Source organism: Nothobranchius furzeri, chromosome 11 (assembly GCF_043380555.1).
Source record: "Nothobranchius furzeri strain GRZ-AD chromosome 11, NfurGRZ-RIMD1, whole genome shotgun sequence".
NCBI classification, from domain to species: domain Eukaryota; kingdom Metazoa; phylum Chordata; class Actinopteri; order Cyprinodontiformes; family Nothobranchiidae; genus Nothobranchius; species Nothobranchius furzeri.
This window is the reverse complement of record NC_091751.1, coordinates 53,274,408-53,414,399: the sequence shown is the minus strand read 5'-3', so window position 1 is coordinate 53,414,399 and position 139,992 is coordinate 53,274,408. Positions and strand designations below refer to the sequence as shown.

The following is a 139,992-nucleotide window of genomic DNA, read 5'->3' as shown; positions in this document are numbered from 1 at the left end:
TGTTTGCCCGAAGACTGCAGGAGATGGGCACCAGACCCCCGTGACCCTGCGTGCACAAGCGGGTACAGAAAATGGATGGATGGATTTCAGTTTAGCACTGACTCAAATGCTCATGCTTTTGCACAGATGAGACAAATGTGAGACATTTTCCATAATGCATGTTCCAGGGAGATGTTTTAGAGTAAGTTCTCCTGGAAGCATTTTCCAAAACATGAGCAAAGTTGTAAATGTCGGCTGTGTGGAGGTCCAACGTCTAGTTTTACTGTCAGTGCTTTGTTACTTTCTGAAATGCTTCATTTGACTTCTGGCATCTGCTCGAGGGTCTCAATGTTTGCTGTTTTAAGACACCCCCACTCACACACACAGACACACACACAAACACACACACACACCTTCTCTGAATGTATTGAGCCACGAACCTCTCACACCACCAGTGTTCTGTTGCATGAGTGCATGATGAATGGAGGACCCTGGGAAGTGCTGCGGTTTGGCGACAGACATATCGTGTATTTATGTTCGGGGAGACACTTCAAGGGTTGCTTTTGGTCCGAGCCGTGTTATTGGAGGAGAACCACAATTTAAAAATATTTATTTCTCTACAATATATTTATAGCTATACTATGTTAGAACGTTGAGAAGCGTGAAAAAATATGTTAAGCTAATTTGTTTTCCAGCTTGCCTAGCAGCTTTAAGGACATAACAGCCTTTACTGCCTTTTTAATGTCTAAAATGTCTTTTTGCGTTTTAAAGATGAATTCTTCCAGTATTCTTTGAACTCAATTTGAAGGGATTATCCGACAACCCTCGGTAGGGTTTTTACAGAGTGAGATCCTAATCCCAAGTTTGGGAACCCCTTTGGGAATTGTAATGCCCTAGCTTATTAACCAAATCTTTCATTAGAATTACATTTTTCTTAATCAGAATCAGAAAAGGTTTATTGCCATTGTCAGCGAACAAGCAGTTCACAAACTAGGAACTTGCTTCGGTACTAATGTGCTGCATATAACATGAATAATAAATTTCAAAAATAGAATAAGTAGAATAAAATATAATAAAACTAGCATAAAACATTCAGCTATAAAAAAGGCAGGTAATGGTAACATGGCCGATAACGTGACGTTATGTCAAGTACAGCAGACGAACATGGTTGTGTATTTATAAGCTGTTCACAAGTCTAACGGCAGATGGAAAGAAGCTGTTCTTATGGCGGGAGGTTCTGGTCTGGATGGACCGTAACCTCCTGCCTGAGGGAAGCGGCTCGAAAAGTCTGTTTCCCGGGTGAGAAGGGTCAGCTGCTATCCAGCCTGCACTTTTTAAGGCTATAAACACTTTTGGAAGACAACACTTGGTTCCTTTTACAACACAAATAAATTCCCTCACCGGTTACTAATAACGAGAAGACTGAAATGGCCAATGGATTTACTGATCAATGTTTGAGATGCAGCAGTAGATGAAAACATCAAAGGATCCAGCCCCCATTTAAGAAGCAGGAAAATAAAAGATGAAACAAACCTAATGCAGCAATTTGTCTTGCTAAAGAAAAATCTTTTGTGACCTTTAGGCGATCTGAAAAACCCCAGCTACTCAATCCCCAGAGGAACGCTTGCAGCCGTTGTTACAACTTACATCACCTACAACCTGCTAAGCTTGATGTCTGCGTGGACCTGCGACCGGTTAGAGACGCGTCTCAGATGCACCTCATGGCTCTCTCCAGCTCACAAAAGCTTTTATAGCTATTCAAAAACAGTCAGAGTGATGTAAAGCGGTTTAATGCACCGTGCATGTAGTGGTTAACATATATGTATCTAATTTTTTCCTGATCATCACACCTAGTTACCTTCTCCAAAGAGACTATAGTTTCTTGGGAACCATCAACATATGGCCTCCTATGGTGACAGTTGGTATCTACTCCTCCGCTGTGTCTGCTGCAATGAGCAACCTAATCGGAGCCTCCAGGATCCTCTACGCTCTCTCCAAAGATAACTTGCTTGGTGAGTTTCTTGCATGTGACCTGCTGTCTGGTTTTCTAAATTTAAATAAAAATATTTGTTTAGTTGAATGAATGTGATGGACTTCTGCAAAGTTTAATAACATGTTGTAGAAAGAGGTTCAGTTTTTAATAAAGTGTCCCAAAATGCGCACAAATAGATGAAATATGCACAAAAAATGCATATAAACTTGATTTGGCCTTTTAACTTTTTCTAGAATTAATTTTAATCTCTAGAATTAGTTGGGTTATTATCAGGGCTTAGTAGCATATGCAAGTTAGCTTAGATTATATGAAGCTGTACTGGAATTTTATTAGTCCTCCATCTGTTCAAGCTGGTTGCTTTCTCCAATGAGAAACTGACACTTGTTAGTGATTTTTGTCTCATTTTTCTCGCGACGACACTTTAATCTGGAAGGCTCCGTCGACAACAGATGGCTCCCGGGGCCGACTTTCTCAAAAGAAAAAACTGAGTGCAGGATGACTCAGCTGTTGATTAGATTTTGAAAGATTAGCAGCAACAGACTTTTCTTAATGTTATACATTTTTGACAGGTGGTGCCCTCGCCCTGGCAAAGAGGACGTCTCAAAGCGGGAACCCCTGGGTCTCCGTGCTCATCTCCTGGTTGCTTGTGCAGGTCTGTGCTTGAAGTGTAATTTTAAACCACTTATTTTCTTATGTTCAGTTTTGAAGTCAACATTTTTTGCTTTGTTATATAATGTATGTCACCTCTGGCTCAGATATCTTATTTGGGATTTACGAGTTTATTGTGATGAAGTTTTGTACAGAAATCAGTGACCTGAAGTGAATCCTTCTTTCCACTAGGTGGTGCTGTTTGCTGGCAAATTGAACACCATTGCTGGCATCGTAACCATCTTCTTCCTATTGGTTTATGCTGCTGTAAATCTGGCCTGTCTGGCTCTTGAATGGGCTTCTGCACCCAATTTCAGGTGTGATACGAGCAGAGAGTTGTTTTCTTCAGAAGTAATAATCAACTAATTTTTATTTTTTATATTTTTAGACCCTCCTTTCGTTGTTTTACGTGGCACACGTGCACTCTGGGTTTTTTGGGCTGCCTGGTCATGATGTTCCTGATCAGCTCCGTTTATGCTTTTGCCAGCATGGCTTTCATGCTCATCCTCTTGATGCTTATACACTACCTCGGACCCATCAGCAACTGGGGGTACATCAGCCAAGCTCTCATTTTCCATCAGGTACACGAGTCGTATAGTTTAGCTTTAGTGGTGTTTGATGTGTTTAAACTCATCCTTCGTTTGCTCAGGTACGCAAGTACTTGTTGCTGTTGGACGTGCGTAAAGACCACGTGAAGTTCTGGAGGCCGCAGGTGCTGCTGATGGTGGCAAACCCTCGCAGCTGCACGGGTCTGATGACTTTCATCAATGACCTGAAGAAGAGTGGCCTCTATGTGCTGGGACATGTGAAGCTGGGATCTCTTGGTAAGGATTGTTTAAACTGCTTTCATCTGTGTGCTTAAACTTTGAGTGTGTGTCAACTGTTATGAATGCTTTGATTCCACAATAAGGTAATGTGGTGTTCTAATAGTTTGGTTTTGTATTCTTGACTAGAAACTGTCAATTGTATTAGCATTTCAAACTTTCTGGCGGTAGCTAAACATCCTATGACATGCATCTGCACACAAGCTGTTGGGTCACAACGAGAATAAAACCATTTCCTATCTGTAACACATAATGGAGTAGTAAACAAATGGGTATTTTAATCTTGTTGAAACCGCACCATAACGGTTCTGCCAATCGATGCGTCTGTCCTGGTTGTGCTTTGCTGTATCCCAGATTAAATCCTCTGCTGACCAAAGGGAACACAAAGGCCCATTTCTTTTAATTTGCCAAAAAAAAAAAAAGATTTCACAGAAAAAATATTCTGTTGACTGAACATTTTAAAAGCTTTGTGTCCCGTTGCAACTGCTATAAAACACTGAATTGTAGAAAAATATCCTCACAGTCCAGCATGGTGTTGGTAGTGACATGGTCTGGAGTGGCTGTGCTGCTTCAGAGTCTGGACTGCTTGCTGTAATTGATTGAAGCATTAAAGCTGTAATGGATAATTTGCATAACAAGCTAGCTTTTAAGCACAAACACGGTAAAGTAACTCTCACCCCTCCCGTCAGCCATCATCCTTAGGCCAAGTGCCCCTGATGTGGAAACGTGCACTGTCACGGGAAACGAGAGCACCAAACACCAGCCAGATGTTTCTCCTTTTCTGATATTGAGTGGAGAACTGATCTCGGTGAATCATGACAAATACCTCTTCGTGACCATTATGTTTTCTAAAGGTACTTTTCCATGATCACTACTTGGAGTAACTTGGACCGGTGCAGCTCAGCCTGACCAGTTTCCAAGGGCACGGTTCGATATTTTCCAAAATTCTCCCCCATTTTTCATCCCTGGTATGTTGAAGTACCCGGCAAGGCGGAGTCTGGTCGGCTCGGCATGCCACTGATTAGTTAGGTGGCGGAATCACTGATTGCTCCGGAGTTTTCTGCCTGCAACCATTTCCTGGTTCAGAGTCTGACAAAAAGCCATAAAACTGAAAAAGTCCAGCAACACCACCCTTTTTGTGCCGAGTTGTGCTTCTGTGGAGCATGCAGGTTACCTTACACTGTTTACTGATCACATCCTGCTATTTTGTCATGAGTAAAAATCAATTCTGACAGCATTACTGGACTAAATTACCTAGAAAAATTAAATCGATTTTTAGCGAACAACTGCAATATAACAAAAAGTGAAAAATTGATGGGGGTCTGGATACTTTTAAACTCTATCTAGCCACGGACGATGTCACACGTTTGGTTTAATTTAATCTGAGTGAAAGACCAATGCCAACTGATCTTTTCCAGATCTCAGATGAGTTTTGAGGCCATCTGTCTTCCCTGAGGTATTGAGAGTAAAAATGGATGCTTACGTTTTTTTCTATTTACTTCCATTTACTATTTTTCAACTAAATATGTAAGTTGTACCCATGTGTTCACTTTAAATCACAACTCCATATCACTGTGGACTCTTTTGTACAATTTACCAATAACAGACACAAGCTATTGACTACTTGTTGTTTTTACATAATGAAGTTTTGATGGCACGAAAGATTTTCCCACTCAGGCCAGAATATTAACAATCAGCAATAGTAGACCAACAGCTGTAACTGATTTATAATATGGCTGAATTCATGTGAATTTATCAGAAAATATTATGAAATTAGACATATTTTTTGTTTACATGGGAGTGCATACTACTTTTCCCAAATTAAAGCACTAAAACCTGCAAATATGCATTTAACTCTGTTTGTGTGATTGTGCAGATGGGTTGCCCTCTGATCCACTTCGGAGCTGTTACGACTCCTGGTTGTGCTTAGTGGATCACCTGAAGATCAAAGCGTTTGTTAACCTGACTCTGTCCGAGTCGGTCCGACACGGGGTCCAGAACCTGCTTTTCATCTCAGGCTTTGGTAAGATGTTCTGTGATTCACTGTTGATTAGAAATGATTTTTATGAACAAATCTGGTGTTGCTGCTAGGTGGAATGAGGCCAAACACGCTCATCTTGGGTTTCTATGATGATTGCGCCCCTGAAGACAACCTCTCTGGTCAAATTCTTCCATCTACAGGCCTTGATGTGGACAAAACCTGTTCAACCACTGACCCTGGACAGCAACCCGCCCCATTTTTTCCTGCTGTAAGGGGAGCAGAGGAACCCAAAGATCTAAAGGAAGTGGAGTATGTATCTATTATTGCTGATGCTGTAAAAATGGGAAAGAATGTGGCTCTGGCTCGATACTTCAACCAGTTCAGTCGTGAGGAAGTCTTGGGGTTGAGAAAGAAGCTTGGAGGCCCCCCAGCGGGGCTGTTTGTGGATGTGTGGCCCTTAAATCTGCTGCACCCTGATGGTCACGGGTACATCAACATCTGCTCACTGTTCCTGCTGCAGCTGGCCTGCGTGCTTCACGAAACCCGGGCCTGGAACCAGGCGAGGCTTCGCCTCTTCCTGTGCGTGGAGGCCGGCTGCAGGCTGCAGAAAGACGAGAAGCAGAAGATCCAGAGAATGCTGAAGGAGCTCCGGATATCGGCTCAGGTGCAGGCGGTTGCCTGGGACCAGGTGGTGGCGCTACACTGGCAGAGACAAGGAGCCAAGGGGAGAGGTAATATGAATTTACAGGATGATGAGAAGAGACTGAGACGAGAAGGTGAGGAAGAAGACTGCATCCAGCGTTTCCCCAGCAACACTTCTCGTTTGACCGATGAGTTTATCTGCGCCGTCAACAGTCTGATCCACAGACACGACTCTCCTAAACCAGCAGTACGCTTCCTGTACCTACCCCACCCCCCAGCAGACAGGAGCTTTTATCATTCCTACCTTCACCAGATAGATTTATTGAGCAGGGATCTTGGCCCGACGCTCCTCGTTCATGGAGTCACTCCTGTTATCACAACAGACTTCTAAAATCTATATGTATAATCAACCAAAATCAAATGGTTTGATTTATTCACCTTACATTAAAGACCAAAGACAAATAGCCGAGTCATGCTCAAATTTTACATTAGAGCATTTTTCAGTTGGATAGTTGGTGTTAAATCTTTTATTAAACCAGTTTCAGGTGTGTTCTAGTTTTACGAAGTAATAAAAAAGGTCTTTGCTGATTCCACTTAAAGTAGTTTTGAGAATTTATTTAGGGCTGGTGCTTTTATATTTTAAAATTGTGTTATTGGATATTTGTGCTTTTATTTGTTTGTAATAAAAATTGTTCATCTCATACGTCTTTTTGTATCTAATGTAGTATTTAAATGATAACCAAGTCTTGATTCATTACTGTTTCTTTTCTTTTTATGTGGGGAAGCCAAACTTTCTTAACCTTATAAGGTGGTTTTGATCAATATTTTCAGTTTTTTTTCCAGTACCTGCAATTTTCAGATTTATTTATTTTTTTGTTCAGACTTTTTAAATCTGTCCATCAAATCATTCAAGCATTTAAAAAAACGACTCAAACTTAAGGGGTGAACCAGTGTTGCATCAAAACAAATTAAGCAAAGAAGCTTTTTTAATTTGATCTTGGCCTGACAAACACACACACACACACACACACACACACACACACACACACACACACACACATATATATATAATATATATATATATATATATATATATAATTAAAATAAGCATGCACATAATTGAAACAAAACTTAAACTGAACCAGCTGATTGGAAACCACACCTCCCAAACAATACATGAACTCCCCACCCAAACAATAATCAAAGTTCCAGTAGTTCTCTGTTACGGTTATTGTTAATCGCTTAAAAGATTTGTTGCAGCAAGTTTGAAGTTGTACTTCCAGCCATGCAAAGTATGATTTCTGGCCATTTTCAAGTGGTCTTAAACTTTTGATCAAGATTATATAATGTACGATTTACAAACAATCACAATGAATATCAATTCATAACATAACATGCAAATTTCAGTCCTTGGGTTGTTATATTAGGTTCTTGCTTCACATGAGTTTTTCAAAAATTAAAATAAATATACATAACATTGTTTTCAACTCTCCAGACCGGATTTGAGATTAAACTGGAAGCATTATGTCAGAAAATGAATGTCAGAAGCAAGATAGGATCTGAGAATCTGCTGCAGATGTCACGTTTGCTTTGAGGACGTTTCCATGAGTTTGTTCTGATGGAGTACTGACACCCGCCTACTCATCGCTGACAAACGGCATGTGGGAGGGACTGTATTCCCAGATGGAGGCAGGTTTGGCTCTAACCAAGAAGCACAAGCATCAAAGATGTTGTGGACTGCACCAGATTTGTTTCGTTCTTGTGTTTAAAGAAAAACTTTATCTGAAAGCCCCACGTGCTCGCCTGTGGCTGGTGCTTTCTCTGTTTGGTGGGTGCTGAATGTTAACCACCTCCACCTGCCAAACGAGTGGAAGGATGGAAGAAATGACTCACTTCCGACTCGTCTGGGAGCAATACCTATTTTGGAAAAGCAAACTGAGCTGCTTGAATGAAACTAGCTTCTGCTGATCCGAATATACCTTAAGATTAAAATAAAAGCAGAAAAATAACTTAAGTTTGAGTCACATTTCTGACATTTACACCAAAATATGACAACCATTAAATGTTTTTTATTTTAAAGGTTAATAGTTGTTGTTTTTTAAATAAAGACAATAAGCTCAAAGTGATACTTTTGCCAACATCTGAGTGTCTCTTGAAGAAAAGAAGCAGTGGATGCCGGCAAATCTAAAAAAAAAAAGCTTTTTACAACGCATGTTAGCCAATTGTTTTTTTTTTTTTTTTTTGCCAAGAAAAAAAAGTAACATTTTTAACAAACTGCAGCCTGTGTGACGTGGTTTCACTCTGGCACATTGTTTTTATCGTAGCTAAAATGCATCTTCTTGTTCATAGACTGCTCCCTCTGTGGCTTGCGTCACATTTGTACCGTAATTATACATTTTTCATTTACGTGTATTGTCACCAGCCTACACCTCAATGACAAACCACAAGTGGGAGGGAGTAAGCTCGGTAATCGTGCGCCGGGCGTGCTAAGGGGATGCCACTTTAAATGGAAACACACAGAAGGATGTATTACACAAACGTGTCATTTTAAAGAGCATTTACAGAATAAGAATAGCACTTTTAACGGTCATGGTCTGTAGGAACCAGAATTGTTTGTTTCTCCTTCGAGTCAAACTAACGGATCAGTTCAGAGGTTGGTGCGGAACAGGTTCTGTGATGAAAAAAAAATCAAAAAGCAAAAAACAATGAGATACAAGATGATATATCTGATGATTTTCCAGCTTTAATAAATTCACATGATTTGGCATGAAGAGCAATCGGGTGATGCATTTCTCCTTGGCACACCAATCTTGATGGCTGAACTGCACCTTCTGATCAGGAGCTCCATCTGTGGATAACGTCACATTTGCGCCACAATTCCTATTTCCTTTTTTGTGACAGATCTCCACTTAACTGAGTATTTGCTTGACAAGCTGAACTCTTGTTCGGCTCTGAAAGACAACAGCAAAGCTCAGAGCTGTGTTTTGTGTCTTTGTCAGTAAAAGTTGTTCTATTGTTATCCCTGCTGTGTGTGATGCTTCAAGGGTGATTCCTCCCACTGGCTGACTCACTGACGACAGAACAGAGTCAGTAGGGAGGGATTTTTTGCCTTAAGCGGAAGCGATCACATATCTTATAAGAGATGATGGGACGAAGCGAGAGAAAACCCAAACAAACTGGGTTTCATCCACAGCTGTCAGGAAGTATTTCTGGCCTGCTGTGGTAAAAAAGGAGCTAAGCCAAAAGGAAAAGCTCTTAAAGTCAACCATCTACAGCAGACATGAGGTTTGGATCGTAACTAAAATAAAAATGTCTTAAATCCCGTAGAGATAAGATGAGGAGCTCCATCATGTCCAGGGGGTGTTGCTCCTGAGGTGCATCTGATTAGGATCCATCCTTCAGGGCAGGAGACCCCATGCTCTGGATCCCTGTAGCTTCATGCTGCCTTAGGGACTTTGAATTCAGACCATATTAAACAGCATTAACATAAAAAGTAAGCTATACTATTCAAAAATGAGCATCTAAACTCCCTCTGCTGCAGAGAGAAGGATGTTTAAATCCTGAATCGGCTTCTCTTAAACACAGGAAGGTCATATTGATTTGTTCCTTTTCTTTTTGTCTCTGTGTCCAGCTTGACACCAGACACTGCCATCCTTCTTCCAAGCTGAAATGAAGGAAACAAAAGATTTTTAATCCCTTCATAATCACCACAAAGACATTTTTAATGTTTAAATCTCTTTATGAGCAGGATCTGGCAGCAGTTCCTCTCAGGGCTAAAAAAACTATCCCACTTCATCCGCCCATGCTCCCTGAATCTATCCTGCTGATAGTTTGAACTGTAAAAAGCTCCACTTCATGCCAGAGCTGGAGGAAAGCAATTAGTTTTGTTACGTGGGAGAGCTTCTTTCTCCTCCTGCCCACACATCTCCAGAGTTATTTGTGGGGTTTTCACATATATCTAAACATACCATCTATGCTCATATCTCAGCACACGTTATTTGTTCTTTACTCAAGTTAGTTTTTTTTTATATTCATTTTGGGGCCAAATACCTTAAATAAATCAAAGTAGCTCCAAGACTAAGATGTTTTTGTTTCTTTTTATAATATTTTAATTGCATTTGGGTTCAAAAAGAAAGCTTTTCATGTCTTGTCAAGGTTTCTGGACTTTCCCCCCTTCTCATTTGAATCTGTTTTGAAGCAGTATTAAAGCAGATTCAGTGTTTTTAAGAGATTATCATTTCTCTCGCTCCACCTCCACAAACCGGAAATGCCCCTCTGTGGAGAATTCAATGACCACCTGGACACCTGGGCGCTGTTGCGTCACACACACTTTCAAGAACCAAAAAAGCAAGGGCATCCACTAAATCATCAGACTGCATCATGTTCAGCAGTTAACTGATTTACATGGATGTCATTCACCTCTCTGTTACTGATCCTGCAGGAATCCATCCATGTTCTAATTTTTCGCATTATTCTCATATTGATAAACTTTTTAAAAACATTATTCAGCTTTTCTGTTGTATTATCTTAAATTTAAACACTGGTGCTTTGTTTAACGTTCAGTATAAGTTTTATTATATTTCTGTGTGTCATGGTTCATTTAAAGCTGCTGGTTTACAGAAACATATTTTTATACATTAGGAGTTTTAGTATTTTTATTTGTATGTAGGATTTCTGGACGTCCACGGAACAGCAGGGACATGTCAGTATCTGAACTGCAATCTGATCGGCATTCAACTTTCAACAGTTTTCGCTTAAAATTAAATGTAAATGTAAATACATTTGCATCGGTGTTTATGACGTCCTTATGCATGTTTAAAAGGCCTCCATGCTCTCTGCTGCCTCACCTTTTCTCTTTGCACAAGCTTTAGCTCGCTGTAGTTTTCATGGCAGCAAGCACAAATTAGGTTTTTACCATCTGCGGCTCCATTTCCTGACAGGGAACCTGCTTTTCCGTTTTGGTTCACCCTGAAGACTCTGTAAGAGCAGACTTTTATAAATCCAATAATGACAAAAGAAAATCAGCATCCATTTCCATCACTTTTCAAGTAATTAAAATAAATAAAAAACAAAGTTTCTTTTTATTATGACTAATAGCATTTTGTGAAATGCTTTATTAGTCCAATGTATAATTTAACAATGCCAAACTGTAATATTGTTTGTATTTTTGTTTATTCAACAAAATAAATGAGAACCAACTGGCTTACCATCTTTAAAAAAATGTTTTATGTGTAGCCAAAATACAGTTTTGTTTCATGAATTTGGGTCATCTTACAACCCCAACAAAATGTTTACATTTCCATACATATAGGGTCAAATTCAGGGGCGATAGAGGTTTAGGCGTGCTGAGCACCCAGAGAGCTGCCCGTCCAGGCAGAATGAGTTGAAACCTTTTTTTTTTACATTTTAACACAATTTTATTCCCACATTTGTGAAAGAAACACTGTTTTCACAAATCAAATGACAGTTTTACCAATCACAAGCTGCACTTTAAGGGCATCTTCCACTTTAAAAACACAACAAGCTTTTATATTGTAACAGGTCTAAACTTTTATATTTTCGTTTAAAAAGGAAGATATTTGAATTAAAAAAGTTGCTATTACTGTTCCAACTGGGCTTGCCTAGCTCATCCATCCAAAAACAGCGCCTCTTGCTGGAAACTGGAAGTGACGTCGCTGAAGGAAAACGTTCCTGACTCTGCTTGATAAATTATAGATTTGCAGCAGCAGCACAAAGCTCCAGTTTCTTAACATGAATATAAATGTATGTTAAATTCTGAAGGTGCACAGCCGTACAGTTTTGAGCCAGCAGCATGAGTTGATGGAAACAAGCTAAACAGGGATAATAATTTAAATGGTGAAAGAAGAGCTGAACTTCAAAATGCACAGAGACTCGGAAACGCTAACGGTAAGATTTTTTATTTAAATGTATTTTGACAGACACTTGTCCCCTGACATATTACATCAAGCACGTTTCCATAAAAATACTTTTTTTGTTCTCTAATTTATGAGTTTCTAAGGTGATTAAATCATAATTGCTGCTATTTTCCGACTCAGAGTACATCGCTATGCTTCCTGTTTACTAAATGCGAGCACAGCATTGGTCTAAAACAGGGGTCCCCTATCTGTTCCGGGAGGGCCGGTATCCTGCATGTTTTAGTTTGAACTCTGTTTCAACACACCTGATTTCAATCAGCAGCTAATTAACAGACTTCTGCAGAGCCTGATGAGCTGCTGCACAGGTGTTTCAGCCACTGAATCAAGTCTGTTGGAGCAGAAAAGCCACAAAACCTGCTGGAAACCGGCCCTCCAGGACCAGGATTGGGGACTCCTGGTCTAAAACCATCACATAAGAGACGCTTTACAACTTTCTCAGTACCCTCAAAATGAAGTAGTCCCACATTCAAGCAGCGATCAGGATAAAAAGCGGGTCTACTTTAGAAGAAGAAAGTTTACTTTTGAAATTAGTACGAATGTACAATTTTTATGAAACTAACAGCTAGTGCCATAAGAGGTAGGCACAAGATGAAATGAAAACTAAATATGTAGAGGCGACATTGGACGCCACTATATTGGATGGGTCCCTCACTCTTCAAAACCTGATCGGAATCATCACTGAGTGAGCAACTATGCCTGTTTTTGTGTTTTGTAAAAATAGATTGTGGGAATATTATTGGCCTTTCTAGTCCAATGAATGCACTGGGGGTGACTGGTGACCCATCCAACATGGCGGCCCGCAGTTACAGCAACGCCGATAGAAAGCCCCAGCCCATGTCGCCTTTACGTTTATATGATCTGATTGCTATGCTTCTCATATTCATTTTCTGTTGTGGGAATCGATCAACATGATATCCAGACAAACAGGAGCTAGTGCAACCCCAAGCCGGATAGATAACTAAAGTAACTTTTTGACAGATTGTTTTTCTACCATTTTAAAGTGCATTAAAGATGCAAGTTAACAGATTCTGCTATTAGTGTAGAATAATCTAGTCCTGGTTTGAAGAGTCTGCGTCCGTGGTTCCCAACCTTTTTACTTGAGGACCCCTTTGTTTGTGTCCAAGGAAAGGTGAGCAGGATGAGGATCAAACCATTTCTGACTGTATTTTTTGAGGTTTACTGTATTTTGGGGGTGACGGTGGAGGAGTTAACCAAACGGTTGCAGGTTTACGACCCACTCAGTCTGTCGCAGTTGTGTCCTTGGGCAAGACACCTAACCCACCTAGCCTGCTGGTGGTGGTGGGAGGGATCAGTGGCACTTGTGCTCTGTAGCCTTGCAATCATCAGTATGCCCCAGGGCAGCTGTGGCTACAACGTAGCTCATCATCAGCTTGTGAATTTGTGTGTGAATGGGTGAATGACTGGTTAGATGTAAAGTGCTTTGGGGGGTTGTAGAACCCTGAGCCCTTTTTAGAAGACACACCATGCCGGTTAATCAGTGTGAATTATAAACGCACAGTGGTGGTATGGCGATGCGGGAGTTTTGCAGCATTCATGCCGCCACAAATGGTAGTAATATTCCCGCAACACTGGACTTGTGAATGTATATTACACCTTGACGCAAGAGAGGGTGGCGCCATGATCATGTGGTTACAACCGAGCTCCGACAGCAAACTATGCTGAAAATGAAAGTAAACACGGCAGTAAGATTTGCTTTTTGAACTAAATCAGCTGAGACAGTACACTGGAGTGATGCAGCTCCAGGAGCTTCTCTCAGTTAGAACTGGAGTGATCAGATCACTGGACTATTCACAGGAACTGTGAAGGATAAGACACCTTTAAGAGTGGCTTGTCAAAAAAAATGTAATGAACACGGCTTCGGTCACAATACAAAGCAAGTTATGTCCAAGACAAATGGAAGTCTGTGGCAGCTCAGAAACCACCCCCATACCCCATTTTTACTGCCATAGTGTAATCTTTTGATCATTGCACCACATCGCAATCAAGTTCATGTTCACCTCTTGAATCACCGTGTGGTATGCTAGAGCTACCATCAGGGGCATGAAGAGACTGTAGCATGTCATGCGCTCTGCTGAGAAGTTCATTGGCTGCAAACTCCTCTCTATACAGCACATATAAAACCCTCTGATTCAGATTACTGCCACTGTCTGACCACTCAAAAACGACCTAAAGCTCCTTTGTTTCCGGCTCAGCGTTGCGGCAAAATGACGGCACTGTTTTCTAAAAGAGGCCCTAGAAGACCCTATACAGGCCATTTGTTTTAAAAAATATAACATTACAACCTCCTCTATCTGAGATTCAACTATCGATCGGACCCTCCTCTCCAGTACCTTGGAGTAGACCTTTCCAGGGAGGCTGAGGAGTGTGATCCCCCTATAGTTGGAACACACCCTCAGGTCACCCTTCTTAAAGATGGGGACCACCACCCCGGTCTGCCACTCCCTAGGAACTGCCCCCGATGACCACGCAATGTTGTAGAGACGTGTCAACCATGACAGCCCTACAACATCCATAGCCTTGAGATACCCAGGACGAACCTCATCCGCCCCCGGGGCTCCGCCGCTGTGTAGTTGTTTGACTACCTCAGCAACTTCTGCCCCCGAGATCGGACAGTCCATCCCCAGGCCTCCCAGCTCTGGTTCCTCCTCGGAATGCGCATTGGTGGGATTGAGGAGCTCCTCAAAGTATTCCTTCCACCGTCCGACTATAGCCTCAGTTGACGTCAGCAGCTCCCCATCCCCACTGTAAACAGTGTGAGCGAGTTGCTGCCTTCCTCTCCTGAGGCGCCGGACAGTTTGCCAGAACCTCTTTGGAGCCGATCGATAGTCTTTCTCCATGGCCTCACCAAACTCCTCCCACGCCCGAGATTTTGCCTCGGCAACTGCCACTGCTGCACCCCGCTTGGCTATCCGGTACCTGTCTGCTGCCTCCGGAGACCCACAGACCAGCCACGCCCTGTAGGCCTCCTTCTTCAGCCTGACGGCTCCCCGAACCTCTGGTGTCCACCAGCGGGTACGGGGGTTGCCACCACGACTGGCACCGGCCACCTTACGACCACAGCTAGCAACAGCCGCCTCGACAATGGCAGAGTGGAACAAGGCCCACTCGGACTCAATGTCCCCCACTGCTCTCGGGACGTGGTCAAAGCTCTGCCGGAGGTGGGAGTTGAAGACCGTCTTGACAGGTTCTTCTGCCAGGCGTTCCCAGCAGACCCTCACTATGCGTTTGGGTCTGCCAGGTCTACGCGGCATGTTCCCTTGCCATCTGATCCAACTCACCACCAGGTGGTGATCAGTTGACAGCTCCGCCCCTCTCTTCACTCGGGTGTCCAAAACATACGGTCGCAGGTCAGATGATACGACTACAAAATCTATCATCGACCTGTGACCTAGGCTGCCCTGGTACCAAGTGTACCGGTGGGCATCCTTATGTTCGAACATGGTGTTCGTTATGGCCAAACTGCGGCTTGCACAGAAGTCCAATAACAAAACACCGCTCGAGTTCTGATCAGGTGGGCCGTTCCTCCCAATCACACCCCTCCAGGTCAAGCTGTCATTGCCCACGTGAGCATTGAAGTCCCCCAGCAGGACAATGGAGTCCCCTGATGGAGCACTATCTAGCACTCGTCCCAGGGACTCCAAAAAGGGTGGGTACTCTGAACTGATATTTGGCCCATACGCACAAACAACAGTCAGGACCCGTTCCCCGACCCGAAGGCGCAAGGAAGCTACCCTCTTGTCCCCCGGGGTAAACCCCAACACACAGGCAGAGAGTCTCGGGGCTAACAAAAAGCCAACCCCAGCCCTCCGCCTCTCACCCGGAGCAACTCCAGCAAAGTAGAGTGTCCAACCCCTCTCCAGGTCTCGGGTTCCAGAGCCAATGCAATGTGTCGAGGTGAGTCCGACTATATCTAGCCGGTACCGCTCAACCTCTGCCACAAGCTCCGGCTCCTTCCCCGCCAGCGAGGTGACGTTCCATGTCCCAAAAACTAGTTTCCTTGTCCGGGGATTGGACTGCCAAGGCTCCCGCCTTGGTCTGCCACCCGATTCACATTGCACCGGACCCTTCATGTTCCTCCTGCGGGTGGTGGGTCCACAGTTGGACGAGCCCATGTATCCGGTTCGGGCTGGGCCCGGCCGGGCCCCATGGGCGAAAGCCCGGCCACCAGGCGCTCGCTCACGGGCCCCAACCCCAGGCCTGGCTCCAGGGTGGGACCCCGGTAACCCTCCGGGCCGGGTACTCCGACTCTTCGTTTTCACCGCCATGAAAGATCCTTCGAACCGTTCTTTGTCTCACCCTTCACCTAAGACCAATTTGCCATGGGAAACCCTACCAGGGGCACTAAGTGCCCCAGGCAACATAGCTCCTAGGATCATTAGGGCACTCAAACTCCTCCACCACGATAAGGTGACGGTTCAAGGAGGATACGACTACAAAATCTATCATCGACCTGTGACCTAGGCTGCCCTGGTACCAAGTGTACCGGTGGGCATCCTTATGTTCGAACATGGTGTTCGTTATGGCCAAACTGCGGCTTGCACAGAAGTCCAATAACAAAACACCGCTCGAGTTCTGATCAGGTGGAGGTAGAGGAGGAGCAATGTGGTTTTCGTCCTGGCCGTGGAACTGTGGACCAGCTCTATACCCTTGCAAGGGTGATGGAGGGGGCATGGGAGTTTGCCCAACCAATCCACATGTGCTTTGTGGATTTGGAGAAGGCTTATGACCGTGTCCCCAGGGGCACCCTGTGGGGGACGCTCCAGGAGTATGGGGTGGGTGGCTTTCTGTTAAGGGCCATTCAGTCCCTTTACCAGAGGAGCGTGAGTTTGGTCCGCATAGCCGGTAGTAAGTCGGACCTGTTCCCAGTGAGGGTTGGACTCCGCCAGGGCTGCCCTTTGTCACCGGTTCTGTTCATCATATTTATGGACAGAATTTCTAGACGCAGCCGTGGTGTGGAGTGTGTCGAGTTTGGTGGCAGGAGAATCTCGTCTCTGCTTTTTGCGGATGATGTGGTCCTCCTAGCTTCATCCAGCTCTGACCTTCAGCTCTTGCTGGGTAGGTTCGCGGCCGAATGTGAAGCGGCTGGGATGAGGATCAGCACCTCCAAATCTGAGACCATGGTTCTCGACCGGAAAAGGGTGGCTTGCCACCTCCGGGTCGGGGGAGAGGTCCTACCTCAAGTGGAGGAGTTTAAGTATCTCGGGGTCTTGTTCACGAGTGAGGGTAGGAGGGATCGGGAGATCGACAGGCGGATTGGTTCGGCGTCTGCAGTGATGCGGACGCTGAGCCGATCTGTCGTGGGGAAGAGGGAGCTGAGCCAGAAAGCCAGGCTCTCGATTTACCGGTCGATCTACGTCCCAATCCTCACCTATGGTCATGAGCTTTGGGTAATGACCGAAAGAACGAGATCGCGGATACAAGCGGCCGAAATGAGTTTCCTCCGTAGGGTGGCCGGGCTCAGCCTTAGAGATAGGGTGAGGAGCTCGGACATTCGGGAGGGACTCGGAGTAGAACCGCTGCTCCTCCGGATCGAAAGGAGCCAGTTGAGGTGGTTTGGGCATCTGGTCAGGATGCCTCCTGGACGCCTCCCTGGGGAGGTGTTTCGGGCATGTCCTGCCGGCAGAAGGCCCCCGGGTCGACCCAGGACACGTTGGAGAAGTTACATCTCCAATCTGGTCCGGGAACGCCTTGGGGTCCTGCCGGAGGAGCTGGTGGACAAGGCCGGGGAGAGGACGGCCTGGAGCTCCCTAGTTGGGATGCTGCCCCCGCGACCCGGACCCGGATAAGCGGAGGAAGACGAGACGAGACGAGACGAGAACATTACAACCTATTGTATGTTTTTTATGTTTTAATAAATAAATCTCAAACTTTAGGGACACTGGGATTTATTTTAGGGGTGCTTCAGCACCCCCCAAAACAGGCTAAAAATGTCTATGGTCTATATAAGGCCTATATTAAAGATTAACAGAAAATATATATTTTTTAATTTAAGTAACAAATATCTTTTCCTTCTGTTTATGTTTGGGAATAGTGACTTTTCACAGCTGGTCCAAAGTCACTAAGTTGATTCATCGTTATTAACATTGTTTTACGTAAAAATGGTCATAAATTAGATAAGCGTTCCAGGAGACCTCGAGTTGTCACGTTTAAAGCCAAGAAACTTTTATGCTTACGCGAATGACTGCGCACTAGCAGCCCGTCCACATTTCCATACTCACTCTTGTATAACCTTTTAGATAACAGCCGTCCGCTCCGAGTCTCTCTGAGCCAACCACCGCTTCATTCACCGGCATCTCCGCCGTAGTGATTCGCTCCCGGTACCCGTGGGTCTCCATGTGAAAAGCTGCGACACAGCCTTACATAAACTGACAGACAGCAGCGCAGACCAATCACAGCGTGGAGCGCCTGTTAGTGTTCCCGCCTTTAATAACGTTCACTGCACCGATTGGTCCAAACATCCTCGAGGGCGAGACTGGCGGCCGCGCCAGCCAATGAGATTCTCGTTTGTAGGAGGGGGCTCGGAAAGGGGCTTGTAATGAGGTCACTGCTTGCGTCGTAGATTCAGTGCAGTGTGTAGACGCCGGAGTCCGAGAAAACATTTTCTTAAAAGCTGCGTAAGACCACGACTGAGGAATTTGTCTGAGAGAGATCTAAAAGCGAGGCTTTCCCCCTCCACGGACACACCGGAAGTGATAGCGCGGATGATTTAGGTAAGGTTGGTGAAGTTTAACTTGTATGTGAGATATATAATGGACAGTGTTGTGTTCAAATAGGCAAAATTGAGCAATAACGCCCCTGGTTAGCCGCTTGTAAATAAAACCTAGGTGGCGTTTGTGACCTTGACGTGACATATGAGTGTGAGCTGAAATTTTGCAGGTGACAGGCGGGTAGATAAACTTAAACATAAGGAGAGTGAAAGCATCCCGCAGTAAACCGGTGGAGCTCGCTAAGTGACGGAGTTAACCGGGCGGCGGGACCGGGACGGTGATGTCAGAGTCACTTTAGGAGACAGGACGTGCTCTATGGGCTCAGTGTCTCATGAAAACTCCAGCATAACCCCTTACATAAAGTCTGCTGCTGCAGCACATGGCAGAAGTTCCCTTCCTGTTAGATAATTTCACATAATAGCTATACACCCCAAACAAACCACTGTAATTATTATTATTATTATTGTTGTTGTTGTTGTTATTATTATTATTATTATTATTATTATTATCTGTTTTCAATTCACCTGTGTCTTGTACTTGTTCATTCATTTACGGTATTTAACACAGTGAGGACCTCATGCAGTCAAAAACTGAAGGGTTTATTTGGTGATGTCTGACAGTAGAGATAGTGATGCACGTGTGGACATTTAAATATGGAGCCCAATAAAGGATTGAGTGTGGTAATAAACACAGAGCAAGGCAGCAGGCTGCTATGGCCAAATTCAGTTTCCTATTTCCCTGGAGAAGGTGGAGAAAAGATGCCTGAGTAAGAGCTGGCAAGGGCTACAACAAATTTAGATCTGTTTATCTTAATGTTGAAGTCAACAGAAGAGTTGTCATCTCTACACGTCTCCACCCACAGCAGCAGATCAAGAGATTCATAGGAAGATATTCCAGCTACTCCACAAATGAGCATGCTTAACTAGGTCATTTCCCACTAAGGTCAGAGTTTCATGCTTGAATTCTGAGTTTTAACCCTCTGGAGGCAGGCGTTGCAGATTTGCAATGTTAAAACCTACCTACCTGGTTACTCCACGTATTTCATGAGCATTTTTTTTTTACTCAGAGAGGTACCCCTGAAGGACTTAGTTGTTCATCCTTTCGTCAAAACTTATTTTGAGCCTGAGAGGGTCATGTGAACAAATACATCACAAATAAAGCTGCTTTAATAATCACAAATTAAATTAGTTTTATTTCACTATATATTATTATTAAGGTTATAAGGGAATACTTTTGATAGTTGATGCAATTTAGTATAATCAGTATGTGTTTATAGAAATGCACAGATTCTGGTTGATGGTCGATATCATTTTCGGGTGTTTGTGCAGCTTTGACCTGCCTGTAATCGTTTTTGCCTTTGCTGATGCAGCTCAGACTTTCATCAATAATCTATTGCATTTTATTTATGATTTAATAAAAAATTATGATTCCTGATGAAAAAATGCACATGAAAGTTCAATTACTGGTGATGGAGAGTTAATGGATTTGGAAAATAGTCAGACTTTTCATTTCTACTTTGCAAAGGTGAATTCACTGGTTTAAAAAAATCAGATTTTTGAGTTTCAGGTCGGCCAGTCATTGCCTTAGCTGATGATGTTGAACACTGACTAATTTTGATCTCCACTGTCACTTATGTTCATATGTTTTTTCTGAAGTAATCAAGCACAATTTAATTACATGTGACCACTGTCATGGTCTGCGTCTGCCCCTTCCTTCATGTGCCTCCTGGTGTTCTCCATCCCTCTCTAGATTCCCTTTTGTGTCTCTCAGCGACCTCATGTGTCCTTTGTCTGCGTCTCAGTTAGGTGTCTTATGTTGTAGGCTTTAAAATTATTCCTCCCTGGTCCCGTGTCATCTCATTCATCCCCAGCCCCTCCAGGTCTTCATTCACATTCTGTGTCCTTGTAGCCCCAGCCTCTTTGTCCCCCAGCTCGATGTGCGTGTGTAAGTGTCCTGCTCCAGTTCTGTGTGTGTGTGCTTGTCCATTCCCCAGTTCTATTTATTTGGTTCAGAGAGAGAGAGAGAGAGAGAGAGAGAGAGAGAGAGAGAGAGAGAGAGAGAGAGAGAGAGAGAGAGAGAGAGAGAGAGAGAGAGAGAGAGAGAGAGAGAGAGAGAGAGAGAGAGAGAGAGAGAGAGAGAGAGAGAGAGAGAGAGAGAGAGAGAGAGAGAGAGAGAGAGAGAGAGAGAGAGAGAGAGAGAGAGAGAGAGAGAGAGAGAGAGAGAGAGAGAGAGAGAGAGAGAGAGAGAGTGTGCTTGTCCATTTCCCAGTTCTGTTTCTATTTGTGCATTTGTGTGTGATGGTGTGTGTTTGTGTTAGTCCTTCCCGCAGTCTTTAGGTTTAGTTTTGTGTTTTAGAGTTTTTAGGTTATTTGGCCGTCCTCAGATTCTGTTTTCCCATCTTGATAATTATTTTCACCTGTCTTCCCTCCAGCCCTCACTCCACACTCCTGCTGCCAATTTCCCTGATGACTCCTCCCTGTTAAGCCCTGTCTTGCCTCTGTCTTGGGTCGGTCCATTGTTTGTGTTATTCTGTCAGTCTTGTCTCGTTTTGGATTACCAGTGTTCTTGGTCTTCTTGGATTTTCTAGAGTTTTGGATCTCCAGATCTTTATCTGGAATTTTGGGCTACTGGCTCCCTGCCTTGGAATTATTATTTTTTTGTTTCACCTTAAAATAAAGGATTTTTCTTAATCTTCATCCCTGCCTCGTGTCATCCTGGGTAACTGCATTTTGGGTCCTACCAATATCATATCGTGACCACCACAAATGTATGAGTTTACTAAATATATGCAGAAGTTCAATGATTAATATCAATCACCTAAAAAATAAGTATAAAAAAGTTTTGTAAACCAGTTCACAAAGTGCTTGTAATTAGCTACTACTGACTTTTTCTCAAGTGGTTTAAAGCAAAAGAGGCACCTTAACAAAGTGATTTAGCTTCAGAGTCAATAACAATTAGGAAACATGACGTAAGCTAAATGTTCTCATTTCCTCTCAGCAAGCTTTTGATTACATTAAATGAACACAAAAGGCAATATATAGCTCATGTTTCTCCCTGTTAGACTCGTGTTCCCTGTTGTTCTTGCCTTAATATGAGACAAATGCAGCTGCTCTCCCAGACTGGCAGCCAGTCACGGTGCACTTTAACCAGAAAATGTCCGTATCTACCATTAAGCTGCTTAGTTTCCTGTGCTCGTATCATTAACCAAAGCCAATTAGAAGTGGATGACCGAGAAGTGACTCTGCAGAAATCTCTCATGTGAGAGGAGAGTGCACAGTATAGACACAGTATAGACCCCATTGGTTAAAAATGTCCACAGGGACACAAGAAATTCAGGCTGTTGTCTCATGTAGAATGAGAATTCGGCTGAATGGAATAGATTTATTGACGTGGAGGCGTTCAACTGAACAATCAAATTTGTGTCAGAAATTCTCGTTGCAAAGGTCGAATGATTAGACTCTTATCCAGGTTGAATGTAAACAAGAAATATTTAAGAAAAAAGTTTTAATTGCTAAAAATTGGATTCTACAATTAAATGACTTGCAGGCAATAAAAAAACTTTTCAAATGAAACAATTAAAAAAGAAATTATGTTCAGCAAATGATCTTTCACAGAAACACTGGGTAAAGAAAATATCTGATAAACATTTAACTCATTCTGCAACATTTTCTACTGATGTTTGTAGCTTTGAACAGCTGGTTTTGCTGCTGCACATATCTATTGGAGTTTTGGCATCTGTCAACTTAATCTTTTAACTGGGACTTTTCTTAGAAACAGGGTAAAAAAGAAACAAATAATCAATACGTGTTACTTAGTTAAATTATAATCAATAATCTGTACTTTGAAACACGTGCATCTCATTATTTTTGCAAGTACTAAATACCTGTGATAGCATCTGGTTTCCATCTGTCTTCTGATTGAACGTCTCCCTCCTTTGCAGCTCTGCAAGCGGTCCCTTTCTGTCTCCTGGTCCTGAGTGAGCAGATTTGAAGTAGCTGTCAGCAAACCAGGTGAAAGTCTGGCAGGTTGGTAACTAGTTCAAACGTCTGGACTTTGTAATTGGACACATTGTGTGACAGCTCTTAATCTTTGCACCAGTTACATTTACTGCTTGTGATACAATTTCTGCAGGAAAAAAGTCTCAATAAAAGCTCCAGACAGCATTTATTGTCCTTTTCTTGCAGAATGTTGATTATGTCCAGTATGATCTTTAAGGTGCATGACAGAAAGTGTTTATTCTGAGGTTTCTTGTTAATAGATTTTCACCCTCAAATCCTAAAACACACAGTGAGTAATAAGTGTTGTTGAGGGATTTTCATGCGTTGGCACTCCTATTTCTAAACTACAAATCCCGTCTTTCATTGATCCTTCATGTGTTTACTGCATGCTGACCCAGATAAATCATGCATAAAAATGTTTGTGCGTGCCCGGGCTTGATGTCTAAAACAAACGCGGTGAAACTAGAGGCGCACATCCCCATTAAGCCCGGGTAAATAAATTCACATTTTCCATTACGAAGACCAGTTAAAGGCTTAACGACCTTTTCTGCTTACTTCTGGAAAACCGCCAGGTGTGAGGATAAAAACAAACACGTCTTTGAGAGCAACCTGTTGCTTATGCGAGTCCTCACTTGTTTTTTTTTGGATTTGCTTTAATTTAACATTGTAACTTGCAGCTTTACCTTTGGTGTCCCTGACTTTTAATGTGTTGTGCAATAACGAAACACCCGTTTTGTTTATTCCAAGCACACCGGTGTTGGTGCTTTAAACAAACAAGAGATGGCTCACTTTCTAAAAGCTGAAGCTTTTCAAGTGGACGCTGTTTGTAAATCTGGCGTTTCTGAAGCCTTGCCTTGCTGCCTCACGTGCTCACTTAAGGCCACAGATAACAGAACAAAGTGACACACTGATGGATAGTGACGTTTGATGCTGGTCAGATTAAACCGGCCTAATTTCACTGTGTTCCAAGGTGATAAAATCCTTCGGGAAGGTTGAAGTACGTCAGATGGGCAGGCTGTCTTCTCAGAGGTCAGGGGTCAACCCCTATGGGGCTCTCTGATCTAAAAGGCACATAATAGCATTATGAAGCATTTTTTGCGGCATTGATTTTTTTTTTCTCAAACAACTATGTACATGCTATATCTGTGCACATGCATCCAATTGATTTGTTTCAAAAACCTCAGCAGTTTTTAGACAAAATTGCATAAAGAAACATTTTTAAATGTAACATTTTAGTTTGCTCTCTTCAACTTTTTCCTTTAAAATTCACTTGATGCAAATGATTTAGCTTGTGTCATTATCACCCATCCGTCCATTATGGTCTGCTTATCTGGGGTGAGGTTGCGGGGGCAGCAGTTTAAGCAGAGAGGCCCAGACTTCCCTTTCCCCAGCCAATTGGGCCAGCTCCTCTGGGGGAATCCTAAGGCGTTCCCTGGCCAGCCGAGAGACATAGTCCCTCCAGCGTGTCCTGGTTCTTTCTTTAGGTTTCGTCCCAGTTGGACGTGCCTTAAATACCTCACTAGGAAGGCGTCCGGGAAGCATCCTAATCAGATGCCTGAGCCACCTCAGCTGGCTCCTCTTGATGTGGAGGAGCAGCAGATCTACTCCGAGCCCCTCCCAGATGACCGAGCTTCTCACTCTATCTCTCAGAAAGAGCCCAGACACCCTGTGGACCTTGTATCTGTGATCTCGTTCTTTCGGTCACTACCCAAAGCTTGTGAACATAGTTGAGGGTAGGAATGTAGATCAACTGAGAAATCGAGAGCTTCACCTTCCGGCTCAGCTCTTTCTTCAACACGGCAGACCAGTACACCCACAGTGCTGCAGACGCAACACCAATCCGCCTATCGTTCTCACGCTCCATCTTTCCCTCACTCGTGAACAAGACCCTGAGACATTTGAGGCAGGACCTCCTCCCTGACCTGAAGGCATTCTACCCTTTTACGATTCTCATTATCACATTGTACTGATATCAGTGTGTTGATGATGATTTTGGTGCATATTTATAATTTTCTTCTCTCCACAGATTTGTCTGTTTTCTTTTAATTCCACTGAGAGTCACCCCTTTCAAAATGGGGTGATTGTGGACTTTCCTTATCCTGCTAATCAACCTGAAACAAGCCCGGGACAGAGCTCCTTCTGATGTCTGAGGGTTCAGACTCCAAGCTCTATCGCTTCCCAGTGCTAGAGGACCGAGATGGACCTTTGGGATGCAGACCATCTACTTCGAGCAGTTCCCTCTCATGCGGCGCCTCGGGCTGCAGCTCAATGGCACAGCTGCACTGGGTGGGAGGCTTCAGCCAAAGTAGACCTGAACTGGGCCTGCCTTCAGAGGGCAGCGACAGCAGCAGTCAGGGCCCCACCGTCTCGCTACACAGCATTCGCAAGAACGGACGCTCTCGCTTGCATCCTGATGAGGATGTGGAGATGAAGAGCAGTGGATCAAGTGGGAGTGGGACCGAATCGCACGGCAATGAAAGCAACGGAAATGAGAGTCATGGGAACGAGAGCCACAGCCACGAGTCAGTGGGCAGCTCCAATGGCAACAGCAAGGATTCAGCACTACTGGAGTCCTCTGAAAGCATTAAAAGGTCAGTGATTGTTGGGAAAAGAAAGCCATTAGCAGCTGTGAAAGAGAAAAGCAAGAGAGGAACAAGGTTTCTGATCCTTTTACTTGCGGAACACCTCCTGTTTTGTGAAACACAAACTGAGCCTTTTTAAAGTAAATTAAAATGCAAATTCACTCATTAAAATCATATTTTTTTATTTACATGGAACCAATACACAACAAAAGGGAACTAGTTCAAATATAACTACCCACAATTCAATTTACTGTAATCATAGCTGAACTAATTTCCATATAAGTCAATAGTTTAAGTATAACGGCGTTTAAAGGTGCATGAAGTAAGAAATACATCCTGTGGTCAAATTTGGGTACTGCAGTTTATGCATCAAAACGAACAAGTCCACTCTCAGCAACCCCGCCGTCCTCCAGTTTGTGAGTTTTGTGGCTGTTGCCAGTTGGGGATCAGTGCCAGAAGATTCTAGATGAGGAGCAAATCTGAGTAGTTAATAACTACATTTCACTGTAATAATGAGTTGTTGGTAATTGAAAAGGTACCTTGATGAATTTTGTTGCTAACTCACATTGTTAGCTCGACATTAGCTCAACATTATCCTCTAGCCTTCTTTACCCAACATTAGAGTAACACAAAAAGATGCCGAGGCTTTATAGGTTGCCAGAAATAACTTCCGCTGCTCCTGTTACTGACTTCTGGTCTGTCCACAACTCTGGAGCTTTTGGCCTGCTGGTGCAGACTTATGTGCAGCAGTGTTTGCCTGTGCTGATTTGGGAACCCAGCCTGCTCACATATGATTGGCTCTGAAACCAGGAAGTATGGAACAGATTGTAAACAAAGAATACGTCCCTCTTCGGCCTTTTTAAAATGAGAAAAACTGGCAACCCCCCAGCCAGCTGGTCAGGAAATCTGTTTCAATGTAATCTTCCTTCCGATATGATTGAGACATTAGACTGTTTGGTGAATTTTTTTAATTACTTATTGCACCTTTAAAATGTATACAATTAGACTTTTTTAGTTTAGAAAGCCAACAGATAGCATTAATTATTCACTTTGACTCAGCAGGTGGCTGAATACCCAAACTCTCCTGAACCCAAATCTTCTAAAATTGGAGGTTTGAACATTTCTGTTAAAAAAAACTGTTTACTTCAAAGATGGGAACCATTTTTTTTGCAAGCAGCAGAAGGAACTTTATTGGTGGTGCACGTAAAGTAGGTTTGTTGAATTATCCACACAGTTGTTCAACCTTTGACTAGGGCACTCATTGACTATGCAGTGACTAAAGCACCAAGCTGTTTAAAGCTACACACCAGCTGTAGGTCAGCTAAACAGCAGCCCTGGATTACAAATTGGAACCATGCATCAATATATTCAGTTCAGTTTCTGTTTAATAAAAACGTTGGTGTTTCCATCGTTATTAGGTCATGATAAATGTAGCTATGAGGACCGGATGTGTTTGTGGGTGCTGACTAATGCTTGCAGATGGGTGAGCTACATCGTCAGCGATGGCCTGGATGTGCATCTGAAATAAATAATGAGCCTATGACTCTTTCAACACAAGTCTCCACATACACAAATCTAAAATTCGAGTTAAGAAAATGTCACAATTTTGAAAAATGTAATTTCATTAAAAATTGCAATACATAGAGATGTGCCTTTTGTCTTTCATTGGGCATAAACTCCAGCACTCTAAAGTTATTGAAGTCTATGAAGCTTTTTATCTAAAGAGCTCTTGCCACTCAGATCATGTCTTAGTTACAGTTAAAGGACTTTAGGATGAAACTCCACCTTCACTGTGTTCATAAGTGGGTTGACACACTGTGCAGCCTGCCCTGAAAACAGCCAGACTTCAATTGATGTCATCAAGGAGGCTGGATCCTGGCTTCACCTCAATGCCAGATGGGTTGTGTGTCATGCTCTCCAGACCGTTGTTACTGGGGAAACACACTGTTTGTGTCTGTTTATCTCTGAGTGGAGCAACCCAGTTGCATGCTCTGACGTCCTTGCCCTCACCCTCGGCCATGCTTTGCTTACGCCACTCGGTCTTTGGGATCTAGGCCTTTTTTATTTTTTAACCACTCCTTCTTAATGTTGGACCATGATTCACCGCTTCAGCATAATAATTTTTACCACTAGCATTTCCCTTATTGATCTTTTAAAACTAACTTTGTTTTTCTCAATCACCAACCCTCTCTTAGTTCCCTTTAGCTTAATTCCTACTTTTCTCTTTTAATTCTCCTCCTGATATAAGTCGCTAAATGACTCCCACTACTTGATTTATAGCTGGGTAACTTTAGACTAATGTATGCTTGCAGGATAAAGTAATTTTGCACAAGGGTGTCTGATAAACTGGTAAATATCATTGCACTGGCTTGTGAACTACACAAATGGAGCACTTAAATTGAAGTGAATGCACCTTTCTTGCATTAGCTTCTGATAGAAACTAAATGGTGAAACTCTGGGATTTGAAAAGCCTGTCAGATCTGCATCACACTGTCATGGACTCACTCATCGTGACTTGCGGTGGGGAAGGCTGTTGTTGGTCAAGTGTCTAGGAAACAGCAGAGAACGTCTCGGCTGGTAGAAGCTAACCGTTAGCATTAGCAACTCCACCACATGGCAGAACTCCTTCAGGCTTGTGTTGTCTGTGGCGATAAAACATCCACATTGCAGAGCAAACTGAGTCAGTGGTAGAGTTGTGTTGCTGTTGGCCAATCAGAGACGAGATGTCCAAATATCAGGAAATAAGACCCCAAAGCCTTTCATCTGAAGCTTCTTTCTCCTCCAGGTGAATTCTCCAAGCTGAAACAGGTGCACCTGAGGGTTTTTTTCCCCCAGACTACAACTTAAAAGGCACTTATTCCTACTAGAGACCACTGCAAATGTATTAGAAACATGAGTGAACTAAGTGGTGTAACTAAGTGAAGATTAAAGAATTTTTTAAACTATCTTGATAGAAATGGTTTTCATTAGACATTATTTTCATAAACTTCTAGGCATTTTGACCAAAAATAACCTGGATAACAAAGATTTTTAGATTTTTATACTGATGTTCCAGTTTAATCCATCCATCCATTTTCCAGTTTAATTGTGGATAATTTTATGTCTGAACAGAACTGGTGCACACAAAAACTACACTGGTCCCTGCCTGAGCAGCCTTGTTTTGTTTGTGACACATTTATCCTGCATTCACATTCATCACAGCGGAGAGGAAACATCCATGGAAACGCAACGGAAAAACCCAATTGAAGCTTGTCTTCCCTTTATTTATAAGCAGATGGTCTGTTGTGTCATTCATCTGCTTTAAACACAAAAAGCAGCTCAAAGACGAAGTCCCACTTGGTTGCTGGTTTCAAATCAGACGGGACTGATCTGATCTACTTTGGCTAAACTCAAACAGAACCAGCCCGTTTGGGCACCCTCTTTATGTAACTTGTTTCCATGACTTACAGACTTCCTGCTGCCGTTTGAATTAGCCTAGTGCCCACTAACATCAGTTTAGTCTGTCTAGTCCAAAGCCAGCTGCTGAACTGTGCAGGGCAGGAGTCTATTTGTAACAGATTTAGAGGCTACTTGTGAGGATGTTCTCTATTCTTAGCAGCTAAGCAGGTTAATTATAGTAGCTTGAGTTGTAGCGTAGCTGAATTAGCTGCACAGACTGCAGCTGTTAATAGCCTCTTGTTAAGTCTGTCTGCTAAAAGTGTAAGGTGAGTTTTATTTTAGAGCAGGTAAGCCTGTTAGGCACAATAAGCTGTGTTAAAGTGAGTCAGTATTTCTGAACGCTAATGATTTTAGTGTTTAGATCATACTCTTACATGCACTAATCCAGCACACACACACACACACACACACACACACACACACACACACACACACACACACACACACACACACACACACACACACACACACACACACACACACACACACACACACACACACACACACACACACACACACACACACACACACACAGTGAAGATAAATCTGACTGTGTAATGGGCTTTCCTGCAACTTCCATGAGATTTCAATCATTCTCAACAGATGGAAGTTGCACAGTCTGACACTAATGTATGTGCATTAGGTAATGTGAGTTGTTGTCATGGTGTTGGGTGTGATGAATGATAACTTTATGATGATATCTAAACACACTGACCGAAGCTTGTTAGATGTAGTGTCAAATGTTATATGAGTTATGGTCACAAAACCATTTATTCTAGCAGACAGCATATGTAAAAATGATTAATATTTTCTTTTGTATGTTCTTTAAGCACCATTTGTTAGATCAAATTATATATATATATATATATATATATATATATATATATATATATATATATATATAAGGATACCATAGCTGGAGTCTTCCTAGAGGTCAGGACAAACGGTCAAGTAGCTGCTAACATGTTTTCTAAATTAGAGCATCAAGAAGAGCTGTAGCTGCTGCTGGGTTGACCCCTCACTGCTGCTTCCTTTACATGTTCCTGCTGGGCTGTCTTTGATCTGGGCTCTCAATGTGGTCCTTTTAAGAGGGTGAGAGGGACTCCAAGTTGAGAGTGTGATTTCTTTTGTTACTCAGCTGCTAAATAAGACGTGAAGCTCTAAACACACTGGTGCACTGGGACATAAATAAAACAGCAGATGTATTTTTAGGTGTACTTAATGGCACTCCAAAGTAAGAGTGTGCACCCTTTTTTAAACAATATCTTTAACATCTCAGGTGTGTATAAAACATGGGAAATGTTTTTTTTTCTTCTTTTATCTGATATATTTCCTATTCTACACTCAATTTAATTTGGTCTGAACGGCTTCTAAATGAGGATATTTTAACCAAAGCCATTAAAAAATCTCCTCTCTGTTTTTGTTGTAATTTTAATAAATGTTTGATGTTTTTCCACCTCATTCCTTTTCATTTTTAATCCTTTTCACAGTTCAAACTCTCACAGCCCATCTCCACCTAGTAGCTCAAACGCCTACAGCCTGCTGAGCTCAGAGCAGGACAACCCTTCAACCAGCGGCTGCAGGTCAGTGAATAGACTGGTACCACTAGGACAGCAGGGAAAATCACTGTTTTTCTATCACAACTGACTCTTGAGTGTTAACGTGTTCAACATGCAGCAGCGATGAATCTGCAAAGGCCAAGAACCAGAAGGAGGTGATTAAAACGCTGAAGGAGCTGAAGCTGCACGTGCCCGCCGACAAAAAACACAACAGCAAGTCGACCACACTGAACACGCTGAAGTACGCTCTTCGCTGTGTGAAGCAGGTGGAAGGTTTGTAGCCCTTACAGAGTCTAACACTAGTCCTTTTCTTCATTTTCATCTGTTTATTTCATTCATTTGTGCTTTTTAAGTCAATATTTTATCCATAAGGTTCTGTTCAACTCACATTGATCAATCTATAAAGCCAGAATGTCTGCAGTTTTGAATGCAGTTGGTGCTGCACCCCAGAAAAAGAAATGCACATAAATCTGAGCGCGAGAAATCTTTGTAAAACATTTAATTAAACTCTTGTAAATGTGTGCAGATGTAAGTGGGTGGGACAGCGCCATGTGGTTTTAAAGGATTTCCTTTTAATCCAAAATGTTATTGATGTCAGTATGATGGATCATATTTTATATAAAATCATTACTTAGTGATTTATTTTTAAATATCACACTGATCACATTTGTTTCTATGCTATATATTGACCTAAATCAGACCAAATGTCATCCATTTTGCAGCCAATGAGGAGTATTACCAGCTGCTGATGATCAATGACAGTCAGCCCTCGGGTCTGGATGTTTCTTCTTACACCATCGAAGAGATCGATAGCATCACATCTGAATACACCCTCAAAAACAACGTGAGATCAAGTTTTTAAACAAATAAATAACTGACCTTCAGCAGGTGAATGCAAAATATTCCATTCATGAATAATTTGAAATGTGTGTCACCACTAGGATATTTTTGCTGTAGCCGTGTCTCTGATCTCTGGGAGAATAGTCTACATTTCTGACCAAGCTGCCTCCATCCTCAACTGCAAGAGGGACGTGTTCCAGGACTCCAAGTTTGTGGAGTTTCTGACACCGCAGGACATCAGCGTGTTCTACAGCTTCACTACGCCGTACCGCCTGCCCTCATGGAGCATGTGCGCCGGAGCAGGTAAACTGTCACTCGTTATTTTTATTCTCTTCACAAGCCTCAGCATCTACTTAAAGCGCTAACTTGTCACTAACGTTTGTTTTTCTCTTAGCAAATATCTCATCAACCAGTAGGTTGATTTCATTGAAACGTTTAGTAAGAAAACACACAAAAAAAAGATCAAAATCTGCCGTTTTTATTTAAGTTTTCGTACAACACTTCCGATCCGAGACATAATAAGTAAGACTTTGTAAAAAACGGCTGTAACTCTTATCATTTCTCATCCTAAGATGATATCAGTTTTAAACCCTGGCATGAGAGCTGGTGAGTGATTTGCTCTGCTGGGCCAGAGGTCCTTTATTAAGAAACTATTTTCACCTATTTTTTATTAGATTCAGTCACTCTGAGTTTTTCATGCAGGCTGAACCTGAAAAAAGTCTCCTACACCTATCTCCTGCATTCGTTTCTGATAGAAAATAGACGGCGAAACTTGAAGATTTGAAAATCCTCACATATTTATGTCACACTGTCATTTAACATTCATGATCTCGCTTATCTTGACGTGCAATGGGGAAGGTCCTTCACTCATATTTGTAGTACATTTGCAATAGTCTCTGGTAGGAATGAATGCCTTGTAAGTCACACTCAGGGGGAAAAAAGCCCGGATGCGTCTGTTTCAGCATGGAGAAAGCTACTTTGGATTTGGAGTTTTATTTTCTGACATCTGGACTGATTTGGCTAGCAGCAACACAACTCTACCACAGACTGTTTGCTCTGCAACATGGATGCTTTATCTCCACAAATACCTTAAGTCTGGAGGAGTTCTGTTTCATGGTGGAGTTGCTAATGCTAACGGTTAGCTTCCACCAGCCGAGACGTTCTCTGCTGTTTTCTGGATGCTAAATCAACAACAGCCTTCCTAGTTATGAGTCAAGATGGGTGAGTCCATGAAGGTTTAGTGACAGCATGACATGGATCTGTCAGGCTTTTCAAATCCAAACGTTTCATCATCTATTTTCTATCAGAAGCTAATGCAGGAGATAGGTGTAGGAGACTATTTTCACGTTCAGCCTTCATGTTAAACTCAGAGTGATCGATAATTTTCAAAAATAATAAGTAAAAATAGTTTGTCGGCGAAGAACCTCTTTCATGAGAGTGTTACCATTTCTTTGCTGATTTGTCCTTTTTGGGAATTGTGTGTTTATGGTTAAGTTTAAAAATGAAATCTGAACTGTTTTAACAGCCTGCAGAAGATCCTGATTTCCGTTTGTTTGGATCGTTTAGTTTGAAGTAAAACACTTCTCTCCCTGTTTCAGAGTGCTCTCCCTCCGACTGCATGCAAGAGAAGTCCTTCTTCTGTCGTATCGGGTGAGTTGCTTCATACCCAACATCGGGCCATCTGCTGCTCGGGGCTGTTTTAGTCTATATTCATCTTTTCATTCTAATTTAGTGTTTTTTTTTATATATAAATTTGTGACGTCATATGCGTAAAAGCAGCAATTAGATGCTTTTTCCGGTCAGTGTTTACATTCATAGAAACACATGCATGCAAACTAAAAGGTGCTTCGCTGATTTAATCTTCTTTCCATAATGTGACTCCATGATTTATTACTTTCTTTGGTTTTTCCTTTGAGCTAAAGAAGCTAAATGCTGCCCCCATTTGTTCAGTTTTAAAACCAGAATCCAGGAGCTGGGAGATTATTGGTACACTCTAATAAAACATGTTTGGTTTGTTTTTCGCTTCTATTTTCAGTGGTGGTAAGGAGTGTGAGGGTGAGCTACGGTACTATCCCTTCCGTATGACACCTTACCTGATGAAGGTCCAGGACTCGGTTCATGCTGAAGACCAGTTCTGCTGCCTCCTCCTGGCTGAGAAGGTTCACTCTGGATATGATGGTAAGAACAGCAGGTTTCAGATGACAGCTCATTAACTCAGTTAATAATGGGGGGGGGGGGGGTTAGTTAATGGTAAATTATTATTCTTCAGCAATGATTTTAACAAGTCATAGTATATTTGAATGAAATATTTCACCCAGCTCCCAGAATTCCAACGGACAAGCGTGTTTTCACCACCACACACACTCCAGGGTGCGTGTTTCAGGATGTGGATGAAAGGTAAAGTATTCTGAAATCTTTCATCCCTTCATTTGTAACTCTGTCAGGTCATCATGTGTTGTGTTTCTGGGTCAGGGCTGTTCCTCTCCTCGGACACCTCCCGCAGGACCTGATCGGTACCCCGGTCCTTCTTCGCCTACATCCCAGCGACCGCCAGATCATGTTGGCCATTCACAGAAAGAGTGAGTCCGTTGGGTCAGCTCAAGGATCCATGTTCTGGTTAAGAGTTTATCTGATTTCTGTTATTTGGATTGTTTCTATGCAGTCCTTCAGTGCGCTGGGCAACCGTTTGACCACTCATCGATCCGCTTCTGTGCACAAAACGGAGAGTATGTCATCCTTGACACCAGCTGGTCCAGTTTTGTGAATCCCTGGAGCAGAAAGGTCTCCTTTGTTATCGGCAGGCACAAAGTCCGTATGTGAGTATTACTCATGAAATGTCTCAGACTGCACACACACACACACACACACACACACACACACACACACACACAGAGGTCTTGGACAGTCGTCTACCAGCTCCAAAACCATAAAAAATCACTTTCCTCTGCATGAAATAAAGTGCATGAACGTTGTTGCTTGTCTTCCAGGGGCCCGATGAATGAAGACATCTTCATGCCCCCTGTCTCGTCTGTGGGCCGAATGAAGACCATGGACCCCGACATCCAGGAGATATCTGAGCAGATTCATCGACTCCTGCTACAGGTGAGATAGCAATAAATAGAGATGACCTCAACTAAAACTGCTTCTTTAATCATTAAAGAGATTCAGGTGACACACAACTTCTAGAGCAACCCAAAATATCGAGTGAAATGAATCTGAGAGGCAAAGGAGCAAATCTAAAACTTGTGAGCTTTGAATTTGTTCTCTCTCTTCTATCTAATCAGCCGGTTCATAACAGCGGGTCTAGTGGCTACAGTAGTCTGAACAGCAATGACCATCTTCAGGGGATGACTTCATCCAGTGAGAGCCTGAACAACGGCAACGGGAGCAGCATGCATCAGGAAGGAGAATCAAAGGGCAAAAGTAGACCTGTGAGTAAACAGAAATGTTCACAGCGCACATAAAATACATTTAAAATTACATGTTTGAAATCTTTTAACTTTTTTATCAATTTAGATTGATTTGCCTTTAAATTTTTAGTTTGAGAGTGTCCTGTCTTTTTCTTCAAAGCGCACTTTTCATGAAATCTGTAAGGGAATCCATCTTCAGAAGTGCCAAGAGCAGCAGAGCCACAGATCAGAACACAAAAAAAGCAGCGGAAGTAAGTTTTGTATTTGCGTGTTTTAGAATAATCTCGTTTCAGTGACATTTCCTCTCCCAACTCTGATCTTTTTTTTTTCCAGTTGAGTCAGTGCAGAACAGCCAAGCAGTGGTCCGACCCAAAGACTCCAGCCACGTCTCGAACTGGAAGGAGGCTTCTGTGGAGGAGAGTAGAGCTACTTCTCAAGAGGAGCTGAGCCTTAATGATCAGACTGTTTACTCCTACCAGCAAATCAGCTGCCTGGACAGCGTGATCAGGTACAGAAACACGGTAGCCAAAGGTTTTAGGCAAGGCATCTTTATTTATGAAGCACATTTTACACACAGAATCAATTCAGTGTGTTTTCCAGGATTAAGAACAGCAAACATAAAACATTAAAATCGATGTAACAACATAAAACAGCAGATTTTAAAATCAAATTTAAAAACACACAAATAAAATTAAATATAAGAATAAGATAAAATGGTGAAGTTAAAGGCTGAGCAGTTACAGTGCAGAAGGTGAAACATAAGAAACTTTCATTCGTAGCTTGATGAATAATTCAATTTTCATTGAAACGTTACTAGAGTCGGAGCACATTTGAGGTCATGAGGAAGCTGAGTCTATCTGTGTGCAGCATAGTAGCTAAAAGTAGCTTCACCCTGGATGGTTCTGACCCGGGTTCTACCAGCTGACTGTTTCCTAAGGATCTCAGAGTCCTGCTGGTGTATATACTGCAAGGAAATCCAACATATATCTTGACCCCATGCCATTAAGTGATTTATAAACTAGTAGAAGCACTTTGAAATCGATTCTGTAGTTTACTGGTAACCAGTGTAAAGACTTAAGAACAGGAGTGATGTGCTCGGTCCTCATGGTTCTTGTTAAGACTCTAGCAGCAGCATTCTGAATAAGCTGCAGTTTGCAGTCTTTTTGGGAAGACCAGTTAAAAGGCCATTGCAATAGTCCAGCCTGCTGGAGATGAACACATGAATGAGTTTCTCCAGAATGAGTCTGGACATGAGACCTCTGAGTCATGTTATTTAATGAAGATGATAAAAGGCTGATCTAGTTATAGTCTTAATGTGACCAGTAAAGCTCAAGTCTGAATCAGTTATGACACCAAGATTTCGGTTTCTCCGTGCTTATTCGTTACAATACAGTATTTAAGAAAACTGTGAAATTAACGTGATTTTTTTTTCAAATGAAACTTTTCTGCAACACAAACTCCACGTGAAAAGATTTCCAGGCACCAAAATAAAATGTTGTAATCTTACAATTAATAATCTGTGTAATGATTGCAATTGTTATTAAAGAAATTCACCTCTGGGTTATGATTGGCTCCTGCAGGTATTTGGACAGCTACAATGTTCCACTCATCATGAAGAGGAAATGCCTTTCCTCCTCCAACACCACGTCCTCTAACTCTGATGAGGACAAACAGAAAACCTCCCACAGTGTTATGGCCTCTGAAGGTAGGAGCCGCTGCCGTTTACCAGAACAACATGGGGATGCGGTTATTTCCTCAAATCTACAGACTTTTAAGGCTTTCACAGTCTCCTCTTTGAACTTCACTCTTAGCTTTAGAAATGTTCCTTTTGAGCAGCTCTTGTTCTCTGTTCTCTTTGGCAGAACCAGCCTTATTGAAGGGTCAGTCTGGGCTCTCTGCTTTGGATGATCCTGACAGAAAGTCCACGGTGGTAGTGGGCACTTCAATGCCCCTACCTGTTCCGAACAAGCCAGAAAGTGTGGTGTCCATCACCAGCCAGTGTAGCTACAGTAGCACTATAGTGCATGTTGGGGACAAGAAACCTCAACCAGAGTCAGGTACAGTGGTGTGAAAAATACTGGATCTCACTATTGTTTCATATTTTTTATACTGAGCCGTCAGTGGCAAACAAATAAAACGAACAGCTTTTACTCAATTTAAAATCCGTTATTCGCTGACATCAGTTCAGTTTAATATTTGTGACAATTTTTTTTATATTTTAGAGTCAAAATAAGTGTGAAAAATATCAAACAATGTCAGTAATTGTAAAAGGGGAAATGGTTTCTCACAGCACTGTAATTTTTATGTTCATGTGTGTTTCTGCAGCTTTATGTTTGTATATTTGTTCGCTTTGCTAATGCCTTTCTCCCCTATTCTCCATGTGCAGCTATACAGAACCAACATGCCTTTATTGCTTCAGGTTTTGTCTTCCTAAGACTCATAGCTCATGTTCTCATTTCATTCATCAGATATTTTCACAGGCAATAAAAACCGGCTCTTAAGTCCTGATGTCAGTCAGATCATCACAGCCTTTTAAACATCTAATGAGTATTTTATTCGCACAGCATCATGGACTTCATTCAAAATTTTGTTGAGTTTAGGATCAACTGGAAGAAATCGCAAAAGAATTTGGACTTGAAAGTGTGGATTTGAAGATATGCAAAACTTACATTTTGCATTCTTTTGTGCTGCAGTGGTGGTCTCTACTGCATCTGTCAACACTCCAAACATGAAAAAAATTCATTCATCTGTTTTCTGTTCGTAATTAAGTCCTAAAAGAAGCAGAAGTCCCTGCTTGTGATGTCACAAATGGGGAAATTAGCATAGGACCTCCTCTCATGTGAGAGCTCTCAAGAGAGAGATGCTTCTGGAGGAGCCGCAGCCCCACTCTGATCCCCTACCGGATGCTGGAGCTTCAGAGCTTATTGCAGCCTGAGTGCTGGCTGGGTGGGCGTGGCCAAATGTAGCTTGTTTTCTTAAATTGACAGAGCTCTGAAATGGCTCATTCTGGAGGGTACAGAAACTGGCAAGAATAAAATAGCTGAAATTGCTTAAAGGGACTTTACGGAGTTTTGAATTTTCATGCTCGCTATTGCCCCCTCAGGCCAAAAGCGTAACGGCCATTTCAATAGTAGGCTCGTGCACGAGGCGCACATGCTGTACGTGCACACTCCTTAACGAAAATAACAGCTGAGACAGTCCCTTGTGTGTGTGTGTGTGTGTGTGTGTGGTGGTGGTGGGGGGGGGGGGGGGGCGGAGGACAGGACAACGCGCAGCTAATTAATTAAATAATTTGGTTCTGTACCTTTCTCTTCAGCACAGCCGACAAAGGTTTAAGATGGGTCAGTCCTCCTTCATGCTCAGATCATTCCCTTCCCTTGCTTGAAAAATTGTTCCAAAACGAAAGTTGAACCCACATCTTTTTTATCTGTGAATTAAATGCCGTTCGGCGAGTCTCAAATAAAAATTTGGGCATCTTACTGTAAAAAAGTATACCATTAATTTCAAAAAGAAACTACATAAACTAAGCTCACATTCAGAATCAAACCCGGGTCTTCTGCATGAGAGTCAGACATCTTACAAGCTGAGCTACACACCAGTGACATTAACAGCATCTGTAACTTTTATATCCTTATACACAACGTCAAACCAAAGAACGGTTCGGAGCGAAAATGGCTATTTTGTTGCTAATTTACAGGAAATATCTAGAAGAAAGTAGCTAAGGGTCCTCAGAAATGTAGCTAGGTTCATCACTAGGCGTTAGGAACAGCGACAAATTCGCTGAGTTGGCACTACCTCACTCTCTGCTGCTAAAGCTACGGATAGCAAATGCTACGGGCTATGCCTGAGCGTGAACGCGCATGAAGCAGCTCTCTTTTTCTGTGATTTTACAGAAAAACAGGCAATCACAGTAAAAATGCCAGGGCTCATTCTACAGGACCAGGGCATTGCAGGAGAATGTATGAAGAAGACATTTATTATTTCTTAACACGTTTTGGCTTTCACTCTTCCATAATGCCCCTTTAATGTGAGTGGTATTTTGTGCAGAAAACTTGGTGAATATGTTTTCTATCGACCTGAGAAATATTATTACTTAAGAAAAAAATCTGAATATGTCCCCTTTAAATTTTACATGGTGTGAGCACAGAAACCTATATTCACTGGGAAATACAACACCAGTAGCATCCTTTTCTTTCTGATCAATTATCATTAGGGTTAACCTTCTGCCGCTTATGTGTGACATATTTAGCTCATTTGTTTTGTGCTGATTCATGTGCTTTACTTGCAATTTGTCCTTAAAATACACGTAATGTGGTCATTTGTTGCATTTGATGTGAGCGTCTGTTTGGTGACTGGTCTGGTGAATATGGAGCCAGTGCGTGCTCTGTTGCACGCCTCTGCATTGCTTAGCTTGTTATCACTTCAAGCATTTATATGAACACGGTACTCTAATGTTTTATTTCACTCTGATTTGTGCAGAGATCACAGAAGACGTGCCCGGAGCAGTAGAGGCAGCAGAAACCAGCCACAACCTTCACTATACGATTCCGGCTCCCAGTCCGGAGAGGGAGCCCTACAAGGAGCTGGGTTTAACGAAGGAAGTTCTGGCAGCTCACACTCAGAAGGAGGAGCAGGCCTTCTTGTACCGCATCCGAGAGCTTCGTGGACTCGCTGCCTTCCAAGCAAACTGCTCTCAGTCTCTGGAGCATCAGAGGGTTGAGACCGACGCTGATGGTGCATGTAAACACAAACACTACACAGTCACCATGTTTACATGTATCACTATAATTACTGCCTTTCACAGCCTCAAGCTCTGTTTCTATCTTCATTCCTCAGATGTAAATGACTTTTACTCCAATTTAATCAAATAGCTCCTTTAGAAAGTTTTTTATTTTTATTTTTTATTTTATTTATTTTTTTACCTGCAATAATAAGCAGCTCTTTTAGAAAAGAAAATCACACATAAACATTTGGGGTGGTAATTTTACATAATATTTACGATGAATTAGAAAAAATAACGCGTTAGAAATGGACTCCTTTGAGCCCGAGCATCCAATTGGGGCCTGAAAAGGTTTAGCATCCCAATTTATGCCCTCTATGTCAATAAAGCATTTAAAGCTTTTTTTGTGCTCCAAAGACAACTACAACAACGATTAAATGAATCATGACAAATCGCTCTTCGTGAAGAAAAGAAATAAATTTTACTTTTTTACTGTTATGCTTTGTTGATGGTAAACAGCAGACAGGCAGTAACTTTATCCATATGAACTTTATTACAGCAGGAGGGACAGGCATACACGCAGCATTCATCTTGTAACCCTCAGCAGAACTTCCTCTGAACTCTACACTACACCTCTATATATGTTAGCAGTGCTCTGCTGCCACCTAGTGTTCCCATTACACAACATTTACAATGTTGCTTGTCCATTTACACTTCTTCAAAAATACATCTACTAATATTTATGCATCCCAGAAAATCCCACACTGGTTACCTTTATAATGAGACCAAAGTGATAGGCCTCGTGGTTACAGATATGTCCTTGTTAGTGTGGCTATGTCACCAGTGCCTCACTAACATTATTTTTGATTACTTGGGTGCAAATTGTCTTGAATTATTAAAATGTGATTAATCAAGATTAATTAATTACAAACCTTCTAATTAATTAGATTATTTTTAAATCAAGTGTCACCTCTAATAAAAATGTAACTTAAACTATTGTTTTGTTTATGACTCTAGCTTCACCTGCCGCTCCACCCTGTAAGCAGGAAGTGTCAAATGCAGGGCCGACCACACGCCGAGGATCACGGAATAAGAAGATCAAGTCAAAGAGAGCGAAACTCATTGCGTCTTCAAACAATACGGCGCCCCATCACAGAAGGCAGCCACCACAGCCCCCTCAGTTGAACGGTGGCTTCAAACAGACCTCATGGTCTCCTTCTGATGTACAGTCTACATTCCCCGTGGCATATACGGTTGTAATGCCAGGCTACCCCCTGCAGGTTCACCCTGGAGACACGTCCACGTCTGCCTACACAGACGCCACAGCACAGGGATTTGGGAATAACCAGGCACCTCCCTGTCCTCCTACCATTCATTCTGATTCCTTCACCTCCCAAGCGGTCACCCCCGTTGTGGCTTTGATGCTACCTAATTGTTTATACCCTTTAGTGGACCCTGGGCATCCACCTCCTTCAGTGCCAGTTTATCAAGTAGAGACTGGAGGCATTCCCTCCCAAATGCAGCTATTTGATCAGGCTGCCTTTCCAGGACAAGGAGCATTCCCTTCTCCTCCCCAGAACCACTTTACTCCCCTAGCAAGCTACCTGTGCCCATCATTCTACGTCCCCTTGTCATCAGAAACTCCAAAACCACCTGTGGAAAGCTGTTCGCGTTCCTCCACACCACAGTCTGGAGACAGCAGAGGTCCGACGTCTCCACCTTTGTTCCATTCTTGCTGCAGCTCACCCCTCAATCTGCTGGAGCTGGAACTGTCTGTGGACAGGCAGGACAACATGGCGCTGTCCTCAGGAGGTAAAGGGAGCAACAAGGTCGAGATGGAGAAAGGAGCGAGTGCCAACCAGGCCAAGGAGAGGGAGTTAAAACAGGTAAATGAGGAAACAAACTAACCTCTTCCCTTTCCTATTTCACCCACAGTGTCTAATATTATCCAGCTGTGAACATCAAAAATGATAAAAACACAAGTACATCACTGGAATATAATCCATCTCTAGGTTGTGCTAAATTTCCCTGATGTGTTCAATCAGACATCTCTGCCTTTTGGATTTTAATCCCAGAACTGTGTGCGTCCACACAACATATTGCCATTTTTAGCTGCTACAGTTGTTTCACTGTTAGGTTTCTGTGCCTTATCTGTAAAGTCAAGTCAGTCAAGACTCCTCAGATCAAATGTGGCACTGGGTGTTAATGCTATCATTATCCCTTACACCCTTTAGCCCTCTCTCAGTCTCCTTGGTCCACCAGGACCCTTGTATTTCAAGCCCACATCCAGTGTCTGTGAGGGTTTGTCTTGGGATAAAGTGTGGTCTAGGGTCGGGGCTTTCAGCAAACAGGTAGGCGAATCATCTGAAAAATGCCACATCTTTCAAATCCCATTCCTTCCAAATCTATTGTAATGGGTGATAACAGTTTCTCCTTTCTTTTGTATTTTCACCTTTTATTCACATACGTATTTTTTTACTTATCTCAGACTGGCAAGGGTTTCAAGGGAAGTGTCAAGTTAATCGTTTGCATATAAAATTACCATTTCTGTGTCAAATAGTTGTAAAATCCAGTCTGGTCTTAATCTAAATCCTACAGTTTTTTACAGCCTTTAAGTCCATGAATTTTACCATTGCTTTTTACCGGTATTGATTTTATTCTTTCATTGGAGTATTTCTCTTATCCGATTTCGCCATCTAGTGGCTGACAAGCATATCACACTCATTGTTTTTTTAAGATTTCAATTTTCAATTCAATAATTTATTTCACTCAAAGTTTAAATATACAAACTTCAATGAGTTCAACAAAGATGGCGACTTCATGGTTCTGTTTACAAATGTGCTTCTGTAGCCGCCAAACAGAGCTAAACACGTTGTTTTACGAGTATTATTCTCATAGATTTATACTTCAGACTTTCTTGTCCGTGAAAAGTTCATCAACTCTGCTTCAGCCGAGGTATTCCTTAAAATTGAAGCAAGTAAGCGGTAGTGTAACGCTATTGGTTAGTTCTGGTCGGCACTCATTTTCCTATTACACGGAGCTCTGCGGGGCGGGGGGAGGCGTGCATAGCAAAAAGAAAGAAAAAGGTGTATTGCTTACTTTATATCACAGTGCATGATAAGATAATCACTTTTACGGATTTCTGACAAATCATACATAATTTCTGAAAGGGGAAAACTCAAGAAAGCTACTTTAACATCATCTGAGATGAACTATTCAGGTTTTGACATTTTATTAATTTACTTTTTAAATAATTTTTTTTCTTCTTTGTGGCCAAGGCAGCAAAACAGCCCCAAACCATAAGCTGCCTCTACCGTGCTTTGTATTATGTATGTTTTTTAATTGTTTCATACACCTTTTCATTCTTATTTTTCCTTTTATATCATTACCAAATTCCTCAACTAGAACCACTTACCTCCTATAGCAGTGCATGGTCATTTTGGTTGCACAAGGCTGTGTAACGTTGGACTGAAGTTTCTCCTTTGATTGCAGAGCTGATTCATGATTGAGCGAGACATTTTTCTCAGGATGCAAACAAATGATGTTGGATTTTCCCACTGGTGGACAGTGAGCTACAGCTTGAGGGTCAGAGAAGTTGTAGTAAAGTTGCTTTTTAATGGTGTCATTTCAATACTTTGTGTTTTTTTTTGCAGAGGAGCTCTCGAGATGAAACCAACATCAGCGACGCCATCTCAACCTCCAGCGACATGCTGGACATCATTCTCCAAGAAGACTCCTACTCAGGCACGGGCTCGGCCACCTCTGGGTCCATGGGCTCAGGGTCAAACGGCTGTGGGACCTCAGCCAGCGGAATTTCCAAAAGCAGGACATCAGCAAGTGGGACGTCAGGCAGTTTTTCAGGTCAAAATTCCACTTTTTGATTAATCTTAACTTCACTTCATCCATCCATCCATTCTCAGTCGCTTAACCGGGGTCGGGTCGCGGGGACAGCAGCCTAAACCGAGAGGCCCAGACTTCCCAGGAATCCTAAGGCTTTCCCTGGCCAGCCGAGGAACATGGTTTCTCCAACGTGTCCTGGTTCCTTTAGGTCTGCTTCTGGTTTGACGTGCCCAGAAAACCACACCAGGGAAGCGTCCAGCAGGCAACCTGACCAGATGCCTGAGCCACTTCAACTGGCTCTTTTCGATGTGGAGGAGCAGCAGATCTACTCGAGCCCCTCCCGGATGACTGAGTTTCTCACCCTATCTCTGAGGGAGAGCCCAGACACCCTGCGGAGTAAACTTATTTTGGCCGCTTGTATCCGCATTCTCGTTCCTACGGTCACTACCCAAAGCTCATGACCATAGGTGAGGGTAGGAATGTAGATCAACAGGTAAACTGAGAGCTTCACCTTCTGGCTCAGCTCTTTCTTCACCATGAGAGATTGCCTGCATCACTGCAGACGCATCACCAACCCGCCTATAGATCTAATGCTCCATCTTTCTCTCACTCGTGTACAAGACCCTAAAATACTTAAACTCCTCCACTTGGGATGGGATTTCAGGGATGAGGTCCTCAATGAATTGAAATGTAAACCCTTTCTGTTTGTCCGTTTTCAGGAAGCAACAACAGCAGTAAATACTTTGGCAGCGTGGACTCATCTCAGAGCAGCCAAAAGGTCAAAGGTCACTCATGGGGCAGCAAGGGAGGACCTGCGGAGACGGAGCAAAGTGAACAGTTCATAAAGTGTGTGTTGCAGGACCCGCAGTGGCTGCTCATGGCTAACACTGAAGAGGAGGTCATGATGACCTACGAGCTGCCCTCACGGTGAGTCAGAGGACACGGACGCAGCCGGAGAGGACACAGTCTTGTTTTTATGGGAAAGTTCATTTTAATCAAGCTAAACATGTTTTTATTAGAGACTCTGTCCTTTTTGGAAATGAGCATCTGATAGAGATGCATCTGTTACTGGTTACGTTGACCTAATAACTCAACATGTCACTGATATGTTTTCATCAGTTGCAGATAACACATCCAGTTTTATATTTGCATGTAACAAATGCTCTGATTAATAGCCCCCCCATGCCCCCTGCAGTATGTAATATTTGGGTTAGGGTGGAAAGTCTGTGACGTGTGACTGTCCTGCTCTTTTCTCTGTGTTGTAAAAGCAGACTGAACTAAATGTTTGGATTTTTATGTTACGACTCAATCGTGTTTTTTCAGCTTAGACAATAAATACTCTAATTTCACTGTCAATAGAAGGAGAATAATAAAGAGATGGAGAAATGTGTCACAGGAAAGATGTATGAGAGAAAGTAGAAGAAGTTGGTGTGTTTTTTCTGAAAACGTTGATAGCTGACAGTAGAATTAATGAATAAATAATGAAGGTAATAACCTGAAACATAGAGCCATCAGGCAGATTTCAAAATCACATTAACACTTGCATTAGTGACCCCCCAAATAAAACTTGTATTACTGTGAAATTGTGATTTTACTAATAAAGAAATTGGAATTTTATTGTGGAATACTCTAACCTCTTTTTATCCCTTTAAAAAGGAATCTCTAGTCAGACTCACTACAGTGACTAAAATCAGTCTTTAATGGTTTTTAATTTCAAATAGTAGGTTCAATCAACAAGTATAGAGATTTTATGTCTTTTTCACTGTTTTGCTCTTTTATCATTCAACATTAAATAAAAACCACAAATGTAAACAAATAGAAAAATCCAGCAATGGTTAAACCAGTTGTTGTACGATCTCTTACCACTAGATGACACTCAAGAACGATCTGGATGTAAAAAAACTCATGGAAGGTAGAGAAATGAGTTATTTTAACTTTACTATAAATGATCTTTCAGACCTGGTAGAACAATAAATCAGCACAGAAAATGTAATTTTACTGCAACTTTAAGGTTATTTTGCAGATAATATTTAACTTTTTTGCCTGCCTGGTCAACCAATTGGTCTAAAGTCCCTACAACTCACTGAATCAGCGAATAAACTAAACAAATAAAATAAAACTGTGAAACATAATTAAAGAAAATACGGAGTTGTTTAAAGAACAGGCGTAACATTATGACATTGCATTATTACAACCATAATATTACTGCAATTATATTTGTTACTATTATTGATTTACAATAAACTAAAGCCCTTATTACCCAAATCAAAAAGTGTAAAATTAGAATGTTTTCATAGTTTTTTACTTGGTGAGGAAGTTAGAGGGTTAAATGCCCTCCAGACCTAAAATGCAAATATTTATATAAATTGTAGTAAGTAGTTGATGCATTTTAGTTTAAAAGATGAGCTTAAACAGAAACTGATTGTTTTAAATAAAAACAAAAGGTCTAATAACAGAATTATTGTTTTACAAATATTATTTTCTTTCTGAGGGTTGATCTGCATCACCACACTTGTTTTTCTGCCTGTTATTACTTTGCAGCGACATCCAGAGCGTGCTCAGAGAGGACAGCGAGAAGATGCGGCTGCTGCAGCAGTGCCAGCCTCGCTTTTCAGAAGAGCAGAAGAAGGAGCTGAGTGAGGTCCACCCCTGGATAATGAAGGGAGGACTTCCCAAAGCCATAGATGTTAAGGTAACATTGCATTTTACTTAAGCACACAAACTCCTCCTCTCATCATTTAATTCTGCCTCTGTGTGATTTCCAGGGTTGCTCCTCTTGTGACATCACCTCAGAGTCAGCAGCAGGGCCAGAGGATCATCCGGACATGGACCTCGGTGATACAGAGATTGGAGATGTCGTCTGCCTCTGCCCTTCCCCGAACATCAGAATCCAGACGGAAGAAACAAGACAATAATGCAGATTTTTAAAGAGACTTGTTCTGCAGAAATGTAAAGGAAGCTGCCTTAGAGGACCAGTTACAGTCCATGCTTTTATAAGATGGATATGCAAGTGGTTAACATCACTTTTCTTCCTATTTTAAGTCTAGGATGGATTGTTTTGTCGTTTTCTGGGTTGTGTGACTGCATGTTTGTTTCTTGGTTAGCCGTGTTGCGCCTGGAAGCGTGTCATGCTCCTGATTAGCAGACGCACCGCTCAAAAGGGAACAGGAAGCTCTCAAACACAATAAGAGGTCACGCAGCAACATGCAGAGGCACAGTGGTGTTCAGATGAACTTTTGGAGGGTTTCTCATCTGAATTACATCAGCTTCAGTTACTCTTGCCATCCAAATAAATCAAAAACCAAATGAGCACAAGGGCTAGCGAACTAGACCAATTTCTTGTTTGCTCGGCTACAAAAGGGCACTTTGTAGGCTAAATCTGAAGAATATGGAGGGGCTGCTCTATTTTTCATATTAGTCACTTAAAAGCACACCTAAATCACACATTTATTTTACAAAAAACACTTAAATTACTCGTAAAATGTTTGCAATTTCAGGAAGAATTAAAGTCAGTTATGACCTCATTATTCTAACTCAGAAGGATCTTTTCAGACTCTGAACATTATATCGTCACATCAGGTGACCTCCATAATGCAGCGAAGCAGAACTATGCTGCCTTTATCCGGTTCGGGTCATTTCAAACAGTTTTAGGAGTCAAGTGTTACCCAATAAAGCTCAGTGTGGAGATATTTAGGTTCGATGTGTCTGAAAAGTGCATTTGTTTTAAAGCGAAAGCTGTATTTCTTTGCTGCCTCTTGCCACATTAAATGCTTGCGTTTTGTTTTTCAAAAATTATTTTTGATGAAAAAAATGTTTTATTTCAAATCTGACCAAAAGGAGAAATACTGCTCTAAATTTATTTTTTAAACATTCCCGCAGGAGCGGTTGTTTATTATGAAAATATCAAAGCAGGATATTCTTGATGTGATCTGAAACTGCCCTCAGTGATGTGTAAGTCTGAGCGTTTCAGATCGATTTAAGGGTTATTGTGCAGACATGAGCTCTGTCCCATTCATGAGGTGGCGTGAATCTGTGCCACTTCTGTGAACATTTCCTCAGGCTGTCTTTCTGCTACTGATGTAAATAACTTTTGTTTTTGTGTTTCGTGTCTTCAGGTGTTCTGTTTTAACAAAAGTAAGTTATCAAAAATAAAAAACGTTGCCCAATTTTCTGAAAAACCTCATGGCTCTTTTATTTATTTTGGCAGCAAACAAGCTTGATTATTGGAGCCGTATCAGAAGTGGTGTCCATCCCTGGTCCTCAAAGGCCACTGTCCAGCATGTTTTAGTTGTTTTCCTGCACCAACACACCTAGTCATGTGGAGAATTACCTGTTCAGCAGCCTAATATTCACCCACTGATTAAAATTAGGTGTCGAAGTGGATAAATCTCTATAACATACAGGAGAGTTGATCTTGATAAACCGGGGTTGGACACCACTGGCTTGTAGCCACGTGGTTTATTAGATGGTTTAACTCGTTTGAAAAAACAAAACTTCGATTTGCAGCCTTGAAATTTGCCAAATTTATGCAAACCTCCCGGTTTTTACCACCAATGGCCGCTAGAGAGAGCAGAATCCAGAAATGCAACAAGAACGTCCACGTTTGATATTTAAATGAGAAGCCTAAAGGTAACTTCTGCTAACATCCAGGGGTCACGACTCACACCTTGCACATGCAAATCCACGTCTGCCCCATCAAAAGCTCTGAGGAAGAATTTGCAGATCAAAGCCAGCGTGGACCGCCTCCTCTATTCACACGTTTATATTTAGAGTGATTTGGTGCGAACTTAGGCATTAAACTTTCAAGGATCTATATTCCACAGCGGAGGAATAGGTGCGTCATTTTATAAGCCTAATTTCTGATTTGTTGTTAATATTTTATGTTGTAAAGTAACATCTGCCGTCCGCTCCTCACACCTTTATGGTTTGTGACTACAAGTTAAAGGTGGTCCGAGTTCAAAGGGCCTTCCTGCTGCGGACATTTACAAATCTGCGGGTGCGCAAATCCGGCCTTTCTTCTTGTTTATTGGAAGTCAGTTCAATTAAAAGCATTTCCTTTTAAATTCAGTGGAGTAAAACCTTGATTCATTAATTTTATTTTTAATTGCGATGGCATCATTGTTTTGTATTTTTATTTTCTCTCTTTAACCTTTTATTATTATTATTATTATTATTATTATTATTATTATTATTATTATTATTATTATTATTATTGTCTGGCCTGCATTATAAATAGAAGGAAAGGAACTGCTCGTTGTATAAAATTCCTTGTTACGCCCTCTCAGCGGCTGAGATGATGGTGCTAAGACTGAGAGAATTCACACTGGGTGAACATCACAAGAACGTCAGAGAAGACACGTGACCAATGAGTGGATCAGGGATGTTTCTGAATGGTGTACACGCGCGCGCACACACACACACACACGCACGCACGCACGCACACACACATACACATTATACACACACATTTTAGCAGAGTGTGCGGTTTGTGGGCTCCTTGTGTGTGTGTGTGTGTGTGTGTGTGTGTGTGTGTGTGTGTGTGTGTGTGTGTGTGGTTATTTTTGTTTTGTTTTTATTTTATTTTATTGCTGCAAAATAGTTTTCCAAACAAGTCATTTGATTTAAAAAATATTTTATTTGAAATCTAACAGTTTCTGACATCTATAAATACAGAAAAAGCAGCAAATAAGTTATGAGCAACTATTAATACATCTAGAGAAGCTTGACCATATTTACAGATAAGGTCCATTTCCGTATCTGTAAAAATTATATAAATTTCTAATTAAATAGTTTCAAGATAAACATCAAAGAGCTGATGTACTGAGGTCGTGCACCTACAAACTTAAGCCTTCACCAACAAGGCCTCCACAGTGGATTGGAGCAAGTTAAGACCGCAGAGGGCCCTTGCTGGGTGTCTGCCTCCTCTGAGGAGACCTGGCCGTGCTCCGAGTCTGTCTCATCCATATCAGAGCTGAGTTCATCGGGAGAGGTGGTGAAGAGAGCCGGGGACCCTAGGAACCCAGTACTGCTGCAGGCGAGGCTGTTTGCTCCGTCCTCACCCGGCTCACCGAGCTTCTCTCGGAGCTCGTCGTTTAGGGGCATGCTCTCAAGGAGGTGGTTCAGCAGCTCCGCCGCCACTGCTGGGTCCATCCCCGGACTGCTGGACACAAACGTGTGCACGTCGTGCATGCACTGGATGTAGCCTGCGGCAAAACGCTCACTGGCCTCCCGCTTAAAAGCGTCCACCTCTGGGGAAAGACAAACAAATGTAACCGTTATACCCGCCGCTGCTGACGGGCAGATACAGCGTCTGCTGTGATTGGCTGTTCTGGAGCGCACCGGTTCTAGTGAGATTATTAATCTGCCAGAATATTCCAAGGCGGAATACGTATTTTTCTTGTGTTTTTGTTTTAGAAATAAAAAGTTTGAACACGTGTTTAACTATTTACCTTGAGTGCGGTTGTGTAGGATGGTTTCTACTTGTTTCACAGTGACCTCCAGCACTTCTGCATTCTCCATCTTTGAGTGGATCTACAGCGAAAGACATATATAAATAAATAAAATAAAAATTGCACGTTATCATACAGCTATTCCAAGACTGGAAACTGTTTATTTTATGTCTATAAACAAATTATCTTACATCCGGGTCCGAAATGAGGACTCTGAGTTCTTGTAAACTTTCATTAATGCGAGCTCTTCTTTTCTTTTCCACCAGAGGTTTTCTCTTCTGCAAATGAGAGACACGACCAGTTTCAAAAACACAGGTAGGCTATGATATGATCAAAAGCCCAAATATCCTACCTCTCTGTCAGATTGGACTCTTTCCGTTGTGCTTTTGCGCGCTGGAGCCATGTTGCTGCAGGATGCTGTGGTGTGATCCTGTCCGTCAGAGGAACAGATGGTGGGATTCAGCACTCTGCTCTGAGGGGGCATGTGTAGCTGGGTGTAAGTCGGTTAATTTGCATGTGAATAAGAGACCTGCTGTGAGGAGGGTGGAGTGTGCTTGGGGGGCATCCATCGACATATTTATCCTGTTCCTAACGTATTTTTTAAAAAGCGGAGGGCCAGGCATACAGAATGACCCCAAACTTGGATGCGATGTTGAGATGTTATTATTATCATTGCATCGACTCTTTCTTTGCAGTGGGATCACATTCTTAAGTAATAGCCGAGTGAAGGAAAAAATTAGTATTTAATCAAGTTCAGTTTGTGCAGAAGTCTCGAGCCATCTTCATTGTACCAGTTCATCCAGTAAATGAAGCTGTTTCTATTTTACAGTTTAAAGATTGTATTTGAATCTGTTTGTTACAAAAGCATTTTTGTCACCAAAGAACAAATATAAAATTCATAGACCCCCCTCCCCCCAAAAATTGTTGGATCAACTGACTGACCAACTAATGTTGTGTTATGTATAATTTACTTGTTTTCTTTTGGCATTGTGTAGCATGTACCACATGTTTGTCCTCTGTTTATTTGTTTCCTTGGATGTTAGAGGAGCACAGCAAAGTGAAGCCAATGTATAAAAAAATTGGATCAGATATTAGAGAAAGGAATAGAACACTTTCAAAGTCCTTGGTGACATTTCAAGAAGTGATTTGCACAAGATCGCCTTTAAAGGTTAAAACAGGAAACAATACCACGAAAGATTTAATTTGCTATGAAAGTTGAAAATTGGCAAAGAACTGGCAAGGAGCCAAAATTCCATTTTTAGTCTTACTGACTGGGACACACTGGCCGCCGTAGCGCCGTAGCACCGTGAAGCGCCGTGAAACGGGGACCTCCTTCATTTGGATTATCGCAAGCCTTATGGGCCATTCCCATCTGTACCGGGTCGGCCCGGGCCGGGTAGCCCCAGTTGGCCCCAGCCTGGCCCAGTTGATTCCACACATCCTTGCCTTAAGCCCATGTTGGCTGATTCTACCCACCAATCAGCGGCTTGCTCTAATGGAAGGTGTGAATTTGCTGTCAGCAGTGGGTGTGTTGGCCCTGGTCGGCCTGAAGCAGACCCCCTCGAGAAGAGGGCTGAGAATGAGCCTTGGTTGGCCCGGAAAAATACCAGGCCACCCAGATATGTAAACAACCTACGCTACCCAGCCCGGGCCGACCCGGCACAGATGGGAATGGCCCATTAGGGATCACAATTCGCCCACTTTTGAGCACGTTTGGTTTTTTAACAGCGTCTTAATCGCCGTCTTTAAACTTAAAATGCAGAAAAAAGCGGCGGAAATCACTTCAGAACGTCGTAGCCTATTGCACGCAGTCTTCATGTAGTCTTTCAGAGCGCCGTAAAAAACGACGTTTTATCTAGTTGTAGCAGGATGAAATAAGCCTGCTCCAAATTAGGTGGGTTGGAGCATACCGGTTTCCGTTCTCATGAGGGTGCTGTGGGTATAAAAGGGAGCTCTGCTCACTGTTGGAGAATGCTAATGAAACACTGCATTCTGGCGTCAGCTGCTGTACTCAAACTGCACCCCAGTAGGTGATCGGCTCTGCTTTGGTGGTATGTACTCTACTGGCTAATCAATTCGTTTTAAGGAGATTCGTACTCAAACTGTGTTGTGCACTCAACAGCTTGGGCATTTGTTTAGTTTGTACTGGGAGTGACGCTCATCCCAGAGTGAACTGAGCATTGGAGAAGAGGTATGTAGCACCTGCAGGGGACGTGAGTTGAACTAATCCAACTCAAGCTCTGTGTTAAAACTCGGACAGGTTTTGAACACCTGTGCGCTGCCGGGCGGGGAAGCTTCCTTGCGGCCTAGATGATACTAGCGGGCGGACCGGTAGGTATGGGCCTCACCTTCTCCAGACTTGGTCAAAAATATAAGTTGTTGACTTGTACCTTTTCCCTGCTTTCTCTTAGATTGTGCTCTGTGGTCTGGCGGGTGGCGCTGCTGTTTCGTTTTAGTTATTTTCCTTGATCAGTTTTCCAGTCCAAAACTCTGGAGTTAAAAGTTTTCTGGCTTTACTAAAATACATGTCTGTACTTATTTGACTGATGGTAGTTTTACTTTCTATTAGACTCCAAATGTAATCATTTGGCACGTTTCTAATTCATAATTTGTAAGAATGTAATCGGTGATATTGGCATTAGCATTCCTATGGGTTTTTCCACGTATATTAGCATTGCGCTAACCACTCGCTGCCAAATTGCAGCCTTTGCGATTAGAAAATCTCCTTTTGTCACATCGCAATTTAATTGCACATGCAGTTAATCGTTCAGCCCTAATATACATGCAGCTCTATGCTAAAAGTGTATTTTCAAAGAGGTAATGATGGATTTCTTTGTAAAAATTGTCCATCTTTCCAACAGAAAGATTTGCCTGGACTAACGTAACGTGATAACAACGTAACATGATTACATAATTTCGTAAGGTTCATGTTCAGCCTATCAACTACTTTGACGTCATCGGCAGTCGACGGACCCCGAGCCGATCTTGCACCCAAGCAGATCTTGTACTGACAACGGAACCTGTGACACGGTCAAAATGGCGGTGGTGGCCACCTCCCATTTATCTTCAAAAATGTGTTATTGGAGCTATGGAAACCCATTGTCCAATATTTATATGTCGATGGTGACAACGTAACTTCCGTAAGCTTCATGTTCAGCCAATCAACTACTTTGATGTCATCGGCAGTTGAAGGACCCCGAGCCGATCCTGCACCTGAGCAGATCCTGTACCGACACCGGCGCTTCAGCGGCCGGTGTATCCCAGGCGTAAAACTGGAACTTCGCAGAAGCTCTGCATCTGATTTCAAAATCTATTTGACTTTTTGCATGTGAAGCATATATTATTAATGCACCATTAGATTTTTCGCTACACTTAAACTAGAGATCATAGTTGATTTTCTCTGCTACATTTTTAAAAATTTTTGCATTATTCGGAGGAATCGGTGGCATGTGTACGACAGACTCATGTCAGTGTGCCCCAGGGCAGCTGTGGCTACAATTTAGCTCATCACCACCAGGATGTGTGTGTGAATGGATAAATGACTGATTGTGTTGTAAAGTGCCTTGGGAGGTTCCAGGACTCCAGAAGGTGCCATATCAAATACAGGCCACTTACCATTATCTGTAGACATATTTTACTTTTGCATTTGTCACAGCTCTAAAATTCATTAATTGTGTTATTCTAACCACACAGATAGTAGTAGGCCTGCACTATGTACAATTCTCAATTGTATGCAAAAGAGCCAAGCTTGACCCAGAAATGACAATCCTCCCTACTAATAACTTTATTACAGTATAGCTGATAGCTGAGCCAATTTCAAACATCACAACATTTCCGGATGATAGTCTTGGGGACGAAAGGAGGATTTTCAGCTTGAAATAAAATGCGGAAAACACTTCCATATTGGGCACTTAATTTCAAAATAAAAGTGTAAGATTGAGTAAAATCCTCAAAACTACTTTATTGTTAGCTTCATTCATTTTTAAACATTTAATCGTTCTTTTGAATCGTTATTTACCATAAGAAGGCAGAAACAATAGATTGTATATCATTTTTAAATGTTTCAGCTTGACACAGCCTTTTATTTTGAAAGCAACGAGGAGGCTTTTCCCTGTGTCCCACACAGCGCCTGTACGTCAAAGCCGACGCCGTTCTGACGTCACAGATCCCCGGGGGCGACGCTGCTCCGTCGCTATATAACTCCGCCGATGTTGTGGAGGGTACCAGCGCACAGAAGCAGACAGGAGACAGAGAAATCACACACCTAGCTAACAAACATGGTGAAGATCACCTTCCAGCCCGTGTCGGCGCAGAAGCCCGAAAAAGACAACGATCCGGACAAGATCATTCTTCCTCAGGCTCACGTGAGTTCACACTTCTTTCTGTTTCGTGCTTCTGTGGTGTTTGCCCTTGCTTCTTGGCGTAACTAGTCTGCAAATTATCTGCAAAGGCTTTAATAAAGTAGATTAGTGATGCTTATCCATGCTCATCTGGTCACTGATGGGATTTAATCATTTTATTTAAAATGGCTTTGATTAACCCATAAATAAAATACTTTAATTAAACACAACAGCATGAGCAGTCGCGTCACTTTTGTCTTGCTGAAGCTGTCAGTTTAATTTTGCAGCATCATGTTGACGAGTGAACAAACTGCTTGACATCCCAGCTTCTGGGTGTTGACATTACGTGGTTTGGTCACACTGCAGAAAGCAGCCTTGCCCATAGGAATGCATTCATGTGTTTAAATGTATTTGTTATACTTTCTTCATAAATGGGCTTATTTATAACGCACACACAAATAACAATAGAGCAAATAAATCTGCAACCTCTTTCTGTAGATGTTTTATGGACGAGAGAGAGAGAGAGAGAGAGAGAGAGAGAGAGAGAGAGAGAGAGAGAGAGAGAGAGAGAGAGAGAGAGAGAGAGAGAGAGAGAGAGAGAGAGAGAGAGAGAGAGAGAGAGAGAGAGAGAGAGAGAGAGAGAGAGAGAGAGAGAGAGCAGCATGCATTCATGTCAGAAGGTGTAATACCTTAGTGATCCTGTAGGTGTCCCAATAACTGATAATGTATGGTATTACGGTGTGCTGTCGATGTTAAAGACTCATAATTAGCTGTGCATGTATGCAAAGACAGAACAAAATCCTTAATGTTTCCCACACTTAATGTGAAAATTATAGGAGCAAGATGCAGAAAAAGACTAAATAGAAGATCTAACTCTAACTTGTTGACATCATAACCACATGATGACGTATCCATCTCCTCAGAAAACATATATTTTTATCTGTCGGTACGTCAGCTGAAGGATGTGAGAGGCTGTGATTGGCTAAGGCGAGATCTGAGGCGTCAGAGCTCGTACGTGTGGGCCTATTAATATGTCCGCCTCTGCTGAGGGACTCCTGCTCTACGCACTTGTCCTTATTCTAACTCCCACACAGGGAGCAGAGATTTAATATCCACAAATATGGAGCATGGAAGCTGTCCTCCAAGAATAGACCCAGACGGCCACGTGCCAGCATCTTCGTCAGAGCCTGGCACAATCTGTTCTCCTCGTTTCCGCTCTCCATGGAAACGATAGTAGAGAGAGGCAGCAGATTGACTGAGAGGCTGCAGGCGGGCATCTGGCATGCCTCATTATTCCAGTCCATCCTACGTCTACTAGATCTTCTCTCCTGACTGACGTCTTGGACACCACATCTTATCAGAATTAACTCAGGCTCTGTGAGGAAGAGCATGGCTTTGTAGCAGGCTTTGTTTCCATCAATAGCCTCAATGCACATCAGTGACTCAGAGACTTAAAAGTAAAATAAAAGATGCACACTTTTCTTTCATTCATGCAAACACAACATTCCAGCATTACCTTGCACATCAGCGCCAATAAATTTGTGAAATTTTAAATTAACCTGTAGTTGTTCTTTTGTTTCCACAGGGACGACTGGTTCCCATCATAAAGCCTAAAAGGCCATTCCCACTGGGCCAGTGCTGCCTCGTCCTCAGCCTGGTGGTGTTCATGTCAGGACTGGTGCTTGCTTCAGTCTACATTTATCGCTACTACTTTATAACTCAGGTCAGTTGATTTCACAGCCTTTACATTAATGATCAAAAGCACAAAGTCAAGCAAATACTGCACCCTAAAGCAAACAAGGGAGGCTAACTTAGCTGTCTCACGTCACACAGCAGCAGATCCCAGAGGACAGCCTGTTTCACTGTCGGGTCATCTACGAGGACTTGGTGTACGCTCCGCTCAGGGGACGGCAAGAGCTGGAGGAGAATGTCGGCATCTACCTTGATGACAACTATGAGGAGATCAGCGTGCCTGTGCCTCATTTTGGAGGCAGCGATCCTGCTGATATCATCCATGACTTCCAGAGGGTAGGTTCTAATGAAATATACTCTTCTGATTACATTTAAAGTGTTTGATTTAATATTTAGATTTCATTGGTTCATTGCAGGGCCTTACAGCTTATCACGACATTGCCTTGGACAAATGCTACATCACCGAGCTGAACACAACCATGGTGATGCCTCCACGGAGCCTGTGGGAGCTGCTCATTAATGTCAAGGTGAGCCGGTTTAACGATGGTGAAGCTGTTCTAAAAGCCCGGCTGTCAGATAAAAAAAAAAAAAAAAAAAAAGGGTCAGCGTGTTCCTTTCACTCTGTGATTAATCGTTGTCTCTTTGTCACAGAGAGGAACATACCTTCCTCAGACTTACATTGTCCAGGAGGAGATGGTGGTGACCGGAAGGGTGAGGAACATGAGGCAGCTGGGGCCGTTCATCCATAGGCTCTGCTTCGGCAAAGAGACGTACCGCCTCAGACGCCGCAGCCAGCGCCAACGTGAGTGCAAACTTCTGATTTATTTGGGGGTTTGAGGTGTGAAATTGAGATTTTTGCCTCATCTTCCCTTTTGTAAAGGATGGGTAGTTTACATCTTACTTATGAACCATCAAATGTGAGATTCCATAGAAATATGAAATATCAATCTGATGGATCTTTGAATATTTTAACCAGAAGATCGGAACTTTTTATTGCAGGGATTACGTGACACTTCGTATTAACTCTGAGGAAAGAAATTAATTTCTACACAATTTAAACAAGACTAACTTAAACACTCGGTGTACTGATGGAACTAAGGTGGAGTGAGACGAGAGATGAACGATGGATGTGTGGCATGTTGCTATCAGAACCAGCGGATCCGGATTTAGTTCTGAGTGGGAGTGAATGTTTCGCTTAGTTGGAGATTTATAACACACATGAAACGCCATCTGTCGGTCTACGTACCCCAGGGGAAGCCTCCGTTAGATCCAGAATGCCGAGGTCCTCTTGGACCCTCCTTGGTACCGAAGCTGGTAGACTTTATGTCTCTGCTCGAGCAGACGCAGCAGATCAGGATCTTTAGGTCAAAAACAGGACATTCATGACGCTACACTTTTCACACATGCCCGCGTGAGCAGTTGCGTCACATGATGTGTGCGAGGCGAGGGGTCATTGTGATCGCTGTTGAGTCACAGCTCAGATCTGGTGTGTGGAGAACATTCAGAGCTAGAACCAAATAGGGGCTTCCTTAGTGTCAGCTACTCATGGAGCAGCCTGTGTGTGTGTGTGTGTGTGTGTGTGTGTGTGTGTGTGTGTGTGTGTGTGTGTGTGTGTGTGTGTGTGTGTGTGTGTGTGTGTGTGTGTGTGTGTGTGTGTGTGTGTGTGGGTTCAGCCTGGGAACTTCCTCTTATGTGAGTCACTCACAGTGCGTGTGGACACATCCACACACACTGTGGAGGAGGCAGTGATGCGCATGAGTGATAACTGTGTCGTCGCCACCTCCAACTGGCCCGACAGCTTTCAGAAATGATGCAACATACTTCCCCTCACGTACATATATGGGCGACTGGCGGGGATCGCAGCTGCTGATGCAAAACAATCGTGGGCAACGACTGTAGCAATATGAGCAGTTTCAGTGGTGAGTTTCCTAAACACTCCTCTCGCCTTCTCTTCCAGGTATCGAGAGACGCGAGACAAAGAGGTGCCACAAGATCCGTCACTTTGAAAACACTTTTGTGGTCGAGACAGCCATCTGCGACAGATTCTAGAAATCTGAGGCGGAAATCTCAGCCAGCCAGCACTGAAGCCTACTCCAAACCAAACCTCTTGAATTCCTTATGTGTTAAACTGCACTTTAAGAGCAACATGTTGTCCAGTAAAAAATGTCTTTTTCTTTTAGGTTTTGTCTTATTTTGAAATGCTCTTTCACGTAAAATGTCATTTTAGAATTCTGATAGTCTTTAACGTCGTACCTTTACCGTTGGATTTATCTGTAGGTTAATATCAATGTGGGTCGGTTCGTGACGTTGATTTAATTTAACTGCATTTTTGTATTTCTGAATAAGTTGGTGCACTGCAGATCATTGTAGATACTTCGAAGCTGCTCGTACTTTGCACTCATGTCGATGTTTGTTTTGTTTGGTTTAAATCCAAAACATACCTCATGTAGTTAAGATGTTAATTTTCTGGTTTGTATCAATAATGTATATAACTTTGATTGTTACAAAGCAATATATATTGTAAATTGATTTTTCTTCTTAATAATGTTAGATTTTTAACATAAATCAACTTGTTTAGTGAGAGATCATTGGTTCGCCTCTTCTTTTATTGCATATTAACGGCTTTAGACTGTAACTAGTAGCAGCACTATAGAGGGACAAAGGGAACCCAAGTCTGCGGAGAGTGATGCTATGTTAAGGGTTATAAACTTTATACCGAGTGCTTTATAGTTAAGATCACTCACTGTAGATCAGATCAAAGGTTAAAAACGTACTTTGTTATGCTCTTCCTCCTCTTCCTCTGTCTTTAGCTCTGTTCCATCTTGACATTGTCTCCTCAATCATGTTTCTCATCATTAAAAAAGAGCATTTATTGTCTTTTTATGATGCTCGTGTGCTCATATTTCATCATCTTTAACTGTACAGACAATTTCTCTGGTACTTTTTGCTGCTTTAAGAATAAAGAATCGAACTTTGTTTTGCTTTTTGGAGTCAATCTGTTTAAGAAAAAACTTAATTATCCTATAAGCACCATAGAAGATCTGGGTGGACACTCGTTTCACATTAATATCTGTAGGCGGAGTTTCCGCAACAAACAAACTGCAGGTTTTAGGAAAAGTTTAGTAAATTTATTTGATAATCCACAATTGTTTCACTTTGAAACTTCTGATTAATTATTAAAAGAAACCTAAACAAAACAAGACATCATGAAAATGTGCACAAATAAAATATACATTTACAACAACTCACATTTGACAGTTTTGCAGGTATTGCCTGATAAACATAAAATTAAATTACTTTTTACTCACAAACAGAGCTGCCGAATCCTTATTTTACTAAAAAATATCAAATTGAAGTTTTTGCTAAAAAATAAATAAATAAAGGAGCACAAACAACCTGAAGTAAACTGCACAATCAATAATAACGATCTGTTAGAATTAGCTGACGGCAGCTTGATTAACAAAAAACTAAAGATTTGCTCTCATTTAAACCAAATGTTTTCTGTAAACTAGACATTAAAAACAATTTTACACAGTTCAAAAATATACATACACATTTAAAACTAAATAAATAGCATTTACATTCATCACAAACATCAACAATTTTGTTGATTAAAGTACAAATAAAACTTACTTTCATGAAACTCCTACATTTTTTCCTATTTGGCTTTTTCATAAAAAAATAAGCAAAATTCTCCATATGTTGAAGTTTGCAATAATAATAAAATAATAAATGAATGTAAAATATGTTACTGTATGTATCAACAGGAAACAGTCATTTATTTATCTGTTTTAAAAATCAGCCACATTTCAAATGATCAGTTTAGGTTAAAAATCTGTTTATAATGCATTTTATAAATAAATCCACTGTTCTGATGCTTATCTGAGTATTTGTGCTTCATTGCATTTATTAATATCACACTATAGTTAAATAGTAAAGATTTTATTATTTATGCCTTTCTGTATAATGAAAAGCACAATTCTATAACTATTTGAATGATTGGTTATCTCCTGGAAGATTAAACTGGATGTTTTTTAATTGAAATAAGATTTTTAATGTTTTATTTTACAATATAAAACTACTTAAGATCCATCTATTTTAATTTTTAGACTGTTTTTATGAGGCCATCAGGATTATTTAGGCTCCTTTTTGAATCTGTTTGATGTCAGTTGGGAAGTAAAACAATAAAGCTGTGCAGCGAACCGCCTGTGCCAGATTTAAAACGAGTAACACCACAAGTCAGTTTCTCATCAGGAGTCAGAGAGCTGAAAGTGTGTTTTCTTTTTCAAATTAAGCTACAAAAACTTCACAATAAAGCTCTGGGTAGTGGAATTTCCCCTTTGGGTTTTGGTTATCAAAGCTTTTTGGGGTTAAAATGGTGCCTGCTGGTTTCCTGCTGCAGGACCAAACCTCCGCATCACACCTTTAGCTCAGTGCTGTGATGACCTGCTTCTTTCCCTCTACTCTGAGTGCACGCAACACTTCCTGGTGAGCTGATTGCTCTTTGTTAGTTTAAAACAAAGCTAAAAAAAAATGAATGAAAACGAGCCTTTCTCTGAATGTCTAAGATCCTTATTGAGAGTTCAGACCTCCGAGGTGCTGAAGGTGGCTCTTCTCTGGCCGCTGAAGGACCTCCTGAAGGTGTGTTTGGTGCTCCTCACCTCACGAGCGATGAAGTAGTAGCACAGAGCGTCCAGACAGCAGGTGATGTTGGAAAGACACATGGTGACCTGGATGAAGAGGCTGATGTTGGCCTTGGCGGCGCAGTCCTGAATCACTTGTTGATGCACCTAAAAGCAAGAACACATCATCTGTCGTCTGCCATCTTGATAACAGAAGATGTCGGTTTTATTTTGTGTCTATCTCACTCTGACAAAGAAGAGAAAACTCCAGCGTGAATGTTTTTCAGTTTGAAGATCAGTTGAAATTTTGTAATTATTTCTTATTTATCTGTAAAGTTAAAAGCCTGAACTAATTTTCCAGTGGATAGTTTTATTGTATTTACATATTTACACATCTTCTGCTCTTGCAGCCACTATTAAAGGGTTCCCATAACTGACGGGATACCAAACTCAGATTATAATCGTGCAGCAGGAATGAGTGTTTAAACGGTTTCATTCTAGGCGAGCATGAACGGAGCTTTTAACATGGAAATTTTGAGCCATTTAACAAGTGTGGAAAATATTAAACAAAGTTTGCTCAGAAACAAACTTGCTTGATTTGTTCAATAAATTGATGCGATTTTTTTGCTGTGTTTGTTTCTTTTGACAAATTATTTAGAGTTTCTGATTAAAATAAATAAAGTTTTCAGAAAGTGAACGATAATAAAAACAATATGTCCTGCTAAAATGTTCAAGCACATCCAGACTAAGCGCGATGATCTAAAGTTGTCAGAAACTGCCTAATAAACTCTGATATGAGGTTCTCATTAACCTAAACCTGAGTTTTGTCTCACCAGGAACTGCAGCAGGATGCCCAGGTGGCTCGGGGTGAACGGGATCAGGAAGGCGCTCAGGCTGCTGTAGATGATCTTCACACATGCCTGGCTCTGTGCGCTCCGCTGACCCGACTGCTTAAGGGTCCTGATGGTGTGAACCGAGCAGAGGACCACCACCAGCGCAGGCCCCAGGAAGCCAAACGCAAGCAGACTGCCGATCACCGCTGGGCTCCAGCCTGCGTCTGAGAACCTGTGGAAGCAGTGGAATTCTACCTGGCTGCTTTCCCTGAAGCCGTAGATGACTGGAAAGGTTGCAGAAATCACTAGGATCCAGACCCCCACACAGGTCATCAGAGCCGCTTTAGGGGAGCGCAGCTGCTTGGCTTGGAAGGGGTGACAGATCGCCACCCATCTGTCCACGGCTATGCACATAATCATGTAGATGCTGCCATAAATACCAACAAAATAAAGGTTTTCCAAAAAGGAGCAGAGTGGCTGAAGATCACCAGACCACCTGTAATTGGCAGCGTGCATTTTGGAGGGCAAAGGGAGAAGGAGGAGGAGGTCCATGAGGGCCAGGTTGGTCATGTAGATGGTGCACTCGGTCCATTTCTTTAGACACACGCAGAAAACGAGCAGAGCCACGATGTTGAGGCACAGCCCTGTCACAAAGATGGGAACGTAGATGACCATCTCCAAAACGGTCATCAGCTGGTCCACGTGCTGGGTGGAGCAGTTATCCGTTAGGTTGTCCCTGCAGGTGGGGGGGGAGAGCTCCATTTGACTTTTGAATGTGAACGTTCCTTTCCTGTCATTACACTCGGTTCCCACACAGAAACACACATTGTAAACCACTGCAACACAGCAAGTGAAACTTCTCAGATGTGTGGATGCAGGCTCTGAGTTTGTTTTGTGTTTCTCTCGTCGACCATGGGAACTCTTCATGGCTGATCTCAATCCCTGCATGTTAATCTGAATAAGCTCTAAAGGTTAATCAGATAAAAAACTGAACAAAGTCCCTGGCTCAAGTGGAAATAACCCAGATTTAAAAGGAAACAGATGGTTGTGTTAAAGATTTGGCTTCTGCAGAAACACGATCGGATCCTGTTGTTAAGGTTACGTTTAAATAGAAAATAAATAATCACAAATGTAGGTTTTTGACCTCAGAACAGGAAAGAGAGTTAAACACAGCAAATCGTCTGCCATCGTCTGAGGTGGAAAAGGTCGTCTCAGCAGAAAAATCTAACATCTTAAAATCTGAAAAAGAAATAAACATCTTCACATCATACTTTTAAGTGCCGTGCATCGAGAATTTTAATAATCAATTTAATGTCAAATTGTAAAAGTTTTTAATGCATTAGTAACATCCTGCAGAAAAGTATCACAGGTTTTTATTCAATAAAACAATAAACCACACTTTCTGTTTGTCTATGGTCCTAATTCAAACATCAGACCGTATCAGAGTCTCCTGCAGAAATCAGCCAAACACTTAACGCCTGAAGTCTGTTTCTAAGAGTTCTTATCGAGTGGAAAATGTGAGATTGAGCGGTGCTCTTACCCCATGACTGTCTCAGAAGAATTTTCTTTGTTTCTTTCTGACTGTCTGTGCCGTGCCAGACACGGTTCTGCTTTTGTTGTTTCATCACCACTTCCTGAGTCATGCCACACATCATGTATGTTTGCACTGATGCGTTTTAGAGTGCAACTCGTCCAGCAGGTCTCAGTTTACACAGACCGGCAAACTCGAGCGAAGGCTCGCCGCAAAAGTGACACAACTGTAGCCTTATTTTCTGTAAATAACCATCAGGAGAAACTGAAACCATGTGGGTATAGCACCATGGATGTAATTGGGGGGGGGGGGGGGGGGGGGGACATGTCCCCCTCACTTTTTCCAAAGTCAAGTTTTGACCCCTGCACTTTTTACCATCCAAAAACAATATAACGCTTTATTAAATTGACACTGGTTGAGCTACAGGACCAAGCAGAAAACAACCGTTTGGGTTGAAGCCTGTTTCCCATTAGAGCACACTGTAAAGATCCTCCCTGTGCCCCCCCCCCCCCCCCTCTAAAGTGAAAATTACGTCCATGTATAGAACAACATTCAGATCTCTTGTTTCAAACACAGAATTTGCCTCTAATGTTCAGTTTTTTAGCTGAATATTTGATGTCTAAATAATGATCACAAACCTAGAAATTTCTGAAATTATAATCCTATTTTTCTGCGAGAGGTGAAAAAGTTAAAGTAGTTGTTTGAATTCCAAACTCTTAACCTTATGGTGTTCATTTAAATCAAAAATACACGTTAAAAATGTCTAAGCATCACTGCTGAGACCAGATTAAAGAGCTGAAGGAGCAGCTGAACACCACAATGGCTTCTCTAAATCACAAAAACACGTTTTACCAGCAACATCAACACAAACGTTAAAAAAACATTGGATGAAATTGAGGAAACATTGGTCTTGGTTAATGCCACAGCTCTCTCACTACTGCTGGGTTGTGGTTTACATTTCCCTAAACTGGAATTTCCTTCCATGTATGTGATGATGTTAGAACACACGTGAAAGGCCTCAAAACATGTGACTTTATTCACCTGATGTCCTGGCACTTGAAAACTTTACAGGGAAGTCAAAAGTAACATAAAATCAAAAGTCCAAACTGTGATTTTGTTCTGAATTTTCTCGCATCAAAGTGGATGAGTGATCTGAGAGCTGAAAACACGGGTGAGAAGCTGCGGCTGCAGATTTGACTGTGATTGATGTCACAGCTTTTCCTGGTTTCGGACAATGACTTTACTGAATCTGAAGTGTGAGAATATCTCGCTGCTGTCGTTTCATTGGCTGAAAGCTTCCAAACGTCTCCCAGCATAAAGAATATTGCTGATTTGGATACAAACAGGAAGTGTTTTGGAGAGTGAGTTTGTTGGTTTCACTTTGCAGGAAAACTTGAGCTTTTCTTGCAAAGTGAAAGAAGTCTGCTCGGGCCGCTGCCACCTGCTGACTGGCACCTTAAAAACACTAAACTTGTTTATTTCTGATGCATTTGCTGAAATAAACGGAGATACTGTTATTTTATCATTAAACTTTAAAAATGTGAGCAAATTGCAGGTCAGGAAAAAAATTAAGGGGAGGTATTATGATTTTTTCTTAAGTTATAATACGTCTATTGTTGGTATCAAACATGATGATGTAGTTCTTTGCACCAAATCCCACTCACACGAAGCACTTTCAGCAGTTTTACATTTTGACATTTTCAGTACCTTCCAGAAAGAACCATTTCAGGGCTCTGTCACTTTAAGAAAACATGCTGGAGCTGGCCACACCTACCTCTGACCCACTTGGGAAGCTTCGATCACAGACATCATACACGTAGATGCGATGTGGACTCGCACTGTCTATAGGGAGCTTAAGTCTCTTCCCTTTCCGGTCGGCTCGTGAACCCTAACAATAACCATACAAATCAGATGTCGGCATGTCACACGTCACCACAGAATCTCCTCTGCTTTAGCGTAGCTGCTACTTACCACATTGCCAGATTTATTGTGATTATTTCCTCCGGAAGAAAGGATTTGAAAGTCACTGAACTTACAGCTACTTTTCCTCTGCTTTTCTCCGTGTCTAGTTCAATTTTGTCGATTTGGTGATGCACGTTTGTAGTCCTAAAATAACGTTTGCCCCCGTTTGAAAATAAGCATCCGAATGGGTCTTTAAAATTCACAGACATGATATTTGAAACCCATCGCACAAAACAAACGGGATTAGAAAATAGTTTTATAGCCTCATTGACTTGCATTCATTTTTTTATTCTTCCAGGGACCCTTGGTCCAGAAGCATTAGGCTCCCTATTGGCGCTGGCATAGCAGCTGGCTGCCAACTTGGGTGGGTCTCCATTAGCCCCCAGAGCATTTATTTCTATTGAGGAGCTCAACTAAAAAAACACACATTTTATAATGCTTTTTCACTAAATCAGATAATGATGACTAAAATGTAAATATACTTAAAGTTAACTAAAATATAAAATCCCAATAGGTGTGCTGGAAAATAAATAGTCATTTCTGTGATCTGTTTTCAATAATGTGTCGGTAGGCTGCACAAAAAATGGGCATAGTTGCCCACCCTGCTTTGACTCCAGTTGGTTTACAGAGTGATGAGACCCACCCAATATGGTGGCGACGCTGTTATGCTCTCCAGCACTCAATGACTTGTCTACGTATTCTTGCCTATGACTTCAATATCTGGGAGGGGCATGGAGCAATGACACCCCCAGGAAATGTTTCATTTTGATTTATATTCCTATAATTTTGACTTTATGACATAATCATGATTCTAATTTAGGGTTATTTAGTGAACATAAGTTGGGTGGGTGATGTTCCTGCAGGAATATTCTTTCTAAAGATTCAGTGAGAGAGAACAAATTTAACTAAAATGGTTAAAAATAAAGAAAAACAGACTCACCTTTACTTAAATTCATCCTTTGCAATTAGGAAACACAAGAAAGGCTCTTTTTTAAAGTTATCTTCTTTTTTATTTGGACTCCACAAATATTTAAATGATGCAACAACAAACATCTAAACTTGTTCAAAAGTGACACCAGGCAGGTTGTTTGTGGCGCCTATTAAAATTCACTGAGCTAGTTAAAAGAAAATAGAAGAAGTCACATTTTTTGCAAAGATTACAACAACAAAAGGGACTCACAGCATATAAACATGATTTTGAGCATGAATGCAAGATCCTAAGGAGATTAAAACAAAAGGGACATGCTCTGATTGTACTGGAAGAGCCAGCCAGTTTCTACCACTGTTGTAAATGAATTTGGTCTTTTTAGTCATCTAAAAGGGACCCGCCGCACTTTTCAGCACCTAGAGCATTTGATCTCTAAAGGAAAGACGAGGGTGTGAACTCGAAATGGAGATTGATATCAGACACACACAGACACAAACTCTGCACAAACATACACTCTTTCACACACAAAGTGAGGCGTCTTCGCTCTAGGAGGCTGTAAACTTCCTGACTGTGATTACGATAAGAGCGAGGAGGACCGACGCTCCCAGGAAGACGGCTATGACTATGGCTGTGATGGCTCCGGGCCCCAGAACACCTACACACACACACACACACACACACACACACACACACACACACACACACACACACACACACACACACACACACACACACATATTAATGCAAACAGATGCTCAGGTGTGATTGATTGGTTAAAAACTCAACAGTTTTACCTCCATCCTCATCCAGGATCTGGGGTAGCGTGGAGTCCTCGTAGTCGAAGGTGAAGGACTGGTCTGTGACGTCCTGAAACGGGGCTTTGGTGGTCCCTTCAGCAGGTGGATCTCCAGACATGGTGTCCTGGTGGTCCCTGCTTGTTAAGGAGGTGTCCAACACTGTCTCTGCCAAACAAAACAAACACGCTCACAGCCACGAGCAGCCTGTGTGTTTTGGTGTCATTCACATCATTTCAGCCCAACTCCTCAAAGGTCTCTGGAGCAGACGAAGACAGAACAAGGTGCCTCTGTTCTCCTGACGCCCTGACTGAGGAGTCTAAACAGAATCTCAACGGCTCTGAGATTGCGGTTCATCTCTCTTGTAAACTTGAACATCAGTACAGCTTTTATAGGAGAATCCAGAGGAACGAGAGGAAAAAGTGATCGTCGTCACTCCCGTATGGAAACCAACTGTTCATGCTGAAGCCCACCCATTTAGGCGCTAAGTGATTTACTTGTCCAGCCCTCAGCTACCAGCATTCCTGCTCGACCATACTCAAAACATGTTTACGTTTATCCCTCTATTACCCCCAAAGTATTTTTCTGCTCAACTTTCATTTAAAAGATTTGTAATTTACAATTCTGATCAACATGAACAAGGATGCTGATGAAGAGGTCGTATGAAACTGAGGTCAAGTCAGATGTGGCCCCAGCTAAAGTTGTGAAACGCCCGTTTGATGTGCGTGTTTTGACTCTGAGCTGTGTGCAGCTTCCTGCCCTGTAGCTGGCTGCAGGTCTGGAGTCCCAGGCCTGCGGCCAGCTCCGCCATCAATAAGGCCTTCAGCCGTGGACACAAAAGGTCGCTTGTGCGGCCGCACGGGGCCGCCAGGCTGCAACCAGTAACAACCGGTCAGGCTCAAAGTAGGCACCGGCTCGGCACTGGATGTCAAACAAACTTGTTTATTAAACAGTCCTTGAGTGTAAAAAGCTGTTGCCCTCTGAACAGCCCATTTTAATAAAAACAGCAAAAATAATAACACGCTTCCAGCAGGACGGGTTTACTCAAGCCCGTACATGACAGACTCAGTTGGAGACAAACATCAAGTCTAAAAAATGTCACAGAGTTGATGACGTTTGAATCACGGCTCCAGTGGTGCCTCCAAGGGGTGGCCGGGGGGGGGGGGGGGGGGGGGGGCATGACCACCCCTAGAAAACTGTTGACTACTCTAGGGAAGACCAGTAACCTTTGGTAAATCATGTTAAATGTACCGTATTTTCCGGACTATAAGCCGCTACTTTTTCCCACGCTTTGAACCATGCGGCTTATAATGAGGTGCGGCTTTACTGAAGATTTTCCTTCACCTGCCGGGGGTGCTTTAGCAGAAAGCGAAACAGGTGGAAGTCAAAAGTGGAAGTCAAAGAAAGTGCTCATTTTAATTTAGCACATGCAAGCAGCCGGCACGACGAAGATTTTTTTTCAAGTCCATACCCCCTCATCATGGAAACTACACGTATGAGTTCATACGTTGCCGCATTTAAGTTGAAGGCCATCGATCTGGCAGTAAAGGAGGGAAACAGTGCTACCGCACGCAAGCTTGGCATGAATGAATGAATCCATGGTTCGGCGCTGGAGACGGCAGCGGGAAGAACTCATTCAATCCAGCTTCACCCGGGATGATGACAGCAACACAGAAAAGGTATGTGACGAAGCTCTTCCGAGGCTGTTCAACTCCGACACTGAAGATGATGACTTCAGTGATTTCAGTGCGCAGGGGGATGATGAATAAACTAATCAAGAACTTTTCTGTTTAGTTTGATACTGATCAGTTCAGTTACATTCAGTTAAACTACATTTTCAATTCAGTAGATATCCAGTAGATATCTGCGGCTTTTAGCCCGATGCGGCTTATATAAGTACAGTTCCATGTGTTTTTTTAAAAACTTAGTAGGTGCGGCTTATATTGAGGTGCGCTTTATAGTCTGGAAATTACGGTAAATAAATAAATAGTTAATGAATAAAAAATTATAGACAACTAATGAGTAAATAATCAGAATAAAAAAATCGAGATTATATAACTCTACTACTCAGCATTTTAAAAACAAATGTTCAAGTCTCTGTAGCTTTGGTGGATGTTTTTCTAAAGGCAGCAACAGAAAAATGAAACTATGATAAAAATCTAAAATGATTTATAAAAGAAAATTTCTAATCACTCTTTGAATTGTCTTTTCTGATAATTTTATGTTTCTCAAATTTGAAGTAAGTGTGTTTGTTTATGTATGTTGTTTGTTAATGAAAAGGAATAAAGAAGCATACGAGAAGTTTAAAATTTTAGCTCACTTTTTCCAAATTAACATTACTTTCTTCAACAAACTGAAACAATTTAGGTTTTATTCTACACTTCCATCATTTGTATAGTTTAAACTCCACTTCCTTTAAATGATGATTGTTTATTTCTTGTCATCTTTAACAAGTTAGCATTCATTTTAGATGAGATTTTGAACTCCTTCCTCACCAAATGTTATTCTAGCATTCAGTTTTTTTCATCTTGGATTTTTTTTGTCTTACCTGACACATTTACAAATAAAGATTCTTCTCATGGAGAATTCTGTAGGAACACAAAACTTGTCTAATTCCAGAGTGTGACTTCTCGTCCTCGGGACAACGTCTGGATCAATACAGGCCATATTTGTTAGACCCCACATATTCAGACTCATTTGAGTTTGGCAGAAGGATGATTTCAAACACTAAAACCATAGAAGGCCATTTGTTGGTTCCTCCAAGCTCCTCGGTCAGGATTTCACACCAAGCAGACAGATGACAAAGAGCACAGGCAAAAGTGTGTGAAAAGTAACTCAGCAGACGTTTGAAACCACAAGCGATGCAGGGCAAACATATAACACGATGCTGTCTGTGCCCTCACTTTGCACTCTTTGACTCAAATGTTTAGCCTTTTGTCTGCAAAACACTCAATTCACCCCTAAAGCTTTGCTCCAATCACAGCAACAGAAATGAACAACTTTCTGTGTGGGAGACGAGCCATCAGATACAGATACAAACATCAAGGAGTGACTAAAATTCAAAGAGTAGCCTAAATGCATCTTGTGACATTGTGTCCATCTTCTCACGGTGAACGAACAAATGAGGCTACGAGTCACAGTGGTTGACTTGTCAAAAACTCGATAAAATGCGTCAGCAACTCTAAAAACTAGTCTCACCTGCAGAAAAAACGTTTGTATTGTTGGATTTTTATTTTTGCAAAGGCGATTTTAACACATTTTCAAGGACAGAGGAGACTTTGTTGACCCACGCCTCTCCTGACCTGCAACTCTGGCCTCTGCACATGAGAAGCTTCTCTGCTCTGTCCAGAAACTTTCTCAACTTTTTTTTCTCATCTGAGAGATATTTCAAAACAGAAGAGTAAAATAGAAACAGCTTTGATGTCACTGTCTGATTACTTGCCCATTTGTCTGTGTGAGAACCGTTCAAAGGTGGGTGAAAACACGACTCGCATCAATGGAAGTGAAATCCTAACCTGTGCTACGCTGAGTCACTTCAGCTCAGGGTGAGTGGGAAACTAGTTTTATTTAAGCTTCGTATGAACATCAGGCATCATGAAAGCGACAGAGTCCTCCGGACTGTCAAAGAGCAGCTTTCACAGCTCAGAGTGCTTCAACAACTGCATCATTTACATCAGGCAAGACACACACACACACACACACACACACACACACACACACACACACACACACACACACACACACACACACACACACACACACACACACACACACACACACACACACCCAGACCCTAATGGAAAAAGAGAGGAAAAGAAAAGATTCACAAACTTTTTGACAATTCATTAAATATATATGCAACTCATTTTAAATATACATGCAATGACAAACTAGGAATATGTTATGTTTGTGGAACCGTTTCTTCTTTATGAAAAAGAAGCAGGAAAAGTTGCGTCCACGTCACCTGATGGAAGAAATCTGAAAAACTCATGCTGAACAGGGGGATTACCTGTGTGCACAAAGGCAATCAGGAGGCTGAAGAGCGCCAGCAGGACAGCTCTGCAGACACTGCTGGAAACCATGGTGGTTGGTGAAGAATGAGCGTCTCCAAAAGTCCTCGAACGGCAACTTCCAACAAGAGTCAGACCCCGAGAAAGGCAGTATGAAAAAAGATGGGCAGCTGAGGGGTGCGACAAGGGGCTGGACTAGGTGAGTCTGGACAGTGTGCACTTTGTGAAAATCCAACCTTAAAGAACCTCCACCCACCCCCCTGCCACACACACACACACAGCTGAGGGATCTGGTTGACCGTTACCGGGTCACATGACCATTTGACTGCAAACAGGATGATTTATTTAGGATGAGAAAGGTAATTTTGGTTAAATGTTAATTTTTTACTAATATGTTTCCTTTAAAGGGAGGAAATTAAAGGTAACCTTTTCAAATTTTTGAAAGGAGACCTAAAGAGAAGTATTTCTGATGCTGCTTACTGACTTTGTCCTGTTAGTTATCATCCTGGACCTGCTGGTCACAGCAGTGAAGTCACAGTTTCCAGTCAGGTAGGAGGAACATCTTTATTACACTCCCAGCCGATGTTCAGATTGCTGGAAACTTTCTTGGTGCTTTTTCCACAAACGCAGAATTCTTCTGTTTCTGGGCCAGAAACAACAGGTTCTTGTTGAAAATTCAGAATCCTGCAGAGAAAGACATTTCAGAGTCTTTGATGTTATTAAAAAAGTTTCATCTTAAAATTGTTTACAAACAATTGTTTATTAACTCAATCTGCCAAAATAAAAGAACTAAAATTTTTAGGATTTTTTTGACAAAATTAGAATTAAATCTAACTAAATCAAAGGTGAATGTTAAATTTTATTTTCTTTTTGATATATATATATATATATATATATATATATATATGTATGTATATATATATATATGTATGTATATATATATATATATATATATATATATATATATATATATATATATATATATATATATATATATATACATATATATATATACATATATATATACACGCCCAGAGTTCATTAAGGCTCTGGATTTTGTAGGGTTGTGCTGGCTGATGCAGCTTTGCAACATTGCATGGACTTTGGGGCAGTCCCACAGGACTGGCAGACCGGGGTGGTGGTTCCCCTATTTTAAAAAGGGGGACCGCAACGTGTGTTCCAACTATGGGGGATCACACTTCTGAGCCTCCCTGGTAAAGTCTATTCAGGGGTTCTGGAGAGGAGGGTCTGGCGGCATGGACATAATTTGGGGGGGGGGGGGGGGGGGGGGGAGAGACATGCCCCCCTTTTCCAAAGTCAAGTTTTGACCCCTGCACTTTTTACCATCCAAAGACAATATTACGCTATATTAAACTGACACTGGTTGAGCTCTAGGACCAAGCAGAAAACAACCGTTTGTGTTGAAGCCTGTTTCCCATTAGAACATACTGTAAAGAAACACACACACACTTCTAAGGTGAAAATTACGGCCATGTCTGGTGGATTGTCAAACCTCAGATTCAGGAGGAGCAATGTGGTTTCTGTCCTGGTCGTGGAACATTGGACCAGCTTTATACACTTGGGTCCTGGAGGGTGCGTACTTCAGGAGTATGGGGTGCCAGGCCCTCTGATACGGGCTGTATGACCGGTGTTAGAGCTTGGTCTGCATGGCTGGCAGTAAGTCGAGCTTGTTTCCGGTGAGAGCTGGACTCCGCCAAGGCTGCCCTTTGTCACTGATTCTGTTCATAACTTTTAAGGACAGGATTTCTAGGTGCAGCCAAGGTGGTGAGGGGATCTGTTTTGGTGGCCTAAGGATTGAGTCTCTGCTTTTTGCAGATGTGGTCCTGTTGGCTTAATCAAAACGTGATCTCAAGCTGTCATTGAAGCAGTTCGCTGCCAAGTGCGAAGCAGTTCTAAATCCGAGAACATGGTCTTGAGTCGGAAAAGGGTAGAATGCCTTATCCAGGTCAGGGATGAGGTCTTGCCCCAAGTGGAGGAGTTTAAGTATCTCAGGGTCTTGTTCACGAGTGAGGGACAGATGGAGCGTGAGATCGATAGGGGTGCTGCATCTGCAGTGATGCCGGCGTTGTACCAAACTTATTAAACAAGGTTCTTTTTGCTTCGGACATGAAGGTGTTTCTAGTTACCTTTAGTTTCGACCGTCGTCTGCGGTCTTCTTATTTATATATATATATATATATGTATATGTATATATACATATATATATATCTTTCTGCAGCTTTTGACACAGTTGAGCACAGCACCTTAACAGACTTATGGGCCATTCCCATCTGTACCGGGTCGGGTAGCCCCAGTCGGCCCCAGCCTGGCCCGGTTGATTCCACACATCCTTGCCTTAAGTCCATGTGGGCTGATTCTACCCACCAATCAGAGGCTTGCTCTAATGGAAGGTGTGAATTTGCTGTCAGCAGTGGGCGTGTTGGCTCTGGTCGGCCTGAAGCAGACCCCCTCGAGAAGAGGGCTGAGAATGAGCCTTGGTTGGCCCGGAAAAATACCAGATATGTAAACAACCTACACTACCCGGCCCGGGCCGACCCGGTACAGATGGGAATGGCCCATTAGTGGTCTATTCTAGACTGGTTCAGATCGTCCCTTTCTAACATATGTTTCAAAGTCTAAACTATCCTGTCAGCATCTACCAATCTGTTCTGTGGGGTACCCCAAATCTGTTTTTGGGTCCACTCCTGTTTTACTATATATACACCCTTTTGGATAAAGAACTTTATTCCATAATGTCTCCTATCACCTATACGCAGATGACATTCAGCTGTACTGATCTTTAAGGATTCTGATTTCTGTAAACTGTCTGAATTACTAGAGTTTATCCGTTACAGATAACTTCCTTCAAACTCTGAAAATGTCTGATCATTGCCCCTGAGAACACAGCTCCTCTGATTAATCAACAACATGGTCATTTATCTTCTGCCATCAAGTCAAACTTGAAGAATTTGGGTGTTAATGACCAATCAATGTCTCTTGAAGTCCAATCAAAAACGTTGGTCCGAAACGGTTTTTATCATTTGAGTAATATCTCCAAGCTGCGAAGGTTGACATAAAAAATTAACTTGAAATGGTTAACCATGCCTTTACCTCCTCCCGGCTAGATTACTGTAACACACTTGTCACAAGTTTTAACAAAAAAGCCCTTCACTACCTTCAGTTGGTCAAGAACTCTGCAGTGAGGCTCCTAACTGGAGCAAACGGAGGAGCTCACTTCATTCCTATTCTGATGTCAGCACTGGTTACCCGTTAACTTTAGAGTTCATTTCAGAATCCTGACAATAACTTTCAGGGCTCTACATGGTCAAGCTCATATTACTGAACTGGTAAAGTCTTATGCTCCGGCAGAAGTCTTCGGGTCCACGCAATAGAACCTTCTATAAGTTCAAAAGACCAGATATAAAATTCTACGTAATCGCCCTTTTCACACTGTTGCACCCGACTTTGGAATGAACTTTATTTTTACATTACATTGACAATCTATCACCTTTAAAAAGCAGCTAAAGACCCTTTTATTCAAAACTGCTTTAACTTAAATCGTTCATTTTGTCATTTGTCTAATGAGCTTTTCTGTTTATATTTCATCTGTTTTGTTTTAATAGATCTTTGAATATCATTTTGGGGTTTTTCTTCGCGTGATAAGTGCTATGTAAATAAGCTTTACCTACTCTTGTAGGAGATGAAAGACTACATGTGTGGTTTGAATAGTTCAGAGACAGATGTTAACAGCCCACACACCAGACTGTTTTATTCTTTCATACTGCAATAAAAAAGTATGACTCCAGTAGATAAGTTTCATATATTATAATACAGATGCAGAATTGAAAGTTTATTCTTTAAACAGTCTAGTATTTTACAAGAAATAGATAACTAGTTGGAACTTTTGAACATGTCCTTAAAACAGGACATAAGTTGTAACGAATCCTCTGGCTTTAAGTTTGCCATCATTATCCACGAACACCCAGCTGCAGAAGGAGATGAGGAGCAGGGAGGAAGGAGGGGCTTTCAATAAATAAAACAAAAACAATTATATATATTTTCTCCATCTTTAACCTTATTGCACCCACCCTTATTTCCACACTTAAAAAAAAAGTCCAAGTATGATGGAGCCCAAATCTGTGTATGCTGAAGATTCTTTTGTGTGTTTTCTCCAGAAGGTCGTGGTTTTTTCACCATCTGATTCTTTGCTTGCTTTGTTTTTCGAAAAGACCAGCCTGATTAAAGGGGAAACGGAAATGTAAAGGTGAAACTTGAGGAAGCAGTAATGGGGCAGAGGTTTGGGTAAAACAGCTGCTGTTCAAATGGGATACAGTCAGTAGGAGTTACTTGGCTGCCGTCCCTTAAAAGTCCTCCAAAGTCTCAATTTCTCCCATATTCAACCTCTCAGATGATGCGTTCACAGAAAAACCTGGAATTTGAACAATCACAGGAAAAAACTCCATTTAGTATAAACAAAAATAAAGGCAAATTTAAAAACGTGTTTTCTGCTCTCACCTAAAAGGCTGGGGTCTGCTCGAACCATCTTCTGCTTCTTTTTCTTCTTCCCTGAGGTGACTGTCTCAAACCGCTGCTGCTGCTGGACGCTCGTGTGGTTGGACGGGTAGATCGTTGAAGATCCTGTTCCACCCCACACCGAATCCTTGGTAAGAAAAACAAAGGAACTTAAAACAAGTCAAACACTAAAAAAACTCCCACTGCAGACACTCATTTAACCATTAAAACAAATCACTATTCATGTAGTAAAATTACATAATAATAATAATAATAATTACGTAAAAATGCCTTGAATAACTCAGACCCAGCTCCATACCTTTGACCAATTTAATTAGTCTTGCTTCTGTTTATCAGACACACCCGACTGCAGCTACAGTTAGAAGCTTTTGGCGATCAACGGCTGTGACAAGCCCCGCCCACAGCCTCTATGAGCCATGCCTGGCATTTGTGCAACATGTAACAGTAAACCATGTACGGTACATCGCTAAAGTGACGAGTTTTCTCAGAGCAAAGCGTCGCCTGGTCGGGTCACGTTGGTGAGCTGAGTGAGATTTTGGTGAGTAAAATGGGATGGAAGCATCTGAAAACATCAACCTCAGACAACTTTAGGGGCTGACAGAGTATCACCTTGAGAAAAACGTAACCTTAATCTTGGCCTGAAGACATTAACAGAGCCAACAGAGAGACGAGAAGCCACAACAATACCAAAAAATACCTCTTAGTTCCTAAAGTGTGTCATGTTTTGAGGTGTCAAACAGAGAAGGCCAAAAACACAAATGTTTCTCTAATTTCACAATGAAACATTTGTGTACATCTGCCCAATAAAATCAGCAGTGAAACACGTAGGCCGAGCCTTTGAAGCCCCATTAGCAGCTACCTGCTGCTGCTGCTTGACTTGTTGGTTCGACGGCGCCTGTTTCTGTTGGTTAGAGTTCTGTTTGGCACGACGTTCCAGAAACTGCTTGGCAAAGTCCTTGGATTCAGTAGTGTCTCCTAAATAGGCCCTGATGTAGTCGTGCACCTCGTATGGCGAGTCCACTTCCTTTAAGAAGGATGCAAATGTAGGAACTGGCAGGAAGACAAGAAAGGAGGAGACATTCGGATTGTGGCTCCCAAACAAGGCTCATCAACAGCAGTGTTTGTTAGATTTACCATCCAGATTGTTGGCTGTGTTCAGTGTGTGCAGCGTTTGCTCACACCACTGTATGAAGGTGTCCTGCTGGCTCTTACTGACCCCCTGGAACAACTTTAGCAGCTTTTCTTCCTCGTCAGCCTTCTTACTGGTTCGCCCACTCAGGGAGTTGCTTCAGAGTGTAAGACAAAAGAGCTTACTAAGATCTGTGTATTACTCACATCCTTTATCTCATAAGTCACTCTTTTCATCAAAGGCTGTGACTAAGAATATTTTAATTTGGGATCCTAAATAAATACCTGAGGTTGGCGTTGCCCTTATTGTTCTTCTGAGAGTTGCCTTTTTTGTTCTGGGGAGGTTGTTGGACAGCTTCTTTCACAGCCTCGTCCCAGAAGCCCATGTTTGAGTTCTGGGTGTCGCCCCAGATGCTGCTGGGGTCCGAGACCCAGTTAGTGCTGGTGGTGACAGACCCCCACACCGAGCTACTCAGTGATGTCTGTGGAAGGAGACGATAACGAGTTACAGCTACTTGACCACTGCTTTGACTGAAGACTGCATGCTCGCTACATACAGTTCTGTTCTGAGGTCGGGTTTGTTGGGTGGCGATGGGGTGTTGATGGTGCTGCTGCTCCTTCCTCTGCTTCATCTGCTGAGCCTCCTCCCTCTGAATCTCCAGCAAAGACTTAGTCATAACTGGCTGCTTGGTCATGTTACCCCAACCAGACAGCTTGGCTTGGGACTGCTGGGCTTGCTGCAGGGCCTGCTGCTGTTGCTGCTTGATGAGCTCCTGCTGCTGACGTCTCTGCTGAGGGAGGTGAGAGGAGCAGAAATAGTCATGGACTTCTCAGAAGACGTAACTCATTAACACAGAAAACCATGAAAGATGGGAGATCTCCTGCTCACTGTTATTACCTCCTCCCGTGTCTGCCGTTCCCTCTCCTCCTCTAGTTTCTGGATCTCGGCAAGTGACAGGGCGTTCTGAGAGTGGTTTAGAGAGCTCGTCGACTGCTGACCCCACTTAGAAGAGGATGGGAGCTGAAAAAGCAGGACGAAGCAATTCTTAAGCAACTAAAATCCACTTTGTCTCTGATGCACCATCCTGAGCTCCTACCTTGATTTGTGCAAGCTGCTGTTGTTGCTGTTGTTGCTGCTGCAGCCTTCTGAGGGCCTCCTGCTGCTGCTGCCTCTGTCTCTGCAGCTCCAGCAGTCTTTGGGCCTCCTGCTCTTTCCGTTTTAGCTCCTCTTGCTGCTGTGCAAGAACAGCAGCAGCAGCAGCTGCTGCAGAGGCAGCAGCAGCAGCTGCCGCCGCCTCCTCCTCAGCCCTTTTCTCCTCTTCATATCTCCTTAATGCTTCTAATTCTTCTTGCTTTCTGCGCTCCTCTTCCTATGAAGAGGAAAATACTTTATTTAGTCAAACACTCTGAGAAAATAAAACGCCAATCAAATCTTTGTATGATTACCTGCTTGCGAAGGAACTCTTCCCGCTTCCTTTTCTCTTCCTCTTCCCTCCGCCTCTCCTCTAACTGCCGAAGAGCCTCCTCCTGTGCCAGTCTCTCCTCTTCTTCTTTTTTCCTACGTATCGCCTCCTCTTGTTCCCTTTGCCGTCTCAATGCCTCCTCCTTAAGATTTCCAACACAAGAGTCAGTCTCAGTGCAGTAAGCAGAAAGGTACCATCTTCGATTAAAGATGTCCGACCTGTTTTTGTCGTGCCAGCTCTTCCTCTTCCAGTCGTTTCCGTTCTTCTTCCTGTCGAGCCCTGAGAGCTTCCTCCAAGCGTTTCCTCTCCTCTTCCTCTCGTTTTGCTCTGATTTCCGCCTCCCGTCTCTCCAGTTCCAACTGTTAAATAATCAGATAAACATTACCTTTACATCATCATCCAGTGAAACATATAATCTATAAAGCAAAAGTCTGGTTTCTAATACAAAAGATCATAAATGGAGTAGCTAACCTGATGAGTGTGTCTTTTAACCATCCACACACACACCACTGAATGACTGCCTACTAAATTGATGGGCCTCCCAGCGCATAACAACCCACAGCTACATCAGCAAAGCTCCAAACTTCAAATGAATCAAGCAAAAACTCCATAGCAACAAGCTAAAAGTCAAAACTTTATCAACATCTTTTTGATAACAGCATGATGCAACAAAGGATGTCTGTTTAACCTCAAAGATACAAATCGATGTTTGATAGGTTACCTTTGCAGACTTCGCCTTCTCAAACTGCTGCATCTGCTCGATAGTTGGAGCCTGAGCCATCGAGTCTATCGGCAAATCCCAGACACTGCTGCCTTCCCATGCTGTTAGGAGAGACACAACTTATTCATGAGAGTTTCTGATAACGGCGGACGCAGAGCAACCATGTCAGAAACTCACTGCTTGTGGAAGCTTGTGGTAGGTTTGGTTTGCAGGAGGCCTGCGAGGAGGGGTTCTGCATTTCCCACACAGAGCCGGAGGATCGGGTAACAGGAGGTAGAAGACTCTCAGAAGCGCTACAAGGATGCATACGAATAAAAACAGAAATAACAACTACATACATCATGCTGCAAGGAAGACAATGGTAGAAAGTAGGGAAAGACAGTCAAGCTTTGCAATCATTCTGATATTATCTACCTTATCTTAAGAGCCTGGTATTGCTGGAGAAGCCCGTTTATCTGCTGTTGGTGCTGCTGCTGCTGCTGGAGAGGAGCCGAGTTAAGAACTAGGGCCTTCTGCTGGGCCATCGCCTGGGCGTACTGTTGCCTTTGGCGAGAGACGGTTTAAAACAGAGATTACAAGGTCAGCTACATTACAACAGTGTTTATGATACATGTGGGTGTGAGCTCCACTAAGCAGCAGCTAACAGATTCATCTTTAGAACAAGATCTAAAGAATATAGAAGCATTTGTAATGACGATCAACAGGAAAAAAATCACAGAAACCTGCACCTGTAGACGGCTGGGCATTTGACCTTTTTAGAGAAAACAGGCTTTCATTTTAATCAGATCTGACAAAAACAGACCAAAATATAAAAAAAAGTGTGTGTGATATTTTACCTGTTTACTGTTAAATTCTGTGTATCCAGTTAACAAACTTGTCATTTTTCATAACAGCATCAACTTGAAATATTTCCCTCAGCTTGAAATTTTACATTACAAGGATGGAGTGGGCCAATTCAACTAAGAAGGAGAGAACGGGTACACTGTTGCTGTACTCGATTAGTAATGAAATCAAAAGACATCAAATTTGTCAGGTTGTCATAATGTCCAACGCTCGGCAGCCACGTGTGATGAGCTCCCTGCCCCCCTTTAGCTGGACACCAGCCTCCAAGTGGCGTCCCTGACTCCTTAACCCACCTCAAGTTGCTCTTTCTTCGTACTACAGCTCCCAATCTGGTCCCAATGTATCACTTCTAAAATCCTTCTCCAAGACACGTTCTAAAGTTCCTTTAAGTCTCTTCCCCTCCCACAGTCTGCCGTCTCTCTTCCAACACACTTAAGTGCTTCTTCCCTAGCCGGTGGCTAAGCTGGTGTTGCCCGCTCCATTTCAGCTGTGTTTCCCCAGATCCAGCCAACCCTCCTTTGCTAGCTGATGACAAACAGTCAGCCATGGCTGTCTACCCTCTCTGCAGCTCACAGTTAGCTGATGGTCAAGCAGCGGCCAGTGTTGTTCACTGTTGTTCAGTGTGCCACTGCTCCCAGAGCAACGTGATACCGGATCCATCCTTCATGTGTTAATCAGTGATCGCTTCAAGCGACCTGACAGAACTTGCTTGCTTCCGTCCATCTATCAGGACTGGTAGGTTAATATAACGGTCCTAATGAAAATGTCTTTAATTGCTCGGTCGTAGTTGTTATACGCTTCGTGTGGGTTAGACTAGAGACTGAAAACTGATTAAACATCAAGTTCATGCTATTTATTAAGAATTAACCTGATCGCTGGCGTGAAAGCTGGAGGTTGTTGCGTGGGCTACTGTAGCTGCAGGACTTACTCTGAACTGCATGGCACTAATGAGTCACATTTTGATTATGGTAATGTCTTTGGATTTCACACACAAAATAACCCATTTTCTTAAATATCTTTAAGCTCCAGGACAAGGTTTCAGACTTCACACCATAAAGCCAAACTGCTTTTTTTTTTTTTTGAAAACGTCTGCTTTAGTCAGAGGGCTGCACAGTGTCGCAGTGGTTAGAGCTGTTGCCTTGCAGCAAGAAGGTCCTGGGTTTGCTTCCCAGCCTGGGATCTTTCTGCATGGAGTTTGCATGTTCTCCCTGTGCATGCGTGGGTTCTCTCCGGGTACTCCGGCTTCCTCCCACAGTCCAAAAACATGACTGTTAGGTTGATTGGTCTGTCTAAATTGTCCCTGGGTGTGTGTGTCTGTGTGTGCATGATTGTTTGTCCTGTGTGTCTCTGTGTTGCCCTGCGATGGACTGGCTCTCTGTCCTGGGTGTACCCTGCCTGATTGCCCATTGGCCGCTGGAGATAGGCACCAGCCCCCCCGCGACCCTACGTGGACAAGCGGGTTCAGAAAATGGATGGACGGATGAATGTTTTAGACAGAATAATATTGACTAATAAATTATTAGTTTGTAATAATTTTCCAAATAAATAAACCCAATTTTTTGCTAATAAATGAAATTATGTGTGAAGAAGCATAATTATGCTGTGAGAACTTCTGGTCAAGTGAGGAAAATGTCTGCTGGCACACCTGAGGAGGTACTGATACTGGAGCTGCTGTAGCTGGTAAAGATTGAGAGCAGTGAGCTCCTGCTGCCTCTTTAACCTTTCTTGGTCACCATCCGCCTGCAACACAAAACAGGATTGTGTCAAAACAAACAAAACCCGTGGAACAAAAGGCAAAGATCTGGTAAAACTGAATGAAAACACGGCCATGATTTGCGCCCTTTGTGAATAGTCAGATTATTCTTCAGAATAAGGCTTGAATAAAAGCTAATCTAAACAAATAAGACAGAAATTTACAAGATGCATTAAGAGAGAAATCATTTCAAGTCTGAAAAGATCACGTTTATGTATTTATTAGTAGGGTGGTGTTAAAATCTTATAAAAGAGCTGCTTCTGAGTAAAGACCACCATCTACAGGTTGCCAGCTAGAACTGCAGCTGGTGCTGAATACCCTATCCGACGAGGATGCTGGTATTCCGTGCTTTGAATCCTTATTCTGAGGGATTCTTACTTGTAGTGGTGGAGGTGCAGGCCCTGGGGTGAACGGTACCCTCCCCCAAATCTTCATCATCTCCCCCAGAGCCTGAAACACTTCATCACACCCTCTTTTGACCAACAAAGACATAGTGAAGTAACCAGCCTGAAACCACTCCGACATCTCCGGATTGTTGAACGGACCTGAGGGAGCAGAGAGAGATGAGTCCGGATAAGAAGAGCTTTTAAGATAAAAGTGAAAATTCTACTGCAAAGGGGGGAAAAAGTGGTGTATTCTCACCCTGTATCTCCCCCTGTGGGTCTTTGTAGAACCACTTGAGAGCGGCTTCGTGGGTTAGAGGCAGACCTGCAGACTTGGGCTTCCCTGAAGTCTTTGCTGAACGTCTGTCGTCATCCACCACACTGTCTTGGAGGTACGCTACCATCTTTTCAGCCTCCTGAGATAAAATTTGAACAATACCAACCATTTAAATCCAGTAAATCAGTCAATTCACCTCCAACTGAGCCAGCATTTACTGCAGCACAGATGTTAAATACTTAAATACTAAAACATACTTGTTCAAAGTGTTTTAGTCCCTCATCTTCATCAGTGTCATGTGGCACAGTGGTGGGCCTGCTTATAGGTGCTATTAAACTCGATGTGAAGGGTGAGTGATTGTTCAATGACACAGAAACCTCTATTGGCTTCTGCTTCGGTAGCTGAACAGTGGACGATGGAACAGATCCTTCTGTGTGAAACAAAACGAGGTTAGGTTAAAAACAAGGAAAAATGTATTAGTGTCACGCGGATGAATGAAGAACAAGCTTCACCTGGTAGGGTGGTGGAAATGTGGGTCATAGGAAGGGAGTCCAACATGCTGGAGGACATGGGGACACGCAAGGGGGCTTTGCAGGACTCTGGTGGGAGCTCCAGGGGGGGCTGCCGTTCAGCCGGCCTCTCAGACTCCTCTGTTCTGTTGGGCTTGATGGGGGACAAACTCTGTGAAGGGGGCAGGGTCTCCGAGACGGCCTGAGCAACAAGTGGAACAACAGCTGGAGCTTCATCTGAACTTCTGGACATCTCTGAAACTGAAAGCGGATCAGTAAGAACTTTTATCTTTTTTATAATTCAGGAACAAGCATGAAATCACGTCTACAAAAAACACAGTTCTGCGTTTTTGTAATTGATTTAGAATTACCTTGACTCAGATTTTGATGGCCATGGTTCTGCAGCTAGGGGTGTTCTGATCACATTTAGGGTTGTCACGGTAACCGGTATAGCGGTAAACCCCGGTAAAAAAGTTGACAATAAAAATAACCGTCCAGTTTTTAAAAAACTATATTATCTCGGTGGGTTTACCGTGGCCGCAGTTTCGGCGCGATGACCCTTACCAGCCACCGTCGCTTCAGCTGAAGTTCCCGCTGCGCGCACACGCACTTTTTAATTTGCAACGGCACCAAAACTTTGAAGCTGAAATAATGGCCGAAGGAGGCGACGGCAGCGCCCAGGACATCCATCAGCCCTCAAAGAAGACTAAATCGGAAGTATGGGCATATTTGGGATTTCTGAAAAATGCTGAGGGACAGTTAATAGAAGACGGCTATCCCGTTTGCAGAACGTGCAGGAAACAAGTGTCTGCAGAAGGCAGCAACACTTCAAATCTAAAGGCACATCTGCGTGACGATCACCCACGTCTCCACAGCCAGTGCAAGGTAAGATAACATTAGCATTTTAGCTTAAATGCATGACGCGAGGACTTTTGGTTGACGGAGAATGCAACGAGTCACTATATACTGCAGCCGCAGCGTCCTCTGCCAGCATTTAAACCGTGTCACGGGCACCCTGTTGCTGGATGAAGCATCTTATTTGTTGATGATGAAGAGAAATATACAATTAGTTCCTTGTCATGGATTTGTTTACTTATTCAATGCCATTTATACTTGAACATTTGGATTTGATTACATAGTGTAGTAGTTATTTTAGTAATTTGTTTAAAGTGGCCATTTATTTTAAATACATATTTTTTAAGGTTGACTTGTACAGTGCTCAAGTCAAGTGTGGACTGGAGTTTTAGATTTTCATTTTGATAATGAAGAAAACAAGTATATGAGAAAACAAGTGGTGTTTCTTTGATTTGTTTACATATTGTTTATGTTTTGAATGTTTGGATTTGTATCATTTAAACCTGCACTGACTACTGTAACAAGTTCCAGAAAAATAAGCTATTTGTTCCTTTACTTGTGAAAAGTTGCACTTTTGCTAAGGCTTTGTGTTATTTTAGGTTTAATAAACACTGTTAAACCTTTTCAGAACTATTTCAGTTTGTGTAGAACAGGACTGTCAATGCTTTCTGAACATATGCAACACCGTTTAAAAAATACCGCGATAATACCGAAAACCGTGATAATTTTGGTCACAATAACCGTGAGGTTAAATTTTCATACCGTGACAACCCTAATCACATTTATTGCTCCCAATTCAAGTCTGAGTCATTTGACTTTAAGTATCTGCTGATAACAGAGACCTGATCCAACACTTTTCAGCAAAGCATTAAAGTAAGAAGACAGAAGGATTCTCAGATACTCCTGTTTGGGGACGGAGGAGTCAGCCGGAGGAGAAAGAAGCTTCAAACAAAGTCTTATTTCCTGATATTCGGACATCTCGCCTCTGATTGGATAACAGCAACACGACTCCACCACTGACTCAGTTTGCTCTGCAACACCGATATTTTATCTCCACAAATAACACAAGGAGTTCTGTCGTGTGGTGGAGTTGCTAATGCTAACAGTTAGCTTCTGCTAGTCGAGATGTTCTCTGCCGTTTCCTGGACGCAACATCAACAGCCTTCCCGTCACGAGCCAAATGGGTATGAATGTGTGTGTGAATCACTGATTGTGTTGTAAAGCGCCTTGGGGGGCTCTAGAAGGAGCTACGTCAAATACAGGCCAAATGGATGAGTCCGTGAATGTTAACAGACATTGTGTCGTACATCTGCACCGAGAACTTTTCCAGGCTATTTTCACGTGATTGGATCATCTCTCATTTCACCACTTTTACACAAAAACACATTGTTTATGTTTATTACCAGGGTTTCAAAACACATCAAGGCTGTTTTAAAAACAATTATTTCCTTTTTAGCTATTAACATAAACCTAAATGAAAAAATTGATTCTACCCAACAGAGAAAAAAGTATTTATAGCGACTTTCCAACCAACAAAAAAGATGACTAAACTCTACTATGTTGCCTTCATAACAGCTTATTGTTTGTGTTCACTTGGCCTTTACTGACACTCCCTCATTCCTCTCTTGCCCCTTTGGCTCTCTGAGCTACCGGCAATTTTTATTTGCAAGCACAAACTATCAAACAACGCCTGAGCGCAGAGATTATGATGGGATTAAAATTTGTCGTCAGCAGGTAATCTCATCGTTTCAAATAGGCCGTTTTAAATGTTAACATCCAAGCAGCTTTTGAGGTAAAAACACAGAAAATGTGTCACCTTCTTTATGTGATGCAACAACCAGGGTAAAAAACTTGTTTCCCAACTTAAACAGAAACACCATGAAGGTCAAAAAGTGACTCAAATTACTCAGGAGACGCAGCGGTGAATCAGACTAGCTTAGATGATTTTTCATATAGATTATACATTTATTCTGCAACAATTCCTGTTAAAATAAAGTGTGAATGATCAGGAACATGTTTTACTATTAAACTTGTCTATTGTATCTTTTTACTTCCTTGGAATTATTTTGAAAACTGGGTTTAGTTTGAATTTGACCTTTAAATGATCTAATACCAACATATTTATCAATAAGAGAATCAAAAGTCAGATTATCAACACTACTGACCTTTTCTGTCTGCTTCCCTTTTGGCTTCTTTTTCTGATTCTTTGGTTTCCCTGGTCGGGGTATCCAGCTCCTCCAGGCCTTCGTCACACTCCTCCAAGGGTCTGAAGTCGAGCTCTGCTTCTTCTGGAATCGGTTCCTTTGAGGCTTTCTGATTACAAAATGACAATGTGGGGGGGGGGGGGGGACTATTGTCATAAACTTCTCAGTAATCTTTAAATAATCATTTGAGGAAAGTATCTGATTACCTTATGAGAGAGAAAGGCTCCAGAAGAGTCAAATGTGCCTGCCTCTTCATCTGCATCCTCTAGACACCACTCGGGTAAGCTGTCCCTCTCGTCATCCAAGCTGCCGCTGCCAGACCTCTGCCTTCTGTAGCCGCGCTCGTCTTCTCTTGCATCAAACGGAAAATGTCGACGCTGCTCCGGAAGTTCCCGCCAGCCTGCTGACCGAGGCCCATCTGGGGAAAAATGCCACATAAAAGGAAAACTAAAACAAAATCCCACATGTTCACTCCAGACAACGGGAGAAATAACACACATGTAAACACAATCATCTGAATGTTTGTTCTGCATTTTGCATGAATGTAAATCTTGTTGCAGTGCGTTCTGTTCCAGGAAAAGCTGCTGTAATCCAGGCACATAAATCTAAGGCAAAAGCCTCCATTAGATTCCGTTAGCTCAGTTAGCTCTTAGCTTCATCAGCTCAGAGTTTGTTGGGTGTCAACCACCTGCCCCCACCCCCACAGCCTCGACCCTAGCTCCATTATTATATTACCCTGGAGCGATGAGACACGTGATGCAGCCAAGATGGCGGTTGTGGGAACTGCCCACTGGGCTTTAATTCAGCTCTTCATAAAGCTACGAGTGACGGCGGAGGACTGGTCTATCTAACATTTAGTCTTTGGGCTGAACAAAAAAGCACCTTTAGGCCAAACGGGAAGCACGACAAAGACAAGAGATAACACACCCTTTCACTTATCAAAACTTATTATTTCGACAAGATGAATGTATGGGTAATGCTTTTGTCTTTCATTTTTAGCGCCCACCTGGGCTCGGGGGGCACCACCGGTCGTTCTCCCATTGAGAACCCAGCAGGCGCCAGCCCCCCTCATCACCCTCACCGTTCTGATCGTCTCGAGTAGTACGCCAGTTTTCACTCTCTGAACGCGTAAAGTCGTGCTTCCTTGGGAGTCCTGTCCCTCCGTCCTCATATGGGCCTCGAACTGTAAAAACACCACATTAGAACACCAGGTGATGGAGTGGGGGGTGCCGTTAGGATGAGAAACCCCAGGGAATTAACATTTTAACATCTATATGATGTAAATGATGGCATGATTTGGCTAAGAACCCAGAACTTTCAGAGGAATGCTTTTTAACTCACTGTGATTGATCTGAAAATGCCCCGGAGCAACATCAGCTACAACGACAGAGAAGAGCAAACAGGTGAGCTGGCCAACTTGCCCAAAAAAATGTTTGAGTATTGATTTTTTTTTCTGTTTTCACAACAAAATGTGACACCAACCTGGGTCCTTTCGACCTGGCTTTTCAAATCGTCGGTCCCCCCTAATAAATGGGGAAAAAAAAGAAACGTTTAGTCTTGACTAAAAATATATAGAAGAGATATGTGCAATATCAGGAAAAGATCTGGATTTATCACATTTTTTCATTCCAATACCGTTCCTCCCAGCTTTGAGAACGGTGCATTTCCCTTCCTCCGCGACCAAAACCTTCAACGTCATCAAAACTTCTTTGGTAAAACCCTCCGTCTCCTCTTCCCCGCCCTGAAATCAAAAGATGAAATACATCAAATGATAAAATTCAAAAGTTTGGATAAAAGCTGAATCCTGATACTGTACCAGCCTAATCCTTATTTATTTTGAATAAAAAAAGAGCTGAATCATCCTTCGACGAAGGATGATTCACGAAGTTCGTGAAGGTGCAATGCAACTGAGGGGACCCACCGAGCCACCATGCATATAAAACGGTGCAAAATATATGAAAGGTGCATAAAAAAAATGCACACAGTCTGTTTATAAATGAAATGGAATTTTAAGCTGTTAAAAACAATAGTCGTCTCTTATGGCACACGCCTTCCTCTGGTGCTGATATGGTTTGGAAAAATGTTGACAAAAATTGTTTGTGCTCTACGTTTTGCTGTAACTATTATTCTTAATCAAACATAACAAATAACACAATAGTGTGACTAATTAATTCAGCTAACTATTACAAGCTAAAAAGGGCTTTTCAACTTTATGGTGCATCACGACTTCTAGCAGCTGAGGTTGAAATATGTGAGTAAATGTAGAACCTACAGAACACCAACGTTCCACCCCCATGGCTCTAACGGTGGGAGAAATGCCGGGCTGTTCAAAGGAATCTGAACTATCTGCAGTTGTTGCGAGGCCCTCTGAAGCTGCAGACGTTCAACAGCTTTAACACGACAATTTAAGAACCAAAACCCACTTCATTCATTCTACAGCCGAGTTTCCTCTTTAAAACAACCAACACGAACCACGGCACAAACGCGCTTTACCACGGCTGATTTCTTACCTCTACCTCTTGAGGTACTTCGGCCTCTTGGTGCCCCGGCTATTGGGCCACCCCCCCGCCCTGTCAGCCGAAGTACAGCTGCACTGTTTACAGACATGGAAAAGTTTCTCTGCAGACACAAACGGAGAGGGGGAAGGGAGAAAAGGGGTAAACACTCGGCTCTATTCTTTGCTTCTACTCTTTATTTGGCATTGCAGGTTTACAAAAAATGTCTTGCAATAAAAACTCAACCGGTCCAACATTAACCAGATATTTACTTGCAGCTATTCTGTAAAGTGTTCCTACCTGTTCTTCCTCTGTAAAAGACACGAGTGCCAGAGGTGGTAAGGGTTCCTCTTGCAGTATGGGTAAGAACTCCTTATCTTGTAGGTCTATAGGGATCTGTAGGAGAGACATCCACATTTTTAAATAAAGCTTTAGCAAAGATTAATGCTCCTGGAGAAAACAGCTTTTGTATTCTGACACACCCACCTTGTTATCCTTTACATAAAGTGCTAACATTTCTTCTCTCCCGTAACGATAGTCTGCAAGTTTATACTTTGGCAATGCAGGCGAGAGAGGCGGAGAGGCAACAGCATTGCTGCCTCCACCAATGCCACCACCGCCACCTCCAGACAGGGCACGGAGCCTGCAGACAACACAAATGAAGTTAGGGTGAAATGAATAGAGAAGCTGGATGGCAGATGGCAAGTCTGAACATGTACCCGAAAGCTAAGCTAGGCTCCAACTGAAAACCTGTCTCAAAATAGAATAATCTTAGTCAAACTAATTGTTCATTCATGCCAATTTAATTACCATTCTGGTCCAAAATTAAGTGTCTGGGTTTCGGCCATTTTTCCTCAAGGTTCTACAAACATGAAAAAGAAAGAGCAGCATTAGTCACATTTTTTCTAGCATTCGTGATTCCTGTGTTGCCTTATTTTTATAAGAAACATTTAAAAAATTTTCTGCGGGTTGAATTTTGTTCGTATGCTACTGATGCATCACTTATAACCTTTGTGCATGTTTGATGAAGAAAGTGTGACAGGCATAGTCATTTCTGAAATAAGGAGATACTTTTTCAAATGTTAGAACAGCTCGTGTAACTTCTCACTGAGTGATTAATTTTCCATTGCATAAATCAGCTAAAAACATAAACAAAAATTAAGTTTGTCACTAAGATGAATTAATTCTCTTTCCTTAAAGATGTAAAAGCCTGTCCCACAAGCATACAAATCGTGTACGATTTCAATCTGCTAAAGCTATTTTAGGAAGTCTCACAGACTGCAGAGCATGTCAAGCACCTGCAAATGACAACAGAGGTGTTCTTGGTTTAAATAGAAATGCTACATTATAAAAAAATCACTTTAAATCCACCTTTGGATGTTAAATCTTGACAGCAAATCTTTGTCATTATGCAGTGAAGCTTCCTCAAATTTCAGACACAAAAAGCTGCAGTGGATTTACAACACCACTGCCCATATGGAAGTCTGGGAGCCACGTGTGTGTTCCTCACTTCGAGCAATTAATGCAACAACTCAAAATGAGCTCAAAACTGCTGCAACTAGGTGTGTTTTGCTCATTTCCTATTGTTTACAGAAAGCAACACCATCGGATGACCGAGTCTGCATAATGACTTGTTCAAAATGCCACGATATGTACAAAACACGGACTAAAACGTCTCCTAGCTTGATGAATAAAATATAACTTTGGATTCAGGGAGAGTGACTTGCAATGTAGCCAGTTTGAAGCAAAGTTGTCCACGCTATTTTCTACTAAAATATTAATCTACGAGTAATAACACAAATATTAAATAACACTCTGAAGGCTTTACTGCTGTTTAGAACACGTCCTTACAGATGGCAGATATCTATCGTTCGATCGTCAGTCAGAAAGGTGAAACTAAAATCACTTGCCAACACTGCGGTAGCTGAAGTAGAGAGCTAATCCAACAAATAGCAACCAACATAAAACACTTCAGTGAGAAACTTACTAGTAAGAAACTAACAATGTAGTTAAGGTGGGTGGTGGGACCACATTTATAGTTAAAATGCCAATTTAGCTGCACGCTGTTGCAACGCGACACCCAAACGGACTAGCATTTACTAGCAAGCAGCGTTTTATTCCAACAGAGCCTGCACATTTAAGTAGGTACACACGTATGTCACACATAAAAATATATACATTTTTTAAATGTAAGTCGAGGGATTCGCGTAGCTAATGTCATGGTAGAATTCGCTGTAAATACTTAATAGTTATATTTTGAGGGATAGCGGATTAGCCAACGGCTACACGAGGCCTTCCGAGCAGCCTGGATCCACAACGACTCATCGCCCGTCGCGCGGCCTAACCCTCACACGGAATCACCCGAGTCCGGTGCTGCGAGGCCGAGCCAACATGGTGGTTTTTAAGAGCACTGCCAACCCCAACCGATCAAGAGAATATGACCGTTTCGTGTGGTTCTTAACTCGAATGTGGGATTTTTCCTGGTTAGTGTATGAAACTTTGGCTGTCTTACCTCTACTTGTTGTGACAGCTCAGAGATAGTATGCGTGTTGCTGAGTGGCTCTCTCTATTCGTTTTCCACAAGATGGCTGAGTGTGGGTCACATGACATCACATATTAACCCGTATGCAGGCACACGATTTGCTGACTACTGGTACAGTGATGATAAAATGTATTTATCAGTTAACACAATTTAGACATAAATATAATAATTACTTACAATGCACATAAAAGGGATTTTACGCTGTCTTTGCGTAATAAAATAGTAAATGTTCAGAGTGCAAATTTTGAAATATTTATTTTTTCCTGCCTGCCCCGAACATCTTTTGCACATAATGTCAGATTTACTTTATTTCTCACTCCCGCAGATTATTTTTATGAGTCTGCTGCTACACTGAAATGCAATAGTTCCGATTCTCATCGCAAAAGAATAAAATATTTCTCCAAACAAATTATCAAGCTTATTTACATCCCAGTTTAACACATTTGATGATCATTTTTAATCATTAATATGACAGGAACAGGTAAATCTTCCCCAACATAAAGGTGTTTTTAGGGCATGTAAAAAATTAGTTATGGTTGTGGACAGGAAGCTCACTACAGAGGAGCTCAATTGTTTACCACAGTTTCAGTAAAAAAAAAAAAAAAAAAAAAACCAGAAACCAAGTACTTAACTTGGTGGTCAACTTTCAGTACAACGCCCATGAAGTCAAGTCATTTTGATTAGAAAAGTGGCAGCTGGCAGACCGAGAATGAAAAGGTACACGTCTTTGTCTTCGATCAATGACGTACACTAAACTCTCCCAAATCAACACTTTAAAATTAGTTCTAACTTTAAAATACATTTTGAAGAGTTACTACATACCGTATTGATACCAGGCTGTTTTTTTTTTTTTTTCAGAATGGGCGTGCCTAGGGAATGGCCTGCAGAAGCAATTAGTCCATGACACTCTTGAAATCTTGGCCACTCCCATGCCACCCCGCTGATTGCAATTTAGTATAAAATAGAATATAATAAACATTAATCCCACAGTGGGGAAATTCACTCATTACAGCACATACACATAAATTGACTTTACATTGTCCATAAAAGGCTCACGTTTATAAACCTTAAAACAGGCGGCAGCATGCATTGGCTTATAGCCACAGGCCTACAGAATGTTTGAGTATTATTATTTATTATTTTTACATATTGACAAATAGTATTCATGGTCTTGGTCAACACTGCACTCCAGTTGGTGGCGGCGATGCACCAAAAAGTGGCTTACCAACTCTAGAAGAAGAATAAGAAAAGATTCACAGAAAATATTTTGTAAGGGGTGACACGTCTTATTTCAAAACAAAGCTTAACTATAGGTGGTAGCACCCATGCATAAAGAAGTGTCCCACCTGGGCTACCCCATCTTAAAAGGCCTGAACACGCAACTGACTGCAAAGTTTCAAAAACACTTCGCTTTCTCTTGACTGGGCTCAAGATGGCGACCAGTGCGGAGGTGTTGTGAGGAGCTCCGTGACTGTGAGTTGTACCACGTTAACAAAGGCAAATAAACCATATATTACCGGCATTGTTGTTCAAGGAATCGTTTATGCATAAGATAAGAGGAAGAAGAACTTGTTACTGAAAGGATACTCACCTCCACGTCGACTGTTTCTAGCTGGCTAGCTTACAGTCATCTCAGCTCAATCTTTTGAAATGGCAAAAAGAGGACCGAAAAATTCCAAAGAGGAAGCCTCTTTACTGCAACGAGGTATGCAGGACTTTGATGCTGCTTTCACTCCACTACCTGTTACACCCACAAAGAGCCCTGATACAAAAAAAGCAAAATCAGCTAACATCTCACCTGAAGGAACATCTAACGATGACATCTTGAAAGCCGTAATGGAACTATCTGGCCGCTTTGCAGCGCTAGAGCAAAAAATAACTAAAAATACAGAAGTTATCGCTAATGTCTGTGATCAGCTAAAAGCAGTTGAAATGCATGTACAGAAGAACGAAAACATGATTAAAGATGTATCGGAGCAGTTGGTTAAGGAGCAGCAAAGAAGTGATGATGCCGAACGATACAGCAGACGATGGAACCTGCGGCTGTATGGCAAGAAAGAAACACCGGGGGAAAACATCAGAGAGGAGATAATGAAGCTCTTCGTTGCGCTTGCACCAGAGGATAAAGAAAAGTTGGATTTCCTTGTTGATACTGTGCACAGGGTTGGTGTAGTCCGGGAAAATTCCACTCGACCTGTCATTATTCAGTTCACTATGCGAGCTTTCAGAAACAAGATCTGGAAGGTATCCCGTGACAACAACACACTTAAAGAGAAGAAACTGTTCCTGAAGGAAGATCTGACACAGGCTGACCGGATGGAGCGAAATCGGTTGTGGCCGATAGTGGAGGAAGCTAGGAAGCAAGGAAAGCGTGCTGGCTTTAGAGGCCCTCATGTTTACATAGAAGGGAAAAAAGTTACTCGCTAGATGTTGATTTAAAGCTGTGTGACGATGGATGCTGGTAAAATTATTTTCAGTTAATACTTGAAAAAGGTTTAAAAAATGCGCATAAAGCAAATGGGTACTTGCAGTTAAGGTTAAAGGTTCGTAAGTACTATTCTTTTATTATTTTTCTTTTTTCTTCATCTTTTTTCTTCTCGGTGATTGTTATTGACATCAGCAATTTGTTCAAATATGGCAGGTTTTAGTTTTAAGGCACTAAATGTTTGTTCGCTTAATGTTAGGGGTCTACGGGAAATCACAAAAAGAAAGGCAATTTTCATATTTTGTAGGAACTGCAATGCAGACTTCGTTTTTCTGCAGGAGACTCATTCATGCAAGGTTGATGAAAAGTTTTGGAAGTCACAATGGGGGGATTCCATATTTTTTTCTCATGGCTCAAATCACTCTGCTGGCACGGCAATTCTGTTAAATAGATTTTGTGGTGGCATACTGCAGTCTGTAATGTCAAATGAAGGTCGCTGGCTTATGTTGGCTGTGAAATTGGATAACCAACATTTTATTATTGGAATTGTTTATGGCCCAAATAATTCATCTCATGCAAGAACTGTTTTTCAGGAATTTTCTTTAAAGTTGGATTTTTTGAAAGCAAAATACAATAACCCCATTTTAATTATTGGAGGTGACTTTAATGATGTTTCAGTTGATATTGTGGACCGGCTTCCTCCAAGGTTTACATCAATAAGTTTCAAACCTACTGAATTTTTGAGCGCAAATTACCATCTTACAGATGTGTGGAGATATATGAACCCTGACGCTACACAATATACGTGGTCCAATTCTAGCAGGAGTTCCCAGTCACGAATAGATTTATGGTTAATGTCTACACATGCATTAAAATATGTCACAGATGTTTCTCACTCACATGCCCCATTATCTGATCATAAATTAATAAATCTTAGATTAAAAGGAGTTAAAGAACGACCAAGTATTAGGGGCTATTGGAAATTTAACAATGACCTTTTGGAAGATAGAAATTTTAAGGAAAATGTTTCAATTTTGGTTGAGAAAATTTTTAAGGAAAGAGAGATGGATCCAATTCAAAAGTGGGAGTTTTTCAAATATAAGGTTCGGGAAACAGCAATAAAACGATGTAAAGAAATACAGAAACAGAACACAAATAAAATGCAACATTTAATTGTTAAATTAGAGCCCCTAATATCTAAGCAAGACTTGTCTGAAAGTGAATTAAGAGTTCTGTCCAATCTAAAAGATGAACTTGATAAAATGTATGTCAATTTAGCTAAAGGTGCATTCATAAGGTCTAGAGCTAAGTGGTTAGAGAAAGGAGAGAAAAATTCTAGTTACTTTTTTGCTCTAGAAAAAAGAAACAGGAATAGAAACAACATTGTGGCTCTTAATATTAATGGTATAATAAACTCAGACCCTGCTATGATCGCCAATTATACTACCTCATTTTACAGTGATTTGTATTCTACAAAATTTAATCAGACTAATTGTGACAGATTCTTAAATCATATTAGGATGTTTACACCTCTGATATCGGAGGCCTTTAAAGACTCTTGTGATGCTGAGCTTTTATTTCCAGAAATTACAGATGCTTTGCATTCAATGAAGTTAGGAAAGTCACCTGGTAGCGACGGACTCTCAGTAGAATTCTATCTTTGTTTTTGGGAATTAATTGGTAGTCACCTTTTTCTGATGTTCAAAGAATGTATAAGTAGGCAAGAAATGACAACAACCATGAAACAAGGTCTTATAACTCTGCTCCCTAAGACAGACAAAGATCCTTTAAAAATAGAAAATTGGAGACCTATCTCACTTTTAAATATTGATTACAAAATTTTATCTTTGGTGTATGCGAAAAGACTAAAAAAGGATTTAGGTGAGATAATAAGTGAAAACCAGAACGGATTTCTTCCCAAACGTCACATTAGCTCTAATATTAGACTAGTGTTGGATCTAATCGATTATTCACATTTTATAAACTCAAATGCTTTGATGATTTTCCTCGACTTTTACAAGGCATTTGATTCGATTGAACACACCTTCATTTTACAAACACTTCAAATTTTAGGTTTCGGAGAGTCGTTTATTAGTGTTATTGAAATGCTTTATAAAGATATAAACAGCTCAATAATTTTATATCCACAGATGTCTGGGAGGTTTCCAATATTAAGAGGTGTACGACAGGGCTGCCCAATTTCTTGCTTTTTGTTTCTGATTGCCGCTGAACTTTTGTTTTTAAATATTTCACACAATCCAAATATTCATGGTTTAGAAATTTTTAATAGAGAAGTTAAGATGTCCCAACTGGCTGATGACACAGTCTTGTTTCTTAGAGATAAATCACAGATACCAAATGCTCTACATGCAATACGAGAATTTTCAGAAGCTTCAGGACTGAAGCTAAATGTTGATAAAAGTGAAATTTTATGTTTATATGAGACCAATGACCAATATATGTTCAATATTCCCGTCAAACAAACTGTTAGATATTTAGGAATTCACATAAAAAAAGACAAAATGATGAGACAAACATTAAATCTGCAATCAAGGATTAAAAAAACTCATTTGATTCTTAATATGTGGCTGCAAAGGGACCTCTCTATTTTTGGCAGGGTGTTGTTAACAAAAGCGGGAGGCATATCAAGGTTAGTATATCCCGCCCTCTCCCTTCATGTTAATGATGCAACTTGTAAAGAAATTAACAGTTTATTTGTAAACTTTGTCTGGAAGAACAGGTATCATCATCTAAAAAAAGGCATACTCTATCTGGAAAGAGCAAGGGGGGGCTTAGAACTCTTAAATTTTTTCCACTTAAACAACACCTTTAAAGTCAAATGGATTAAAAAATGTCTAGAAATGCCAGAATCTTTATGGAATTTTATTCCACACAACATATTTAAAATGGTAGGGGGGTTAAATTTTCTGTTACGTTGCAACTTTATTATTTCTAAATTACCAGTGAAACTTTCAATGTTTCACCAGCAGGCTTTACTTGCATGGAAATTATGCCATACACATAATTTCTCCCCACACAAAGAAATATTATGGAATAACGGTAATATTACCATAAACAACAAAAGCTTATACAAAATTAATTGGGTTGAGAAAGGCATTATTTTTGCCGCGGATTTATTTGATGATAACGGAAGCCTTTAGACCTATGAAAACTTTTTGAAAACTAAGGACTTTCCAGTGAAATACAGAGAATTTGCCTCGGTCATGAGAGCCATTTCTTCAGGCATAGTTGAGTTAATGAGAGCACACTCTGTTTATCAGAGATTTAGTTTGCAGATGCCATCTCTAAAAGTTGGGGGTATTGATTTATTAGACAAGAAATGTTCAAACCAGCATATAAGGAAGGTTTTATGTTGTTCTGATACAGTGGCACCCAAAGGAAAGTTTTTCTGGAACACACAGTTTGATATAAATTGGAAGAAAGCATGGATGGTTCACTTTCAATACTGTATTTCAAACAAGATAAGGGAACTTAATTTCAAAATTTTTCACAATATTTATCCATGTAACAAAAAATTATCATTGTTCAAGGATCTGGATGAGAAATGTACCTTTTGTCACACTGGTTCAGAGACTATCATACACTTATTTTATAATTGTCCTCTCTCATCTGGATTTTGGAAAGATATGGAAAATTTCATTATGATTAAATCCAAACACACTATCCAAATCAGATCTAAGGATGTTATTATCAAGTTTGAATGTAATGATAAAAGGTTAAGTTTTATAATTAATTTAATGCTTCTTTTAGGGAAATTTCATATACATAAAGCGAGGGTCTCCAAATCTCTCCCTAACTTTTGCGTTTTCTTAAATGACTTCCATTCATATGTTAACACCATAAAGTTAATTGTAAATAAGAAGGCAGAACTCACTTTAATAAGTCTTCAATGTTTATTTCTGATTGACCCTGCATAACAAAAACAATCAAAAAATGTACCTTTTGGAAGGTTGTATTATCTGTTATGTGCCTCTTGTCAATTAATGAGCTGATGTCTGTTCGTGTGTATATTTGATGTATGTTTGTTAGTGCGACTATGTATTTGTGACAAAAACAAATAAAGTTTGTTAAAAAAAAACAAAAAAAACCTTCACTTTCTCTTGTCCATTTCAGTGAATTTCAAGGTAGGTACGGTGAGGCATGTAGTCTCAACGGCTCGTTGGTCTAGGGGTATGATTCTCGCTTAGGGTGCGAGAGGTCCCGGGTTCAAATCCCGGACGAGCCCGCTTTTCTAAATTTCTTATTTACATCAATAATAAGAAGTAGTTTGTAGTGTCATAAGCAATTACAATTTTTTAAACGTTCCAGAAAATGCTTGTGCATGACAGTTTTAATTGAGATGAGGCTCGCCTTGCAAATGAGCACACCACAGAGCTCAAGTACTGCACAGATGTTTTAACTTTTTTCGATTGAAGAAGACTAAAAAGAAGAAACAATCTTTAAGAATGAAATAAAATAAAATAGAACAGAATAAACCTTATTAATCACACAGTCTGAAAATTCACTTGCTACAGCAGCACATACACTTAAAGAAGAAAAATAAGTTTACAGATAAATACACAAAAGCAGTGAGCTGTTATTTTAACCTTTAATTACAGCTCAGTTTAGTGTTGAGGTGAACACCCAGGTACTTAAAGGTATACGCCACCTCAAAGTCTACACCATAGATCAGCAGTACTCAATAGGTGGTCCGTGGGCCAGGTCCAGCTCGCGGGGCCCGCCCCAAACCGCCAGCAACCCCACCTTGGGCTGGCCCTCGCATTTGCACCAGCAGGGTAGAAATGGTGCTGGAGTGTATTGGTGTTTCTTTATATTGTATTGGTGTGTGTGGAAGCTGATCCACCAGCTGACCTGTACTGCGGGGTCATTCCCCCAAGACACACAGCCAACAATGCAGAGTCATCTGAGAACTTCTGGAGGGGACAGCTGCTGGTGTTATAGGTGAAGTCCGAGGTGTAGAAGGTGAAAAGAAAGGGTGAGAGCACCGTACCTTGCGTAACTCCCGTACTGCGCACAACCACCTCAGCCATACAATTGTGCAGCCTCACGTACTGTTGGTGAGGTAATTGATGGTCCATGCAGTCAGATGTTCGTTCTCTCCTGCACCACTCATCTTTTGCTGCAGTAGACACGGCTGGATAGTGTTGAAGGCACTTGAAAAGTCAAAGAAAATGACTATCACAGTGAATTTTTACATCTCGAGGTGAGTCGGCGCCCGGTGCTGCAGGTAGATGATGGCATCCTCCACCCCATGTTTGATTCGCATGAAATGAGCCCACTGAGTCCACTGATCTCTCATTACAGACAAAGCAATTTATTTCAAGACTTTGTTTATTATAATTGTGATGATTTAGCTTACAGTTTATGAAAAACCCAAAATTCAAAATATCAGACAATTAGAATGTGGTGTAAAATTCCATGCTCATAATGTAACATTTAATCAGCTAATTAATCCAGAATTTATAGAATTTCAGGATGACCTTGTTCTGCTTTTGCATTGCGTTATTGTTAGAAGTATGAACACATGAAAAAGGCTGCGTTGGCCGGGAATCGAACCCGGGTCAACTGCTTGGAAGGCAGCTATGCTAACCACTATACCACCAACGCACATGAGAATTCAATAGAGTTTTAAATTCTCAGTCACAACAGCAAACGCTATGTTGTCATGTTGTTGCTTTGCTCGAGAAGGTTCTCAGTCATCCGGGCATTCGGGTCATGGTAATCCAAAAGGTTCAAATGTTGGCAACTTGTCAACAGCAAATGTTGGCTAAATTCTTTGATTTCTTGAAGACGAAACAATACGAATATGGGAGAGTCAAGCTAATAAATTGTAGCTGTCTTGTTGTTTAAATAGTAGAGTAGTTTCGGCTCGAGCTACAGTTTATAAACTCGACTCTCCCATATTCCAGTTAGAATTGACAAAACTCCTCGGATGAGAAGCGAAACGTCTTCAAGAAACCAAAGAAGTACAGTTGCCTTCATTTGAACCCTTTGGATCATACTGTAGATTCTGACCCCAATCCCGGTTAGCTGAGTTGAAGGAGTCGATGGGCTATTAGATTTTTTATATAGTAGCGGGCTTATATCTGAGTGTGCAGATGAGAATGTACACGTACATGCATAAACATCTGAGACAACAGATATATAATAAAATACAACAAAATGTTGTATAGTTTCTAGGAGAAAAGCCACTGAAACAATACTATGGGCGTTTGCAAAACGTAAGAACTTGACATTTGACCCCGACGTGATTTGAACACGCAACCTTCTGATCTGGAGTCAGACGCGCTACCGTTGCGCCACGAGGTCCGGTGAAAACTAGTAATATTTCTCTATATGACTACATTAAAAGGATCACCAACGTGTTGTTTCTGATAATCTGTGAAGCGCTTCAACAGCATGTTCTTCTGCGCCAGCTAAAAACACACACGGTACACATCCCAATAATCACATCATCAGAGAAGACTGCTATCTTTATATTTTGTAGTTTCTGAGTCTGCAACATGGCCGGTTAGCTCAGTTGGTTAGAGCGTGGTGCTAATAACGCCAAGGTCGCGGGTTCGATCCCCGTACGGGCCACTCTTTTAAACCTTAAAAAAATCAGAAGTTTTTATTGCCATATTGTGTGCCAAGTCATTAGGAAATTGCTGCGGTATTTTGGTGCAGAAGGTAAGATAGAAAAAAGTAATAATTAAGAGATAAGCAAATATAAGAACTAATAAAACACTCATGATAAAATTATTAATGTAAAAAGTGGCAAGAATTACACTGAAAAAAGTGTTTCTTTGAAAAAACTTGAAAAAACCATGTCAACTGGTAACACACAGTTGAATCAAGTTTGTTCAAAGTGAACTATAAAGTTTGATTAAAGTAAGATTTTCATTTAGATTTCTTTAAAATTTTAAGCTCATTAAAATTATCCCAACTCCTTTGGTCCAACTTAAAAATGACAAGTTAATTGAAATTACCAAACTACCTTGGTGTAACTTAAAAATTTCAAGTTCATTGAAATTATCCTAACTCCTTTGTCCAACTTAAAAATTTTAAGTTTATTGAAATTATCTTAACTCCTTTGGTCCAATTTATAAATTTCAAGTTAATTGAAATTACCCAACTACTTCGGTCCAACTTAAAAATTCACAAAAAATCAACTCTATATATATTAAAAAAACTCTTTGAAAGAACTTGAAGAAACCATGTCAACTGGTAACACACAATCTAATTAAGTTTGTTCAAAATGAAATACAAGGTGTGACTAAAGTTAGAATTTCATTCTGATTACATTGAAATTTGAAGCTCATTTTAACTACTTGGTCTAACTTGACTAAATCAACTCTATTTTCTACTACATTGTTTTTACTTTACAGTGTAAAACTACAAATTAAACAATGTGCGCTTGTTCCTACATAAAATTTTGCCTTCTAACTTTGTAAAAATAAGTACAAAATACATGAAATGTTATAGAAAATACAATACGCAAAATGTAACAAAATTTAATACAAATGCTCTCACAGTTTAACAACACAATGACTTCACATAGTGAATTGCATATAACATCAAAAAGCCAGACATTAAAACTGAATTGTAAACATTTTGGGGAATACCATTGAAGGAAGATAAATGTAATAGCTCGTTATTTTCAGCTGGCTCTGAACAAATCTAACACAGTACAAAAATGACTGAACAATACCTATATCACAAGGAAATTCCAGTGCCTGAGGGTGTACTGCAACTCTCAGTTCTGTCTTTGCTTCAATACACCTGAATAAAATGGCTGAAAAACCTCAGTATGCAGTTCAGGAATCCATAGCCCTGTTAATGACCAGATTATTTGATTCAGGTGTGTTGAAGCAGAGACACAATTAAACGTTGCCGTATACTGGCACTCGAAAACTAGAATTGCTAAACACGGGTTTAAAAAGTCAGCTGATGTACCATCAATGGTGCCCTTTTAATTTGAACCATAGGCAAAACTCATTTCACTGAAACCTACATGCAATCCAAAATCCATGGCTGAACCAGAATCAAAACCAAGATGCAGCAAAAGAACAAATCTAAACTGAAGTGCATATAAAAAACAGAGTAGATGACACTTGGCTTTAAAGGGATTTTCCAATCCTAAGTAAAACTTTGGTAAATGAGAAAAAAAAAACATTCTGTAACAGCCCAGTTTTTCTCCTGTTTTAGCAGCAGTCTATTTGCTTCGTTTTAGCCCAAAAACAATATAAATTAATTTTAACAAAAGCATTTCATTCCCCTTTACCTTTATTGTTTTATGCTCAACTAAAGTAAACTGTCTGTTGCCAGATCAGGAGAATGACTGGACTGGTTACAGAATGTTTTTTCCCCTCACTTATCTAAGTATTACTTAGAATTGGAAAATCCTAGAAATTCTATTTTCAAATTACTTCACCGTCAGTGAACAATCAAGGCTTAGATTATAGTTTCTGCACCATGCTGGGAAAAAAGACAGCTACAAACAACATACCTGTGCTACAGGTACATTTTGGAAAAGGAAATGGCAAAAACTGATCTTGTGGTTGCAAACCACCAATATTAATTCATATTTAGCAGTTTCACATACAGGTTCTGCACCTTTGGAGACATCTTTTGAGGTTCCAGCTCCATTATAATTTTCTGCAACACCTCAAATGTAAAGCGAAGGACCTTTGGATAAGCCAGATTAAGAATGTAGATCAAACCTAACAGGAGTGCACATGCTGTTCCAACTGAGGACAGTCTATCAAGAACCTCTACTCCTTCGATTACAATCCCAATGTCCTCAGGAGGCCCTTGAAGTTCATCTCCCTCGGACCGGATGACATACACAGCCATCGTGACGTCTTCCAGGTCTTTTTGCATCTCTGCTCTGTGACTGTCCTGCAAAACAACACAAAAGTCTGTCAGCTGGCACATTTAGCTTATCATGGCTGGAATCGTCCCTGTACCGAATTTTATTTTTATATTAATCCTTCAACAAAATTTCAATGGATATTTCCTTAGACCAGGGATTCCCAAAGTGTGGTGCGCGCACCCCGTGTAATGGCTGCGGAGCTCAGAGAAGTCTGTCATATGTCACCATTAGCGTAGCCAGAAACTCATTTGTGGGTGGGCCTAAGAAAAAGTAAGTGGGCACAATAAATGTAATTGAAAACAAGTATATTTTTGCGCGTGTGTGTGTCCTCCACATGTGCCCTAGCTTCATAATAACAATGCGCCGAGCTTCAGCACTCTGGCCTGCGCACGCCGATATGTTCCATATTTGATCATTTTTAACGATGTTGGAGGAATCTGAAGGTGAGTCATTCTGGCAGATTGTAATTAACATCCCGTCTCATGCAGGTGTTCTGACATTGTAAACACCGCGGTCAAGTGACCCAGTCACATAACCAACATGGACGAAGTGCCGCTCACCGTTGACATCCCGGTGAATCACACTGTTGAGAAGAAGGGGACTAGCACGGTACCGATACGCACAACGGGACGCAAAAAATCTGCATTTACTGTTGTGCTTGGCTGCCATGCTAATGGACAGAAACTGCCACCTATGGTGATTTTTAAGAGAAAGACTCTGCCTAAAGAGAAATTTCCAGCTGGAGTCATCGTCAAGGCTAACGAAAAGGGCTGGATGGATGAGGACAAAATGAAAGAGTGGCTGAATGAGGTGTATGTGAAGAGACCAGGCGGTTTTTTTCCACACGTCACCGTCCCTGTTGATCTATGACTCCATGCGCGCTCATCTCACGGACGATGTGAAAAAACGGGTAAAGCAAATTAACTCGGAGCTCGCTGTTATTCCAGGAGGCTTGACAAAGGAACTCCAACCGCTGGACATTGGCGTGAACAGGGCGTTCAAAGTAAGGCTACGAGCCTGGATTTGATGATTAATTACTGGTAATAGCGCTCAAATAAAGCACAACCAAACTCATATTTGCTCCCACTGCCTTTTTTAATAAAACACAATTCAAATCACACTATTTTCTTAGGCCTTTTAATAACAAACATATGATTTTGTTCATGTGGAAAGTTTATGTGGTTAAATCTACCAACTAAACACATTCTGAACTTCAACACAGCGCATAAGGGGATGTGAATCTTCCGTTTTGTTTTGCTGTGCCAGGTTGGAGGGAATTAAGGTTATTTAAGTGGTTCAGAGTTTTAAAAAAAAACAGTAGATATGTTTCACAAGGTGCTGCTAGTTATGTTAAATCTTACTTCTGATTTTACTATTTAAAACAATAATAATCAACTTCTTCATGTTTGCTCAGAGATGTACAGAGCTGTTGTCCTTCGGGAGTGCTGCAGGAGGACACACAGGGATATATGGGGGTTGGATGAGGAAAACGAAATAAAGCAAAACTGTTTTGTGATCAGTTTAATTTGACATGAACACGACAAACACGCTTCCTTGACAATCTTTGTGAGTAAAAAAAACGTGTAGAAATAAAAACGAACATGTGATATTAGAGAAATAGCGGGCAAGCGGTGTTGATGCATGATTGCGCATGCGCCGTGAGCAGTTCTGGTACTTTTTGGGTCTCAGCCGCTTGCTGCACCACTTCAACCGTGCAATCGTGAGCTCGCACGGACTTCTGGCGTGTTATTTTGCTCGTCCCTCGTGAGGATATCGCAAAGTTGAAGCGGCGCTGCGAGCAGCTGCGACCCAATAAGTATCAGAACCGCTCACGACGCATGCGCAATCATGCATCAACACTGCTCGCCCGCTATTTCCCTAATAACACACGCTGTTCGTTTTTATTTCTACACGTTTTTTATTCACAAAGATTGTCAAGAAAGCGTGTTTGTCTTGTTCATGTCAAATTAAACTGATCACAAATCACAGATTTACTTTCTTTATTTCGTTTTACTCATCCAACCCCCATAAATCCCTGTGTCCTCCTGCAGCACTCCCGGTGTACGACCGGCTTTAGTAGGAGGGAGACCCGCAATTATCGCTTTGTCACGCGTGTCTCATTGAAAATGAATGGAGGAGAGGCGAAGTTGCCTCCCGAGTGTCGAGCCCATTAGAAGAGCACGAGCCGTCAGCGCACGCAATGAGGAAGTGCACGTGCGCTCTAAACCAGGTCTGAACCAGGACTAGACCAGTAATGGGCTCGACACACAGGAGGCGACAAACGACCGCGATCAGCGAAATTTGTCGCTGTCGCTTTTATTACCTGTCACACGGGAGGCGATCCGCGGCAGCGGCAAAGCCGTCTACGCGTTCTGTTCCATGGCGAAATCGAAACTTCCGTTGTTTTGCTTGGCTGTGTCAGGTTGGAGGGAATTAAGGTTATTTAAGCGGTTCAGAGTTAATAAAGTGGTAGATATGATGTTTCACAAGGTGCTGCTAGAGTTATGTGAAATCTTACTTCTGATTTTAATATATAAACATAATAATAATCAACTTCTCCATCATGTTTGCTCGGAGGTGTACGGAGCATCCTGTCCGCTCATTGGTCAGTGAATGAAACCTCCGTTGATTGGTCCTCGTCCGAGCGACAGCGATGAAAAGTTGAAAATGTTTCAACTTTCTGGGATCGTGTCGCTGGATCGTCCGTGCACGACACGTGCACGAGTGCAAACTTTCACATGCACGTTTTTCGCTTGGTAGGAGAGAGACCCGCGATTATCGCTTTTTCGCACATGTCTCATTGAAAATGAATGGAGGAGAGGCGATGTCGCCTCCCGTGTGTCGAGCCCATAAAGTGAAGCATGCTTTTGGCTGTTATAATTTTCACAATGTCTGGTTTGCACTGATATGTTCCGAGTCCCGAACCCGCACAGATGTTTTACCGGTACGTTTTACCGTGCCCACGCCCGCACCCTATAACCTGGTGCGCCTTTTGTATGTGTTAAATACCAAAAAGACACGTAACTGAAGCTGCGCCTTATGGTCGTGAAACTACGGTATTTTCTTTTAAAAGAACCGCAGTCTGCGCACAAAGTAAAAAAAAAAAAACATCAACCTTTGTTGTTTTCTTCCGTGATATCCCACGCTATCCTCAATGCTGTCCCCCTGTTTACCTGCCTTCCTTCCCCCCGCCTGCTGTCTCCGCCCATGGCCCGATTCCTCAGACAGCAATCTGAACACAACTGGACCGAGACCGGCCGAGTGATGCTGGGCCAAAGTGAGCTGATCTGATCCTTGTGTGAAAGCGCTATGAGGCTGCCACGTCTGGTAATTTTTGGTATTTTAGTAAAACTTAATTTTCTACCAAATATTGTCCTTGTGGTGCCCAAAAGGACAATAGTTCTAAGCTAAACACTTTATACACACAATCATTCAGAACATTTTTATTTACCCGTTTAAAGATTTACTTACCGTGTATTCTTTGATGAAAGCATTTCCATCCTCTCCAAGGAAAGGGACGAGGGCTTTCAGGACACACTCTCTTTTTTTGTTGACGTCTTCGGTCTAGTTTTGAGAGATACAATGTAATAAGAAACAAAGCCAACATTGTGTTTTTCTTTGGTTACTCATCATTGGTCTCCTGAATTTAGTTCACCTGGTCAAAGATTTGTGTCAGCCCAGATATCTTCTCCCTGGTTGATCCTCCTCTTGAGCGAATGGCGGTCATCAATTTGGTGGAGTACTTGTCAAGTTGGGAAAAAAACTTCTGCTCTAGGGGAAGAGCTACAAGCCTCTGGAACTCTGCATTGATCTGCAAGAAAAACATAAAAGCTTTAATATATAAAGCCTCTGTCAACGATTAAATTAAATAACAATGTCTTCTTACCTCGCGTTGATCAAAAAGAGCCGGCCATCGACCCTTAAAATCCTGGATTCTTGGCTCACCGTCCACCACCTCTTGTCGCCTGTATGCAAAAGTGCGTGCCATTTTGTCTGCAATGACCCGGTCATTGTGTCTTATTTTCACTTCAGTCAGAAGTGAAAGTCTTTCCTGTTCAAGGGATTCGGAAGTGTCCCCAGTTGGCAAAGATGGATAAAAGTTAGCTTCTGCCCTTTTAGGCCTTTTTACGTTTCTGCCAGAAGATCCTTCTGTAACTTTGGACTTCATGGAGTTAACAGCTACCTCTGGGCACCCGTGCAGTCTGAGCTGGGTTCTAAGATTTCCCATTTTGTACTTGAGCCTCTGCTTCCATCCGTACCATCCATTTGAGGATCCAGGTTCCTTCAAACACGGATGTTTTTTGATTAAAGCTTCTGCCACTGCAACAAAGTGTTCATCACATGGATAAGCTTTGTACTTGAAGATTTCTTCAGATACTTTGTTCAGAATGTCAGATTTGGTTCTTGTGCTGAGATACACCAATTTGGAGGATGATTTGTATTCAGCATTTCCCCTTTCAAGCACAAGCTCGGTGTCATACGAAAATTGTGGAATAGGAAACACCGCCGGCCACTGCACGCTTCGAAATGACAGTTTTGGAGGAGAAGGGAGTATGTTTGTGTTGTTTGATGCCTGTAAAGAGCAATCAACAGCATCAAAAGTGGCACAAGCTGATGAAACATCATCAGTAAGTGTGATTATGAGTGGAACAACTTCCTGTTGAACCACCTTGATTGTTCCCAAATCCTGCAGTTCAGAGGTTGCGTTTAGATTGAAGAACTCATTTCCAAAATCTTGGTCCATGTATTGCAGGCGAATTTCTGTTGTGATTCCAAAGGTGTTCTTTACGACATTGACAAGTTCTAATAAAGACTGGGGTATACCATTTGGAAGAATCAATTTTTCCACATTGTTTTCGCCCAAGATGACTTTAAGTCTTGCTGCACCCATGGTAATCTGAAAAACAAACAATTGGCATGAGTCTCTACTTCATGTTCTTAAGGACAAAAAAAAAAGTACATGTAAAGCTTAGGGTTAAATACCCCGTTCTGAAATTAGCATCAAAATATCTAAAAACAAATTGGCCGTAAAATGTGATCTGATATTCTAAGCAACAACAATAATCAGTCTGCCTTAAAATACCACACATAGAATTATGTGTTTTCAAACTAAAATAATGCATTAAGTAAACATTCAGAGTGCACGTGGAAAAAGTATGTGAACAATAAATAGTTGAAGCTCCTTTGACAGCAATAACTGTTCAATAATGCTCAATGAGGAGAAGAATCCAAGCATCAGCTAAAGACTGAAAGAAATCAATGGGATGTGCCAACAACCCTTTTAGCACATATTCTTTGGACAAATGGAACCAGAATTGAGTTGTTGAAAGAACTACCCAACACTGCGTGGAGAAAAAGAGGCTCAGTACAGCAACATCCGAAACTCATCCCTACTGAGAAGTATGGTGGTGGGGCATCGTGGTTGAGGCTGCTTTGCTGCGTCAGGGCCTGGGGGGGATTGCTCTCATGGAAGAAAAGATGAATTCCTAAGGTCTGATCTGAACTACAGGAAACATTTGGTTGAACTTCTTACTGCCAAAAGAGGTTCAATCCGCTATTAAATCCAAGGGTTTACAAGCTTTTTCCACCTCCACTGTTAATGTTTACATGGTGTGTTCAATAAAAAAATAAAAACAAAATTATTTTCGTGGTTTTAGTTTCAGCAGACTGTCTATTGTTGGGACTTTGATGAAGATCAGATCACATTTTAGGACCACAACGGGCAGAAATCCATGAAACTCCACAGGGTTCACAAACCTTTTCCTGCAACTGTATATAAAGATTCTTTAACTAGTTAATATGACACAAATATTCCAATTACAAGCATTGCATACACATCATTCTCCTCACCCTTTAAACATGAATGTATCTTTTTAAAGTGACAAGGCGCATTCCTCCAATTCTGTAGTCAACAAGGGGGTATCTGTCAAGCAGTTCTTTAGGCTCCAGAACTTCTACTTCCTTGTTTGGAGAACATTTTAGATCATATGATCTAAAATGTTCAATGTACCACACACTGAGCTTTTTGACAACAAACAGAGGGTTGTTGTGAAGAATGACCATGTGGATAATCTCACAAAACTCTGGTAGTCCTCCCAGCGAGCCATGGACCAGGATCATTCCACATTTGTAAAGAAGTCCATTGTGTGTCACACTTTCAGCAAAGGCAACGGTCTCTACATTTACAGACTTTTGTTTAAGAGCGCTTACAATGTCCTTGTTCAGAATGTCCGTTTGAACGTTGGTGACAGTGGAAACTTCCAATGAAGGTTTCAAAACCTTGCAGGACTGTAGGTGGTGAGCCATCTGTAGCTGGTGTTTTTCTGCAAGCGTGAGCAACACATTTTTGAAGCATCTGACGTTCCTTGCAACTCTCTTAAAAAAGCTGTGCTTTGACTCAAAGCGCATTGTCCAGAGGGCAACAAGTGGTCCATACTGACGTATCAAGTGCGGATAGTGCTCAAGGAAGTGATGCTTGGGCTTAAGTTCACAGTCAGTAAAGACCTCTTGGAATTTGACCCTGTGCTCTGAAATCTTAAAATCAAGATATGCAACGGACTCTTCTGTCTGAACTGGACAAACTATTATTTCAACAATGTCCTTTAAGTCCAAAAGAACTTGCCAAGCTGGCTCCTCACAAGGAACACTTTGCCCTAACAACAAGGGAAGAAATCGAAGCAAACTCCAGTTCTCATGGGCATTGCCGCCCACAGTCTTTTTTGATGCAAAACTCTGAGCAACAGGGTGAGGTCTGTTAGTTTTGTCACTCCATTTGAAGTTGAATGATGATATTGCTTCATTCAAAGCAACTAGTGTGACATATTTTTTTTTAATGAAAACTCCAAGGCAAAGGGCAATTTCAAAAGGAACTATGCCCTCAAAAACATCATGGGCAAGGTCCGGTGGAAATCCTTTGGTTAGATCAAAATACAACAGTTCTGACAAGACACAATTTGACTTGACACCATAACAACTGGATATTTCAGTTCCTTCAAGACTTTTTAGGTGATCTGAATGAATATTTTTGTCTCTTAATGTAAATGTTCCTCTGTTAACCTCAGTTGTTTGATATTGAGAGGATTTTGCAGTGCAAAAGCGACAAATGTAGTCTCCAGTAAAATTCTCTACAAACCCAGCAATACCATGTGCAGCGAGGTTGTCAGCCACTACACATTGAAGGGTTCCTTTGAGGGTTTTACCTAACTTTGGAACATACAAACCACTCTGTTCCAAAAACAGAAGATCTCTTATTAGAGGCTCTAAGACTTTTGCATAACTGTAAGACTTTAGATCATTGCTCTTAATTAAAGCTGCCAAGTAAATAGACGACAATGCAGAGTTACAACCGGGGAGCAAATTACCGAGAGTCCAATACAATCCACAAATTTTGTGCTTTCTTTTAGATGTCCCAAGGGGATTGCATATCTCAAAATCATCAATGTATAATATTAATGAAATGCTTTCCTCGTTTGAGAGAACTTTTTCTTTGAATATGGCACCATCAAAAAATGACTTGTAAATGCCTTCTCCTGAGTCTTTATGTAATGTTTGTATATGCTCTGTTTGACTCAGTATTGCTTCACAGTCCAAGATTTCCTGTAGAGTCTTTAAAATTGAAATATACTGAAATGACTTTCCATTTTTTTTATCAAGAAAATATTCTAACGGTTCAACTACACCAAAATGTCTTCTATAATAAGCCTTTCGCCTCCAAACACTGGAGAGGGGCCCTTTTTTCCTTATTGCCTTTTTAACAGGGTTTTTGTCACAAACTGCACTTGCTAAATTTTCCACAAGTAAATGGTCAAAAGGACAGTTATTCTGTTGAAGTATTTGCACAACTGTATTCTTAGTAACTGGTACACAGAGCGAACCGATCAAATAACTCAACTCTTGTAAGAGCTCATCGACTGCTGCATTAGACACAAGAAAAACACTTTCTAACTTAAGAAGAACGGAAGCAAGTTTGATCTCAAAATCCTTCTCTAACTGCTCAGCATCATCATCTAAAGTTTCATTACAGCCAATACTGCTTTCCCCATCTGAGAAAACAGCAACACTGGCAGATAATTCTTCAGGGTTTTTTGTAAGTAAAACTATTTCTGGTTTAAACTCATCAACTTTACCAGAATGTTTTCTGTATTTATGACTTTTGTAGTTTTCATAGACATTTGTTTTGTAGAAACAGTTCTGGTACACACAAGTGACACACACTTTGTTTTTAAGATGAGCAAAAATATGATGAAAGAAATCCCTTTCTGTAGAATGCAGACTACAAGAACAAACGGGACATATATATGCTGATGCCTTTGTTTGTGGTTTAAAAGAGGAATGACATCTTGCTAGATGGCTCCGTAAAGCATTCCAAGTTTTGAATCGGCAGGCACAACTTAAATAGGTGCATGGATAAGAATGACCTCTTCCATATTGTCCGTGGCTTAGTTTGTAGTGCCCAAGCAGTTGAGATCTTCTTGTGAAGACACTATGACAGTCTTTGCAACTCCATGCCATTCAATTTGACACTAGAAAAAGAAGACAGATGGACCACTTGTTACAAATGAGTTTGTCCACACTTTTCTCCTCCTTCAGGAAGACCACTGTTTAAACACCAGTCAATGAGAGCTTCAGAGGTTAATAGTTTTGTTGCAGATTAAAAAGTTGTTGCATCAGTTTAAATGTAATTTACCATATTTTCACGACCATAAGGCGCACCTAAAAGTCTAAAATTTTCTCCAAAATGTACGCTGCGCCCTGTGGTGCGGTGTGCCTATTGTGTTGTTGTGAGAAGCGAACGTAGTAGAAAACAAGAGGCGTGGCGTGAACGTGCGGACGTGAGCGAAGACAGACCTGTGGATCTGCTACATCATCATCAACATCCTCGCTATTTGCGTCAGACTCCGGCTGTGAGTCTCCGTCCACTTCCTCTTCTTCCAGTTAAAAAAACAGCCGTACTATCTGAACTGCCTGGTGGACATTTATCCTTCTCATCATCCTTTATTAAAGCCTAATAAAAGCCTGCTAAACTGCAGAGACAACATATCTGTCCGGATCGCTCCAAAATATGAGGTTTACCGTCAATATCTGTCTAATTGTTGTTACTCCGCTCGCGCCACTGCTTTCCCCGCAAAGCGGCTCCTTTTTGCGCACATCTCGTTACTCATGCAGCCTTCCTCTCTCTCTCAGCTACATAATGATCCTTTTAATAAACTGAATATGTGAGACTTCCACCAACAGCAAAAGGATCTCATGTTTTTGTGGGGGATTTTTTACGTTCACAAGCACATTCCCTCTCACGGATTACTAAACTGCTGTTTAGACAAGTTATCAGATTGTCTAAAAATAGATAATTTTTTAGTTTAGTATAACTCCGCTTTTACGTTGCCTATTAACAAAATGTAAAAACAGGGGTGTAGTTTATAATCTCCTTTTTAAAGCTGAATTGAAACCAAAAGTCAGGGAGGCGGAGTCTTGCTGCTACAGCGTCCCAAATCAGACCTGTTCAAAAGACGCGGATATGCGTCCATGTACCCCAGAGGGTTAATAAAACAATTCAAATCACACTATTTTCTTAGACCGGTTAATAACACAGATATGATTTTGTTCATGTGGAAAGTTTATGGTTAAATCCACCAACTACCGGTAAACACATTCTGAACTTCAACACAGCGCATCAGCGCTTGAAGCGGCGCTGCGAGCAGCTGCGACCCAAAAAGTACCAGAACCGCTCACGGCGCATGCGCAATCATGCATCAACACCGCTCGCTCGCTATTTCCCTAATAACACACACTGTTCGTTTATATTTCTACACGTTTTTGTTACAAAGATTGTCAAGAAAGTGTGTTTGTCGTGTTCATGCCAAATTAAACTGATCACAAAACACAGATTTACGTTCTTTATTTCGTTTTCCTCATCCAACGGCATAATTCAATGTAAAATCAATGGAGCAGCGCGACCGTGAGAGACAGGGCATCACACGTCAACTAAGAAGCAGCTGTGCGTCCAGAAAGCACGCAATCACCTCACTTGAGCGGCAGATGCGAGCTGACGAGGCGTGTGTTTTGCGATTGCTGCAGCTGCTGCGTGACGCCTGGGAAAAGGAAAAGCTGACTGCTCAACTTGGAATGGACCTCGCTGAGAGGAATAGAAGATGGAGACTGGATACCCTGGTGAGTTTATATTACTGTTGGAACCCTTCACGAGGTACTGTCACCATGGAAACACATATACAGTCTATGTGGATCAGTAGATCCTTGCATGTCCGCCTAGACGCCTGACCAAATCGATTAAAATACTTACATTTAGCCCCGCATTCAACTCTTCCTGCACGCACGGCAAGGTGCGATTGCAGGTGCATCCAAATAGATGTTTACAGCGATTTTAACGCCAGAATCGCGTGCAGTCTGTAATGGTACGTGACCACCGCACGCGATTCTGGCGTTAAAATTGCTGTACACTCCTCTGTTCGGACGCAGGTGAAGTCGCACCTTGCCGGGCGTGCAGGACGAGTTGAACGCACAGCTAATGTCAATATTTTGACCAATTTGGACGGGCGTCTAGGCGGACATGCAAGGATCTACTGATATCGCATATACTGTATATGTGTTTCCATGGCGACAGTACCTCCTGAACATTCCGACAGCAAAATAAACTCACCAGATGTCGAGTCTCCTCTCTTCTATTCCTCTCAGTGAGGCCCATTCCAAGTTGAGCAATCAGATTTTCCTTTTGCCAGATGCACACGCAGCAGCTGGAGCAGTCACAAATGACACGCCTCGTCAGCTCGCACCTGCCGCTGAGGTGAGGTAATCTCGCGCTTTCTGGACGCACAGCTGCTTCCGAGTTGACGTGTGACGCCATGTCACTCATGGTCGCGCTGCTCCATTGATTTTACATTGAATTATTTCGCAAAACAACCAGAATCGTGTGCGGTGGGCACATACCGTAAGCACTGTAACACAGAAATGAGGTGTTTGTTTACCTTTTGCTGACATGTTTCGGCTGGAACTACCCCCTTCGTCAGAGCCATCAGCTGTTCGCGGCGTCACTTCCGTTTATGTGCGGGCAGCAAAGGACGATGTCGCCCTCTGCTGCCCGCAGACAGCACACAGATCATTAACACAGAACAACAAAAATACAGAAGATGGATTAAGAAAGCGATAGAGATAAGGAGACGTGGACACAACACCATGAACAGGGACGACGGGGTATACATGTTGGACCACGCATGGGACTGTGTCATCAGTGGGGAGGACGCGGGCAGCAGAGGGCGACATCGTCCTTTGTTGCCCGCACATAAACGGAAAAAACGCCAGCGAACAGCTGATGGCTCTGACGAAGGGGGTAGTTCCAGCCGAAACATGTCAGCAAAAGGTAAACACCTAATTTCTCTGTGTTACAAAAGAAAAATGAAGACAATCATGAACACACACACAGAATGAATATACAGAAGATTTTTAAAGAAAGTATTCTGTTCATGAGGGCAAGCATGTTATTGATAATAAAAAAGTACTTTAAAATAAGAAATTCCCTTGGGTCATCTGAAGAAAGCAAAGTTGGGGATTGTATTTGGAATGTTTTCTTGCATCGGTTAAAATGTAATTTACTTCCTTTAAAATCAAATATAATTCAGTTTAACACACTTAAAAAAATTATTTAAAAAAAAATCAACCCAATGCATAAAGAAAGTATTCTGTTCATGGGGCCAAGCATGTTATTGATAATAAAAAAGTACTTTAAAATAAGAAATTCCCTTGGGTCCTCGAAAGAAAGCAAAGTTGGGGGTTGTATTTGGACTGTTTTATTGCACAGCTGAAATTGCACTGTAATTATTTGGCAGATTTAATTTCTTAACATTACTACAATTTTTACCCTTAATGTTATACAAACACAATTGTAAATTTAAGCTGTCCTTGAACTATTTTAAGAAACAAAAACTATTTTGAGGCACAACTAGGGTCTCTTGTGGTATTGTTACCAAGTAATATAAAATGAACTATTATCTTTACATCAGATTTGACTGTAATAAACCTAAACAATGATGGGGGAGGTAGTGTCATGTCTACTGTTTTAATTGTATTCTTTATTAGCAGATAATATTGGAACCTCAAGATTTTTTTTAGCATTCCTATGATATAATACTCGTTTACAAAGAGGCTGGCCCAGAAGATACTTAAATTTAAAAACTTACTTGAAAAGCTATGTCTTTTCAGTGGAACACAGGAACACTAATGGGCTGACTTACAGCAATAATGTAGTATTTAATGCAAACGTGATAGGGCCTTTAATAAATAAAATAATAAAAATTAATAATTTAATTAAATGTATACAAAACTCACATTTGCAATTCCAGATGTTGGGTGGTTTTCTACCAGGGACTGAGGAAAAATGAGCAAGAGAAGAAGAAAATTAATTAATATATAAGCGGTTAAACTTTCCATCTATCAAAGTGCCAGTGTTCATTGATAACTTACATTACATTGAACAAGGCAAAAAGGAATCAGGAGAGCTGAAGGGGAAAAGAAAAAATTACAAATGTGTTCATACAACCCCACTTTAAATATTGAATCTGATATTACAGATATGGTGAAACAAAAGACTGGGGGGAAAAAACAAGTTTTTTTACTGACATTACATTTGTAAACATTTTCATTACATTTTATTATTCTAGTGATTAACACCAAATCCTTAAGACTGCCCTTTTTGCACACTAAATGCTGTAGTGTCTAAAGCCGGGCATACACTGTGCGACTTTTTCACTTTTTTGAGCCGATTTTCCAGTCGTGCGAGAATCCACAAGATCGGGGAGAGTTTTGCGCTGAGCATCTTGTAGTGTACAGGGGGTTATGAGAGGCGATTAACACCACGTGACCAACTACCGATTAGCAATCGTAAACTCGCACAAACTTCTGGTGTGTTTGAAATGTTGATCGTCCCTCGTGATGGTATCGCACTGTTGAAGCGATGCTGCGAGCAGCTGCGACCCAAAAAGTATCAGAACCGCTCACGGCGCATGCGCAATCCTGCATCTGCTCGCTATTTCCCTAATAACACACGTTGTTCGTTTTTATTTCTACATGTTTTTTTACTCACAAAGATTGTCAAGAAAGCGTGTTTGTCGTGTTCATGTCAAATTAACCTGATCACAAAACACAGATTTACTTTATTTCGTTTTCCCCACCAGCCCCCATAAATCCGTGTCCCTGCAGCACTCCTGAAGGACAACAGGCAAGACAAAAAAGTCTGACGTGGAGTAAAAACTGCTATTTTTAGCATATTTTTAGGGCCGACGTGTTGCTATCATACGTACAGAGTGAGCTGTCAGGTCACAACAGAGAACTGGGTCGTGCAGTGTGAGCGCATGACTTGTGAGAACTGCCCTGCGAGGAAGTCGTACAGTTAAGAGCTGAAGCTGAGTGAAAAAGTCGCATAGTGTCCGCCCGGCTTTAAACGAGTCAAGCTCTACAGTTTTGATAGGGGAAGACAGAAAATCAGACACGAATTCCGGAGATTTTCAAAATACTGGTTAACAAGGAAATAACCGTAACAAAAGTTAAACGGGTTCTAAATTTGACTACACTTGACACTGGGATTGAAGTTAGTTTGTCTGTGGATCTAATTTGCTACTTTTTGATCCTGGACGACGAGAATTTAATCCTTAAAGTAGAGAATTCAGCCAGTTTATCCAACACCACTAGTAATATTTAGGCTAACAGGAGGACATGAAAACTAAGGAGGCATCGACAGAAATACCTTCTGGGTTGATGGTGAGTTTAATACTTTTCATACGTTTTCTTACCTTTTAAACTATCCTCCGATGGAGACGTATTTCTGTCATTTTCATGATCGCGGTACAGAACGCAGCTCAACGATGGGAAGGAAGGGACCATGCAGTCGCGAATGCGAAGCAGGCACGTGCCGAATGCGAAGCAGGCACGTGCCGGCAGGGAGAGAGAGAGAGAGAGAAGAATCTACGGGGCTTCCTCAACTGACTTTCACGGGCAAATAATGAGTGTTACATTTTTACACTCTATGGCGTTGTTGCTAACAACTGCTGGGGCAGAGAAGACGCCTCTTATTACGCATCACGGGAGTTCTGTGATAAGAACCTTTTAAATCGACAAAAACGTAGAAAAATTACCGTTTAATAAAAAAAATCCTTTGTCTAAAAATCTAAATCTCACCAACAATATTCTTGGCACTCACTGTGGTTTTACAAAACCTAAGTTGATACCACTAGCATTTAAAACATATTGAAAAGTAAAGCACATTCATTAATACAGTTATAAAGTCATAATATTACTACATAAAACCATATTTTACCGAAGAACTTACCGTTGTTTCAGCTCCGGTTCCGAGAATGGTGCTGGTAGATGGTCAATCTAGAACTTCAGAGGCGGGAATAAATCTGACGTGATGACGTCATACGCACTAGTTAGTTCTATTTAAATTCAGCACTTTGGTTCAATAAGGAAACATCACTTTGCCCTTAGTTGGGCAGTTTCAAGTTGTTTGCCACCACATTTTTGAGTTGTGATCCTTAACTCAAAAAATGTACATTTAATTTTCGTAAAATATTACATTACATTGACTATTGTTAAATATACTTTTTTCAGTGTAGAGAAGCAGCTATCTACTCCGTGTAGGTATTAATCTGAATATTTGTTGAATGGTTCAAGCACAGCATCGGGTCACGTGACTGGGACCAATCAACTTGAGTGGGCTGCCCTAGGATTTTCGTTCAAAAGTCCAACTGCAGAGGGGAAGAAACTGTTTTTGTGGCGAGAGGTTCTGGTCCGAATGGATCTGAGCCTTCTGCCAGATGGGAGCGAGTCGAAGAGACTGTGTCCAGGGTGAGACGAGTCAGCTATTATCCGACCTGCACGCTTCAATTTCCTAGAGGTGTACAGATCTTGAATGGAGGGGAGTTTGCAGCCAATGACCTTCTCTGCAGAGCGCACGACACGCTGCAGCCTCTTCTTGTCCCTGGTGGTAGCTCCAGCGTACCACACGGTGATGGAGGAGGTGAGGATGGACTCGATGATAGCGGTGTAGAACTGCCTCATCGACTGTGGTGATAGGTTGAATTTCTTCAACTGCCTCAGGAAGTACATCCTCTGCTGGGCCTTTTTTCTGATGGTGGTGATGATGGGCTCCCATTTGAGGTCCTGGGTGATGGTGGTGCCCAGGAAGCGACATGAGTCCACCATCGTGATGGGAGTGTCAGACAGGTTTAAGGGGGCGATGGGGTGTGTGTGTTTCCTAAAGTCCACAACAACCTCCACTGTCTTCTGGGTGTTTAGCACCAGGTTGTTGTGGCTGCACCAGGACACCAGACGTTCAGCCTCCATTCTGTAAGCTGACTCATCCCCATTAGAGATGAGTCCGATGATGGTGTTGTCGTCAGCAAACTTAATTAGTTTGACAGACTCATGCTTGGAGGTGCTGCTGTTGGTGTACAGGGAGAAGAGCAGAGGGGAAAGAACACAGCCCTGTGGTGAGCCGGTGCTGATGGTCCGTTGGTCCGAGACATTCTTCCCCAGCCTGACTTGTTGTTTCCTGTCTGTCAGGAAGTCAGTGATCCACCTGCAGATGGGGTCAGGCACGTTCATCTGGGACATTTTGTCTTGGAGGAGGTCTGGCAGGATTGTGTTGAATGCAGAGCTGAAGTCCACGAACAATATCCTGGCGTAGGTACCTGGGGAGTCCAGATGCTGCAGGTCAGGATGAATTGTAGAGCCATGTTGATTGCGTCATCTACAGACCTGTTTGCTCTGTATGCAAACTGCAGGGGGTCCAGGAGGGGGGCTGTGAGGGTCTTGAGGTGGGGGAGAACTAGGTGCTCAAATGACTTCATGACCACAGATGTCAGAGCCACAGGTCTGTAGTCATTTAGTCCAGTGATTCTTGGTTTCTTCGGGACAGGGACTATGGTGGAGATCTTGAAGCAGGCAGGCACATGAGATGCCTCCAGTGAGGAGTTGAAGATGCTGGTAAACACTGGGGCCAGCTCTTCAGCACAGTGCTTTAGAGTGGCAGGAGCCACGCCATCAGGGCCCGGGGCTTTTCGTGTGTTAAGAGACCTGAACTGCTTCTTTACATCTGCTTCATGAATGTGTAGATGATCATGAGTGGGGAGTGAGGGGGAGGGTGATGAAGATAAATTCCAGTGATGGTGATGACTCTGTAGTGGGGAGTGGCTGACCAATGTCTCTATTGTTGGGGCTGGACGAGGAGTGAGGCCTGCCTGATGGCTACCAAAGCTACCAGGGCAGCCGTTTGCGGCGCCATTTTCGTTCTCTTTTTTTGTGAGCCCTTTTCATAAATCTGCAAGTAAATTAATATTCTCTTGCTTCTCTCTGCCACTAACGTTGTCTCTTTGTTTTGTCTCTGCAAACTTCAAGAGGGTAGATTAAGCGCTTGTCGCAGTAGTTGATTGAAAAGTCCAGAAGATGCGCCCGACCTTTTCTAAATTCAAAGTGCACGCACAAGGACTGATTTAGCAAACTTGAAAAAACTATTTTAGACCTATCAAGACCGTAAAGGCGTTGGTGGTATAGTGGTTAGCATAGCTGCCTTCCAAGCAGTTGACCCGGGTTCGATTCCCGGCCAACGCAGTATTTTAGTGTGTTTTTAAGTCAAAAATAACAACAGCTCAGGCTGTGCAGAACCAGTACCGTTATAACATTAAATTTGGTTAACATAATCGGTAGAAAAAAATGCTTCAACAAAGAAAACAACATGCTTCTTGAGATCACAACATGTGCTTCACGCACGCACGCACGCATGCATACTCACACACACATACACACACACACACACACACACACACACAGACAGAAAGTTAGCAGTGGATATTAATAATAAATGCAGACACGGCTCTAGAGACACATAAAACCATCAAAGGGGAAAGTCTCTCCTCCAGCCAGTAGCTACTGTACATTAATTTGGAACCCTTTATTCATTGGTGTTAATCCTGCTTACTCTCCTTTTTCCAGTGTTGCCATGGATATGCTATTCCTATGGCAACTGCATGCCTTTGTGGATGGCCTTGGGCCCCACCATAGAGGACTCTCTGAACCTTTCATTAGACATTTTCTTCAAGCTCACAGAAAAATCACACAGGACGCACATGGCCCAACTCTGTCTCTCTAATTATGGCCTTTTCTCTTCTTTTTGCCCTCCACTCCTCTTTATTGTGTCCTCGTGCTGCTCTACCCTTTTGTTTCTTACTGTAAACCCCTCGCCTTCATTCTCATTACATAAAAAAACGATGTGTTCTGGTAAATATAGCTAATTAAATGACAGTGCTGGTGGGCAATTGTGATCCGATTTGTTTCACAATTTCGCCACGCTCCATGTTTCCTAATTTTCAGTGGCAATGGAAACCAGAGCTCCACTTAAAAGATGCATGAGATGTCTTGAGGAATGAAGAATAGATACGGAGGCTTGTCTGGAGAAAGTGTTTCTGTGTCAAGGTGAAAGGCAGGGATGGGAGTGGTTTGTGCAGACAGCAGCGAGGTTGTCTGGGCTCTGAACCTGAAGCAGAGTCCGGTTGTGAGTGATCGTGTACGTGTGCAGCAGGTGGGGGATCTCCACCTGCTGAATGAACTCTGTTAGCATCGGGGAGTATCATGGGCTACGGGTGGGCGCGGCCCTGCTCAGCATCGTGGCCGGCTGCATCATTATTGGGGTGTCCAGGGAATGTGATGCTGATGCTGTAGGAGGTATCTTCCTTGGAGCTGGAGGCCTTGGTGAGCTACCTCAGAACAGAAAAGACATTAGGTTCTGACTTCAGTTGTTCAAAGTCAAACATTTCTGCAATTTTAATCTAGATTTCTAATTGTTTTGTTTAGATGATTACAAAAACAGTTTTAACTGAAATGTTGTCTTTTTTCTTACGTTTTAAGAGGGCTCTAAGTGTCTTTTATGTTTTAGTCTCATTCATAACATGTCAGCATCAGCTTAGATATCAGAAAAGCTTGGAAGGAAAGCAAACAAAAGAAAATACAACACTTTATTGCATCAATTATACCCCAAACTACAAAAATGGTATTTTCGATGTCAAAAAGTGACTGAAAGTGCAACAGCGTGCTGTCTGTCTGTTGGAGCACTCTCATATTTGCTGCCGATCTAATGAATACATGCTAAACAGGAATGTTAAGATCCGTGGCTTGTGACATTTTCCATCCCACGTTCATCTGATACAACGGTGTAACCAGAACCAGCTGATAGCAGGAGCTGTGCTGCCAAGATAAAGGCACGTCTCAACCGCTTTCTTGGACAGAAAGAGAAAAGAGCAGAGCGTCTGATCTGAGGAAGACAACATCAGCATGCATGCATAGTTAATTCACTCATTGACGCTTTGATCAGCTTTCAGTAATTAATCCGTCTTGCTAACACGCATGTGCATTTGGAAATCAAACAAGCATTGCTGAGACTTTCACTCTTGCAGCATTTGTGTGGCTCAACTAATTATTTTTTTGGGGGGGGGGGGGGGGGGGGGGGGGGCTCGTTTGCCTCCATGCTGTCTCCAACACATAGGCTGACTAATGAGTGTGAACAGAGTGTTCTCAGCAGATTCGTTTCACTCCTTCTGCAGTTTCATGACATTTTAAGCACAGACATGCATCACAGCCACCCTCATGAGCTGCCAGGCTGTAATGCCATCTCTTCAGACATATAAAGGAAATCATTAGCTGTGTTGAATTGGAGCACAGTGCCACAGAGAGGCACATGAGCCCCACAGCTAAGATATTACTTTATACTTTAATCAGAAGTGAAAGGAGCATCACACGCTGCGTCTGCTACAATCAACACACTTGTGTTCTTCTGTTTTGGGTTTAAACACAGATAACGGTTTGCATTTGGGCCTTTTTCCTGACCAGTCATTTCTATTTCCTGTTTTTGTCTTTAAAACTAATATTTTAGGAGAATAAAACATGTAGATTAGTATTAATTCAGAATAGCTCTGCCACTGCTTGTTTTACAGGCCTGCTCATTTCCGTCTTTCCTTTCATAAAAGCGTGGCTGAACATCAACAACATCTTTCCATCTTTTGGTAAGACCATATGCATAGATTTGTTCACATTAATCGAGTTTACAGTAACATTTTTCCTTCTTGACTTTTCAGGAAACTTCAGAGTACACCCGGCAGTGATTGATCAACCATCTGAGACACTGAGACGAGAGGGTGAGTTAAAAGAAACTTTGGTGGGGAGGCAGCTAGCATTCGGGGGTCTTTAATACTTTATATTTTTGAAATATTAATGTGAAGCTGAAAATCCCAGTTCTCCAGATGATCCTCAAACTTTTGTCAGATTTATGAAAACAAAACTGTCACGTTAGTTCATTTATAACCAAAATACAGTCAAAGTTTTCCATGATTTCCACTCCAGCCCACCTGAATGCAAATGTTTGATGACCTGCTTGCCATGTTGGATTCTGCATGAGCCTGTTAATTACTCATTCGTGTTAATCATGAATAAGTAGGCATGCAATGAGAAACTCTTGGCGTTTTAGCAGCTCTTTTTAAATATCTTGCCAGGAACTCAGAGTCAGCTCCAACTGGAACGTTGCAAGAGTCGTATGGGAACATTTGTGGAGGGAGGACCAACGGCTGAACCCAACCCAGACGAGGGGTATGAACCCAAGTCTGACGATATCCATGTGCTGTTAATGAGGTTGTGCAGTGTGTTCAAAATCATAAACAAAATGGACAAATTGAGGAAAATAGAAGAAATGTCAGGCTTAAAAACAAAGTTGCCAAACAGCATCTTAAAAATATATCAAAGACCTGAAACAGGACCAGAAAGTTGCATCATACTTCAGCTGCTCTTCTATTGTCACATTCACCTCTTTGGGAATCAAAATCAGCGCTAAAATACTTTTTCATGACTCCATTTTTTATTTTTAGCTTTTTACCCCCACAGATTCAGTCATATAACAATTTCTTTGCATTATTCCTATAGTTATAGTTTTACCAGACGTAAAATGAGTGAAAAAGTATCCCAAGCCCAAAGAAAAACATTAAAAGGTCAGAAGAACCACTGACTGAGACTAATTTAGAAGATTACAGGTCACATTTTGAACCCAACTTGCAGAACAACAGCATTTAGCCCTCTTAGAGTTTGTTGCACACTGACGCACGCCAGATTAAACCTTTTGCTAGTGACTCATGCATATGTCTGTTGCAGGACTTCAGACATGCCAGATGTCTTATCGAGACGGAAACAGAAACAGTCATCCACTGATCAGGATCTGCCGTAATAATAAGCACGATGGAGCAACCAAACTATCCTGAGATCGGCTCATCATGTTTAAACTATGTGGTCTAATAAATCAAGAATAAATGATAATGACTGGTGGAATATTGCTTAATACTTCCCAGCACGATTTCAGTCAGTTTTAGTCTAATTAGTGACACAGTTAGGGATACATGTTTTATTAAAATGTAAATTTCCAGCTCATTAAAGCAAACGCATGCACACAGATAAACAACAACACCTTTTACATGCACACCGTGACCTGCACCCCATCGTGCAACATGATGTCCTTATGCAGGACAGCACCGAGAGAGCAGCTGCTGCGTGAAAAGCATGGAGGGAAAGATGACCGTGGCCTGACCACAAACATATCGTGCTGTGAAGCTGACTAATGTTGAGTTGTGTTGGTAAGTCTAACCAACAGAAATGGTGGCTCGATGACAGGCTACAAATCACAATGTCTTCCTGCACAATCATGCATTCATCGTGTCAACTTCTGAATCGGCACACAAAGACCAAAGCATTAACATTCATGTGAAGGTTTGCAAGTTGTAGGATTTCACCCCAAACATTATCAAAAGAAACACAAAGATTGCGAGGAAAAACAGACAAGCAAAGGATAAAAAATATATTCTATTGTAGATCAACAGAATCTGAAAGCCATTGTAGCTCCTGTGCTATTAAGCAGAGGGTAATTAACTACTGGACCAGATCTAGGTTAAAATGGAAACGCCATAGTCCACAACAGATAAATAAACAAAGACAAACAATAAACTAATAAATGCCATTTCATTTATTTGAAGTACTTTAGAATTATCCTTCGTAATTCAAACTTTTACCCTTTGGGTTAAAGATCTAATAAAGGTTTAATTCTTAATTCCTAATCTAAACTTCCCATTTTATGTATGGCTGGTCATCTAATTACTTTGAATTGGACTCATTTATGTTTAAGTTTGAATGAAGTTTGTACAATTCCTTTCTTTCAGTTTATACAATTCTCTCAATTTAATTTCAAAAAGATTTTTGTCACTTTAAAATCAAAGTTTAGGGACCACCCTTTAAAAGTACAAAAAAGATATATATGTTCACATGGACTAGGGTTTGGGATTGTGTCGTCAACACTGACGCGGCCACCCCGTTGGCTGCCTCCGAGTCCTTACTTGTTACTCCAGACAATGGCGCGTTCAGTCTTGTTCTTGCGGCTTAATTTGAACTATGAATCATTTTTACACAACCATGGTAAATCGTTGCTGTGTTATGGGGTGCAACATGTGATCGCCAGAGAAGAAGCTGGAAAATGGGATAACATTTCACCTTTTTCCAGCTTGGAGGCACGAGCACAGAAACCAAGTATCTAGCATTACAAATTCTCGTCGGATTGTTTGGATCGCAGCTGTAAGGCGATCAAACATAACCTTCCAGAGTATGTTCTTTCTGGTAAGTTACAGATGTACGTTTTTTTTAATATGTTGTTTCTTTCCTTTAACTGCAACATGCACAAACAACACACACATATGCAACACTCACACACTCACCGGTAGGCTAATGAGGGCACTGACACACAACACAACTTCTGCTACACTTCTATGGGAAGACACTTTCGATTGTTGTACTAAAAAAATAGCAAATCAAACATTTACCTCTCTTCCAGATGTTTACATCTGCTCACACCACAAACACGGTGCTCCAGTCTTGGGTCTTTCATAAAGATCCAAACTGTTAATAATGCTGATTTTGTCCATATACCGGTCCCCGGCTTCTCTATTTAACGTATCCCTGCTTATTACGCATAATGTTTTGGATTTTAACATGTTTAACACTTCCTTTCTCCCAAATCTGCTACTTCTCTGCAACGTACTGTTTGTTTTCACGGTTTGTTTACACGTTGATGGCAAGGCCATCAACATGTCTGCACACATCCCAGAATGCAACACATGAGGTGTGATCTTGAGCCTGATTACCATCAACATATAAAAATATGGACATACTGTAGCCAAGGCTTAATTTGAGCCGGATCTTGCCGGAACAAGATCCAGATACTGTCTTATTTTGAAAGGACCATTCCAGAAACTGTCTACTAGGTTCCGGCAACTCATGTGACCAACTTGTGCTATACGCAGGGTCCGAATTACAGGTGAGCTAAAGGGAGCTCCTGGAAGCCCTCAGCTTACACACCCAGGGGGAGCCCCCCAAAAGATCCTGGTTCTACTTATATGAACTAATTATTTGGACTCTCCGGGGATTATTTTGAGCTGAGAAGCGCAGAGCGTTCCGGGATCCTGCCTCAAGTAGAGGAGTTTAAGTATCTCAGGGTCTTGTTTACGAGTGAGGGAAAAATGGAGCGTGAGATCGACAGGTGGATTGGTGCTGCGGGCGTTGTACCGGTCTGTCTTGGTGAAGAGGGAACTGAGCCGGAAGGTGAAGCCCTCGATTTACCGATAGATCTAATGTCCATCCCTTTTTTATATTTACGAGATTTGGGTAGTGACCGAAAGAATGAGACCGCCCATACAAGCAGCCAAAATGAGTTTTCTCTGCAGGGTGGAGATAGGGTGAGAAGCTCAGTTATCCATGAGGGGCTAGACGTGCTGCTCCTTCACGTCGAGAGGAGCCAGCTGAGGTGGCTCGGACATCTGGTCAGGATGCCTCAACGCCTTCCTGGTGAGGTTTTGATAAATGATAATGATAAATGACCCGCACTTGTATAGCGCCTCTCAGAGTAAGAACTCCAAAGCGCTTTACACTACAGTGTATCATTCATCCATTCACACACACATTCATACACTGGTGGGGATGAGCTACGATGTAGCCACAGCTGCACAGCTTTCCGGGCACGTCAAACTTGTAGACCCAAGGGAAGACCCAGGACACGAGGGACTATGTCTCTCAGATGGATAAAGAATGCTTTGGGATTCTCCAGGAAGAGCTGGCCCAAGTAAGGAAAAGGGATGAGCCTCCTTGCTTAGGCTACTGCCCCATGTGACCCGACCCCAGATAAGCGGCTGAAAATGGATGAATGGATGGATGGATGGTGATTAGATTTCAAATTTACGTGTGAACCAATGGTTTTGTATTGGGACATTCATATTTACTCAGACATGCTTTTCTTTATCTGTTTGGTTTTTTTTTATGAAGTTGGACCAACCTAACCCCAACACTGACCACAACGTTTAGCAATGAGTTTATGGGAATTTTTAACCATTCCTCCACAAGTCAGGCACCAAAGTGGAAGGTCTCTGCTCTAATTCTTTCCAGTTTACAACAGTTTACAACACCTGATTCTACTGATTTGAAAGAGTGTCCCAATACTTTTGGCAATACAATGAAATTGTTTTTTTAAAGCCTTATAAAAATACTACTGTAAAAGTAAATCTGGATCATTGGAGCAAAAAGAAAAATATGTAATAGAATCTGTAACTGCAGAAAACGTTAGAAATACAGGTTATGGAATGCAAAATACATATATAAAAACATGAATACTTGACCTGTTGTTTGCATTCTTTTTCTGAATCTTACTGTTAACTGTTTTGTAAAGCACTTTGATTTGTTACAGTTCTTTTTAATTTACAAAAAACCTGATTTGACTTAAAAATTACGATGTGCCAATGATAAAACGAACCATGACAAAAATATATATATAAAATCTGGTGAAATACAGGTTAAAAAAGTGAAGTCAGTCGCAATAAACCAAACGACAAGCTGATTATAAAGTTTTACAATAGAGTTTGCGGTGATTGGCAGTTTGTTGCCCTGACATCAAAGGTCTGATGATAGACAGCCGTGAATGACCTGAATCCAGAAGAGCAGCATCACCAGCAACGCATCAGCTAAATATAAGATGCTGAGAAAACCAGGGAGCAACCGTTTTCATCTTCTTCATACCCCGCCCCTTACATACACACGCACACAACACACGCGCGCGCACAACGAGCTGCTCCCCAGACGCACGGTGATGGATGGATCGGTGACGCGTAAGGAGCGTCACATCCAGCGGCTCCACAGATGAGGAAAAAGGCTCTGCGCGGCTCATCAGGTCGTAATTAAAGAACCATGAAGCTCACGCCGCGACTGTCGGAGGGTGTGGATGGTTTTCTCTCCATCTCCGCGGCAGGGGTGACCTGCCAGGTACGTCTCGCCAGGTCCACATTAGGAGCAGCATCTGCTGAGCGTCAGCTGAAAGGAACCGTCGTCTCACCTAAGTGATCTTCTCTTAATTCCTGGATTTTTTTTTGCGTCCCACAGAAAGTCGGATCGTCGTAACCTTGTTTTATCCTGACTGATATGACTTCTGCCCTCAGATTATTTTTTTAAAAAGCTTCAAAGGGGAAGCAAAATCTTCGTTTGGTGTTTACTTACGCTGCCAGCAATTACATGCGACATATAGACCTAGTTACCGAGAAAATCTACCGAGTGAACGATGGAAAAGCTTTCATCATCATGTCAACATAAAGGGTAAGACTCAATTTATAAGGACCGTTTAAATGCAAATGTCACTTTATTTATTTTAAGGCCCATTTACTGGCAACAAAATGCAAATTATAAACATGTCTTCAGTTGTCTACCTTCTCAAGAATAAAAGAAGACATTTGCATTTTACCAGAAACTGTCTGATGTGGTTCTGAATCATGAGGCTGCAGGGAGACTTAACACATTTTAGTTCACAGATCCAGAGAACACAGAGATGCTCAAGAGGCATGTTTTATTCAGGACTAGTGAGCAAGGGAAAGAACTGGCCTTGGTGTAAAGGCGGTATTATCAATTGTTTATATTTTTGTACATTTGTTATTCTCCGGTGTTCCAACAGAGGATGTCACAAAGTTTGGTTATTTATCAGTATTTTACAGATGATATCGTTTGAGCTTCAAAAGCCAGTTTTGAACTTTTTTCATTGTCTTGGAGATCAGGATGATTTTTGCGTCAAGAAGAAAAAAACTCAGTGCTACACGTATGTTTACAGCCTTTCCTCTCATTTGTAATGTAGAGAAGTGGCAGAGCAGTGATGGATGACCAGAGCTCGGTGACAGATTACGCGGCCTTAGAGCAAAGACTCTGCTCTCTGCTCATAGCCGGCTGTCAGAACAAGTCACTGCTCAAGTTTAGTTTCATTTTTCTCTTTCTGTGTCTTTAAAACAGATAGAAGATGAAAGCGAGAGGGTCTGAAGGTGATGACATAGTCATCACTGATAGGAACAACGGCATCCCTGCTCCTATAAAGGAGCCCCAGAAGAAGAAGAAGAAGAAGTCCCGTCCTCACGGTCTCCCGTCTCCAGCTCTTTGCTGTGCCTGTGGCCTATGCATCATGCTGGCAGGACTCAACATCACCCTGGTGGGAGCGTTCGCCTTCAGCACATTGGTGCCTTCTGCCAACCCCCCGATCATCATTGGACCTGCCCTGCTGCTGGTGGCCTTCTCTTTTTTTGGAGCCTGCTGCGTGTGCAGCCGCCTCCCTCCTCCCCACAGCTCACGGGGATCCAAGGCGAGCGGCAGGGGCACGGGGCTGATGGGACACGGCGGACTGGCCGGCGGGGCAGCTTTTGAAATAGAGACCAGCGAGCACACCCTGCAGGACACCACAGCCGTGCAACTGAGCCCAACATCTTCCCCTGGATCGTCAAGGGCCCCCAGCCCAGAAGTGGAGGATCCTGGTGCAACCCTGCCTTGCGAGCTATTCACCATGGAGACCAACGGTCCTAGCGGTGCTCCAGGCACTGCGGTGTATTCGGTTTCTGAAGCAGCAGACGGGGAGGTGAGGCTCAACCTCCCACGTGAGGAAGTGGCCACCTAGACCAGAACCTGAGTTCTGTGTACATATGCTTCTCCCGAGTCTAGGGGTTGCAGGCATTGATTGTGTCCTTTTGTTTACGTAGTGCCACATGCAGATGTTAGCATGCAAACCTAACCAAGCATCAGAGTATTTGGGGATTCTTAGATAAAGGAATTTAAATTCCTACCTCCCTTACAGGTCTGTCATAAATGAGGGGCATTATAAACACCTTTGTGGAAGGAATTTATTTTCTGCTGCTGCTGCAGCGATCACGTCAGTCGATGGACTTTTCAGATGGTTTGAGTGAAAATTTTTGATCATTCATTCATTCATTCTGAAAAGATTACATTTGAAAGGTCAGCAACTGATCTTGATTTTGTGAGCCGTGCTGAGTAATGAATTTTTTTAGGGTCGTGAAAGTCCACCGGCCACATGGTCCCAAAGCAATGTCCTCTCACTGCCGGTTAGCATCTCGGCACATAACTACAGCCATTAGATTTAGCATTTTGTGAAAATGTGCGCAATTTTGACTCTTAGATGCATTCTTATCGTGGTTTGATGTAGTTTTTGTCACCATGCCAACAGTAACACTATGAAAACTGTGATTCACTACATGTCTGATAAGATTCTGTTGAACTTTCCTGGTATTTACGTCACTGGAAAGCCAAGTTTTACGGAGTTCCCTATCACTGTGATGTCTTCTTGTGAGCCATAAGCCTGAGCGGTCGCAGGAGACATTAAAACCCTGATCTCCTTCGAAAGGAAAGTTGCCTTAGACTGAAACTTCAGGATTAATCTAATGAGGGCTAAACTAAAGTGCACAACAGCAGTTTTCTTCAGTAAGCCTCTCTTTTACTCTGAATTTGACGGAAAGAGTTGACTTTTGTTTTGTAATTATTATAAATTGCATGCAAAATGATCTAAGTGTTCCGTGTAAATGTAAATCTAAGAGGAGCAGCAGCAGACAGACAGAGCCACTCTTTTATCCTCAAAGCAGGCAGTTTTTTTTACTAGCTTCACGCTAAACACCGAAGCTAAGATCAGTTCTGCATGTTTTGGAAATAATAAAAAAAAAACGGAGAGGCACACACAACCTGTTGTGGAATGCTGGTATTGTCTGTGTTTTTGTTTGTGTGAGACATAAAAAACAAGTAAAGGATGACATATTTTTGTGAGGAAGTAATCGACCCAAATGTGAATCCTTTAACGCGTGTGAATAAAAATGATCTTTGGGTAAAACGGGAGATTAGTGGTGTTAATGCGCGGTCTGCATTTAGTGTCATTTTGAATTTAGTGCAGCATTTTCACAAAAAGAAAGCATCAAAATGTACAGTCTAATTTTTTTACTATCATATTCCGTCAAAATTTAAATTACTCATCTGATTATGTGCTTTTAAAAATGTCACCACCTAGAAAATCACTGCAACCACAGTTTCTCCAAAAATCATCTTACAGTCATAGAAATGATGTTTCATGATGAACAACCCTGCTAGTTAACCAGCTCTGGTGTTTAGTCTGCTGCGAGGGATGAAAAAATATTTTCTGGCTTCCAAACACATTTGATCAAGACGGTTGTTGCAAAGAGTTCAACTCCAGCTCCATCTGGCTCCTCTGCTGAGAAGCGTTTGCATGTGAGGACAGAAAGTCCCCACTAGATGATGCCAGAGCAGTAGTTTTGATTTTCTGTCTGGTTACATAAAACTTTCCCTTTTTTTTCCTCATCTTGAAGAAAAACATTAAATTAAAACCAGTGTGCGGTTAGCTCTTGGCCGCTGCGGATGATGTGAGTATAGCTGGTGTCTAAAACACCTACACAACATTAATGTAATATGAAGTGATGATTTAACGAACACAAAGCCTCTCATAATTGATATTATGATGCGATGAGCTATGAAAACACGACATTAGGATTTTCACCAGAGATTCAGAGCTTCTGATGTGGCTCTTTTGCACATGAAAGGATGAAGCATCCAGTTTGTGGTGTCCTACTTTCCACAGATGAACAAAAGGAAGTTTATTGCGATATTTGTTTAAGATTGCATTTGATGTGAGTTTCATATTCAAGACTTGTTCCCCCAAGTCCCAGTAACAAGTCAAAATTATTTGGATGCATTAGCTTAAAAAGTGACTCTTTAGATGATAAAAAAGTGTTTTTTTTTTGGGGGGGGGGGGGGGGGGATAATGCATAAAAACCAACTGTTCTGTGTTTCGATCTGTTTCTATTAACTGTGGCATTGAGGTGAAGAAGTCTTGGAAAGCAGATGGTCGGCTGAGGCTTGTTACTAGAGGAGCCAGAAGGGGAGCTCAGTCAAGACACTAAGGCTGTCAGTTCTCTGTGGCCCATATTCGGGTTTTATGTTATTAGAATCAAATTGGAACAGACGATTTCTGAGAGAATAAATATCAAACAACCCACATTTTTAACTGCCTCCAAGTTTCTGTCATGCAGTGGATACTGCGCAATCCCCCGAGGCCACCATCAAACATGCCTCTTCTTCCCGCAGCCTGTGCCTTTTGAATGCAGGGGCTTGTTAAATACTCGGGCACATTTATCCACCTGGATGCTGGAAGATTGAGGATCTATTGGAGGTGAACAGGTTTGTGGCTGAGCTATTGTTTGTGCAGAGTATTTTTATATTTATGGTGGGCAAAGTTCGAGGAGTCGGGTCACGCTAGCCTCCGCAGTTTAGCTTACCGCTTGAAAAAAAACTAGGGTAACACACAGATGACTTTTACCTCTCAAGTGCTTTTGTCATCTTGTGATGACACCCAGCTCTGAGGCAGCTTTAAAAACCCTTTTAATTGGAAAAAAAGCTGTAAATTTCCTCTAGTGCCCTTCATACTCTGGCAAACTGTCAAAACACAGTTTTCTCTCAGCTTTTAAAAAAGTGGCTCTTTTACAGCTCGCACAGAGCAGGAATGGAAACTTCCTTATTGCTGGTAATAAGTTGTAGTTCTTGGACAGCTCCTTTGGCACGGAGCAGTCCTGCCAATGATGGATAATGAATGCTTTGAGCAGATGTACCATCTAGGCCTTTGACCTGGTTCACTTTTATTTCACCAAAGCAGTGAACCCTGAGAGGGCAGCTTGTTGGATGGGACTGATCAGCAAAAACAACCGAACACATGTTTACTGAAGAAGAAAAACTCAGGAAAGAACTGTATTTGCATCATGCATGCTCTCGTGTCCATGTGAGAGTACAGTCTGGATTCATTCATTCAAATAGCTGCAGTGATGGTGGTGAACACGCACAACCACACACACGCACAGAAACAGCTGACCTCGCGTGCATCCACTGCATGTCGTCTTCACTTCATCTGACAAAACAGCCGAAAACACACACATACAGACACCTGTGCTCACAAGCGTCCTATCCGCTCTGAGCCGGAGCACGGCGGATCCAGACACTCCTGCTCTGATGCGCTCGTGAGCGAAAACACTCAGCGAAATGAGTTGAGGAGAAGGGAGGGGGGTGTAATCAAGCTGAAAAGATTAGGGGGAAGACGAAGCTGCCGAGGATCCATGAGAACAGACAATGGTTATATAACCCTAACCCAGTTCACTCCGCTTCCAGAGACAAACTGGGAGGGGAGGGTGCACAAGATTCTCGCATTCAGACCAAAATGTACCAGGTCATTCATTATCTGTGTGCAAGCTTAGATGACAATGTGCGACAAAGATTTAATTGCCCACATTTTCTCCAGCTCAGAAAGGATATCGCTCTTTACAATTGTTATTGCCAACCATGTGTTCAGGTGTTAATACTCCTGCAACTCTGCGAGGCAGGTGTTTGCTCAAGGAAGCGCTCTGAGTACCTTTAAAACAGCTGATTTGATCAGAAAACACACATCTTGTTTCTGTCTAAGTGCTGACAGGGTTGTTTTGGTTCTCTGTGTGCTGTGCAAGTGGGCCTCATGACTGTGGGGCCCTATTATTTGGTCTATGGCAGAAGCAGCTTGGAAGAAAGGGATTTTGATAAAAAATCAAACCAGCATCCTAATAGTTGCAGAGCCTTGCATACCAATGGCAGCTGACAATGGATCCCTTGCTGTTCTGAATTCCTCCATTCACCCTTGGCAAAAAGAAGTATATTCAAGTGGCCGGGCTGTTGCATAAGCGAGCGTTTTACTAATTTATACGTGGGCCCCGGAAGAGGGGTTGTGCATGAAGAGAGGGTTTGGGAAAATACATAAACAAGATGCGATAACAGGGCAAACATCAACTCTCTGCAGATCCATCTTTTTATCCCAGCAGTCAGTGCTGCTTTCACAGTTTATTTTGTCTTTGTTTCCTTGAAGTTTATCCTCATGCACATTTGTTTTGCAAAGTATATTGAGACTGACCTAAAATACCAACATTTGAGGCAATACTTAAGGTGATGACTTGTCAGGTACTCAGGAAACCAAAATAGCTTGGTGTGATAAATCAGAGCAATGTTTGCACAAAAATACATGATTTCACTCTAAAATCGACACTTCTGATAAGATGCTGTGTACAGTGAGTGTCCCAGGTGATGGCGTCTCGGTAGACACCTGTCTAATGTGGTTACAGAACCACATTATGGTACTGGGATCTCCTGAGGTGCCCAAGATTTGGTAAACAACGTGCAGTACCACGTTATTCCAGCAGAGGTCACCTCTGATTCTCAGAATAACCTGGGGACAAAATGACAAAACACTTTCAGACTGCTTCAGACTGGTTTCTGTGTTCCACATCTTCAGAAGGCTGTCACACTCAGGATATCACCATCCCATCAGCTCTTTGTGCACTCAGCACGTTGTACCTCTGCACCACAGTGATCACAGCAGGTCACCAGCAGATCTCTTGGAACAAGGCCAGTAAATCTACTCTAATTGCTTTATGTGCAGCAGCTGAACTTGTGTTCATGCAGTAAAGGCAATCCTTTAGTCCAAACAGCCACTTGTACCTTCATCCCAGCGTGCTCTTGCGTCTGCTTTTGTGGGTTTGTAATGCTTTGATGACTGCTTGTTATGACAGTGATTTTACTCAAGAAATGATGATGGGTAGTTTTCTGCTTACCTGTGCACTCACCACTTACACATCTTACATGATTTAATGATACGATCAGTGAGAGGAGACACTGAACTGTTATTGAAATAAAGACCCCATAATTCCTGGACTCTAATGTGTTGGGTTTCATGTTTACGTAAATATTGGGATCGGTGCTTGGCGAAACTACTAACAGTGACGGAGAGTCCTCGAAAAGGCCTGTTAGTAGAGAGCTGGTGGCTGTGGACATTGACCACCTGTTGGAGAGGGAAGCCATTCTCACAGTGCGTTGGCCTGCTGGTTTTTCTAGCAGTGAATCAGGTTTGCCATGGCAGCGGCTATCGGCACACACGGCACTGTGGGGGTGGCCAGTCGGTGTCAGCACTGATTACCATTCGCTGCTTTAGTGGAACCTCTTCCAGGAGTCCTTTATAAACAAATAAAAACGGGATGCTTTACACTTTAATGGCTTTCCCACAGAGGCTCTCTCCTGAACAACAAGCACTGACAGTGGAGGAGAGTCCTCACAGCTCGGCACAGGATGGGAAATACTGACTCCACTGTCTGCACGGACTGCAAAGCCAGCCAAAAAGGAAGGGGGGGATAATCAGGTCTTTATGTGGCATGAGACGTACAGGGGACAGCTAAGGTATTGTCCCCACAGCCCTGACCCTCATCACAATTCAATTGTTCCCTGTGGTCACGTTGAGACACCCCTACAACAAAAAACAAATGCACTGCATTTGACTCCCTCGGAAAAAACAAACCAACCAGCTGACCACTGGACCTCCAGGTTAAGATGATTTCCAGGTGCTTTCTCAGATCCTCTGATGACATTTACTGAAGTTAACATTCAAGATAAAATAGTTCAACCTCACTGTGATGCCCCTCCCAAAAAAACTTTAAAGTCATGTTCTGAATATAGGGATGTCCAGTAATATCGGCTAACCAATACCCAATACAGGCATTATGTCATATCTTGACTTATCATTATCAGATTTTACTCTCTTATGACACGACTTTTACAAACTTCTTCAGCTTCTTTTCCTCTTACTTAAGACGTCAAAATAAGACAGATCCGACACAGAGTTTTGAGACATTTTGTGTGTTTGTCACCACTTGTCAAGAAGTAAAAATTTGGTCTGTGTAATTTTTTTTAAAATCAGGATTATTTCAAGAAAACGTTATTCAGCTGCTGTTGGAGACACAAAAAAATGGCACCTCATTCTGTTGCATAACTTCCATAGAAGTAGTTAAATGGCCTGCATTTTTGTAGCGCCTTCTTAGGGTTCAACAACCCCCCAAAAGCACTTCACAACACAATCAGTCATTCACACATTGTTGGGGATGAGCTACGATGTAGCCACAGCTAGGACATTGTATGTTAACTGAACTTAAAAGATCCCATGTAAACTCCCATGCAAACTCTGCAATAAAACATACTTAGGAGAAACCGGACGCCAACTCAACACACGAACAATATAATATAGAAAGAAGTGTGAGAAAGAAACAAGTCAAAGACACACAAGAGCAACAAGAAAAGAAGCAGCTAGCACAATAAAGATGTCAGCTGTAACAGAACACTGCACAAGAGAAAACCATGTAATGGACTGGGACAACACAAGGATCGTAAACAGCGAACAACAGAAATACAAAAGATGGATAAAGGAAGCTACAGAGATAAGGAGACGTGGATGTGGGACCATGAACAGACACAATAGAGTTTATACATTGGATCGCTCATGGGACTGCATCATCGGAGAGGGGAGAGCGGGCAGCAGAGGGCGACAACGTCCTCCGCTGCCCGCAGATAAATGGAGTAGGAAGTGACACCACCATCAGCGTCAGCTCTGAGGAAGTTTGCAGCCGCAAACGAAACTGTCAGCAAGGTAAAGAGAAACCTTTTCTGTGTTTTAAAAAAGAACCAAAAATGGAATGTGTCTGTCAGTGTTTGGTTTCAGGAATTATGTCTAAAACAATCCATTTCTAAAAGTTTTCATTTGTGATGTCACAAATTGAGAAATTAGAACAGAACCACTTCTCACATGCAGAGGACAGTTTCTGCTGGAGGAACAGCGACTCTACTCCAAGCCCCTCCAGACATCAAAGCCTCACAGCTAAAAGCAGCCCGATCTGTCATAAAGAAACAGATGCTTGACACGGCTCATTCTGGAAGGTACTGAAACAGTCGAGAATAAAACTGCTGAAACTGCTTTATGTGAGAGGGATTTTGCGCAAAGAATTTCATTAACATGTCAGAATCAGTGATTACCACAATGTGACATTGCCAATACAGTGCAGCAAACAGGGGCGGATTTAGGACTGAAGAAGATCCGGGGCTTAACACACACACACACGTGCGCGTGTGCACTCACGCACGTGCACACACGTGACACGCACTAGTCAACATCATATATGTCTTGTACCACATAATTTTTAATCTGAAGCTACATATTAAGCATATTCAGGGCAGAGTATTGTTCCTGTTAGTGTTTAGTGTGAGATGATAGTAAATATTCCCTTTCTTTCTCCAACAACTTTACCTGATAAGCTAACTTTAGGCAAACCAGCAGCACAACAAATATTTTCAAATAAGACTCACAAACCTGAGTCAGCACCAGTCTCATCAAAGCTGGGGTTCTGTCGTTGTACTTTTGGTCTAAAAAACGTCCTTATGTCCATCTTCACTCAGCGTTTCAGGCAGAGTGTAGAAGAAGCCGGCTGCTGAAGGGCTTCTTCTTCAGTGGTGGAGGCTCAGGCAGGCTGTATACAGACTACCGCCAGCTGCTCCCTCTCTGTTGGACTTTGGTACTGCATGTTACTTCTGCGATTTCGATCCGGGGCTTTTCATGAAACATCCGAGGCTTCAGCCCAAGTAGCCGGGCCTAACGCCGCACCTGGCAGCAAATATGATCCACATGGTAGCTCAAGGATAAAAATGCTGAAACCTATTAATAGAAAGCTGAGCTTTCTCATTTCTAAAAATAGACATAATAAAATCATCAAACTGCGTATCTATTGACAGGAAGCACGCTGGTCTCTATTAAAAAGCATAAGACACAGAGAGTCTGTCAGTGATTGATAGATTCATCAGTGAGCTCAGATAAGGTGGGGCTTCAAGCGGGAGAAACAGACACTCTGCTTGATTAAAATTTCAAGTTTGGAGATGAGATCCTTCTCACACTTGTACCATTCATGAAGAATCAATTAAAAACCACTTTGTCATTGTTGTGCTGTCAGAAATGATGCATGTGTCAAGGTCCTGCAAGTTAACAATCCTAATTTCAGCCGAGACTTCTTACGTGTGTCGTATCTGCAGCGTGTCAGCACACAAGGCCCTGTTAAAGTGGATTATAACCAGTGACGGCATATGTACTAAAACATAATCCCTTCATTTAGCTGTAAATCCTCTGTAAAATAGATTTGTTTGTCTGTGTTTATTACAACCAGTCATGTGTCCATCCCTTTACTTGACAAAAACTCTTTCCTGGAGATACTTGTCACAGGATGGTATAGGAGGAAGTTTAGGACCCAAAATGCAGAGAACCAGATGAACCAGGCAGGAGGTAGATGATGAAAATAAAATCCTTTATTTAGGGAATAATCCAAAAGGCAAGGAGCCAAAAACCAAAAATCCAAATGAAAACACTAAAGATCCAAAAAAACACTAGAGGCTATAGAGACACTAGAAGCACTGGAAACACTGGAGAGCAAACGGAACGAGTATGACAGAAACAATGGACCAACAAAGACACTGAGACACAGACAGGGTTAAATACACAGGGGAGGATGAGAGGGAGATGTGCTGCAGGTGTGTGGGGAGAGAGAGAGACCAGGTGAACTCAATTACAAATTATGGGGGGAAACAAACATGACCTAAGAATAAAAACTAAAGACAAGAAGAGCAGGAACATAACTAATAATCTAAGGAGGGGAAAAAACCCTCAAACACTGATGGGAAAAACACACTAGAGAGACTAAATAATATGAACAGCTGTAGCTAAAGGAAAATGACCCGAGAGAAAAACCTAAAGACCAGAAGGGCAGCAAACACAACTAATATTAGGGGGGGGGGGGGGGGGGGGGGGGGCTGAAACTAGAGGAAAAACACTACAGAAAGAAACTACAGAGACGTGACTAAAAGGGGGCCATGGGAGCACAGGACCTGGGAGGGGGAAACCTAGAAGGCTGAAGATCTGGGGGCAAATGGGGAACACTAGGAGACACAAGAGGAATACGCAGACAAGGACACATGAGGGCGCTAGGAGACACAAAAGGAGAACCTAGAGAGGGATGGAGAACACAAGGAGAAACATGAGGGGAGACGCAGACTCAGACCATGGCACTACTCAACGTGTAATAAATTTAATTTAAAACAAATTCAACAAAGTTTTGTTGCCACAACAAGCAGGTTGTTCGTGATGTTCTTTTATGATCCGTTCTCAAAACCTATGATGAGCAGATGACCTGTCCAGGATGTGGTTTCTTTATTTGTCCAATAATTTTCCTACTTTCATTTCCATTAAGAAAAGTCTGACATGAATGACAAGACTGTGAATATTCTTCTGTTTTATTGTGTCATTCACTTCTAATTAAATATTCTTTTGCCCTTTCTCTTTTGATTTAATAATAACTTCATCAAGTTTGTGAACAAGATGGAAAATCTGTAGACAAACAATAAAAGTAAATGCAAATGCATCACTTTTCACAAGTTTAAACAATTCTAGATTTAAAATGATTAAGTTATCTAGTCTTTGTCTAAACTTAAAATTATATGAATCTCAACTTTTATATTTTATATTGAATCTTGATAGTATTTGTTTTAGAAGAGCGATTAATCGCTTACCGATTGATCTACGTTTCAACCCTTACCTATGATCACAAGCCTTGGGTAGTGGCTGAAAGAATGAGACTGTGGATAAAAGTGGCCAAAATGAGTTTTCTCCACAGGGCTGACTGGGCTCTCCCTTAGAGATAGGGTGAGAAGCTCAGTCATCTGGGAGGGGCTTGGAGTAGACCCGACGTTCCTCCACATCAAGAGGAGCCAGTTGAGGTGGTTGTCTAGTTAGAATGCCTCCTGGACACCTCCCTGGCCAACCAGGAGGAGACCCAAGGGAAGACCCAGGACATGTAGGAGGGATTATGTTTCTCAGCTGGCCAGGGAACGCCTGGGCATTCCCCCAGAAGAGCTGGCCCAAGTGGGGAGAGGGAAATCTGGGCCTCCCTGCTTAGGCAACTGCCCCTGCAACCCGACTCCAGGAAAGCGGCTGAAAATGGATGAATGAATAAGCTTAAATGCAATGTGTGGAATTAAATGAATGCATTCTTACAGTTTCCATAGAAACTAAGAGGATAAATGTCAACCATGCTCTGCTAATCAGAATAATCTTTATTATTTATCATCAGCAGATACGAGCACCTCATATTACATTTTTAAAGTTTTCTTGACCGGAGCATACAGGCGTGTGTTAACACAATGCAGAAAAGGAAAGCCATCAGTACTAAAATGATATCTGCTTAAAAATCAACATCAAGCAAAGATATAAATAAATGGAAATTACATTTGAGAAATAAAATCCAAATAATCACTAGTTTTGTATGTGAGGCTTTCAGATTTAAACAGTAAATATGTGTTTCAATCAATCATGTTTTAATTTACTTGTGGAGCATGAAACTCATCCTGAAAATGTGCAACAGATTAACCACTATAGTGCCTCTGATGAACAGACTGTGTAGCGGTACAGTTAACACCTGAACGCGTTGCCAAATGATGGATCTTTGAAGCATACGACCATGAATCCAATGAAAAACACTAATTTTAAATTAATTGTTTCATTTTGTAACCCGTTTATTCTATATCTGGGCTTTAACTAAAATGTAATTTGCAAACATTGTAAACTTTAACAGCCAAAGATGTGCATAATTTTAATAAAAAGCTAATGTGCAGTACAAAAAAAACCCGCAAATAAATTTCATGTTATGAATGCACATCCAAATCTATCCAGATCAACTTTTGTTTTATTTATTACAAAATGCGGATCTGTTACTAACTGAGATGTTTCGACAAGCTTTGGAAGAGATAATGTTTACCATGTATCGTTTTTGCTGCTTTTTTTAATATTTAGAAAATTTAGAAACTAAATAATCAATATCAACTCCCAGGGAGTTCGCATCAAATCTCAGAACTCATAAACGTCACACCCTATGAGCCGTGACTGAACTGGAATTGGATCTGGTTACATCTGTTCACTCCCTGCTAAAGAAAGTGAGAAAAGGACGACAAAAAGAATCAAGTGAAAGTAGAAACCTCTTATTAGCGCATGTAATGGAGATGCTGATGAAAAACTAAACATGTTGTTTTAACAGTTGGTCATTCTGATGTAAAACGACCTTCTGATCAAGTTCTTCGTATTATCTACAGGTAACTACAAAGGTCCATAAAATAAAGACAGAGTGACGTAATGACGTGTCTTGTCTTGTCATCTTAACCCTTTAAAAGTAGCATAAATCAGATTCATCTTTTAGTTTTCTTTAAAGCACGATGAAGTAAGTCACATTGTGTAATATATAAATGCCACAAACACATGAGAAATGAAAAATTAAATTGTAACGTTCCTGTAAAGATATGTCTACTTTATAATTAAATAAAAATGAAGTGATGCTCATGACTCATAAACCCAGAGTCTACTTTAGAGGATGCAGGGAAGAAAAATAGTGGTGTAGTTGGTTGCAGCAGAAAGAAGGTTGCATGTTTGAATTCCTTTCTGCATGGGGTTAGGATGTTCTCCCCATGCGTGGGTGCTACAGTTTGATAAAAATGTCTGCAAAATAAATAAACATAACATTATTCTGTTAGGTGTAATGTAACAAATCTTTGATCATGTGACCCTTTAAATTGAACACAGAAGAAACATGTGCAGGTGCAATTTAAAAAAATATATTTTACTTCAAAATCTTGTTTTCAGCTCAGTAAAACTCAAACATCATGAGTTAAAAATAAACTCAAAAGTACAAATAAGCGACTGACGCTTGTGTGCTCACGCCTTCATAGCTGTGATTAAAACGTCATAAAAAGCCTCACGGTGAATCAAAAATGGGTTGGGCAACACAAGGAAGCAGCTGTTTCCGTAATTTTCTCTGAATCATGCCATCATCAGAGCTGACTCATGAAGTGCAAAGTCACTCCAGTTTCATCATTCCCAACAACTGCTTACTTGGTGGACTGCTACAGAAAAGCTATTTTCCTTGGTGTGAGAGTTAAATGGGTAAAGACAAAGAGAAATGTGAGCTTTGTCAGACTTAGACGCTGAATATCCTGCAAATGTAAAGTGTAGACAAGTAGGATCACAAGTCCCACCCAATAAAGGGACTAACGTGTCACACTGGGATGAACTGTGAACATTAGTTCTTGCGCATCTTATCAGATGTAATAGATTGATATCCCTGCTGAAAAAAACTGCATAGAACAGCATACGTTATGTTTTGTTGCTGGTTTAGCTGGTGGACCAGCATACAATACTGGTCCAGCATCCCAATCACCAGCCAATCAGAGTTGAGATGTCAGATTATCAGGAGACTCCAGTAGTAGAAGCTAATATAGCCTACCGTTAGCATTAGCAACTATACAACACTCCTTCAGGCTTGTGTTATTTGTGGAGATGAAACATCAA

General features: G+C 41.8%; 10 protein-coding genes and 5 non-coding genes across 38 annotated transcripts in view; 8 read left to right on the top strand and 7 right to left on the bottom strand.

The window, feature by feature from the left end:
- LOC107383963 (solute carrier family 12 member 9) overlaps positions 1–6,770 on the top strand; it is a 10,140-nt gene extending 3,370 nt beyond the window's left edge. Inside the window, exons 7-15 of one of the 3 annotated variants that reach the window (XM_070556102.1) lie at positions 1,562–1,673; positions 1,834–1,991; positions 2,542–2,624; positions 2,813–2,937; positions 3,009–3,201; positions 3,270–3,444; positions 5,321–5,467; positions 5,626–5,734; positions 5,946–6,288. In XM_070556102.1, coding sequence (XP_070412203.1) covers positions 1,562–1,673; positions 1,834–1,991; positions 2,542–2,624; positions 2,813–2,937; positions 3,009–3,201; positions 3,270–3,444; positions 5,321–5,467; positions 5,626–5,734; positions 5,946–6,066 — 1,223 coding nt within the window. In that variant the 3' untranslated portion in view covers positions 6,067–6,288. Of the gene's footprint in view, positions 1–1,561; positions 1,674–1,833; positions 1,992–2,541; positions 2,625–2,812; positions 2,938–3,008; positions 3,202–3,269; positions 3,445–5,320; positions 5,468–5,535 lie in introns of all 3 variants that reach the window. The other 2 variants (XM_054740265.2, XM_054740258.2) reach the window with 2 other exon arrangements.
- Positions 6,771–18,593: 11,823 nt separating this feature from the next.
- per2 (period circadian clock 2) lies at positions 18,594–46,852 on the top strand. 7 transcript variants are annotated; one of them, XM_054740273.2, is made up of 25 exons: positions 18,594–18,734; positions 22,672–22,741; positions 24,756–25,320; positions 30,240–30,332; positions 30,427–30,581; positions 31,031–31,152; positions 31,250–31,451; positions 32,747–32,798; positions 33,184–33,326; positions 33,467–33,545; positions 33,621–33,727; positions 33,811–33,964; positions 34,136–34,250; positions 34,433–34,579; positions 34,719–34,809; positions 34,892–35,066; positions 36,139–36,263; positions 36,421–36,615; positions 39,038–39,292; positions 40,296–41,164; positions 41,513–41,629; positions 42,932–43,139; positions 43,838–44,045; positions 45,660–45,810; positions 45,884–46,852. In XM_054740273.2, exons 3-25 carry the CDS (start codon positions 24,872–24,874, stop codon positions 46,031–46,033), a joined length of 4,362 nt encoding a protein of 1,453 aa, XP_054596248.2. In that variant the 5' UTR covers positions 18,594–18,734; positions 22,672–22,741; positions 24,756–24,871; the 3' UTR covers positions 46,034–46,852. The 7 variants fall into 7 exon arrangements, 6 of the variants coding, with proteins under 6 accessions (XP_054596248.2, XP_015812393.3, XP_015812392.3 ...); XM_015956907.3 differs by having other exon boundaries at positions 18,683–18,734; positions 22,672–22,756; positions 30,430–30,581; XM_015956906.3 differs by having other exon boundaries at positions 18,683–18,734; positions 22,672–22,756.
- A 1,881-nt stretch (positions 46,853–48,733) lies between these two features.
- On the bottom strand, positions 48,734–50,032 carry hes6 (hes family bHLH transcription factor 6). Its single transcript, XM_015956905.3, has 4 exons — positions 49,920–50,032; positions 49,759–49,845; positions 49,568–49,649; positions 48,734–49,366 (listed from the first exon to the last, which is right to left on the bottom strand). The coding sequence occupies exons 1-4, from the start codon at positions 49,968–49,970 to the stop codon at positions 48,969–48,971; spliced, it is 618 nt and encodes a 205-aa protein (XP_015812391.2). The 5' UTR covers positions 49,971–50,032; the 3' UTR covers positions 48,734–48,968.
- A 3,728-nt stretch (positions 50,033–53,760) lies between these two features.
- On the top strand, positions 53,761–58,575 carry itm2cb (integral membrane protein 2Cb). Of its 2 annotated transcripts, none has more exons than XM_015956904.3 (6): positions 53,761–53,931; positions 55,493–55,630; positions 55,744–55,935; positions 56,016–56,126; positions 56,251–56,401; positions 57,557–58,575. In XM_015956904.3, the coding sequence occupies exons 1-6, from the start codon at positions 53,845–53,847 to the stop codon at positions 57,646–57,648; spliced, it is 771 nt and encodes a 256-aa protein (XP_015812390.1). In that variant the 5' UTR covers positions 53,761–53,844; the 3' UTR covers positions 57,649–58,575. The 2 variants fall into 2 exon arrangements, with proteins under 2 accessions (XP_015812390.1, XP_015812388.1); XM_015956902.3 differs by having other exon boundaries at positions 55,741–55,935.
- Positions 58,576–58,722: 147 nt separating this feature from the next.
- LOC107383958 (G-protein coupled receptor 55) lies at positions 58,723–62,749 on the bottom strand. Of its 2 annotated transcripts, XM_015956901.3 has the most exons (3): positions 62,595–62,749; positions 61,055–61,790; positions 58,723–60,389 (listed from the first exon to the last, which is right to left on the bottom strand). In XM_015956901.3, the coding sequence occupies exons 1-3, from the start codon at positions 62,597–62,599 to the stop codon at positions 60,183–60,185; spliced, it is 948 nt and encodes a 315-aa protein (XP_015812387.3). In that variant the 5' UTR covers positions 62,600–62,749; the 3' UTR covers positions 58,723–60,182. The 2 variants fall into 2 exon arrangements, with proteins under 2 accessions (XP_015812387.3, XP_070412202.1); XM_070556101.1 differs by having other exon boundaries at positions 61,055–62,749.
- Positions 62,750–65,532: 2,783 nt separating this feature from the next.
- snorc (secondary ossification center associated regulator of chondrocyte maturation) lies at positions 65,533–70,979 on the bottom strand. The gene is made up of 3 exons (XM_015956899.3): positions 70,279–70,979; positions 66,270–66,437; positions 65,533–66,130 (listed from the first exon to the last, which is right to left on the bottom strand). Exons 1-3 carry the CDS (start codon positions 70,349–70,351, stop codon positions 66,021–66,023), a joined length of 351 nt encoding a protein of 116 aa, XP_015812385.1. The 5' UTR covers positions 70,352–70,979; the 3' UTR covers positions 65,533–66,020.
- Positions 70,980–74,022: 3,043 nt separating this feature from the next.
- Positions 74,023–90,058, bottom strand: gigyf2 (GRB10 interacting GYF protein 2). 11 transcript variants are annotated; one of them, XM_054740339.2, is made up of 29 exons: positions 89,956–90,058; positions 88,254–88,305; positions 87,930–88,086; positions 87,744–87,839; positions 87,459–87,567; positions 86,566–86,689; positions 86,431–86,471; positions 86,290–86,325; positions 85,955–86,131; positions 85,155–85,366; positions 84,910–85,057; positions 81,893–82,150; positions 81,638–81,810; positions 81,363–81,519; positions 81,099–81,265; positions 80,613–80,707; positions 78,539–78,667; positions 78,302–78,417; positions 78,125–78,225; positions 77,622–77,762; positions 77,387–77,545; positions 77,038–77,310; positions 76,839–76,961; positions 76,498–76,731; positions 76,226–76,422; positions 75,947–76,098; positions 75,672–75,862; positions 74,795–74,939; positions 74,023–74,708 (listed from the first exon to the last, which is right to left on the bottom strand). In XM_054740339.2, the coding sequence occupies exons 2-29, from the start codon at positions 88,289–88,291 to the stop codon at positions 74,641–74,643; spliced, it is 4,017 nt and encodes a 1,338-aa protein (XP_054596314.1). In that variant the 5' UTR covers positions 88,292–88,305; positions 89,956–90,058; the 3' UTR covers positions 74,023–74,640. The 11 variants fall into 11 exon arrangements, with proteins under 11 accessions (XP_054596314.1, XP_054596322.1, XP_070412201.1 ...); XM_054740347.2 differs by having other exon boundaries at positions 76,498–76,728; XM_070556100.1 differs by having other exon boundaries at positions 81,638–81,807.
- A 6,526-nt stretch (positions 90,059–96,584) lies between these two features.
- trnap-agg (transfer RNA proline (anticodon AGG)) lies at positions 96,585–96,656 on the top strand. The gene has a single exon. It is a non-coding gene; the product is annotated as a tRNA-Pro (tRNA).
- A 1,310-nt stretch (positions 96,657–97,966) lies between these two features.
- Positions 97,967–98,038, bottom strand: trnag-ucc (transfer RNA glycine (anticodon UCC)). The gene has a single exon. It is a non-coding gene; the product is annotated as a tRNA-Gly (tRNA).
- Positions 98,039–98,668: 630 nt separating this feature from the next.
- On the bottom strand, positions 98,669–98,740 carry trnaw-cca (transfer RNA tryptophan (anticodon CCA)). Its single transcript has one exon. It is a non-coding gene; the product is annotated as a tRNA-Trp (tRNA).
- Positions 98,741–98,936: 196 nt separating this feature from the next.
- Positions 98,937–99,010, top strand: trnai-aau (transfer RNA isoleucine (anticodon AAU)). The gene has a single exon. It is a non-coding gene; the product is annotated as a tRNA-Ile (tRNA).
- Positions 99,011–100,770: 1,760 nt separating this feature from the next.
- LOC139073129 (uncharacterized) lies at positions 100,771–115,686 on the bottom strand. 4 transcript variants are annotated; one of them, XM_070556096.1, is made up of 8 exons: positions 115,082–115,146; positions 113,757–113,791; positions 113,622–113,660; positions 109,703–109,807; positions 105,172–106,182; positions 104,941–105,096; positions 104,757–104,849; positions 100,771–101,311 (listed from the first exon to the last, which is right to left on the bottom strand). In XM_070556096.1, the coding sequence occupies exons 4-8, from the start codon at positions 109,709–109,711 to the stop codon at positions 100,988–100,990; spliced, it is 1,593 nt and encodes a 530-aa protein (XP_070412197.1). In that variant the 5' UTR covers positions 109,712–109,807; positions 113,622–113,660; positions 113,757–113,791; positions 115,082–115,146; the 3' UTR covers positions 100,771–100,987. The 4 variants fall into 4 exon arrangements, with proteins under 4 accessions (XP_070412197.1, XP_070412198.1, XP_070412196.1 ...); XM_070556097.1 differs by lacking the exons at positions 109,703–109,807; positions 115,082–115,146 and adding an exon at positions 115,618–115,686; XM_070556095.1 differs by lacking the exon at positions 109,703–109,807 and having other exon boundaries at positions 115,082–115,405.
- A 2,141-nt stretch (positions 115,687–117,827) lies between these two features.
- On the top strand, positions 117,828–117,899 carry trnag-ucc (transfer RNA glycine (anticodon UCC)). The gene has a single exon. It is a non-coding gene; the product is annotated as a tRNA-Gly (tRNA).
- Positions 117,900–118,739: 840 nt separating this feature from the next.
- On the top strand, positions 118,740–121,640 carry kncn (kinocilin). Its single transcript, XM_015956891.3, has 5 exons — positions 118,740–119,036; positions 120,275–120,343; positions 120,416–120,475; positions 120,830–120,923; positions 121,479–121,640. Exons 1-5 carry the CDS (start codon positions 118,889–118,891, stop codon positions 121,549–121,551), a joined length of 444 nt encoding a protein of 147 aa, XP_015812377.1. The 5' UTR covers positions 118,740–118,888; the 3' UTR covers positions 121,552–121,640.
- A 4,219-nt stretch (positions 121,641–125,859) lies between these two features.
- Positions 125,860–127,521, top strand: tmem275a (transmembrane protein 275a). The gene is made up of 2 exons (XM_015956890.3): positions 125,860–125,999; positions 126,681–127,521. Exon 2 carries the CDS (start codon positions 126,688–126,690, stop codon positions 127,330–127,332), a length of 645 nt encoding a protein of 214 aa, XP_015812376.1. The 5' UTR covers positions 125,860–125,999; positions 126,681–126,687; the 3' UTR covers positions 127,333–127,521.
- The last annotated feature ends 12,471 nt before the right edge of the window (positions 127,522–139,992 follow it).

Bases quoted from the DNA above. Each gene is read 5' to 3' on its own strand.
- LOC107383958 (XM_070556101.1), bottom strand. From the start codon at position 62,002: ATGCAGGGATTGAGATCAGCCATGAAGAGTTCCCATGGTCGACGAGAG. The intron at 60,390-61,054 runs GTGAGACAAAAC...TCTTGCTTTTAG, and splicing joins GCATCCTGCTGCAGTTCCTG to GTGCATCAACAAGTGATTCA.
- LOC139073129 (XM_070556095.1), bottom strand. From the start codon at position 115,172: ATGGTCCCTTCCTTCCCATCGTTGAGCTGCGTTCTGTACCGCGATCAT. The intron at 113,792-115,081 runs GTAAGAAAACGT...TTTCCCCTTCAG, and splicing joins ATCGGAGGATAGTTTAAAAG to CTCTCCTGATTCCTTTTTGC. The intron at 113,661-113,756 runs GTAAGTTATCAA...ATTTTTCCTCAG, and splicing joins TTTGCCTTGTTCAATGTAAT to TCCCTGGTAGAAAACCACCC.
- kncn (XM_015956891.3), top strand. From the start codon at position 118,889: ATGAACTCTGTTAGCATCGGGGAGTATCATGGGCTACGGGTGGGCGCG. The intron at 120,344-120,415 runs GTAAGACCATAT...TTGACTTTTCAG, and splicing joins CAACATCTTTCCATCTTTTG to GAAACTTCAGAGTACACCCG. The intron at 120,924-121,478 runs GTATGAACCCAA...TGTCTGTTGCAG, and splicing joins GAACCCAACCCAGACGAGGG to GACTTCAGACATGCCAGATG.
- itm2cb (XM_015956902.3), top strand. From the start codon at position 53,845: ATGGTGAAGATCACCTTCCAGCCCGTGTCGGCGCAGAAGCCCGAAAAA. The intron at 55,631-55,740 runs GTCAGTTGATTT...CACGTCACACAG, and splicing joins GCTACTACTTTATAACTCAG to CAGCAGATCCCAGAGGACAG. The intron at 56,402-57,556 runs GTGAGTGCAAAC...CTTCTCTTCCAG, and splicing joins ACGCCGCAGCCAGCGCCAAC to GTATCGAGAGACGCGAGACA.
- snorc (XM_015956899.3), bottom strand. From the start codon at position 70,351: ATGGTTTCCAGCAGTGTCTGCAGAGCTGTCCTGCTGGCGCTCTTCAGC. The intron at 66,438-70,278 runs GTAATCCCCCTG...TTTGTTTGGCAG, and splicing joins GATTGCCTTTGTGCACACAG to AGACAGTGTTGGACACCTCC. The intron at 66,131-66,269 runs GTAAAACTGTTG...GTGTGTGTGTAG, and splicing joins GATCCTGGATGAGGATGGAG to GTGTTCTGGGGCCCGGAGCC.
- hes6 (XM_015956905.3), bottom strand. From the start codon at position 49,970: ATGGCTCCAGCGCGCAAAAGCACAACGGAAAGAGTCCAATCTGACAGA. The intron at 49,650-49,758 runs GTAAGATAATTT...CTTTCGCTGTAG, and splicing joins TCCTCATTTCGGACCCGGAT to ATCCACTCAAAGATGGAGAA. The intron at 49,367-49,567 runs GTAAATAGTTAA...GTCTTTCCCCAG, and splicing joins CCTACACAACCGCACTCAAG to AGGTGGACGCTTTTAAGCGG.
- tmem275a (XM_015956890.3), top strand. From the start codon at position 126,688: ATGAAAGCGAGAGGGTCTGAAGGTGATGACATAGTCATCACTGATAGG.
- gigyf2 (XM_054740327.2), bottom strand. From the start codon at position 88,291: ATGGCCGAAACCCAGACACTTAATTTTGGACCAGAATG. The intron at 86,326-86,430 runs GTTGGTGTCACA...CTGTCGTTGTAG, and splicing joins GCCAGGTCGAAAGGACCCAG to CTGATGTTGCTCCGGGGCAT. The intron at 81,811-81,892 runs GTGAAGCTTGTT...TGTTTCACACAG, and splicing joins CATTTCCACCACCCTACCAG to AAGGATCTGTTCCATCGTCC.
- per2 (XM_054740273.2), top strand. From the start codon at position 24,872: ATGTCTGAGGGTTCAGACTCCAAGCTCTATCGCTTCCCAGTGCTAGAG. The intron at 35,067-36,138 runs GTACAGAAACAC...TGGCTCCTGCAG, and splicing joins TGCCTGGACAGCGTGATCAG to GTATTTGGACAGCTACAATG. The intron at 36,264-36,420 runs GTAGGAGCCGCT...TCTCTTTGGCAG, and splicing joins CAGTGTTATGGCCTCTGAAG to AACCAGCCTTATTGAAGGGT.